The sequence below is a fragment of the Hypanus sabinus genome, unplaced genomic scaffold (genome assembly GCF_030144855.1).
Source record: "Hypanus sabinus isolate sHypSab1 unplaced genomic scaffold, sHypSab1.hap1 scaffold_928, whole genome shotgun sequence".
Taxonomy (NCBI): Eukaryota; Metazoa; Chordata; class Chondrichthyes; order Myliobatiformes; family Dasyatidae; genus Hypanus; species Hypanus sabinus.
In genome coordinates, this window is record NW_026781781.1 from 2,013 (window position 1) to 146,191 (window position 144,179).

General features: G+C 50.0%; 3 protein-coding genes across 4 annotated transcripts; all 3 read left to right on the top strand.

Annotated features, from left to right (window-relative positions):
• Positions 1 to 7,176: 7,176 nt before the first annotated feature.
• Positions 7,177 to 24,519, top strand: LOC132390484 (uncharacterized). Its single transcript, XM_059963090.1, has 9 exons — positions 7,177 to 7,267; positions 9,696 to 9,815; positions 11,911 to 12,030; positions 15,133 to 15,252; positions 15,978 to 16,094; positions 17,417 to 17,521; positions 18,915 to 19,057; positions 20,280 to 20,344; positions 21,280 to 24,519. The coding sequence occupies exons 1-9, from the start codon at positions 7,180 to 7,182 to the stop codon at positions 21,467 to 21,469; spliced, it is 1,068 nt and encodes a 355-aa protein (XP_059819073.1). The 5' UTR covers positions 7,177 to 7,179; the 3' UTR covers positions 21,470 to 24,519.
• Positions 24,520 to 28,538: 4,019 nt separating this feature from the next.
• LOC132390486 (B-cell differentiation antigen CD72-like) lies at positions 28,539 to 38,389 on the top strand. The gene is made up of 6 exons (XM_059963093.1): positions 28,539 to 28,654; positions 31,814 to 31,918; positions 34,586 to 35,020; positions 35,798 to 35,940; positions 36,609 to 36,673; positions 37,817 to 38,389. Exons 1-6 carry the CDS (start codon positions 28,630 to 28,632, stop codon positions 38,004 to 38,006), a joined length of 963 nt encoding a protein of 320 aa, XP_059819076.1. The 5' UTR covers positions 28,539 to 28,629; the 3' UTR covers positions 38,007 to 38,389.
• Positions 38,390 to 42,643: 4,254 nt separating this feature from the next.
• Positions 42,644 to 80,266, top strand: LOC132390485 (uncharacterized). Of its 2 annotated transcripts, XM_059963091.1 has the most exons (10): positions 42,644 to 42,843; positions 45,961 to 46,029; positions 47,377 to 47,496; positions 54,120 to 54,230; positions 56,630 to 56,743; positions 62,720 to 62,833; positions 64,046 to 64,417; positions 77,629 to 77,777; positions 79,014 to 79,075; positions 79,640 to 80,266. In XM_059963091.1, exons 1-10 carry the CDS (start codon positions 42,777 to 42,779, stop codon positions 79,833 to 79,835), a joined length of 1,374 nt encoding a protein of 457 aa, XP_059819074.1. In that variant the 5' UTR covers positions 42,644 to 42,776; the 3' UTR covers positions 79,836 to 80,266. The 2 variants fall into 2 exon arrangements, with proteins under 2 accessions (XP_059819074.1, XP_059819075.1); XM_059963092.1 differs by lacking the exon at positions 47,377 to 47,496.
• Positions 80,267 to 144,179: the final 63,913 nt, after the last annotated feature.

Consider the following 144,179-nt stretch of genomic DNA (forward strand, 5'->3'; position numbering starts at 1 on the left):
GGCCCTGGGGATTTATCTGCTCTGATTGGCCTCAAGAGAGCAGGCACCTCCTCTTCTTTAATCTGTATTCAGTTCCCTAATTGTTTGCTTTGTTTCCATGGACTCCATTCCAGTTTCTTTATTATATAAACAAAAGAAAACACTTAACATCTCTCCTACTTATTTTGTTTGCATACATAGCCAACCACTCTGATCTTCAGAGGACCAACATTATCACTTATTATCCTTTTTTTCTTAACATACCTGTAGACGATCTTAAGATTATCTTTCTCCCTGACTGCAAAGGAACCTCATGTCTTCTTTCAACTTAAGCATTTTCTTACTCTTTTTAATACTCATCAAGCATCATACATCTCTCTGTTGCCTACACATGTTACACATCCCTGTCTTCGTCTTTATCCGAGTTCCAATATCCCTCGAGAACCAAGGTCCCTTATTCTTTTTCACTTTGCTTTTAACCCTGACAGGAACATACAAACTCGGCACTCTCAAAATTTCTCCTTTGAAGGCATCTCACTTACCAATCACATCCTTACTAGAGTACAACCTGACCCAATCGACGCTATTTAGATACTTTCTCATTTCTTCACATTTGGCCTTTTTCTAGTTTAGTGCTTCAACCCGACACCCCAGATTTATCTTTCTCCATGATCAAGTTGAACTAATGACGTTATGATCACTGGAACCAAAGTATTCCCCGACACACACCTCCGTTACTTGCCGTAAATTATTTCCTAACAGGAGATCCTCTTTAGTTGGTATATCTATATATTGATTTAGAAAAAAAAAATCCTGAACATATTTAACACATCTAGACCTTTAACAGTATGGGGTTCAGGCACAGTGTGAAGCTCCCTCCGCACCGTCCCATCACACATTCCCGAGGTCAGACGCACGGTAAAGCTTCCTCAAAGCCGTCACGTTACACACTGCCTGGTCAGACGCAGAGTCAAGCTCCTTCCACACCATCCCATCACACACTCCTAGGGTGAGACACAGAGAGAAGCGCTTTCCACACTTTCTTATCACCCAATCCCGGGGTCAGGCTCAAAGTAAATCTCCCACCACACCGTCCCATCAGACATTACGCGGTGAGACACAGAGAGAAGATCCATTCACACCGTCCCATCACATACTCTTGGGGTCAGAAAGAGATTGATGCTACCCCGAGTCTCTGCCCTACTCACCTCCCGATGGAGACGGTGAGTCCGAGTTTACGAGCTGCACATTCATGTAAGTCTCGCTGTCGCCCATGCTGTCGAGGATCCTCTGCATCTCTGAGCTCAGCGAGACAAACAAACACCAGATGAGCAGCTGATAAAGAGAGGAGCCGGAAGCAGAGGGAGGAAGTGCTGGGGAAGAGGGAGATCGAGGGTGTGAGAGGGGGTGGTCTGGAGAGATGAGAGAGGCTGGAGGAAGAGTAGTGAGAGTGGCGAGAAACAGAGACCAGCTTGAGCGGAAGGAAATGGCTTTGGGGAAACAGAGACGTGGTGTACTGGGGTCAGACAGGGGCGATGTGAGGAGAGAGGGTGTTCAACATAGAGATACCTGATTCCTGCAGAGAAATTAAGGGGAGTAGTGAGAGTGAGAGAGGGGGAGCTAACTGACGAAAGCAGGAGAAAGAGACAGAGAGAGAGTGGACAGGGTGGTGCGGCGAAGGAATAGAGGGAGGAGAGAAATCCCTACCGAGAGGGAGGAAGTTTGCAGGGAGGGGACGATTGAGGAGAAGGAATATGGAAGTTTGAGGGACACCCCGACCTCCAGTTGATTCCTGGTTTGAGTGTCAGCGCTCCCATTGCTCTGCTTATCACCGGGGCTTCAGACTCTCTGTGTTCTGGAAACAAAGGCCCCGGGACTACCCGGAACACCCACCGAAATAAGCGAGCCCCCTCCCTCCGAGAAGACGGCAAACAATAGATTGCCATATTTAGACTGTATAGTGCTTTTGAAAGAAAGCGAATATTTAGATATTGAAGTTTACAGGAAACCAACACACGCTGAGCAGTATCTGAGAGTAGACTCTCTTCGCCCATGAGAACAAACGCTGGGGTTTGTCAGTAATTCAGAGAAGTATTGAAAGCGTGCGGCTACACTTATTGGGACGGAATGCAGACAGCAAAATATAAAAAGAGCAGTGACGTCAGCCCAGCAGATGGAACTTCGGCAGTTCTCTCAAACCCTCCATCACCTTCTGTCTATCATTTTCTCTCTCTCTTTTTCCTCCACTCCCTCTCTCTCCTCTGCCTCTGAATCTCACGGCCCACCTCACTAAGCCTTCTCTTTTTGTCACCCCTCCCCCTTTACACCATTTTCCCTCTTCCCACTGTCTCCCGCTCACAGTGAACGTTGGCGGGCTGAAGTGTGATCGGGCCGTCTGTCCCGTTCCCGGGAAAAGCGCCGCTCACTGGACAGTCTGGATCAGTAACATCCTCCACAGTAAATAATGGGAGAAGTGAATGGTAATGGGGGTAATGGTAATGGTAAAGGGGGCGAGTGGCAAAGGAGGTAGCGGGGAGGTACGCGGTGCGACCAAAACGATGTGCTGGAGCGTGTGTGAGAGAGAGAGAGAGAGAGAGAGAGAGAGAGAGAGAGAGAGAGAGAGAGAGAGAGAGAGAGAGAGAGAGAGAGAGAGAGAGAGAGAGAGAGAGAGAGAGAGAGAGAGAGAGAGAGAGAGAGAGAGAGAGAGAGAGAGAGAGAGAGAGAGAGAGAGAGAGAGAGAGAGAGAGAGAGATAAAGCGAACCCACATTCCCGATCTCAGACAAAGGTGAATCTCCCTCAGCACCTTCCGATCACACACTCCCGGGGTCAGCCACAGAGTGAAACTCCATCCACATTGTCTCATCACAGATTTCCTGGGTCAGAAAGTGACTGAAGCTCCCTCGCTCCGTCTCTGTCCTACTCACCTCTCGAAGGATACCGTGAGTCCAGTTTTACGATCTGCATTTCCATGTAAGTCTCGCTGTCGTCAATCCTGTCGAGGATCCTCTGCGTCTCTGAGCTCAGCGAGACAAACAAACAACGGATGAACGGCTGATAAAGAGAGGAGCCGAGAGCAGGCGGAGGATGTGTTGGGGTAAAAGAAGATTGACGGTGTTAGAGTGGTTGGTCTGTACCGATGAGAGTGGCTGGAGGAAGGTTAGTGAGAGTGGGGGAAACACCGAGGTAAAAGGGTAGGGCTTGTAGGAAAGAGAGACGTGGGATACTGCGAGGAGAAAGTAAGAAGTAAGGCGAGAGAGGGAGTACTCCTGTACAGAAATCAGAAATTGGGGGAGAGAGTGAGAAAACAGAGAGCGAGATTATTGGTGAAAGCAGGAGAAAGAGACAGAGAGAGAGAGAGAGGGAGAGAGAGAGAGAGAGAGAGAGAGAGAGAGAGAGAGAGAGAGAGAGAGAGAGAGAGAGAGAGAGAGAGAGAGAGAAAGGGAGACAGACGGAGGGGCGAAGGAAGAGAGGGAGAAGAGAAAGCGCTACAGAGAGGAGGGAGAGATGCAGGGAAGGGGCTACTGAGGGAGATGGAATATAGTATTTGCTACTGGAAGAGAAGAATGGAGAGCGAAAGGAATGGAAGAAGGGAAGATTGAGGGATGATGAGTAAACAGAGAGAGAAAGATGGATGGGACATATTGTCACTCATTCAGAGATTTACAACGAATACCCCTCCCCAACCCCAACCTCCAGCTGGTTCCTGGTTTGAGCGTCATTACTCCCATTGCTCTGCTTATCGCCGGGGCTTCAGACCCTCTGTGCTCTGGAACCCACGGCCCCGGGTCAACGCGCAACTCCCTCCGAAGTAAGCGAGCCCCCACCCTCCGAGAAGACGACAAACAATAGAAACATAGACAGATAGAAAATAGTTGCTGGAGTAGGCTATTCAGTCCATCGAGCCTGCACCGCCATTCTGTATGATCATGGCTGATCATCCAACTCAGAACCCTATCCCTGCTTTGTCTCCATTCCCCCCTGATCCCTTTAGCCACAAGGGCCATATCTAACTTGCTCTTAAATATAGCCAATGATCCGGCCTCAACCGTTTCCTGTGATGGAGAATCCCACAGATTCACCACTTTCTGTGTGAAGAAGCTTTTCCTCATCTCGGTACTAAAAGGCTTCCCCTTTAGCCTTAAACTGTGACCCCTAGACGTCCCCAACATTGGAATCAATCTTCCTGCATCTGGCCTGTCCAATCCCTTCCGAATTTTATATGTTTCAGTAAGATCCCCCCTTATCTTCTAAATTCCAGTGATTAAAACTGGGATCAGGGAAGGGAGTGGGAGGGAATTACTGGAAGTTGGACATTCAAGGGAGCTTCTCTCTGTGTCTGACCCTGGAAAGTGAGAAGCGACGTCAGAACAATAGATTGCCATTATTAGACAGTGTAGTACTTTTCAAAGAAAGCGGACATTTGGATTTTGAAGTTTATAGGGATAGGGTCAAGTAAACTCCCCTTTGCCTCCCCACTCCCACAGCTCCTCGCCCCGCCACTCTCATCTCTCGAGATCACCCGCCTTCACACACTCAGTCTCCGTCCTGCCTGGGACCTTCACCCCCTAATCTCGGCCTCTCTCTTTATCAGCCCGTCAACTGGTGTTTGTTGATGTCAGTCAAACTCCCCTGTCCATAAGGGCTTACTCTAACAACAGTTTATTCCACTTTCTGAGCTCAGAGACGCAGAGAAACCTAGGCACAATGGACGACAGCGAAGACTTACATGAATATGATTTTTTTTAAAAACGAACTCACAGTCTCCTTCCGAGTTAAGAGGGTTGGAAAGATTCAGTCTGTGACTGACGACGGGTGTGAGTGACGGGACGTTGTGGAACTAGCGTCATACCGTCTGACCCCAGGGGTGTGGATGGAACTTCACTCTGATTCTGACCCCGGTTTCTTTGATCGGCCAATATGGAAACAGCTCTATTCTGTGTCTGATGTAGTTCGTATGTGCTGGGTTGTCTATTGGGATCTGGACTGGTGTGTCAGATACACAGAAGATATATACACTCCAGAGTGAAGCTCCATGCACTGCATCCCATCTCTCTCCAACCCGTCCCATCACACACTCCAGGGGTCAGGCACAGGGTCACGCTCCCTCAGTATTATCCTCAGTAATGCCAGTATTCCCTCAGTAATACCAAGCTCCCTTGGTATTATTTCTGTTCACTTCCACCGGATTATCGATCTCTCGGTTCTCAGCTTCTCTGCGTCTCTGCGAGTACAGGCCGGTCGTGTGGTTTTACACCACTTCCTCCCAGTGACTGGAAACTCAACACTCCGTCACAGGCCACCCTCCCCTCCCCCACCTCTCTCCTCAGTTTTTCATCTTGTCTCACACTCAGTTATTATCTCTGAAACAGACTCACTATCGGAGACGACAGGAATGTTGAAGTGCTGCTGACTGGTGAGAGGGGAGACAGGGAGTGAAGAGGGAGATTCGCTCTGTTTCTGAATGCGTTACTGTTATCGGACTGTGTGGCAGCAGATTCACTCTGTGTCTGTTTCGGGAATGTGTGCTGCGCGGGAGCTTGTCTCTGTTTCTGCCCCTTTGGAATGTGTGATGGAGCGTGTGGAGAAAGATGCACCAATGTCTGACCCCGGGAGTGTTTGTGTGCTTGTTCGGGCGATGCGAGAGGCGCTCTCTCTCTCTCTCTCTCTCTCACACACACACACACACACACACACACACACACACACACTCCGCTCCAGCACAGTGCTCCCCGCACCGCCGCCCTTTGGTCACAACACCACCGCCCATCATTTTCAAAGCCACCCTTTGTATTGCAACTTACTTACTGTGCACAATGTAACTAATCTCGGCTGTCCAGGAGGCGGCGCATTTCCGGAGAAAGGGACAGACGGCCCGGTCACATTTCAGTCCGTTGAACGTTCAGTGTGAGCGGGAGAGAGTGGTAAGAGGGAAAGTGCTGTAAATAGGAGGAAGAGTCAAAAAGAGGCTTAGAGAGGAGGGCAGTGAGATAGAAAGGCAGAGGAGAGAGAGGTAGTGGAGGAGAAAGGAGAGAGCTGGAGGGAGAAGCGAAATTGATCCGCGTTAGAAACATTCATGGGAGAGAAATAGGGAGCGTGAAGGGAGAATGAGGGAAGCAGAGAGAGAAAATGACAGACAGAAGACGATGGAGGGTTTTTGTGAGAACTGCTAAAGTTCCTTCTGTTGGGCTGACGTCGCTGCTATTTTTATATATTGCTGTCTGTATGACGGCCCAGTCAGAGTAGCCGCAGGCTTTCAATACTTCTCTGAAATACTGATAAGCCCCAGCTTGTGTTCTCATGGGCGAAGAGAGTCAATGCTCAGACAGCACGCAGCGTGTGTTGGTTTCCTGTAAACTTCAATATCTAAATGTCCGCTTTCTTTGATAAGTACTACGGAGTCTAAAAATGTCAATCTATTGTTCTGTCGTCTTCCTGGAGGATGGGGGCTCGCTTACTCCGGAGGCTGTTGCGGGTTGTCTCGGGGTCGTGGTTTCCAGAGCACAGAGGGTCTGAAGCCCCGGCGATAATCAGAGCAATGGGAGCGCTGACTCTCAAACCTGGAATCACATGGAGGTTGGGGTTGGGGTGGGGTATTCGTTGCAATTCTGTCTGACAATGAAGGCTCTAAATGAGTGACAATATATCCGTCCGTCTTTCCCTCCACATCATCCCTCAATCTCCCCATTTCCATTCCTTTCTCGCTCCCTTCTTCTCTTCTAATGTCCCTCCAAATTGCATAATCCTTCAACCTCAATCATCTCTTCTCTGCATCTCCTCCCTCTCTTCCTCCACCCCTTGCCTGTCGTCTCTCTCTCTCTCTCCCTCTCTCCCTCTCTCTCTCTCTCTCTCTCTCTCTCTCTGTCTCTCTCTCTGTCTGTCTGTCTCTCTCTCTCTCTCTCTCTCTCTCTCTCTCTCTCTCTCTCTCTCTCTCTCTCTCTCTCTCTCTCTCTCTCTCTCTCTCTCTCTCTCTCTCTCTCTCTCTCTCTCCCCCCCCTCCTTCTCCTGCTTTGCACAGTTAGTTCGCCCTCTGTTTTCTCACTCTCTCCCCTATTTTTTCTGCAGGAATCCACACTCTATATTTCGACTCTTCTCTCTCCCCACATCTCACCTTCCCCTTATTTATTGCGCACCAACGTGCTTCCTCTGACAACGGTTACTTCCCCTCGCTGAGCCCAGAGACGCAGAGGATCCACGAAAGGATGGACGACAGCGAGACGTGCATCAATGTGCCGCTCGATAAACCGGTGTCACGGTCTTCATCGAGAAGTGAGTGGGGCAGAGACGGAGGTAGGGATTTCTATCTCTTTCTCACCCAGGGATTGTGACATGGGACGGTATAGATGGAACATCACTCTGTGTCCGAACCCTGGAGTGTGCAATGGGCGGTGTGGAGGGAGATTCACTCTCTTTCAGATCTAGGGAGTGGGTAAAGTGACGGTGTGGATGGTGCTTCACTCTGTGTCTGACCCCTGAGTGTGCGATGGAACGGTGTGGAGGGAGAATCACTCTCTTTCTGTCCCAGGAACTGGGAAAAGGGACGGTGTGGACGGTGCTTCACTCTGTGTCTTACACCGGGAGTGCCTGATGTGAGAGTTTGGAGGGAGTTTCACTCACTTTCTGGCCACAGCAGTGGCTAATGTGACCGTGTTGAGGGATCTTCAATCTTTCTCTGACCCTGGGAGTGTGTGATGTGACGGTGTGGATTGAGATTCACTCTGTTTCTGACCCTGGGAGTGTGTGATGTGACGGTGTGGATGGAGATTCACTCTTTTTCTGACACTGGGAGTGTGTGATGTGACGGTGCGGAGTGAGTTTCACTCCGTGTCAGAACCGGGAGTTTGTGACGGGACGGAGTGGAGGGTGATTTATTCCGTGTTTGTGCCTGGGATTGTGTGATGGGACGGAGCCCATGGAGCGTCAATCAGTGTCTGAGCACAAAAGTGTTTAATTGGAGTGTGTAGAGGGAACTTCACTCTGAGTCTGACCCCGGGAGTGTGTGATTGGACCGTGTGTAGTGAGTTTCACTCTGTCTGACCACAGAAGTGTGTGTTGCGGCTTTAAGGAGGGAGATTCCCTTTGTGTCTGATCCCGGGAGTGTGCGATAGGATGATTTGGAGGGTGATATGCTCTGTGTCTGAAGCTGGGAATGTGTGATGGGAGGGTGTGGAGCGAGTTTCACTGTGATTCTGATTCTGAGTGTTCTGTCCCAAGCTGAATCTGATGTATCGTATGTGGAACTTAATGTCAAGCCCCTCTCTGTTTCCAGGGTCCGGACAGATGGAGGGCAGATTCACTTTTGTTGTTTTGACTGTTCCGCTGCTGTCTATTCCTGTCGAGAAATTTCATGGCAGGCGCAGCGTTAACCCTAATGGTTCCGTGTGAGACAATGTCAAAGGGAATGCAGGCGAGACTGGATGAGATACGAGCTGTATGGGAGGGTCTGTGAGGATGGAGGGCTCAGGGAAGGTTCGGGGTGGAGGCAGAGCAGTGGGAGGGGCGGTGTAAAGAGAGGGCTGTAGAAAGGGATGAGTAGCTTGCTCTGGGTGGTGGTGGGTAAAGAGAAAGCCATGGGATTTGTGCTGTGGTGAGAGTATGGTGTGAGGGTTTAAATTAGGTGCAAGAAGGCGGGAGAGCTGTGTTGTTGGGGGCGAGATGCGAGAACGGGGAGTGCAAATAACAGCCTGGGCGGAGTTGCGAGGAGGGTGGAGAGTAGAAAGTGGCGTTGAGGAAGGGGATCTCTTATGAAATGTCAAGGACCCTCTCCACGTTCGAATCCCACTCTCTCATTCCTCTCTCTAACCTGCCTTGCTCTTTCTTCCCCGATCTTTCACACGCTAATACTCTCTCATCCACTTTTCACCCTCTCTGTCCCACTAATTCCTTTATCACGCTTCTTTCTCACGCATCCTTCTCACGCTTTCCCCCTTTTCCCAACCCTTCTCTCTGTCTTTTCCATAATCTCTCCCCTTCTACGCCTACTGTTCTTTGTTGCCATTTCCCATCTATGCAATTCCCTTTCCGCACTCTCCCCTTCCCCGCACTCTCTGCTCTCTCTTTCACATTCCCACTCTCTACCGTTCTCACTGTCCTCGCGCACTCTTTCCCGCATTCCCTTCAATTAGTCCCTCCACTTCCACTCCCTCCTATCTCAGTCTCTGTCCCCGTTCATCTCCTCTCGCTGTCCCCTAATTTTCGGATCAACTCCCCCTCCTCAACCTCTCACCCTCTGTATTCACCACGCCTTGCTGTCCCTCACGCTCACCACACTCTCTTAACTCTATCTCTTAACCTTCTCTATTTCTCCCTCTCTCGCTCCCTTTGTCTGGCACCCCTCTGCCTACCAAATCTACCCTCCGAATCCCCACTCTCACCTTCTCTTTCGCTATCCCTCTCACCAGTCTCACTCCGCTTCAGGCATAACCTCGCTCCCTTTACTCCTTCCCTCTCTCTGTCTTTCCACTTTCTCGCCTCCATTCGCTCCCATCTTCCAATCGCTCACTCCTCAGTCCATTTATCCTTTTCATCCTCACTCTCCTGCTCTGTCTCCTCTGCTCTCTCCCCCACTTCCAACGTCTCTCACTTCCAATCCCTACCTCTCAGCCCTCTCTTTATGCACTCTATGTTCTTGTCTCTCAGTCCTCACCCTTCTCCCATTATTTACCGGTCTCTCCTCCTTGTATTTCTCTCTCTCTCATTCTCGTACTTTCTTCCCCAGACAGTCAGACTTCCACCGACTCAGAGTCGATCTTTGGGAAAGACGAATCCCTCATCGATGAGGCTGAGGATCCTCCCATTGCCCCGGGACACGGCGAGCTGCGAGTCACTGCACAGACAGGTCAGAGTTCACAGTAACGACGCCGTTCTGAAGGGGTCATGTGTCAAATCCCAAGTGTCCAAGTTTCTAATGCTTCTGCCTCGACCACTACCTCTGGCAGTTTGTGCCTTGGACTGACCGCAGTCTGGGTAACAAAGGGTTATTAATCGGCTCACCAATTCAATGTGTTTGCATGTTTCCCCTCTCAACTCAGACCTGCGAGCTCTGGTCCCCGATTCTCCAAGACGAAAGAAAATTACTTTACGTAATCACGCTGTTTCTGCACCTCGTTGCTTTAAATACCTCTGAAAGGTCAGCCCTGCACTGCAAGGAATGTAGTCCCAACCTTCCTGACCTCACCCTGTAACTCCCTTCATCGGGTCCGACAATATTTTCGCAAATCTCCATTGCAATAATGATCAGGGTCGTATTTACCGACAAGTACCTTGATTATCTAATTTACCAAGCACGTGAGTTTATACACTAAATACCTTGTGTTCACACCGGCTAACTCACCCTGACCTTCCATGCACAGTCAGAGAACAGAAAAGATTTCACCAATTGAAAGGGAGATTCTGCTGCTGGCCACTTGTTCCTCGTAGCCGCTTCAAAATTTCCACGGGTCTGTGGGGTTCCCCATCTCCACGATAATTGTTATCACGCAGAGTTACACCGGCCAGAAGACTTGAGGCGTTGTTTTATATTAATTACCTAAACATTGCATTCCAGTGTCATTGGCTGCAGGTCACGTTTCTGACTGTTAACAGTTTTCATTGGCTCTGCTACAGGCCTGCATCAATTATTGTCCACTGACTACCAAGTGACAATCTGTCATTGGTGACACTTTGTTCTCAGTCAGCCTGAATCGAGCAGATCAGACAGCCTCAAATCCACAGTTATCCACCACTGCTCTCTGGCATCTCCCATCCAGCCACTGTTGAATCCATTTTGCTACTTTAATATTAATACCTAACGATTGAACTTTCCAAACTAACCTTCCGTACGGTACCTTGTCCAAGGCCTTACTGAAGTCGATATAGACAACATCCACTGATTTACCCTCGTCAACGTTCCTGGCGACCTCTTCAAAAATTCACTAAGATTTGTCGAACATGACCTTCCACAATGACAAATCGATGCTGACTGTTCCCAATCAGACCCTGTCTATCCAGATAATTATATATACCATCTCTAAGAATACCTCTATTAATTGGCCCACCACTGACGTCAAACCGACAGGCATATAATAGCTAGATTTACTGTTAGAACCCTTTTTAAACAATGGAACCACATGAGCAATACGCCAGTCCTCCAGCACCATCCCCGTTTCTAACCACTGCGACCAACCCTGGATAATTGACTTACAACCCACCCCCTCTCCAGACATGCTCCCCCACATCGGGTGAATATACGAAAACAAGTTTCGTCGGCTCAAAGACAGACTCAACACGCTTTTATCAGATTATTGTACCTGCGCAAGCAGGTCGGAGGTCATATTATTGATGTCACTCTCAATGTGTCACGTGCTATACTCACAAGTGTACAATACACTCCGTCCCTCCACCCGCTCCCTCCTGTCTGTCTCTCTTCACGTTCATTCCATTTCGCTCTCACACAATTTTCCGATCCACTACCACTCCACACCCTCTCAACCCTCGCTGTTAACCCTCTCTCTTTAACCTCTCTCCCTTTCTCTATCGCTCCCTTTGTCTCTCACCCCTCTGCCTCCCAAATCTATCCTCCAAGTCCCCACTCTCACCTTCGCTTTCGCTATCCCGCTTTCTAGTCTCACTCCCCTTCCGGCACCACCTCGCTCTCTTTACTTATTCCCTTTCCGTGTCTTTCCCCTTTCTCGCCCCCATTCTCTCCCATTTTCTCGCCCATCGCTGCAATCAGTCTCTCCTCACCCCATTTATCCTTTTCATCCTCAATCTCCTGCTCTGTCTCCTCGGATCGTTCTCCTCACTTCCACCACTCTCTCACTTCCAATCCCTACCTCTCAGCCCTCGCTTTCCGCACTCTGTTCTTGTCTCTCTGTGCTCACCATTCCCCCATTATTTAACGGTCTCTCCTCCTTTTATTTCTCTCTCTCTCATTCACTCACTTTCTTCCACAGACTCTCAGACCTCTACCGACACAGAGCTGAACATTGGGAAAGATGAACCCCTCGTCCATGAGGGTGAGGATCCTCCCATTGCCTCGGGACCCGGCGAGCTGCGACTCACTGCACAGACAGGTCAGAGTTCACAGTACCGGCGCAATTCTGAAGGGGTCATGTGTCAAATCCCAAGTGTCCAAGTTTCTAATGCATCTGTCTCGACCACTACCTCTGGCAGTTGGTGCCATGGACTGACCAGAATCTGGGTAACAAAGGGTTATTAATCGGCTCCCCAATTCAATGTGTTTGCATGTTTCCCATCTGATTATAGACCTGCGAGCTCTGGTCCCCGATTCTCCAAGGTGATAGAAAACAACTCTACGTATTCACTCTTGCTTCTGCACCTCTTGGCTTTAAATACCTCTGGAAGGTCACTCCTGTTCTGCAAGGAATATAATCCCAACCTTCCTGACCTCTCTCTGTAACTCCCTTGATCGGGTTCTGACAATATTTTCGCAAATCTCCATTGTAATAATGATCAGAGTCGTATTTACCGACAAGTACCTTGATTGTCTAATTTACCAGGTTTGTAAATTTATACACTTACGACCTTTTGTTCACACCGGCTAACTCACCCTGACCTTCCATGCACAGTCAGAGAACAGGAAAATTATCACCAATTGAAAGGGAGGTTCTGCTGCTGGCCACATGTTCCTCGTAGACGCGTCAGAATTTCCACGGGTTCGTAGGGCACCCCACATCCACGATAATTGTTCTCACGCCCAGTTACACCCGCCAGTAGATTGAAGCGTTGTTTTATATTAATTAAATAAACATTCACCTATTGCATCCCAGTGTCATTGGCTACAGGTCACGTGTCTGGACTTTAACAGTATTCATTGGCTCTGCTCCAGGCCTGCATCAATTATTGTTCTCTGACCAGCAAGTTTGCCAGTTATGACACTTTATTCTCAGTCAGCCTGAATCGAGCAGATCAGGCAGCCCCAAATCCACGGTCTCTATCCACACTTCCCGCTGCGGCACTAGTGCAGCTACCGTAATAAAGACTCTCTAGATATAACCATACAACAATTACAGCACGGAAACAGGCCATCTCGACCCTTCTATTCCGTGCCGAACGCTTACTCCCATCTAGTCCCACCGACACGCAATCAGCCCCATAATCCTCCATTCCTTTCCTGTCCATGTACCTATCCATTTTTACCTTAAAAGACAATACCATCCTGACTCTACTACTTCTACTGGAAGCTCTTTCCACACAGCTGTCACTCTCTGAGTAAAGAAATCCCCCCTCGTGTTACTCATCAACTTTTGCTCCTTAAATCTCAACTCACGTCCTCTTGTTTTCAATCTCCCCGACTTTCAAAGGAAAAAGCCTATCCACGTCACTCTATCTATCCCCCTCATAATTTTAGAGGTATTTAAAGCCCCCTCAACCTTCTATGCTCCAAAGGCCTAACTTGCTCAACATTTGCCTTTAACTTAGGTGCTGAAACACAGGTAACATCCCAGTAAATCTCCTCTGTACTCACACTATTTTGTTGACATCTTTCCTATAATTCGGTGTCCACAACCTTCCACAATACTCCATATTTGGCCTCACCAATGTCTTGTACTATCTTAACATTACATCCCAACTCCTATACTCAATGCTCTAATTTATAAAGGCCAGCATACCAAAAAATTTCTTCATCACCCTATCCACATGAGATTCCACCTTCAGGGAACTGTGCACCATTATTCCTAGATCACTCTGTTCTTCTGCGTTTCTTAATGGCCTACCATTTATCATGTATAACCTATTTTGATTATTCCTACCTAAATGTAGAACCTCACATTTATCAGCTTTAAACTCCATCTTCAATCGTTCAGCCCACTCTTCTCACTGGCCTAAATGTCACTGCATGCTTTGAAAACCAACCACATTATCCACAACACCACCTGCGGTGTCATCTGTATACTTACTAATCCAAATTTCACCCCATCATCCAGGTCATCAATGTATATGACAAAGAACATTGGCCCAGTACAGATCTCTGAGGCACAATAGTCACCGGCCTCCAACCTGACAAACAGTTATCCACCACTACTCTCTGGCATCTCCCATCCAGCCACTGTTGAATCCATTTTGCTACTTTAATATTAATACCTAACGATTGAACCTTCCTAACTAACATTCCGTGCGGAACCTTACCCGCGACCTCTTCCAAAATTCAATACGATTTGTCAAACAAGACCTTCCACAATGAAAAATCCATGCTGACTGTTCCTAATCAGACCCGGTCTATCCAGATAATAATATATACCATCTCTAAGAATACTTCTATTAATTGTCCCACCACTGACGTCCAACCGACAGGCATATAATAGCTAGGTTTACTGTTAGAACCGTTTTTAAACAATGGAACTACATGAGCAATACGCCAGTCTTCCAGCACCAGTCCCGTTTCAAACCACTCCGGCCCATCCTGGATAATTGGCTTACAATCCACCCCCTCTCCACACATACTCCCCCACATCGAGGGAAGATACGAAAACAAGCTTCGTCAGGCTCAAAGATAGACTCAACACGCTTTCATCAGATTATTGTGCCTGCGCAAGCAGGTCGGAGGTCATATTACTGACGTCACTCTCAATGTGTCACGTGCTATACTCACAAGTGTACAAGACACTTCGTCCCTCCACTTCTGCACCCTCCTGTCGTCTCTCTTCACGTACATCCCGTTTCGCTCTCCCCCAATTTTCCGATCCACTACCACTCCACACTCTCTCAACCCTCGCTGTTAACCCTCTCTCTTTAACCTACTCCCTTTCTCTATCGCTCCCTTTGTCTCTCACCCCTCTGCCTCCCAAAGTTATCATCCCAATCCTCACTTTCATCTTCGCTTTCGCTATCCCTCTTTCTAGTCTCACTCCCCTTCCGGCACCACCTCACTCACTTTATTTATTCGCTCTCCCTGTCTTTCCCCTTTCTCGCCCCCATCCACTCCCATTTTCTCGCCCATCGCTGCAATCGCTCACTCCTCACTCTCCTGCTCTGTCTCTTTGGCTCTCTCCCCTCACTTCCATCTCTCCTTCACTTCCAATCCCTACCTCTCTGCCCTCTCTTTCCGCACTCTATATTTATTTGTCTCTCTCTGTGCTCGCCCTTCCCCCATTATTTACGGGTCTGTCCTCCTTTCATTTCTCTCTCTCTCATTCTCACACTTTCAACCTCAGACCGTCAGACCTCCACCGACACAGAGCTGAACTTTGGGATAGATGAACCTCTCAGCGATGAGCGTGAGGACCCTCCAATTGCCTCGGGACACGGCGAGATGCGAGTCGCTGTACAGACAGGTCAGAGTTCACAGTTGCGGCGCCATTCTGAAGGGATCACGTGTGAAATCCCAAGTGTCCAAGTTTCTAATGCATCTGCCTCGACCACTACCTCTGGCAGTTTGTGCCGTGGACTGACCACCATCTGGGCAACAACGGGTTGTCACTCGGCTCCCCAGTTAAATGTGTTTCCTTCTTTCTCCTCTCAGCTCAGACCTGTGATCTCTGGTCCTGGGTTCTCCAAGACGAGAGAAAATGACTCTGCGCATTCACACCGTCTCTACAGGGTACCCACATCTCTGGTGCGGTGTTCCCTGGAGTTCAGGAGAATGGGGGGGGGATCTCATGGAAACATTCCGAATGTTAAAACACCTTAACAGATTAGATACGGCAAAGTTAATTTCAATAGTAGTGTAATCTAGGGCAAGAAGACACAAACTCAGGATTAAAGAATGTCCATTTAGAACGGAGACGCAGAGAAATTACTTTAGTCAGACCGTGGTAAATCTGTGGAAATTGTTGAAACGAGCGGCTGTGAAGCCAAATCATTGGGTGCATTTTAGGTAGAGATTGATAAGTTATTGATTAGCCAGGGCTTCAGGGGCATGGGGAGTATGCACGTGAGCATGGTTGACTGGAAAAATTGTTTCAGGCCACGATTGAAAGACGGAGGAGACGCGATGGCCCGAATGTCCTACTTCTGCTACTATATCTTATGTTCCCGTGGTCTTGCGGTCTCTCCACAGCTGCGCATGAACAACAGTCGAAAGTGAAGATCGGAAATAGACCGTACCGTCTGATCTGCCTACTCTGCCTAGTTACATCCGCCCTCATCGTGATAGTGGTCGGACTCTCGATCCATGGTGAGTGGAACGGTCTCCGAGTGCAGTCAGACCGTAAATAAAGAGAGTGGAATAAATTGTTATTGTAAAATACCACAGTGACACCGACACGCCGCTTACCGTCACACCGATTAAACCCATCACCATGACAAGGAAACATCCCTAACCGTGATAAAAATACGGTCTTCAGCGTAACAAAATCAAGACTCTTCCTGACACAGTCACGCCATTCACCATAATATTATCAACGCTGTCACGGTCACGACATTCAACGGGACACAAATGATCTCCTAACCGTGACACTGACACGACCATCGCGGTGATACACACATGGCAGTCACACTGACCGCAACACACCCCTCATTGTAACATCGACATGCCCCTGACCGTGTCATTGATACACTCCTCAAGGCGACACCGAAACACACCTCACAGTGACAGCGACACGATCTTCTCTGTGACACTGGCGTACCTTACCCCGTGACATTTTCACGCTCCTCAGCGTGATCCGCTCCGCAGCGCATCGTGACAAAAACTCACAGGTCAATGTAACACCACTTCCCGAGACAGTATTGCCCCTCAACTAACACCGATGCACCTCTCACTGAGGCAATTACCCACACCTCACCCTGACACAGGAATACCCTTTACGGTAATACCGACACCTAAATTCACAATGACACCGACATAGTCCTCTCCATCTCAGCGACACACACCTCAGCGTGACAATCTCATACACGCCGTGGTCATGTCATGCCTCTCACCGTGACACAGACAAACCCATCTGAATGAGACCAGCACACACACATTACACAGATACCCCACACACCGGGACATACCAGATCCCGAACTCTTGACATTTCCCTCGCCGTAACGTCCAGATACACTTCATTGTGTCCCGGTACACCTCTCTCCGGGGCACAGAAACTCCTATTACAGTGACACCGACAGGTCGCTCACAACAACTCGAACCGGCCCCGAGCTGAGACAGGGAATCGATCATCACCACCATGCTAACACAGACCCCACTGTAACAACAACAGAACGTTCACCAGGGCACTGCAAACGTCTCAGTGACACAGACACGCCCCTATGCTTCCGCCGACGCCTCTCACTGTGCCACCAGTACATCCTTCACTGTGACAACCTTCACGGTGACACTGACACAACACTCTTCGTGACCTATTCGGTGGCGTGACGTTGACTCACGTGTCACTGTAAAAGCTAAACATCCTTCACCATCTTTCTCAGAATTACAGATGCGTCAGTCTAAGGTCACCTCTGACCGAAACTACCATGAGTTAAACTTTCCTCGCTCAACTCTAATCTGTCTTTTCTTAAAGGAATGCACAGCGATCTCCGTCACCAGTTCACTGAGATGGAAACGAAGTACAGATCTGTCAACGAAACCAAGGCTCAAATCTGTGAATTGTTGACCAGCAGAAGAGGTGAGGCATCATCCCCCTCTTTAACCCGTTGCTCACCACAGGGCAAGCATGGAGAGAGGAAGCGACACTCTGTGCTTGACATCGGGAGTGTGTGAAGAGATGGCATGGAGGGTGATTCACTCTGTGTTTGACCCGGTGAATGTGTGATGGGGCTGCGTGGAGTAAGTTTCATTTTATCACTGAATCCAGGAGAGTGTGATGGGTCGTTGTGGAGAAGGATTCTCTGTGTCTGACCACGAGATAGTGAGACGTAACTTTACAGCTTATTTTTGTGTCTGACTGCTGGAGTGTGTGATGGGGCCGTGGAGAGAGGGATTCACACTGGGTCTGACCAAGGCTGGATGTGATTGGACTTTCTGGACGGATCTAAATTCTGTTCTCTGACGGGACGGAGTGGAATTAGATTCACTCTGTTTCGGAGCTCGGGAGAGTGTAATCGGGCGATCTGCAGGGAGCTTAAACCCGTGTCTCACACCTTGGGTGTATAATTGGAACCTGTGTTTGACAGTGTGTGCGTGTGAAGAGAAGCTGTGATGGGAAGTGTGGTGAAGTGTGTGAGTGCGTTTGGGGGGGCGTTGTGTGTGCGTCTGACACCAGGAACAGTGATGCGTGCCTGGATAGCGTTTCGCTCTGTGTTTGAAACCAGGGGTCTCTGATAGGACGGTGCGGAGGGGGCTTCTCTCGCTTTCAGACCACTGTGTTGTGTGATGTCAGCGGGTAGAAGGAGCATCATACTGGGTCTGACCATGGAAGTATGCGGGGGGATGGTGCAGAGTGTTTCATTTTTTTATCTGATCACGGGCGGTAGTGTGCAGCGAACTCCACTCCATGTTTGACCCAAGGAGTGTGTGATAATGTGGTGGAGAGAAAGCCTCAGTGTGAGACTGACCCCGGTCGTGTGTGATGGGACAGTGTGGTAGGAGAATCACTCTGTGTCTGACCCCGGGAGTGTGTGAGGGGACGGTGTGGTGGGAACTTCACTTTACCTGATCCTTGTTAATGTGATGGGACGGTGTGGGGAGGTGGTAGATGTAGCCTCAATGTGTGCCTGATTGGAGAGACTGTGATGAATGATGCGGAGGGAACTTCACTCTGTGCCTCATCCTATGAATCTGTGACGGGACGTTCTGAAGGGAACTTCGTTCTGTGTCCCTCCCCGGGCGTGTGCGATGGGACAGTGTGGTCCTAGATTCACTCTGAGGCTTGACCCCTGGAATGTGTGATGGACAGTGTGGAGGGAACCTCACTGTACCTGATCCTTGTTAATGTGATGTGCCGGTGTGGGGAGTGGGGGGAGGGGATTCACTCTGTGCCTGGCTTCAGGTGTGCGTGATGGGACCGCGTGCAGGGAGATTCGCTCTGTGTCTCACTGTTCCTTGTTCCTGATTTCCAGAGCAAACGTGTTCCAAGGACTGGATGAAAAATAAAGACCGGTGTTATTACGTATCCACGTTTGAAGCATCTTTCCGCCAAGCGATGGAAGAATGTTCAAACCGTGACTCAAGGCTGCTGGAAATCAATTCAAGGGATGAAGCGGTATGTGTCACAGCACGGGAATATCCCTCAATATCACAGTAATCATCACACACTCGCGGATTCAGTCACAGATTGAACACACAACATACACTCCCAGCACACACACCCGGGGATAGACACAGAGTGAATCTCCCTCCACACCGTCCCATCACACACTCCCGGGGTCAGACACAGAGTGAATCTCCCTCCACACCGTCCCGTCACAGCCTCCTGGGGTCAGACACAGAGTGAATCTCCCTCTACGCCGTCCCATCACACACTCCCGGGGTCAGACACAGAGTGAATCCCCCTCCACACCGTCCCATCACTCACTCCCGCCGTCAGACACAGAGTGACTCCCCCTCCACACCGTCCCATCACACACTCCCGGGGTCAGACACAGAGTGAATCTCCCTCCACACCGTCCCGTCACAGCCTCCTGGGGTCAGACACAGAGTGAATCTCCCTCTACGCCGTCCCATCACACACTCCCGGGGTCAGACACAGAGTGAATCCCCCTCCACACCGTCCCATCACTCACTCCCGCCGTCAGACACAGAGTGAATCTCCCTCCACACCGTCCCATCACACACTCCCGGGGTCAGACACAGAGTGAATCTCCCTCCACACCGTCCCGTCACAGCCTCCTGGGGTCAGACACAGAGTGAATCTCCCTCTACACCGTCCCATCACACACTCCCGGGGTCAGACACAGAGTGAATCCCCCTCCACACCGTCCCATCACTCACTCCCGCCGTCAGACACAGAGTGAATCTCCCTCCACACCGTCCCATCACACACTCCCGGGGTCAGACACAGAGTGAATCTCCCTCCAAATCGTCCCATCACACACTCCCGGGGTCAGACACAGAGTGAATCTCCCTCCACACCGTCCCATCACACACTCCCGGGGTCAGTCACAGAGTGAATCTCCCAACACACCGTCCATCACACACTCCCGCCGTCAGACACAGAGTGAATCCCCCTCCACACCGTCCCATCACTCACTCCCGGGGTCAGACACAGAGTGAATCCCCCTCCACACCGTCCCATCACTCACTCCCGCCGTCAGACACAGAGTGAATCCCCCTCCACACCGTCCCATCACTCACTCCCGGGGTCAGACACAGAGTGAATCTCCCTCCACACCGTCCTATCACAGATTTGTTTTGTAATGAACAGAGAGAAGCTACGTGGATTGTTTTCAATTCTTGGCATTGATCAAGTAAATTTAATTTCCCAGAGCTTTGCATCCAACAAACTGTTGTACCGAAACATTGCACTCTGGATTGGAAAATGCGAAAACGGGTGAGATTTGTACTGATACGTGGTGAAAGAGTTGGACAATGACATAGTCCTGACGGAAGAAAATTGGATTAGTTTACGATTAGACTGTACGAGGTTGTCGGGAGCGTGCGGTACTGTGGGAACATTTTGGGACCGACAGGTGTCTGTCGGGGAAGGGCAGGGCAGTGGGAATATTTCGGAAACTGCCAGGGGACAGTGGGCACAGGGATTATTTTGGCACTGACGCATATCGCCTGGCTGTGACTAGAGAAAGCAACAGTAAGATTAGTTTGGTGAATGAAATGGATCTGAGGGCGAGGATAAGAAAACGATTAATTTGGAGACGATATAGGGTGATAGTCACACAGTGGGTGAACGGGATTATTTTGCGATCTGAGGCAAGGATGTGGGGGAGAGGGTGCCAGTGGTATAAGTCTGGAGGCGGACCAGAGACTATGGGGAGAGCGCGGTGTTGTGGGATATGTTAGGGGACAGGCACGATGCTTTGGGTAGAGGGTGGGGCAACGGGATTAATCTGGGACCGGCACAGGGCTGAAGGAAGAGTGTGGATCAGTGGGATTCCTTTCGGGACAGCCATTGTTCTGTGGTGAGTCGATGGGACAGTGGGGTTTGTTTTGGGAATGAAACAGATCAGAAGGGAGAGGGTGGGCCTGGTCGATTCGTATGGGGACTGACAGAGGACTCTGGTGAGGAAGCGGTTCGGTGGGATTAGTTTGGGGGATACGGGATTGTGGTGAGACATTGGGACCGTGGTATCTGTCCGAGTACTGACACGGAGCGGTGGGGAGAGAGCGGTTGAGTGGGATGGGTTTGGGGAATGACACAGGCTGTTAGCAGAGAGCGAATCCATGAGATTAGCTTGGGGATGGTCTCGGCTCGGATTCTCTGCTGGAGCTGTTTTGTCTCTGTTGAAATTGTTTAACCCTCTTGGACAGGACTGTGGGCATGACCCTCTTGTACAATGTGTCCCCGTGGACGTCCAACTGCAGAGACTGCGAGGCGTACTTAGGGAGTTACCCTTGTGATAGAGATCGGCGTTTCATCTGCGAGAAGTCGGCACCTTTGTTCCCGGATATTCCTGAAGAGATCCAGGGTCTCTGCCAACAGCCAGAGGAGGCGACGTGAATGAAGTGACTACTCCCATTTTTCCCTTCTCTCTCTATCACTCTCACTTCTAAATCATTTCTAAATTTGCTCCCTACCCTCTCTGCCCCACCCTCCTACTCCATTTCCTCTTATCGCAAGCAGATTCTCTACACCAGACACCGACAAACCCGTCCCGCCGTCTATCCCTTTCTTTCTCGCCATTCCCACCGTCCCGCTCTTCCAAGCTCTGTCTACCTTTCTCTCTGCCCCGTCACCTCCTCAAATTTCCTCTAACTTACTTAACTTACTCAACCCACTCTTTCTCTGCATCCTCCGCAGATCTGTTACACCTCTCTCCCCTTCCCTCCCCAGGGACTCTGTACCTCCCCTCCCCGTTCTCCCGTTCTCTCTCTAAGCCCTCTGACTCCCTGATCTCTCTCTCTCTCTCTCTCTCTCTCTCTCTCTCTCTGCTTTCCATCCACTTTCAAATCAATCCTGTGCCGTCTGGTGCTCAACAGCCCAACCCTGTGGAAAAGCTTATGCCTATTCTCTCTGCCTGTGCCCCACTTGGGTTTATGGAAATCTGTAAATTTACAACTACTCTCCGGGGACTAAAGCCCCAACTTTCCCTCGCTCCCACCATAGCTCAGTGCTCCGAGTTTCGGCCACATCCCCTAGAACTCACTGTACAATATATCCAGTTCAGCGGCATTTTCACCTACGTCTTGTCCCACGGCAACGTGACCTCCAGACTCCTGGACTCAGTGTGACTGGTGAAGACCAGCGGGCAAAGTATCCTGTCCACCCCATCGGATGTTTTCGACAAGAATCGCTATTTCAATTATTATCTGAAACTCATAAAACCTGGAATTTGTTGCTTTGCCGTATCGATACGGCGCAAAGATGTAGGATCAATGTAAATTACCAAAAAAAAAAGATAATAAAAAATCGGTAAAATGTGGAGGCGTTGAACATGCGTTCGAAAACGTGGTGCTGAAGGGGAAGAAGGTGTCTCTGAACAGTTGGGAGCTCAGGCTTTTGTACCCATTCCCCGATGGTGTATTGACAAGGGAGCCTGTCCCCGGATGAGGTGCCTCCCTGATGGATGCCCCCTTCTCGAGGCATCGCCTCTTGAAGATATCCTCGATGCTGGGGAAGGTGGTGCCCTTGACGCTGGTTGAGTCTACACCCCTCTGCAGCCTCCGGTGACCCTGTCCCTTGCGGCCTCCACACCAGGCGGCGATGCTCCAAGTCAGAATGCTCCCAAATGTCCATCTGCAGACATTTCCTTGTCTTCAGTGAAGGGCCAAATCTTCTCAGACTCCTGACGTTGTCACACTTTCTGTAATGGGAGAGGTATGCGTGGCGTTGACGGCAAGTGTAGAGAATGGTCCGGAATACTCTCAGACTTCGCGAAATAAACAAAACGACAATGACGAAAATCAAAGATTAGATCACAATCTGCAGCATTAGAAAAGATAATACAGCACGAGCCCTTTAATTCTGCCGGACAATCATTGGCGCTCAGAAGCTTAAAGGGAAAGTGACAGCTAACCATGCTCCGGGTAATGGAGGTTCCGAATCCCGGATGCCTGCCGATGAAGACACTTTCTTCCTGTTTACATGCCCAGTGTAGATCCTCTGAGATGCTGACACCCAGAAACACAGGAACTTCAAATATGATCATAGGATAGAGAGGCAGAATTAAGCTCTTTGGCAAATCGGGTCTACTCCGTCATTTCATGATGGTCGATCCATTTCCCTCTCAGCCCCTGTCTCCCGCCGTCTCCCTGTATCCCTACATGGCCTGACTAATCAAGAGTCTCTCAGCCTCTCCCTTAAACATCAGGTCGTATCATTCGCAGCCTGCTGTGGCAACAGATTTCATAGGTTCATCCCAGAAAGGCAAACGAAATTCTCCTCATCGGCGTTTTAAAATGACGGTCCGCTATTCCAGGTGGGCCTACTGGCCTTAGACTCTCCCACCATAGGGAAACTTTTCTCCACGTTGATTTTATCGAGGACTTCAAGCATTTGATCGGTTTCAACAACACCAACCACCACCCTCCCACCTCCCACGACCCCACCATTCTTCAGATCTCCAGCCATAAAACGCCCCAGATTAATTAATCTGTTCAATCCCGGAATCATTTCCGTGAACTTCCTTTCAACACTCTCCAATTCAAACACATCCGGCCGGATGAGGTAAAGGACCCGGAACTGCTGACAATCTTCGTTGAGACCTCACCAGTGCTTTATAAAGCCTCAACGTTACACCCCTGCTGTTCTATTCTAATATTCTCGACCTGAATGTGACATTGCATTTGGCTTCCTCGCCACCGACTCCGCCTGCAAATTCATCTTCAGGGAATACAGCACAAGGACTCCCAAGTCTGTTTGTACCTCAAGTGTTTGAATTCTCTCCCCGTTTATAAAACAGTCTGTGCCTTTATTCCCTCCACCAAAGTGCATGACCATACACATCCCGACGCTGTGATCCATCCGCCCCTTCTTTCCCCATTCTCTCAATCTCTCTGGAACATTCTGTAGCCTCTCTGCTTCCTCAGCACTATCCGTAGATCGGGGATTTCGCTGCCGATCTGCACTGACTGAGTTTTCCCAATGAGGAGGACAGCTGCCCGGTGTTGTATTGTCCAAGTGGCCCAGTGACCAGTGGGGAGCGAACAGGGTCGTATCGGATGTAGACCTATTGTGCTCATCGTCAGGGTGCAGCGCGTCCACGTCCGTGCTGGAGCAGAGGATAACTCTGGGTGTGACCCGACTCTCAAAGCGCATAATCACAGCATTGTGAGTGACACTGGCCGAGTGTAGTTGAGGAAGCTCACCCTACTCTTCTCGGGCATGGTGTCACTTTCCGCATTTTCAAGTAGGGGGTAAATTCCGTCTGCAACAGTGTAAGATTGAAGATATCCTCGGCAACTCCAGACCACTCTGCAGTCCTACCCATCTCCGCCACCTTGTCCCTCATCTACACCCCTCCCCATCTCCGTCACCTTATCCCTCATCTACACCCCTCTCCATCTCCGTCACCTTGTCCCACATCTACACCCCTCCCCGTCTCCGCCACCTTGTCCCTCATCTACACCCCTCCCCATCTCCGTCACCTTATCCCTCATCTACACCCCTCCCCGTCTCCGCCACCTTATCCCTCATCTACACCCCTCCCCGTCTCCGTCACCTTATCCCCCATCTACACCCCTCCCCATCTCCGTCACCTTATCCCTCATCTACACCCCTCCCCGTCTCCGCCACCTTGTCCCTCATCTACACCCCTCCCCGTCTCCGTCACCTTATCCCTCATTTACAACTCTCCCCGTCTCCGTCACCTTGTCCCTCATCTACACCCCTCCCCGTCTCCGTCACCTTGTCCCCCATCTACACCCCTCCCCATCTCCGTCACCTTGTCCCTCATCTACGCCCCTCCCCGTCTCCGTCACCTTATCCCTCATTTACAACTCTCCCCATCTCCGTCACCTTGTCCCTCATCTACACCCCTCCCCATCTCCGCCACCTTGTCTCTCATCTACACCCCTCCCCGTCTCCGTCACCTTGTCCCCCATCTACACCCCTCCCCATCTCCGTCACCTTATCCCTCATCTACACCCCTCCCCGTCTCCGTCAATTGATTTGAATTGACGTTGTACTTGCATGCTTCATTTTCATGAGGAGTAAAAATCTTTATGTTACATTTAAATGTGGAATTTGTAATTTATAGCAATATGTAATAAAGATTAGCTGCAAGAGAACTGTTAATATAGCAGAGAAATTAAATTCTATCAGCGTGAATTAATCCGTCTGATGGCCTGGCCAAAGACGCTCTCCCGGAGCACGATGGTACTGTTTGATTGTTTGTTTGTTTGTTTATTTATTCATTCATGCATTCATTCACTCACTCATGTATTTATCTGTTTATTTATTTATTTATTTATTTATTTATTTATTTATTTATTTGCTGCGGTACACGATCTCGGATGGTAGCAGCTGCAACTGTTGGTTATTGGGGCGACTCGGGTCCCCGAAAATCCTTCACGCCCCTTTTTCACATCTGTCTCTGCAAATGTTCTGAATCGTTGGAAGTTCACATCTACAGATGCGCTGGGCTGTCAACACCACTCTCTGAAAAGTCTTGCGATTGAGGGGATAAGGTTCCCATACCAGTCAGTGATGTATCCACTCAGGATGCTGTCTGTTGTGTCCCTGTGGAAAGTTCTAATGTTTTGGGGACCCATACCAAACTTGGTCTACTGCCTGAGTTGAAAGAGGCGCTGTTGTTCATTTTTCGCCGCACAGCTGCTATGTACAGTCCGCGTTAGATCCTCGGTGATGTGTCTGTTGAGGAACGTAAAGCTGGTCACCTCTCAACCGAAAATCCATTGCTGTCAATAGAGCTCAGCCTGTCTCCAGTCCGCTATAGTCCACAAACAGCCCCTTTGTTTTTGCGACATTGTGGGATCTACACCCCTCCCCTTCTCTGACATGCCCACCCACCCTGATGCCCATTTTCCGTTGACGACCTCATCTCCAACAGCCCCAACGTGTCCGTTACTACCCACTCGCATCCAAACGCTTCCCGCTCTGTGATCAGAGGGAATTGTGGGGAGAATGGCGGAGAGCTGACCGTGTTCCACACGGTTTCCTGTCAGTAATTGCAACCTCACCACATCTTCACTGCCATCCCTCTCCCCCTTTTCCTTCGGCGCTGCGTCCGGTCACACACACATACCATCTCTGAAACAGACACAGAATTCAGGTCTACAGGAACGCGGAAGTGCTGGGGATTGGTGAAAGGGGAGTGTGGTTAGAGAGAAAGGGATTCACAGACTATCTGACTCCGTTGCTTTATTATGGCAGAGAGCGAAGCGAACTTCACTGAGTGTCTGGCACACGGATTGTGTGATTGGACGGTGCGGACGAAGCTCCACCTAGTGTCTGGCCTGGAAGTGTGTGATTAGACGGTGTGGGGGGAGCTGCACACTGGATGGGACCATATTAAATGTGTGATATTTCAGGTGCAGGGACTTAACCCTGTCTCTCATCCCGGGAGTGTGTGATGGTGCCGTCTTGAGGGAACGCCACTCTGTCTCTGAGGCAGGGAATGTGTTTGAGCCCACAGATTTCCGTCAGGTGAAAATTCTGTGGGAATGGGAGAGAAAGGGAAGAGACAAATGAGTGATGAAAGGATACGGGAGAAAGGGAGAGGGGAGATATTCAGCGACGGCCCAGTGAGGAGTGCAGTGAGATGGAAAGGCAGAGGGATAGAGAGAGTAGAGAGACGGAACGAGCTGGAGAGGGAGAGAACAGTTCAGTCAACGTGATAGCTGGACTGAGAGAGAGGTCATATAGGGAGAGGTAGAGGGTTGAAAAGATATATAGGGACGGTGATAAAGAGAAGGGTGCGGGATGGAGGGAGAGGGAGTGGAGAGGGAGGGGTGGTTGTTGAAAACCCTTCTGAGTTTCTCTGAAGCTCCAGCTTCGGATGGCAAGTAACTATTTTTCCGTTTGCTTTGCTCCTTCCAGCTGTCTGCTGGGCTGACGTCCCTGCTGTTTAATTGTTTTTGCTGTCTTGACCAAAGGTCAGTCCGGGTAGCCGCACGCCTTCAAGACTTCTCTCAAATACCTGCGCTCCCTCTCTTTAGCTGTGATATTGGTGGGCTTACACTCGGCGCCGTGATGTCGTGTTCTGAAAACCCACAATTATGTTCTAATGGGTGATCAGAGTTAAACCGTAGATGATGATCTGTCTGTGTTGGTTTCCTGTGAAGTTCAACATCCAGATGTCCATTTCCTTTGATAAGGACTCCACAGTCTAAAAAAGGCAGTCCATTGTTCTCGACGCGTCCGGTGTAAATTTGATGTTTTCATCCACCCAGCTGATGCTTTCTGTGAAGGTTTTTGCATCATGGATTTTGGGGTTAACCCAATAACAGTTACAGCATGGAAACGGGCCATCTCGGTGCTTCTAGTCCGTGCCGAACGCTTAATCTCACCTAGTCCCAACGACCTGCACTTAGCCCATAAACCTCCATTCCATTCCTGTCCATACACCTATTGATTTTTAATGACAATATAGAACCTTCATCTACCACTTCTACTGGAAGCTCGTTCCAAACAGCTACCAGTCTCTGAGTAAAGAAATTCCCCCTTGTGTTACCCCTAAACTTTTACCCCCAAACTCTCAAATCATGTCCTCATGTCCTCTGGTTTGAATCTCCGCTACTCTCAATGGAAAAATGCCTATCAACGTCAACTCTATCCCGCTCATAATTTTAAATACCTCTATCAAGTACCCCCCCACCCTCAACCTTCTACGATCCAAAGAGTGAAGAGTTAACTTGTTCAACCTTTCCCTGTAACTTAGGAGCTGAAACCCAGGTAACATTCTAACAAATCTCCTCTGTACTCTCTCTATTTTGTTGAGTTCTTTCCTATAATTCGGTGACCAGAACTGTAACAATAGTCGAAATGGATTCTTTGTATTAGTGACACAAATCCCTCCGAGACTCCTTCCAATTACACCTCCTTGAGCCTGTCCTCTCTCTCTACTCCCTTCCCTCCCCACTACCCTCGCTTAAATTATTTCCTCTCTCTCCCGCTCATTCGAGAACTCTTTGCCTCCATCGTCATTCTCTCCCCTTCACTCCTCACTTCCATGAACTCCTCTTCACCCTTCCCGCTCTCCCTCTCGTCCCCCTTCTCCTCTCCGTTCCTCACATTCCATTTCTTACTCTCTGTTTCCCCCGTTTGCTCGCCCTCTCTTTACTCCTTCTGTCTCTCAGTCCCTCACCAAGTCTCCCTATCTTCACGTTTGTCATCTCCATCTCTTACTTTCTCAGGTCACGCCTCAGACTCCCCCTTCACTTTCTCTCCAACCAGACAGCCCCCTGTTAGCCACTTCTCTCTCTCTCCCCCAAAACCAATCTCTCTCCCTCCCCCTATCTCCCGACTCTCACATTCATTGCCCCGCCACACTCGACTCACTCGATCACCCTCCCCAACATCTACAATCTCTCTCCTCCCCCAGGTCTATTTATCAGCCGCTCATCCGGTATTTGTTTGTGGCGTTCTGATCCTCTTATCAAGGCAGGCTTCCTCTGACAACGGCTACTTCCTCTCGCTGAGCTGAGAGACACAGAGGAACCTCGACAGGAGAACTGAGCGATTCTTCCATCAATGCCAAGATGGAATCACGGTCTCCATCCAGAGGTGTGTGGGGAGGAATGATGAAGGGAGGGAGCTCCATTACGTGTCTGATCACGGGTGCGTTTGATCGCACAAGAGGAGGGAGTTTCTATCTCTGTCTGAGTCCTGGAGTGTTTTACGGAACGGTGTGGAGGAAGATTTACTCTGTGTCGGACCACGAAAGTGTGCGATGGGACGGTGTGGAGGGAGATTCACTCTGTGCTTGACTCCGTGAGTGTGTGATAGCACAGTGTGTAAGGAGATTCACTCAGTGTCTGACACCGGGGGTGTGTGATGGGACGGTGTGGAGGGTGATTCACTCTGTGTCTGACCCCGGGATTGTGTGCTGGGGCGGTCTGGAGGAAGATTCACTCGGTGTCTGACCCCGGGTGTGTGTGATCAGACGGTGTGTAGGGAGATTCACTCTGTGTCTGACCACGGGAGTGTGTGATGGGACGGTGTGGAGGGAGATTCACTCTGTGTCTGACCCCGGGAGTGTGTGACGGGACGGCGTGGAGGCAGATTCACTCTGCGTATGACCTCGGGAGTTTGTGATGGGACGGTGTGGAGGGAGATTCCCTCTGTGTCTGACCCTGGGAGTTTTTGCTGGAACGGTGTGGAGGGAGATTCATTCTGTGTCTGACCACGGCGTCTGTGATGGGACGGTGTGGAGGGAGCTTCAGTCTGTGTCGGACCCCGGAAGTGTGTGATGGGACGGTGTGGAGGGAGATTCACTCTGTGTCTGACCCCGGGAGTGTGTGATGGGACGGTGTGGAGGGAGATTCCCTCCTTGTCTGACCCCGGGAGTGTGTGGTGCGACGGTGTGGAGGGAGATTCACTCTGTGTCTGACCCCGTGAGTGTGTGTTTGGACGGTATGGACCTGCGCCTCCTTTCCTCAGTACGCGTGACACTTTATTCTGCACTCTGTGATTGATTTGCCTTATTCTCCAATAAATTGACCTGTACCTGTGGATGTAACTGGGGCCTCTCCTGTCTGTGATGTATATAAATAATCCGGAGACCATGTAGATCAGTGGGTTAATAGATTTGCAGATTGGCCGAAGGTATGTGGTGCTGTGGAAAATATTCCAGACCATAAGACAAAGGAGAAGAAGTCGGCCATTCGACCCATCGATTCTGCTCCGCCGTTTCATCATGAGCTGATCTAATCTCCCCTTTAGTCCCATTCCACGGCTTCTCACCATAACATTTGATGCCCTGACTACTCAGATACTTATCAAATTCTGCCTTAAATACACCCAATGACTTAGCCTCCACTGCCACCCGTGGCAACAATTTCAAGAGATTCACCACCCTCTGGCCAAAAAAATCGCAATCCTTGTTCTGAATGGGCGCCCTACAATTCTCAAGTCATGTCCTCTCGTAATAGACTCCTCCGCCATGGGAAACAACTTTGCCTCACCCACTCTGTCCATGCCTTTCAGTATTCGAAATGTTTCTATGAGGTCCCCCCTCATTCTTGTAAACTCCAAGGAGTACAGTCCAAGTGCGGTCAAACGTTCAACATATGTTAACGCTCTCATTCCCAGAATCATTCTAGTGAATCTTCTATGAACGTTCTCCTATGTCAGCACACACTTTCTTAAATAAGGAGCCCAAACTGGGATAGTCACTGGGATATGGATCAGTTACATATATGGGTTGGAGAAAGGGCAGATGAAGGTTAACCCAGTAAAACCGTAAGTTTTTGTATTTTGGTATGCCAAATGCGAACAGAAGTCACACTATTAAAGCCAACGCCCAGAGCAGTGGGATCTTGGGGCCCAGTGCCATTGCTCGTGGCTACACAGTTTGATAGGATGATTGAGATGTCGAATGCCATGGTTGCCTTTATTAGTCGGGGCGTTATGTCAGCAAGTCAGGAGGTTATGCGGCAACATTATAATGCTCAGACTGGGCTGTATCAGGCAGATTGTGTCGAGTTCCGGTCACCACATTATCGGAAGGATGTCGGGGCTTTGGAGAGCCTCCAGAGAGGGTCAACAGGACGCCGCCCGGTTTCGATGACTTGTGTTACAACGAGAGGTCGGTCGGACCCGTGGGCTGTTTTCCCTGGAGCGGCGGAAGACGAGCGGAGATAGGACAGATTATCTGAGACACGACAGAACTGACAGAACCTTTTTTCCACCTAAATTAGAAATGCTAGTACCAGAGGGAATGTACTCGGGAAAACACTGTGGGTCTGTTTTGTGTTGAACTGCTTGCTCTGTCTTCTCTCTGTGACAATAATAAACCAATTTCCAAATTTACCAGGCGTAATGTCCTGAACACACAAAGCCTATATTATTATCCCGGTTTTCATGCGGGTTTTTCCACGTCGCTGACGTCCAACCAGCGGCCTCCGCCCTCTGTATTCTGTGGATTAGGATTCGAAATAGATAACTCGCAGTGGATCCCATGCATCGCAAACTTGTAAATGAATCTCCCATGAGAGGGATGTTGTCAAAGGCCCGTCAGAAGTCAACTCTTTACCACTCACTAACATGCACTGTCGACCCAAGGTCACTTTATAGGTCGACATTAAAGATTCTTGCCGTCACCTCTGTGCTGCCCCTTTACATTTGACTTGGCAAAGCTCAAAACCTCACACTTACCCGGGTTAACCTCTTTCTCCCTTTTCCCCAACCACATTTACAACTGATCGATATCCCAGTGAATCCGTGGGCGATCTTCCACACAGTCCACAATGTCACCAAACTTTGGGCGACTCGCAAGATTACAACCCACCCAGCTCCATTTTCATCCTTGTCAATCCGATACATCAAAAATACCAGAGGTCCCGGGCAGGTCACTGCGGAACACGATTAGTCTCAGACCACGAGCGAGAATAAGTTCTGTGCGCCACATCCACTGGCTAGTGTGGGCAGGCCAACTCAAAGTCAAAAGCTTAGTATTCAAAATACATTTATCATCAAATCTTTACTCAAATATTTACCAATCTCTGAACAACTTACAACTAGGAAAAGTCAATCAGACATGAGACAGTCTTTGCCGAGTACAGGATTTGGGACTGTCAAATACGACGGCTGGAAAGTGGGTGAGATTGAGAGAGGCAGGAGAGGGTGATCATGGTGGAAGGAGAGAGCGCGGGTGGCGGGTGGAAGGGAATACCACCGGGGACACGGCTGAATTCACGCACACGCTGGATGGTCTCTCCACAGCTGCGCATGAACAGGAGCCGAGACATAGACCGTGCCGTAAGATCTGCCTACTCTGCCTCGTTACGTCCGTCCTCGTCGCGATAGTTACCGGGCTCTCGATCCATGGTGAGTCAAACAGGCTGCGCGTGGAGTCAGACAGCAATGAAACGGAGTGGATTCAGGTCACCACGTAAAATCTCACAGTGACGCTGACACAACCCGCACTTTTGACACCAACACGCTCATCACCGTGACACGGATACACCCCTCACCAACGCCCCCTTCATGCTGAATCCAACTCGCCAATCAACGTGACAACAATAGCACCCTTACAGAGACACGGCAACGGACACTGAAGCCTCGTGTCACCGATGGGTTTCAGTGAGATTCCCACTTCACCTTTTTGACATTCAGTGAGTCCAGGCCCAGAGCTATGAAATGTTCTTCATTCGACAAGCTTGAATTCATTTTGGTGATTCGCCTTTGAATTATCTCCAATGTCAAAACATCCATTCTTAAATACGGGGGGCCCACAGCTGCTCATAATACTCCACCTGAGGCCTCGCCAGGGCTTTATAAATGCTCAATATGAGATCCTTGCTTTTGTGCTCTCGTCCGCTCGAAATCAATGCTAGCGTTTTATTTTCCTTCCTCACCACAGACTCAACCAGCATATTCACCTTCAGAGAACTCTGCCTCTCCCGTTGTTAAAGGGTAGAGGGGCACCTGCAACTTCCGAGTCTCCGGAACCAGGGCAGAATCCAGTTCTTCTTGAAGAAACATGAGCAATGATCCACAATTTCTTCAGCTACCTCCTTCAGAACCCTGTGTGCAGATAATCTATTTAAAATGACTAATCTAACTTCAGACCTCTCAGTTTCTCAAGCACCTTCTCTAAACTTATGGCACCGTTACTCACTTCTGCCCTCAGACAGTCTCGAAGCTCAAACCTACTGCTGTTGCCTTTCTCAGTAAATACTGAAGCAAAAATTTATTATGTTCCTTCACCATCTTCCTGTCGCCCATTACTATCATTTTCCAGTAGCCCAATATCTACTGTCGACTCTCTTTTATACGTTATGTATCCGAAGAATAATTTGATTTCCACTTTGATATATTTGGCTTTTGAACATTGCAGTTCCTTGACTCGATCCACAACGATTCTGCACCTAACGATCCTCTGTCAATTCCTTCCGATGGTTTGATTTTATTTTTCTTTTTACCAACAATGCCAAGCCGCTCTCTCAGCCTAAAAAAACTTGCTTTCTGCTACAAGGTAATACATAGCATAGAAGAAAATAATTAATAAATAAATAAATACTTAAACAAACAAACAAACAAATAAATAAATATAAATTGACAGATAGATACATTTTTGTATACATATATAGAATAGATGATAAATCAAGCAAAACAGAAATTCGATATATTAACAAGTGAGGTAGTGTCCAAGTGTTCAGTATCCTTTTCGAAATCGGACGGCGGAGGGGAAGGAGCCTGAACCACTGAGTGTGTGCATTCAGGCTCCTGTTCCTCCTTCCTGATGGTGAGAAGTGGGCATACCTGGCTGCTGGAGGTCCTTAATAATGGGCGCTGCCTTTCTGGGAAAACGCTCACTAATACTGTCCTGGGTACTTTGTAAGCTGACAAGCCTCAGAAAATTCTGCTGCTACTTTCGGTCCTATACAGTAGCCCCTCCATACCAGACAGTGATGCAGCCTGTCAGAAAGCTCTCCAGGGTACAACTATAGACGATTTTGATTGCAGCTGTTGACATACCCAATCCCTTCAAATTCCTAATAAATTATAGCCGCTGACTTGCCTTCTTCATAACCACTATGATATTTTGGGACCAGATGGATGCTCAAAGATCTTGACGCATAGGAACTGCTCGCTCTCTGCAGTTCTGAGCCCCTATGAATATTGGGATGTGTTCATTCGTCTTACCCTTCCTGAAGTCCAGAATAAGCTCTTTCGTCTTACTGACGATTGTCGCCTTGCCAGAAATCTGTCTGATTAACCAGAATGATCTCAAACTGAAATCTGAGTTCTGTGATGATAGTTGTCTTCTCAAAGGAGGTGAAAACATATGGGTGAATCAAGGAGAGTCAGTAAATACTTTGCCGGCTGATCGGTCCTGAGCCTGCAAGAGATTTAAGATGTGCATGGGGCCCGATGGGACTTGTCGGCGGGATTCAGTCATCGCGAGCAGTCGCTTGTTTTGAGGAGAGCCATCAAGAGGTTTAACAAGTGGGCGGACCCTTTGCGATTTCTTTGCAGTCTTCCGTCATTAGGCAATTTGCGATTGCTAACAAAGAGTAGATAGAGTTAACCGGGGCGGCCGTTATGTAAGAGGTCCAGTGTGAGAGTGCAGGACAAACCCGGAGTGTTGCGGTTCATTAATAATCCAGCTGATAAAGAGATCTAAACGTCGGCCCCTGCAACAACGCTTCAGGCACCGACAGATCTCTCAGCGTGACACTTACACCTACTTCACTGTGACACCAACACGTCCTTCACCATCACATCAGTGACGACGGTCACCTCTCACCGTGACAATAGCACACCCCTCACAGGAACACGGAAACAGTCTTTACTGTGACACTGACACGCTCCTCTCCATACCGAGGACACACCCCTCTGCAAGACACGGACACTGCCCTCAGCGTGACATCGACACGTCACTGACAACGACATGGACACAACCCACAACGCGATACCCACACTTCCCTCACTGTACGACCGACCCACGAATTGCCGTGACACAGACACACACCTCACCATTTCTCTCAGTGTTACAGATCCGTCAGTCTCTACTCGCCTCTGACCAAAAGTACCTGAGACTTTGGGAGCAACATCAGGAGATGAACAGGACCCAGTGCCAGTGTCCAGTACAAATCCACGAACCGAACTCAACCCTGGAATCCATGACATCAGAGAATTCCGGCTTGGATCTCTCCCAGAGCACCTGTCTAAAGAACGTTTCCGTCCCAAGCAACAACGTCTCCATCCTCGAACATACATTGTTTATCCTCGAAAGAAACATCTCCATCCTTGAAAACAAATTGTTCGTCCTGGAAAGCAACCTCTCGGTCATGAGCACCGATCTCTCTGACCAGCATCAAACGCAAACCGATCTCCGTCAGAACTTCTGTCACCTCGAACTGAAGTGTAGAACTCTCAACGAAACCAAGGCTAAAATCTGCCAGATGCTGAGCAGCAGAAAAGGTGAGAGAACATCCGCCGTTCTCCCGCTCGTATACTCTGTGGCCGATCGCGGGAATGTGCAGTGAGAAGGTGCGATTGGAGAGACACTCACAGTGTGACTCCGGGTGTATGTGATGAGACGGCGTGGGTGGAACGACACCTATCGTCCACCTCCGGGAGTGCATGGACAGTGTGTAAAGATCGGCACCTAGTGTCTGTACCCGGGAGTGCATGATACAGCGCCACAGAAGTAGCTTCTCACAGCGTCTGGCATTGCTGCATAGCGAATGTCACTTTGCGTTTGACACCGGGTGTTTCTGTTAGAACCTGCGGTCTCTCTCTGACCACGAGTATGTGTTACAGAGTCGATAGAAATTCGGTCTGAGGCCGACCCGACAGTCTATAATTGAACGGTGTGGAGGCAGATTCAGTCTATGTGACCACGGGTGTCTCTGATGGGACACCCATCAGAGCTTTACTCTGTGTGTCCGCGGGAGGGCGTGATGGGACGGTGACGAGGCAGTTGCACTCTGTCTAACCACGGGAGTGTGAGATGGGACGGTGACAGGGGTGTTGCGCTCTGTGTCTGAAACAGGTGTGTGTGTGATAGGACAATGCGCAGCAGATGCCTGAACACTTGAGTGTGTCAGGGATGGTATGGAGGGAGATTCACTCTGTTTCGGAGCCTACGGTTATGAGATGGGATGGTGTGGAGTGATGCACTTTCTGTATCTGACTCTTAGCGGACGTAATGGACAATAGGAGTGAGATTTACTGTTCCTTGTTCCTGATTTCCAGAGAAAGCGTGTTCCAAGGACTGGATCAGAAATGAAGACCTGTGTTATTTCATTTCCACGTTTGAAAGTTCTTACGAGGGGGCGAAGCAGCTCTGTTCTATCTCTGAATCAAAGTTTCTTGAAATAAATACATACGAGGAAGAGGTATGTGTCAGTTGGAAGGAAGATATATCCACATCAGAGTGAAGCTCCTTCCACACCGTACAATCATAAATTCCCGGGGTCAGACATAGAATGAAACTTTCTCCACAACGTCCCATCACACATTTCAACTGTAGACAAAGCTAGGTTCCCTCCACATCGCTGAATTATCTTCTCCGGGGGTCAGGCACAGAGTGAATATCCATCCACACCGTCCCATCACACACTCACGGGGTCAGACACAGAGTGAATCTCCCTGCAAACCGTCCCATCACACACTCCCGGGTTCAGGCACTGAGGGAATCTCCCTCCACACTGTCTCAACACGCAGTCCCGGGGTCAGGCACAGCGTGAATATCCCTTCGCATTGCCCCATCAAACACTCCCGGGGTCAGACACTGAGGCAATATCCCTCCACAACGTCCCATCACACACTCCCGGGGTCAGACAGAGAATGAATCTCCCTCCACATCGTCCCATCACAGTCTCCCGGGGTCAGACACAGAGTGAATCTCCCTGCACACCGTCCCTTTCACACAGTCCCGGGATCTGTGACAGAATGAATACCCCTCCACACCGTCCCATCACACATTACCGTCGACACACAAAGAGTGACGGTCCTTAAATTGTGCTCGATTCCAGTCATTAATGACAGCAATTTATTTTCACAGAAGTTTGTTAACAACGCTGTCCTCGGTGAAGACATTTCTTACTGGATTGGAACATGCAAAGCGGGGTGAGATTTGGGGTCATGTCGGTGTTCCTAGTGAGACTGTGCAGTGGAATTAATTTTGGGGCCAGACACACGTCTGTGGGGTAGGTGGGGATCGGAGAGCTTTTGGGGGCTACCACAATTCAATGGTGAGAGTTGGGTCTTTGGGGATACTTCGGGGATAGAAACAGGCCTGACGGCAGAGAGGAAGGCAGTGGGAGTATTCTGTGGCCTGGCATCCCCGGAGGAAGAGACTGGGCAGTGCGATTGATTTGCTGACCGACGCTGTCGGTGGGAGGAAAGTTGGAAGGGGGAGTAATTCGGGGACTGATGTAGGTCTGTGGGGAGACCATGCGTCGGTGAGAGTATTTGGGGACGGACGATGTGGATGGAGACTGGGGTAGAGCGTTTAATCTGGGACTAACACGGGTCTGTGGGGTGCAATTAGACAATACGATTACTTTGGGAATCGACACTGGCTTCTTGTTAGAGGGCGGACAGTTGGATTATTCTGTGGGTTGACTGACTGTCGGAAGGGATGGGAAGTGAGTGTTTTGGTGATTGACACAGGTCTTGTCGGGAGAAGGTTTGACAGTGGGATCATATTAGGGACAGGTACGGGTCTGGTGGGTGAAAGTAGGAAGTGTACGTATTTTCGGGGCAGACACACGTCCTTTGGAAAGGGAGTGCGTCACTGGGAGTATTTTTGGAAATGAGACAGGGCTGTATGGAGAGGGGAGCAGTAGGATTAGTTTGGGGACTGACACGGTTCAGTGGGTAGAGAGTGGGGCTATGGGAGTATCTTCGGGGCGGACCCGGGGTCGTGGGGAGAGGCTGAGGCTCTGGGAGTAATTTGAGGACTGACAGGGTGCGCTGGGGAGAAGGTGTTTTTGTGGGTTTATTTTGGGGGACTTGCACAGCTCTGTGTGTAGAGTGTTGGACAAGGGATTAATGGGGGACTGACACAGGGTTGCGGAGAATGGGTCAGTTGGAGTATTTTGGAAACTGAAACTGGTGTGAGGAGAGAGAAGGGGTCAGTGGGAATATTTTGTGGACCGACACCGGTCGGTGAGGCGAAATTGAGTCACTGGGAGTATTTTCTGACTGTCACAGGACAGCCTGCTAGAGTTGTGTTGTCCCTTTTGAAACTTTACCCTTCTTTGACAGGAAAGTGGCCTCTAACGTCGTGTACAAGGTGACCGCTGGAAAGTTCGAATGCAGTGAACGTAAATCCGGTTGGCTTGGCAGTTGCAAAAGTGATCAACACCGTTTCATCTGTGAGAAGCCTGCAGCTTTGGTCCCGGATATTCCTGAAAAGATCCGGGTTCTCTGTCGAAATGCCGTGGAGGGGACTTAAATCTAGTGACATCATTCTCTTACCCTATTTCTATCTCTCTCCCAGACTTTGACAAACCCATCCTCTCTTCCCCTCGGCCCTGCCCTGTTCCTCTCTCTCTCTAACTGTGGCACTGTTGCTCGGCATCTCGCTCCCTCTTTCCACTCGGACCTCCAAACTCGCTCTCTCTCATAACTCCTCCCCTGCCATCTCCTTCTATTTCATCCCCATTCTGTCATCCCACAAATTCTTGCCTCCCGCTCCCAGTATGAAAGGACTGTACAGGATCTGTACCGTCTGACTCATTATCTGTGTCGTTTCCGCCCTGAGCTTTGTATCTTTGCATGATCAGTACGTCACAAGAATGCAAAATTAACATAAGATGCAAAAAGATAATAAATACTGCAAATATGTCGAGGCGTTGCTCATACATTCAAAAATATGATACCAGAAGTGCAGAAGGTGTTCCTGAATCTTTGAGATTTATTTTTCCTGTGCCTCTTCCCCAATGGTAGAAATGAACAGGGAGCTTTTCCCTGGGTGAGCGGCCTCAGTGATGGATGCATTGTCGAGGCATCGCATCTTGACGATGTGCTCGATGTTGGGGAAGGCTGTGCCCGTCATGGAGCTGGTTGAGTCACCGCTTATCTGACGCCTCTGGCGACCTTGTTGTGTTGCAGCGTCGACACCAGGCGGCGGTGTAATAATTCCCAGCAATCACATGGGCTGGTCTTCAATGAAAGACAGAATCCTCTCAAACTGCTCACGTTGTAATTCCTTCTGCAACGAGAGATCTATGGTGGCGATGGGAAATGTAGAGTGTGGTCTGAAGTACACTGTTACTCAGACACGAAATAAACTGGACGGCAGTAAAGGCACCCAAAGTTTCTGTTACAAAGAATAGTTCTTGAAATGGATCTCCTAACTTTGAGCACTGAGTGCTCAGCACGGGGACGTCAACGACAGACTTTCCATGAAGCAATGTTGAGGGGCAATAATTGTCAGCCTGAGCCTTAAAGGGAAAGTGACATCTCATCACATTTTGGGGAATGGGCGTGCCGGCATTTGGAAGCCTGGCGCTGTACAGTCTGGAACATGACACGTTCTCCGTGTTTGCATGAATCTGTTGGTCCCAGGACAGATCCACTGAGACGCTGACACCCGGAAACACAGGAACCTAAAATCAGACCATGAGATATCGGAGCAGATTAAGGCCATCGAGTCTGCTGCGCCATTTCATCATTTCTGATCCAGGTCCCCCTCAGCCACAATCTCCTGCCTTTTTACCGTATTCCTTCATGCCCTGTGTAATCAAGAAACTGTCCACCTCTGACTTCAATACACCCACTGTGGGAATCCACAGCCGCCTGTGTAACCTATTTACCATACTCTGGCTGAATACATTCCCCCCAATTTCCGTTCTAAAAGGACGGATCTCCATTGCGATGTGGCTCCACCGGTCTCGCCACGGGGAACCTTCTCTCCACATCTACTCTGTCGAAGCCTTTGATCATTCGATCGATTTCAACAACAACCCTCTCCCCGCCGCCCCCTCATTCTTCTGAGTTTCGGCCATCAAACGCTCCAGATCTGATAAGCGTTTCGATCCCGGAATCATTCCCGTGATCTTCCTTTCAACCCTTTGCAATGCAAGCTCCTCTGGCCGGTGTAGATAAGGGACCCTGAACCGCTCACCGTATTGCCAAGTCAGACCTCACCAGTGCTTTATAATGTCTCAACGCTACATCCTTTTTTTCATAATCTAATCATCTCGACAAGAATGCGAATATTGTATTTGGTTTCCTCGCCAGCGACTCCACCTGAAAATGATCCTTTAGGGAATCCTGCACGATGTCTATCAGGTCCCTTTGCACATCAGATGTTTGAATTTTTCACCATTTATTAAATAGTCTGTGCCTTCATTCCTTCCACCAAAAGGCATGGTCATACACATCCCGACACTGTGATCCACCCGCCGCTTCTTTGCCCATTCGCTCAATCTCTCTGCACCCTTCTGTAGCCTCTCTGCTTCCTCAAAACCAATTGTCGATCGGTGACGTCACTGCCGATCTGCGCTGACTGAGGTTTCCCGATGAGGATGTCCATCACCCAGTTACAGAGGGAGGTTCACTGGCCCAGGATCTGAGGGGTTGATAATGCTGCACGCCGAGCTGTTGTCAGTCAACAGCATCCTGACGTTGGTGTTGTATTGTGCAGGTGGTCCATTGTCCAGGGGAAAGCAAATGAGATTGTATCCGCAGTAGATCGATAGTGGAGTTCGTCAAAATATAGCGGCCTTGTCCTTGCTGGAAAAGGGGTTGACTTTCGGTATGGCCAGCCTCTCTAAACATTCAATCACAGTATCTGTGAGTGTCACTGGGCAATTGTTGTTGAGGCAGATCTCCATACTCTTCCCGGGCACTGGTGTGATTGTCCCCTTTTGAAGCAGGTGGGAAATTCCTACTGAAGCATAGGGAGGTTGACGATCGTCTCGGACTCTCCACCCTCCTCTACAGTCCTCCGTCACCTTGACCCTTAAATTCACGCCTCCCTGACTCCGCCAGGCCCTGTGTCACTTACAGCCCTGTATTTCTCTGTCACCCACTGCCTTCTAGATCCTCATTCCCCGAAACGCGCCCCTTCCCCTACTGCACCACGGCTTAGTCATGCCGGCTCAAACGCCTCTCTGTCTGTTTTCACAGGGAACTGCAGGTATAATGGCGGAGTGTTAACGTCTGGTGTTATCATGCTCCCCGTCCACCAGGTATCGATCTCTCGGATTTGAGCCTCTCTACCTCTCCGTGAGGGCAGGCCGGACGTATGGTTCCTCATCACTCCCGACCAGTGACTGAAAACTCAACATTCCTTCACTGCCCTCCCCTCTCCTCCTCTACCCTCCCTGTCCCTCTGCCCTACAGTTGGTGACACACACATATTATCTCTGAGGCAGAGACAGAATTCAAGACCACAGGAAGGCCGAAGCGCTGTTGATTGCTGAGAGGGGAGTGCGGGCAGAGAGGAAGCTTCTCTCTGTTTCTGATCCAACAATGCGTAATGGGACGGTGTGTAGGGAGACTCACTCTGTGTGTGATCCCGGGAGTGTGTGATTGGTCGGTGCGGAGGGATATTCACTCGGTATGTGACCGCGGGAGTGTGTTTTAGGGCGGTGGGGTGGGAACTTCACTCTGTGTCTGACCCCGGGTATGTTTGATGGGACGGTGTGTAGGGAGATTCACTCTGTGTCTGACCTCGGGAGTATGTGATGTGACGGTGTATAGGGAGATTCACTCTGTGTCTGACCCCCGGAATGTGTGTATGGGCATTGATGAGGTTCTCCGTGTCACTCTTTCTGTCTCCCTCTCTCTCTCTCTGCGCCGGTCCGGACAATCCCCACCTGCTCCCTCTCTACAAGTCCATCATTTCCAAAGATACGTTCTCCTTTCCCCGCGCACCTGTCTTACAATGGAGAGTGTGACCGATCCCGATTGCGGTGAGAAAAATGGTGACGAGGACGTACTTGTACAGCGGGGGGCGCCTTTCCAGAAAACGGAACAGTGGACCGCTTTGTTATCGGATATCCGACAGTTGCGTGTTCAGTGCGGGCGAAACAAATTTGGGAAGACAGAAAGTATGAGAGCGAGGATGCTGGAGAAAGGGAGAATGGAGAGTGAAAGAGAGGGCTGAGTGAAGAGCACAGTGAGAAAGATAGGGATGGGGAGAGAGTGGGTAGAGTGCGGGAGCAATCTGGACAGAAGAGCAAAATTGAAGCAGATTTGGGATATTCATGGAGTATAAAGAGGGGGTTAGTGACGGGGATGCAGAGACAGAATCGCATAATATGTTTAGACCGAGAGAAAGTGTCTCCGATTGAGAGGGAAGGCAGGGAACTTGAGAAAGAGAGTGGGAGAGGGAGGAGGGGGGTGAAAGGAAGGAGGTTGGGGGGAGGAAGAGTGTGGGAAAGAGACAGGGAGTGGGGAAAGGCACGGGCAGTGTTAAGAACGGGGTAGCGGCGTATAAGAGAGTCGGGAGAGAGTAAGGAATGTGGGGAGTGAGATGACAAAGGGTGTAACATGGAGGGGTAAGAGTAAGTTAGAGACGGTTGTAGAGGGAGGGTGTGTGACAGATGCAGATGTAACTGTGGGGGAGAGAGAGGTTGAAAAGGATAGAGAATCCTTCCATTCCTTTAGTCTCTCCTCATTCGACTACTCTCTCCCTCATCGTCCACATTCCTTCTCCCTCATCCCTCCCTATCCTGCTCTCCTCTTTCTTCTCTGTACCTCCCTCTCTTCTTTCTATTCTACTCACCGCTCCTATCATTCTGTCTTTCTCTCTTTTCTTCACTTTAAACGCGCCGACATTTCTCCCTCTCTCTGCCAATCTCCTCCCCCTCAATTTATCTACACATCTTCCTCATCACCTCCCGTTTTCGCCATCTCCGTCACTCTTACATTCCTTTCACTCCAACCTCTCACCCATCACCTCTCTACTCCACTATTCACTCAGTCCACTATCCATACTTCTCTCTCAGCCCACACTCTATATCCCCCTCTCTCACTCCTCCTCACTATCACTACTCTTCCTTGCTCCACTCTTATCTCTGTGGGTCACCCTCTCGCAGACTCTCAATCCCTCTACACGGCACCTTCCCCAGCCCCTCCTCTCGGTTCCTCTTTATCAGCTGCTGATCTCGTGTTTGTTGGTGTCGGTCTGACTCACTTGTCAAAACAGGCTTCCTCTGACAACGGTTACTTCTCCTTTCTGAGCTCAGAGACGCAGAGGATCCTCGACGGGATGGACGACAACGAGACCTACATGAATAAGAAACCCACAAAAACTGACATACAGGCTCCTTCCCGAGGTGAGAGGGGCAGAAAGACGGGAGGGAGGGAGGGGGATTCAATATGAGTCAGACTCCGAGAGCGTGTGGTGGACAGTCTGCATGGAAACTAGCTCTGCGTTTGACCCCGGGGGTATGTAATCGCACAGCAGGGAGGGAGCTTCATTCTGTGTCTGAGCCCAGGCCTGTGAGACGCTGTGGTGGGAGATTAACTCTGTGTTGGATCCCGGCAGTTTGTGATGGGACGGTGTGGAAGGAGATTCTCTCTGTGTCTGACCCCGGGAGTGAATAAACGGACGGTGTGGAAGGAGATTCACTCTGTTTGACCACGGGATTGTGTAATGGGACGGTGTGGAAGGAGATTCACTCTGTGTCTGACCCCGGGAGTGTGTGATGGGACGGTGTGGAGGGAGATTCAGTCTGTGTCTGACCCCGGGAGTGTGTGATGGGACGGTATGGAGGGAGATTCTCTCTGTGTCTGACCCCGGGAGTGAATAAACGGACGGTGTGGAAGGAGATTCACTCTGTTTGACCACGGGATTGTGTAATGGGACGGTGTGGAGGGAGATTCAGTCTGTGTCTGACCCCGGGAGTGTGTGATGGGACGGTGTGGAGGGAGATTCAGTCTGTGTCTGACCCCGGGAGTGTGTGATGGGACGGTATGGAGGGAGATTCACTCTGTGTCTGACCCCGGGAGTGTGGGTTGGGAAGGTGTGGAGGGAGATTTACTCTGTGTTTGACCACGGGAGTGTGTAATGGGACGGTGTGGAGGGAGATTCAGTCTGTGTCTGACCCCGGGAGTGTGCGATGGAACGGTGTGGCGGGAGATTCAGTCTGTGTCTGTCCCCGGGAGTGTGTGATGGGACGGTGTGGAGGGAGATTCACTCTGTGTCTGACCCCGGGAGTGTGTGATGGGAGGGTGTGGAGGGAGATTCACTCTGTGTCTGACCCTGGGAGTGTGTGATGGGACGGTGTGGAGGGAGATTCACTCTGTGTCTGACCCCGGGAGTGTGTGATGGGACGGTGTGGAGGGAGATTCACTCTGTGTCTGACCCCGGGAGTGTGTGATGGGACGGTGTGGAGGGAGATTCACTCTGTGGCTGACCCCGGGAGTGTGGGATGGAAGGTGTGGAGGGAGATTCACTCTGTGTCTGACCCCGGGAGTGTGTGATGGGACGATGTGGAGGGAGATTCACTCTGTGTCTGACCCCGGGAGTGTGTGATGGGACGGTGTGGAGGGAGATTCACTCTGTGTCTGACCCCGGGAGTGTGTGATGGGACGGTGTGGAGGGAGATTCACTCTGTGTCTGACCCCGGGAGTGTGGGTTGGGAAGGTGTGGAGGGAGATTCACTCTGTGTCTGACCCCGGGAGTGTGTGATGGGACGATGTGGAGGGAGATTCACTCTGTGTCTCACCCCGGGAGAGTGTGATGGGACGGTGTGGAGCGTGGGTCACTCTGTGTTTGATTTCGTGTGTTTGTGCTGGGTCGATGATGAGGTTCCCTCAGCCCATTTCCGAACCTCCCTGTATCGCTCCCAGCTGAACCTGATGTCCAGTACGTGGAGCCCCAGGTCCGTAGAGGTGAAAGTCAGTTTAATCTTTTTTTGCCTTGACTGTGGTCATGTAATGTGTCCATTCCTGTCGTGAAACCTCAGGGCAAACTGACAGCTGACCCGAATGATTCGCTGTTTGACTGTGTCGGAGGGAGCGCACAGGAGAGGCGACGAGGAGAAAGCAACGTCACGGGGTGGGGGCGTGACCATGGCACACTTTGGGAAGGGAGGCGTGGAGCGACCGGCATAGGAGGGCGGTATAGAAGCAGCATCGTGGAACGGAGTGGGGAGAGAGCGGTGTGGGAGGACGGAATGTCATGGGTGGGGCATTGTTGTGGGAGTGTCGTGGTCGGGGCGGTCGGTTGGAAGGGTGACTGAGGGGGGAGCGCTGACAGGGCGAAAGGAGGGAGGTGGGATGGCAGCTGAATAAGGCAGCTGTAGGGTTGTGTTTAGAGAGGGCAGGAAGAGATGCGGTGATGAGGGCGCACTATAAAGTTTATTTTAATGCCCTCTTTCCCCTTCGCTGTCCTCTCCCTTCTCTCACTCTGCACAAGCCTTATCCCTTCCCCCTTCTCTCTCCCTTTCCCTCACGCTCATTCTTCTGTTTCCCCTCCCTACTCACCACAATCCCTCTTTTCCCATCTCATCCACTCTCCCTTCTCTTGTCCTCACTCTGCTTCCTTTTCCCTCTTGACACCTTCATTCTGCTCGCTCTCTAACTATCTCCCAACATTTCTCTACTCCTTCTTCCCCATTAACTCTTCCCCTCTCTTTGCACACTTTCTTAATCCTCTTCCCTCTGTCAACGTCTCCCGGTCTCCCACTCTCTCTCCCTTCTGTACTCTTTCCCTCACTCGCTCACTCCGTTTATCTCTTCCACCCTCTCTCTCCCACCTTTCACCCCTTTGTCTCACCTCTCAATCCTACTCTCCGCGCTCACTATCTCACTACCTTCACCTCACTTTATCCCCTATTTTTTACATATAACCATATAACAATTTTAGCACGGAAACTGGCCATCTCGACCCTTCTAGACCATGCCGAACGCTTACTGTCAGCTAGTCCCACTGATCTGCACTTAGCTCATAACGCTCCCCTCCTGCTACCTTAAACATTTGCCCCCTATCTCTCAACTCATGTCCTCTTGTTTGAATCTCCCTACTCTCAATGGAAAAAGCCTATCCACATCAGCTCTATCTGTACCCACCATAACGCTAATTACCTCTATCAAGTCCCCACTTCAACCTTCTACGCTGCAAGGTATAAAGACCTAACTTGTTCACTTGTAACTTAGGTGCTGAAACCCAGGTAACATTCTAACATTCCCTGTCTCTCCTTGTTCTGTGTCCCCCATTCTCTTCCATTTTCCCGCCCATCGCCCCTTTTCGATCACCCCTTTCTCAACCACTCCATCCATTCATTTCACCCTCTCTGTTTTTGCAATCCCTGTCTCGCTTCCCCCTCTTGCCTCCCTCCCGACAGCCCTCACTCCTCCTCTCTCGATATCTCATCCCTTCCCTCTGCACCTCACTGTCCCCGATTTTCTATCGCTCTCACTCTTCCTTGTCTATCTCTCTCTCGCAGACTACCTGAACTCCACCTACACCGAGCTGAACATTCGGAAAGTCGAACGCTTCCCCAATACACAAACAGGTCAGTGATGCAACAAAGACGTCATTCTGGAGGGCTCACATGTCATACTCCCAAATGCTCAAGTGTGTAATGCAGTCGTCTCCAATTCCCTGGCAGCTCGTTCCGCAGACTGACCACCATCAGGGTAACAAAGGCTTGTCAATCGGCTCACCAGTTAAATCTGTTTCCCCTCTGTCCTTATACCTGTGCGCTCTGGTCCTCCATAGTCCAGGTTAAGGGGAACTAATAGCGCCCATTCACTCTGTCTGTGCTCCTCGTGGCTTTATATACCGCTGAAAGGTCATCCCTGCGCTACAAGGAAAAACTTCGCAATCAACCCAACCTCAGTCCCTGGAGTCCCGGCAACGTACTCGTAAATCTCCCCGTGCACTCATTTCCAGTTTGATGGCGTCTTTTCCAGAAAGGATCCGCAAAGCAAATAGCATTATGAAGAACCCCATGCACCCCTCATGCAATCTCTTCTCCCTCCTGCCGTCAGGGAAAAGGCCCCGAAGCATTTCCGGCTCTCAAGAATGGATTATGTAGCAGTTTATTCCCCCAATCTATCAGGCTCCTCAATACCCGAAGCCTGGATTAACACCTTACTGCCCTGTTGTCCTGTTTATTACTTATTGTGAAGCCTGCAATGTTTTTGTGCACTGTATGCAGTCCTGCGTAGGTCTGTAGTCTAGTGTAGCTTTCCCTGTGTTGTTTTTTTTAAGCAGTTCAGTCCAGTTTTTGTATTGTGTCATGTAACACCACGATCCTGAAAAACGTTCTCTCATTTTTACTATGCACTGTGCCAGCAGTTATGGTCGAAATGGCAATATAAATGACTTGACCTGACTTGACATGAGAGGACACCGTACTCCACGTGTGACCTCACCGACGTACTGTACAACTGCAACATGTTCACCTGATTCCTGTACTCAGTGACATTCTGATGAAGGTCTGCGTTCATTCGCATTCAACACCCTGTCTATCTGTGACTTCACATTCTGGGAACCGTGTTCCTGGACCGCGGGTCCTTCTGTTCTCCAATACACCTCAATGTTCCTCCGGAAAGCTGTGAATGTCCAACTCTGGGCTATCTGACAGACATACGATAGCGCACACTTATCCGATTTAAATTGCATTTGCTTCTGCTACTGATGGGTCTGCTCGTGACTGCTCAGAAATGCAACATTAAACGTTTGCTTCTGGCACTGAGACAATCCCTCTCTCTACTGCTCTGTCTCCACGACTTTCTCTACTCACTTCCTAACCTCCCTCATATTTTCTCCCTGTCTCTCACCCCCCTCCCATTCTCTACCTGTCCCTTGCCCTTTTATTTGTCCCTCTCTCACATTCTCTTCCATTCGCTCCCAGATGGACTGGACCCCACCTACTCTCAGCTGAACCTTCTTCACAATGATCTTCTCATCGCGAAGGAAGAAGATCCTCCTATTGCTTCGAGACCAGGAAAAATGCCAATGACTGCTCAGGCAGGTCAGAGTTCACTTTTGGAAGGGGTCACGTGATATAAGCACAAGTGTACAAGTGCTAATGTATCTGCATCGACCTTTTCCCTGGAAGTTCCTTCCAAAGACGGAGCACCGTCCGGTTAAAAAAAAATTGTCACTCAGGTCCGCTGTTAAATCTCTTTCTGCTGTCACTTCAGAGTTGTGCACACTGATCCTCGATTCTCCAATTCTATAGAAAATGACTCTGCGCGTTCACCTTGTTTGTGCCCCACGTGGTTTTATAAACCTCTGTAAGGTCACCCATGAACTCCAAGGTATAAAATCCTAACCTGCCTGAATTATCTGAATAACTCAGTCCCTCGAGTATGCCCGTAAAGCTCCCTGTGCAATATTTGCTGCCCAGTGGCATTTCACCTGCAGCAGGTGGACAAAAACTGAACGCTATACTCCAAGGTCGGCGTACCCTACATCCTGTACAACTGCAAAGTGACCTCTCGACTCTTGTACTGATTCATAAAGATGCAATCTTTTCTGCCCTGTCTATCCTTGACCTCAATTTCTGGGAACCGTTTTCCCGTAGACCTGGGTCCGTCTAGTTTATAACACTTCCCAGGGCTCCTACTGTGACTGTCACACCCTGGCTTGTCTTCCTGAAATTCGACAGCTGCAGCTACCCGAAATAAATTGAATTTGCTTCTGCTCGGCCTTATTTCCCTACTAATCGAGATCCCACTGGAAGCGGAAACTTTCTTCACTGTTTCTCATATCAATAACATAGAATAGTACAGCACATTACAGGCCCCTCGGTCCTCAATGTTGCGCCGAACCTCAAACCCTGCCTCCCATATATCTCTCCCCGCGACCTTAAATTCCTCCATATACCTGTCTAGCAGTCTCTTAAGCATCACTAGTGATTCTGCCTCCACCACTGACTCGGACAGTGCGTTCCACGCAACAACCACTCTCTGAGTCAAAAAACTTCTTCTAATAACCCCCTTGAGCTTCACTCCCCTTAACCCTTTAACCCCCTGGGTCGCCTCAGGCTCGCTCAGCTCTTTCTTCTCCAGGGGGAGCAGCATTCGGCCCCGCCAATCTGGGTAATCAGCTGGTGTGGATGCTGTGTGATGTCCCCGACTCGCCCAAAAAGAAAACAAACAGTACACAATATGCGATTAAATGAGTACAATTTATAAAGGTTACTATAACTAAGTGATTAATAACGATACGGTACTTCTGAAGGAAAAGAAAATAAAGAAAAGGTGTCAAACTTAACAAAGTATAAACCACTTCGTGCACAACCGTTGGAGCTCAATTACTGAAGACTTCTGGCCACCATTCGATCCCCTCCGAACTCCTCGACTCGCAGTTCAGGACCACCCGAAGTGGTCAACCAAGCACATCTATCTTCGTCTTGGTGTCTGTTCCTCGTCCAGTTTACAGCATCGCGTCCTATCTCTCTCACCCCCTCGCGCCAATCACCCCAACAATAGCTTATAGACTCAGAAGAAAGAACAACATTAATCCCAATTGGTTTACAAAGGAATACAATTCTACTTATCAGTAAATTTTAACCCAAACAAGCTTCCTGCACTCTCTCGCAACAATGCAGCATTCCTACTTTTAACAAACAAAGCCATTTTGATGAACATACTCAGTAACAATGATAATGAAGAAACCCCCTTTACACCTTAAAGCCATGTCCTCTTGTACTGAGCAGTGATGCCCTGGGGACGAGACAATGGCTATCCACTCTATCGCTCTTAATATCTTGTACTCCCCTATCATATCTCTCTCATCCTCCTTCTCTCCAAAGAGTAAAGCCCTAACTCCCCTGATCTCTTATTGTAATCCATAGTACCCACACAAGGCAGCACCCTGGTAAGTCTCCTCTGTACCCTTCCCAATGCTTCCACATCCTTCCTATACTGAGACAACCAGAAATGGACACAGTGCTCCAAGTGTGGCCTGTCCAGAGTTTTATCGACCTGCATCAATACATCGCGTCTTTTAAACTCTATCCCTTTACTTTTGAAAGCTAACATCCAATAAGCTTTCTTAACTACCCTATCTACATGTGAGGCAACTTTCAGGGATCAGATGACATGCACCACCAGATCCCTCTCCTCCTCCACACCACCACGTATCCGGCCATTAACCTTGTACTCTGCCTTGGAGTTTGAACTTCCAAAGTGTACCACCTCACACTTCTCCGGGTTGAAATCCATCTTCCACTTCTCAGCCCACTTCTGCATCCTATCAATGTATCTCTGCAATCTTCGACAATCCTCTACACTATCAACCACACCACCAATCTTTGTGCCCATTGAAAACTTGCCAAACCACTCTTCTACCACCACATACAGGTCGTTAATAAAAATCACGAAAATTAGAGGTCCCAGAACAGATCCTTGTGGAACACCACTAGTCGAACCCTCCAATCTGAATGTACTCCCTCCACCACGACTCTCTGCCTTCTACAGGCAAGCGGATTCTGAATCTACATGGCCAACATTCCCTTCATCCCATGCCTTCTGACTTTCTGAATAAGCCTATCGTGCGGAACCTTCTCAAATGCCTTACTGAAATCCATGTCGGTCACATCCACTGCACTATCCCCATCTATATGCCTGGTCACCTCCTCAAAGTACTACATCAGGCTAGTTAGAGATGATCTGCCCTCACAAAGCCATACCGTCTGTCCCTGATCAGACCATAAATCTCTAAATGCCCATAGATCTTATCTCTAAGAATCTTTTCCAACAGCTTTCCCACCACAGACGTAAGACTCACTTGTCTATAATTACCCGGGCTATCCCTACTACCTTTTTTGTACAAGGGGACAACATTCGCCTCCCTCCAAAATCTCCAGTACCATTCCTTCGGATAAAGAGGACACAATGAACCTAGCCAGAGTCTCAGCAATCTCTTCCCTCGCCTTGTGGAGCAGCCTGGGGAATATTCCGTCAGGTCCTGAGGACCTATCCGTACTAATGTATTTTAACAACTCCAACACCTCTTCTCCCTTAATAGCAACGTGCTCCAGGACATCAGCCTCACTCATATTGTCCTCTCCGTCATCAAGTTACCTCTCTTTGGTGAATACCGAAAGGAAGTATTCATTGAGGACCTCGTTCACTTCCACAGCCTCCAGCCACCTCTTCCCACTTTTATCTCTAATGGGTCCTACGTTCACTCCTGTCATCCTTTTGTTCTTCACATATTGAAAAATGCCTGGAGTTTTCCTTTACCCTACTCGCCAGGGCCTTCTCATGCCCCCTTCTTGCTCTTCTCAGCCCTTTCTTAAACTGCTATCTTGCTACCCTATATTCATCAATAGACCCATCTCAACCTTGCTTCCTAAGCCTCATGACTAGATTTTCTACCTCACTTGCCACCCATGGTTTCTTCACCCTACCATTCTTTATCTTCCTCACCTGGACATATTTATCCCTAACATCCTGGACGAGATCCTTTAGCAAAGACCACATGTCCATAGTACATTTTCCTGCGAAAACATCATGACAATTCACACCCACAAGTTCTAGCCTTATAGCCTCATTATTTGTCCTTTCCCAATTAAATATTTCCCTGTTCTCTTTGATTCTTTCCTTTTCCATGATAATGCTAAAGGTCAGGGAGCAGTGATCACTGTCCCCCAGATGCTCACCCACTGACAGATCTATGACTTGAACCAGTTTGTTACCTAATACTAGATCTAGTATGGCATTCCTCCTAGTTGGCCTGTCAACACACTGTGACAGGAATCCTTCCTGGACACACTTAACAAACTAAACCCTTGGAACTAATCAATTGCCAATCAATATTAGGGAAATTAAAGTCAACCATGACAATAACCATGTTATTTTTGCACCTTTCCAAAATCTGCCTCCCAATCTGCTCCTCGGTATCTCTGCTGCCACCAGGGTGCCTATAGAATACCCCCAGTAGAGTAACTGCTCCCTTCCTGTTCCTGACATCCACCCATACTGACTCAAAAGAGGATCCTGCTATACTACCCACCCTTTTCTGTAGCAGTAATAGTATCCCTGACCAGTAATACCACGCCTCCTCCACATCCCCCATCCTTTTTAAGGAAATGAAATCCCGGAATATGGAGAATCCATTCCTGCCCTGGTGCCAGCCAGGTCTCCGGAATGGCCACTACATCATAATTCCATGTATGTATCCCAGCTATCAGTTCATCACCTTTGTTCCTGATGCTTCTTGCATTCTTACACACACTATAACCCTTCTACCTTACTAGCCTTACACCCTTTATTCTGCTCCTCGTTCCTCAAAGCATCTCTATATGTTAAATCCGGCTTTACCCCATGCACTTCTTTCACTGCTCTATCGCTCTGGGTTCCATCCCCCTTGCAAATTAGTTTAAACCACCCCGAACCATTCTAGCAATCTGCAAGCTTGTCAACTGCTTATTGTGTAATCTATTGCAAATGGTCTATATAATTGACTAAGATCCTTGGTCCGACTAGCGACATTCTGGCAAACATGTCTAGTGACCAGATTCCAGTCTGAGAAACCAAGTTCAACACTCAAAACTTTGCTACGACCGCCGAGCCAATGTTATATCCTGTCAGCCATCCCTCCGTTGGTGGTACACCAACTTTCATCTGGGACCTTGTTAAATCTGTGAATATTACGTCTACCAAGCTGACTGGAGCAGTCCTCCGCAGTCAAATTAATGAGACCAATCTCCTTTGGTTCCACATCATTCTCAAGAGCAGTCTACTGTCTGAATACTTGTCGTTCGCCCTTTTCAACTCGACGTACGATATACCTACTACCCGTGCTTGTTCTGTCCTCCCTGTCAAATTATCCGACAACTCTCACTAGGTCTCACGCAATCTAATATCTCCATTCCCCCACTATCTTCCACACTCCATATCTTCCCCTCGCCCTCCCTGTCTAACTGCTCCATTGCTTCTCCGTCCCTACCGATGTCCCTTCCTTCCACCTTCCAGTGGGATAAACAATCTGGGGACTTGTCAGCCAGCGTACATTATGTCTGCCAATGCGCACAAATCAGTCAGACAAATTTCGCTGTGCCTCCCAACATTTTACAGAGTAGCCCACCGACTAGAAATGTTAAATCCGTTATAGAGTTCCCTATTCATCAAGTCTGCTTCCCTGTTCTCATGAACCGCCCTGGTTCCTCACTAAAAATATAAAAACAGTTTCACTCGTGACCGAAAGAAAATGCTGAGCGTTGTGGAAAGAGCTGAGCCTTTCTCGGAAACCAGCTTCCCTTCCATGAACTCTTTCCACAGATGCCGACGCCTCGATGAAGCAGCCAGCAGCATTACAGAATCACCTCCAGTCACGCCGGTTATTCTGTCTTCTGCACCTTACTGTCGGTAGGAAGATGCGAAGGCCTGTCTCATTGGGCTCAAGGACAGCTTCCACCCCAGAGTTATCAGACTATTGAACCGTCCTCTACCATGCAAAGTGTACTCTTGACCTCGCAATCTGCTTCCCTTTTGCCGTTTCAGCTTATTCTCTGCCTGTACCGCACGTTCTCTGTAACTGTGACGCTTTATTCTGCATTCTGTGATTGATTTACGTTGCTCCACAACATGAAGTGATCGGTATCTCTGGATGTAACTGGCACCTCTCCTCTCTGTGATGTGTGGCAATGACCCGGATGACAGTTTAGATGAATGGTTTGGTACGTTTGCAGATGATACGGTGGTGTTGTGGATCGTGTTGAGGACCAGAAGAGAATCTGTATAACCGTATAACCAAATAGCAATTACAGCACGGAAACAAGCCATCTCGGCCCTTACAGTCCGTGCAGACCGCTTACTCTCACTGTTGTCACCGACCTGCACTCAGCCCGTGGCGCTCCATTCCTTTCCTGTCCATATGCCTATCCAATTTTACTTCAAATGACAATACCGAACCTGCCTCTACCACTTCAACTGGAAGCTCGTTACACACGATCTGGCACCTGTGAGGCAAGCTGCCAACCGCGTTTCTTTCCAGCGTCCACAGAGTCGCCTGTCTGAAACCCCTAACTATAGAGTCCCCTATTACTGCTGTCGTCCTCTTCCCTTCCCTACCCTTCTGAACCACAGGGCCAGACGCTATGCCAGAGAAGCGGCCATAGGAATACCGTCACCCAACACTCCCTCCCTAACAGTACTCAAACAGGAGTACTTATTCTTAAGAGGGACAGCCACTGGGGTACTCTCTAGTGTGTGACTCCTGCTCTTCCCCCTCCTGACTGTTGCCCATTTATCTGGCTCCCAAGCCCTGGTGTGTCTACTTGCCTATAGCTCCTCTCTATTACCTCCGCACTTTCCATGACCATTAGAAGGTCATCGAGCTTCATCTCCAGTTCCTTACCCGGTCCCCAAGGAGCTGCAGCCAAAGCCCGACCGCTCTGTCTCAGATGACTCCATTGAAAACCGCTCCTTTATGATCGCTCCGCTAGGCAGTGTCTCCCTTTTATGCCTGAACCTTCCTTGCTGTCCAACTCACAACTGGTGCTCCGGTTAGAGCCACAGACAGACCACGTACAATGGACTAACACTCTCAGAGCTCCCTTTGGAAATAACAGCCGCCGATAGACAACGTATATTCTCTGCCGGCCTCTCCTCCTTCTATTTCTCTCTCTCAATCTCTCAGACGGTCTGAACTCCATCTACTCAGTGGTGAAGCTACCGGAAGACGAACTTCACATCGATGATTATGACGTTCCTCCCATTGCCTCCGGACCCGCCGAAATGTCACAGACAGGTCAGAGTTTACAATAATGACATCACTGCGAAGGGGTCACGTGCTTTATGCACACCTGTTCAAGTTATAATGCATCTGCTTCAACCATTTCTTCTGGCAGCCCGACCCGTAGACGGACCACTGTCTGAGTAAAAAAAAAACGTGGTTACTCTTCTCCCCAGTTGCATCATCTACTGCTATCACCTTATCCATGAGCGCTTTGGTCCTCGATTCTCAATGCATAGAGAAAAAATGACTCTGTGCATTCACCTTGTCTATTCCCCATGTGGTTTTATACAGCTCTGTAAGGTCACCTCTGCGCTCCCAGGTATATAGGCTCAATCTGCCTGACTTATTTCCATAACTCTTTCTTTTTACTATATTTTTATTCAGAAGGAAAAAAAAGAAAAAAACATTTACAGAGTGCAACACAGATTCATCTCAACATAAGTTGTGTACATTCATATACTGTAATAAAATTTATCAAAATGTTATAGCATAACACATAAAGGTATGCCACTCTGTAATCAAAAATGTAAAGATATGTCACACATCATCAAATAATTTTTTATATAAAAAATTCGACTCCCTACTATCAAAGAAAAAAACTAATGGATGATAATAGATAATTAGATAAAAAAAAAACATATTCGCTTATGAAGGGAAGATAGAAATATACATAAAAGTCTGTGCACTGTTAAACTTTGTAAGTTGGAAAAGTAATTTAGGCAAGCTCCCCAGATCTCATAAAAAGATTGTTTCGAATTTAAGACTGAGCAGCGGATCTTCTCTAAATTTAAATAAGGCATGATATCACGTCGCCATTGAAGATGTGTAGGAGGGGTAGACTCCTTCCATTTAAGCAAGATTGCTCTCCTTGCTAAAAGAGAGGTAAAAACTAAAACCTGTAGGTTCGGAGTATTTAAAGTCATATCTTCTTTTGCAATAATACCAAACAAGGCAGTAAAGGGATTTGGGTCAAATTGGACCCTAAAAATTTGTGAGAAGGTATAGAATACTGCCCGCCAAAACTTTTCAATTTTAGGGCAAAAGCAAAACATATGAATTAAAGAGGCATCAGCAGAGTTTAATTCATCATAAAGTGGAGAAACCTTTGGATAAAAACTGGAAGGCTTCTGTTTAGAAATGTAAGTTCTATGATCCACTTAAAATTGTAGAAGAAAATGACGGGCACAGAAAGATGATTTATTAACCCGTTTAGAATTTTAATCCATCTTTCATCAGAAATCTGACAATTTAGGTCATCCTCCCAAGCTTTTTTTTATTTCTCTCTATTGTCTCGCTTCTTGGATCATAGTCTTCTTTTTCAGCAAATAAAGCAACAGATAACATAATTGTTAAGCAAAGTTTAAAGATCTCGTCTCAATTTGGAATTTTTTTTTTCGTTTAGCGAATATTTCATTATCTTCTCCCATTCTCCTTAATTATTTTTTTATCCCTTCCATGACTGACAAAGTCGTTAAGGGTTGGGATGAGCAAGGCAATAAATGTTTTTGGGACCTGTTTAACGCAGGATCTCTTGCTTCATTTGACCAATTGTCGACTAACTTGGCACTGCCAAAAACACATTTTTACAGATACCTTCAAATTAGAGATTTCTTACGTTCCCAATTTCTTACTTTTCCAACAGGTCCTGAAAAAAAAATTGGATGATCTTTTAAATTTAAAACCTTTTTGTTAATGGTTCTATTACCGGTATCTATAACTTGTTGATTGATTCTAGACAAGACTTTTAGATAAAATAAAAAAGCTTGAGAGGATGAGCTAAATTATTTCCATAACTCAATCACTCGAGTACCTCAATGTCGTCGTACATTTCCTCTGCACTGTCTGCAGCTCAGTGCCATCTTATCCAGAGGAGGACGAGGGAAACGGAACACTCTACTCAAAGTGTGGCTTCACTGACGTCTTGTACAATTCCAACTTGACCACCCTACTCCTGGACTCATTGCCCTGACGGATGAAGGGCGGCGAGACGGGCGCTTTCTTCACCACCGTCCACCTGTGACTCCACTTTCTGAGAACCGTATATTCGATAACATTTGCATATACCTCCTGTCTATCACTTCCTTACTTTCCATGACGAGATGAAGGTCATCGGGCTGCATCTCCAGTTCCCTAACCCGGTCCCCAAGTAGCTCCAGCCAAAGCCCGACTGCTCTGCCTTAGATCACTCCTTTGATGACCACTCCTCTAGGCAGTGTCTCCCTTTTATGGCTGAACCTTCCCCGCTGTCCAGCTCACGACTGGTGCTCCGGCTAGAGCCACTGACAGGCCACGCACAATGGACTAACACTCTCAGAGCTCCCTTTGGAAATAACTGCCGCCGATCGGCAAAGTACATTCTCTACCGGTCTCTCCTCCTTCTATTGCTCTTTCTCTCTCTCATTCTCTCTCAGACGGTCTGAACTCCACCTACTCAGTGCTAAAACTACCGGAAGACGAACTTCACATCGATGATAACCATCCCATTGCCTCGGGACATGCCGAAGTGTCAGTGGCTGCAGAGACAGGTCAGAGTTCACAATAATGACATCACTCTGAAGGGATCACGTGCTTTAGACAAAAGTGTTCAAGTTCTGATGCATTTGCATCGACGACTTCCTCTGGCAGCTCTTCCCACAGACGGACCACTGTCTGGGTAAAAAAAAAAAATGTTGTCACTCTTCTCCCCAGTTACATCACCTACAGCTATCACCATATCCCGGAGCGTTTTGGTCCTTAAGTCTCCAAGCCAATAGAAAAATGACTCTGCGTTCACCTTGTCTATGTCCCGTGTGGTTTTATACAACCCTGTCCGGTCACCTCTGCGCTCCGAGGCATATGATCACAAACTGCCTGAATTATTTCCTTAACTCAGTCTCTGAAGTCCCTGAATGTTCGTAAATCTCCTCTGCACTATATAACCATATAATAATCACAGCACGGAAACAGGCCATCCCGGCCCTCCTAGTCCGTACCGTACTCTTAATCTCACTGTCACTGTCTCCAGCTCAGTGGCATCTTATCCAGGGGAGAACGAGGGAAACGGAACACTCTACCCCAAGTGTGGCTTCGCTGAAGTCTGTCCATTTCCAACGTGACCTCCCATCCCCTGTACTCATTGTCCTGACGGATGAAGGGTGGCGCGACAGAAGCTTTCTTCAACTGGGTACCTGAAGCGCCCTCGGTCCCTTTGTTCTACAACACTCCCCACGGTCCAGGACTGCCCGTGACTCCATCTTCAGAGAACCGTGTCCCTGTAACCTTTGGTCCCTCTGTTCTACAACACTCCTCAGGGTCCCTGTCTACCCGTGACTCCATCTTCATGGTATCGTGTCCCTGCACTCCTGGGTCCCACTGTTCTACAACGCGCCCCAGGGTCCTTGACTGCCCGTGACTTCATCTTCAGGGAATCGTGTCCCTGTACCCCTAGGTCCCTCTGTTCTACAACATTTCCCAGGGTTCCTGACTAGCCGTGATCCCAATTGCAGGAAACAATGTCCCTTTGCCTCTGGGACCCTCTGTTCTACAACACTCTCCACGGCCCTGCCTACCAGCGACGTCAGTTTCACGTAACCATGCATTTGTAGCCCTCCGTTCTTTAACATCTCCCAAGTTTCCTCTCGTTAACCGTGGAAGTCCCACCCTGTTGTTTGTCTACCTGAAATGAAATAGCTCAAAATAAAATGTATGTGCTCCTGCTCGGCCAACTTCTCCGGCTGATCGAGGTCCCACTGTAAGAGATAAATGTCTCCACTGCCTAAAACGCCGTCGACGTTAATGTCATCTGCAAGCTCACCTAACGCGTATTGTGTAATCTGCTGTATTGACAAACCAACCTTATTTCGGTTGAACTTAATCATAGCACTTGATCCTCATCTTGTAGCTGGGAATATAAGTGGACCTGGGATTGAGTGTGGTTGGGGGGGTGGTCATCTTGTCAATCTTCCCTGGGATCTTGTCCTCGCCTCCGTGGGCTAAATCAGGCCGTTCTGCTGATGCCTTGCGGGGAAAACTGTCTTGTATTGTCTTTGCCTCCGTCGGGTAATTCAGTCCGTTCTGCCATTACCCGATGGATGGTCCTGCCGAGCCTTGATGTGGACTAACAGTTGAGTCCCGGCTTGTTGAAGGATAACTCCCGGCTGCATGTCTACGTGCTGTCCATGTCAGTGTCTTGTAAAAGAGGAGTCCCGACTTGTCGAAGGATAAGTCCCGGCTCTGTGTTGAGGTACAGTTCCTAGTCTACCTCCAAGCTCCAGCCTCCGAGTTATTCAAGCGCCAAGCTCTTCAAGAAACAAAGCCCAAAGCTCGATCTCCAAGAACCGCAGCCTCAAGCCTCGAGAAACAAGAAACCCAATCTCAAGCCTCGAGAAACAAGAATCCCAATCTCAAGCCTCGAGAAACCAGAATCCCAGCCTCAAGCCTCGAGAACCAAGAACCCCAATCTCAAGCCTCGAGAACCAAGAATCCCAATCTCAAGCCTCGAGAAACAAGAACCCCAATCTCTAGCCTCGAGATCCAAGAATCCCAATCTGAAGCCTAGAGAACCAAGTACCCCAATCTCAAGCCTCGAGAACCAAGAACCCCAATCTCAAGCCTCGAGAACCAAGAATCCCAATCTGAAGCCTCGAGAACCAAGAATCCCAATCTCAAGCCTCGAGAACCAAGAACCCCAATCTCAAGCCTCGAGAACCAAGAACCCCAATCTCAAGCCTCGAGAACCGAGAATCCCAATCTCAATCCTCGAGAACCAAGAACCCCAATCTCAAGCCTCGAGAACCAAGAATCCCAATCTCTAGCCACGAGAACCAAGAACCCCAATCTCAAGCTTCGAGAACCAAGAATCCCAATCTCAAGCCTCGAGAACCAAGAATCCCAATCTCAAGCCTCGAGAACCAAGAATCCCAATCTCAAGCCTCGAGAACCAAGAATCCCAATCTGAAGCCTCGAGAACCAAGAACCCCAATCTCAAGCCTCGAGAACCAAGAACCCCAATCTCAAGTCTCGAGAGCCAAGAATCCCAATCTCAAGCCTCGAGAACCAGGAACCCCAACCTCAAGCCTCGAGAACCAAGAACCCCAGCCTCAATCTTCGATCTCCAAGAACTCCAGCCTCAAGCCTCGATAAACAAGAACCCCAATCTCAAGCCTCGAGAACCAAGAATCCCAATCTGAAGCCTCGAGAACCAAGAACCCCAATCTCAAGCCTCGAGAACCAAGAACCCCAATCTCAAGCCTCGAGAACCAAGAATCCCAATCTCAAGCCTCGCGAACCAAGAATCCCAAACTCAAGCCTCGAAAACCAAGAATCTCAATCTCAAGCCTCGAGAACCAAGAATCCCAATCTCAAGCCTCGAGAAACAAGAACCCCAATCTCAAGCCTCGAGAACCAAGAATCCCAATCTCAAGCCTCGAGAACCAAGAATCCCAATCTCAGGCCTCGAGAACCAAGAATCCCAATCTCAAGCCTCGAGAAACAAGAACCCCAATCTCAAGCCTCGAGAACCAAGAATCCCAATCTCAAGCCTCGAGAACCAAGAATCCCAATCTCAAGCCTCGAGAACCAAGAACCCCAATCTCAAGCCTCGAGAACCAAGAATCCCAATCTCAAGCCTCGAGAACCAAGAATCCCAATCTCAAGCCTCGAGAACCAAGAATCCCAATCTCAAGCCTCGTGAACCAAGAACCCCAATCTCAAGCCTCGAGAACCAAGATCCCAATCTCAAGCCTCGAGAACCAAGAATCCCAATCTCAAGCCTCGAGAACCAAGAATCCCAATCTCAAGCCTCGAGAACCAGGAATCCCATTCTCAAGCCTCGAGATCCAAGAACCCCAATCTCAAGCCTCGAGAACAAAGAATCCCAATCTCAAGCCTCGAGAACCAAGAATCCCAATCTCAAGCCTCGAACTCCAAGAATCCCAATCTCAAGCCTCGAGAACCAAGAACCCCAATCTCAAGCCTCGAGAAACAAGAATCCCAATCTCAAGCCTCGAGAACCAAGAATCCCAATCTCAAGCCTCGAGAACCAAGAATCCCAATCTCAAGCCTCGAGAACCAAGAATCCCAATCTGAAGCCTCGAGAACCAAGAACCCCAATCTCAAGCCTCGAGAACCAAGAACCCCAATCTCAAGCCTCGAGAACCAAGAATCCCAATCTCAAGCCTCGAGAACCAAGATACCCAATCTCAAGCCTCGAGAACCAAGAATCCCAATCTTAAGCCTCGAGAACCAAGAACCCCAATCTCAAGCCTCGAGAACCAATAACCCCAGCCTCAAGCTTCGATCTCCAAGAACTCCAGCCTCAAGCCTCGAGAACCAAGAACTCCAATCTCAAGCCACGAGAACCAAGAACCCCAACCTCAAGCCTATAGAACCAAGAACCCCAGCCTCAATCTTCGATCTCCAAGAACTCCAGCCTGAAGCCTCGATAAACAAGAATCCCAGCCTCAAGCCTCGAGCTCCAAGAACTCCAGCCTCAAGCCTCGAGTTCCAAGAACCCCAGCCTCAAGCCTCGAGAACCAGGAATCCCAATCTCAAGCCTCGAGATCCAAGAATCCCAATCTCAAGCCTCGAGAACCAAGAATCCCAATCTCAAGCCCCGAGAAACAAGAACTCCAGCCTCAAGCCTCGATAAACAAGAATCCCAGCCTCAAGACTCGAGCTCCAAGAACTCCAGCCTCAAGCCTCGAGCTCTAAGAACCCCAGCCTCAAACCTCGAGAACCAAGAATCCCAATCTCAAGCCTCGAGAACCAAGAATCCCAATCTCAAGCCTCGAGAACCAAGAATCCCAATCTCAAACCTCGAGAACCAAGAATCCCAATCTCAAGCCTCGAGAACCAAGAATCCCAATCTCAAGCCCCGAACTCCACGAATCCCAATCTCAAGCTCCAAGAACCCAGGCCTCGTCACGTCTGCGCCTGGTTTGGGGTCCGAACCCAAGTCAAGGCTCGGTCCTTGTCCAGTCACGGGCTCGGGGTCCACGCCAAGGCTCCTTGCCCACAGTCCCTCGTCCTGGTCCTGCTCTCCTAGCCTAGTCTGCGACCTGTCCCGTCCGTTAGTTCTGTCCCGTCTTTTTCTTAGTACTTTAGTGTCTGTGTCCTGCATCAACGCCCACCCAACCTTATGACACTGAGACCCACAAAATTCTGCAGAGTCGTCTACAAAGTGAAAAACAAAATATTGTCTTCCCTGTTCACCATGTCTACTACACTGCTCTCATGAAACGTCCTGGTTCCTCACTAAAAATATAATCACTGCTCCGCCCATGACCGCAAGAAACTGGAGAGCGTTGTGGAAAGAGCTGAGCCCAGCTCCGAAACCAGCTTCCCCTCCATGAACTCTGACTGCACTTCCTGCTGCCTCGGGAATACAGTCAGCATCATCAAATAAATGGTTCCAGCCACCCCGAACAGTCTCTCCTCTGCACCCTCCCATCGGAGTGAAAATGGGAAATCATGTATAAGGTGGTTCAAGGACAGTTTGTACACGACAGTAGTCAGACTACTGAACGGACACCTAATGCGATAAGATGTACTCTTGACCTCAAATCCTCCTCTTCGTGGCTCTTCAACCTTATAGTCTGCCTGCACAGCAATTTCTCAGTAACGTTGATACTTTATTCTGCATTCTGAGATCGAGTAACCTTGTTCTCCTCCAATGAAGTGACCTGTAACTATGGACGTGGGTGGGATCTCCCCTGTCTGTGATGTATATAAACGATCTGAATGAAAGTATAGGCGCGTGGTTTGTTCTGTTTCTAGATGATAGACTAATGGGTCTTGTGGATCGCTTAGAGGACCTGTAAAGACATGGATCAGTTTCTGATTTGTGATGGAGAAATGTTAAAAGCTGTTTAACCCGGACAATCTTAAAATGTCGCACCTTGGTAGGTCAAATATCCAGAGATAGCGGACTATTAAAGACAGAACCTTCAAGTGTGTTGTTCAGCACCGGGGTCCTGTAGACCTATGCATTGGTTCATCCATTCTGAGAGGATGACGAAGAAGGCTTATATCATTCTTGCCATTATCAGTTATACCAAGCTTATATCAGTTGGGGCACTGAGTTTAAAACTTCGGCTGTTATAAAGCAACTTCATAAAAACAAAAATCACTGGTTAGGCTGAACCAGGCGTATTGTATACAGTTCTGGTCACCCCATTATCGGAAGGATGTCAGGGCGTTGGGGAGCTTCCGGAGAGGTTTAACAGGACTCTGTCGGGATTCGGTGCCACGTGTTACAACGAGAGGTCGGACACCTGGGTCGCTTCCTTTGGAGCCGAGGAGGCTCAGGGGAGATCTGACTGATCTCTGGAATCCGTCAGACACCTGTCAGCCTTTGCCAAGTTAAGTAATTTGGACTGTCGGGGATGACGGCTGAAAGTAGATGGGATTGTGAGAGGGAGGGGTGATCGTGATGGAGGGATAGGGCGCGGATGGTGGGTGGAAGGGAGACCCAGTGGGGGATAAGGCTGATTTCACACACACTCTGAATGGGCTCTCTGCAGGTGCGCAGAAACAGGAGCCGAAGCAGAACATCGGAAATCGATCCGTCCGTAAGATCTCCCTACTCTGTCTCGTTACGATCGGCGTCGCGATGGTGGCCGGGCTTTCGATCTATGGTGAGTGGAACGGGCTCCGGGTGTAGTCATACCGTAAACAAACAGAGTCAAATGAAATGTTAGCGCAAAAAGCTCACTCTGACACCGACACGTTCCTCACCGTGACAGCGGCAAGACCCTCGCCGTGACACAGACGTTACCCTCAACATAGCATAGAGAAGACCCTTACCATTATTACGATAGTACCCTCACACCGTGCACGACAGTACACTTGCCGTGACACCGACACATCTCTCACCGCTACACTGCCACAGCCTTCACCGTGAGATCTGTACACCCTTCTCTGTGACATCGACACTCCCCTATCCATGACACCAGCATTCCCGACACTCCCAACACCGTGCCACCGTCCAGTCCACACCATTACACCAACACTCCCCTAACCGTGACTTTTACCTCACATCGTAACGCTGACACTGTCACGTCCCTCAACCGTGACACCTTTCAGACCCCACTTCGGGACATCGTCACGCCCCTTACCATGTCATGGACTTCCCCCTCACTGTGACATGGACACTCCCTCTCACTGTAATACTGACACTCCGAGCACAGTGATCCGGACACTCTCCACACCGTGACACCGACTCTCCCTTTAATGTGACACCGCTACTCCCCTGAACGTGACACTGAGACTGCGAACTGTGACACCCTTACACCGACACTCCCTCTCACCGTGACACTTACTCTCCCCACACCGCAACATTGACACCCCCCTCACAGTGACACCACCACTCCGCTCACCGTGACACCAACACTCTCCTCACTGTGACACCGGCACAAACTTCTCCCTAACAATGATGCAACCTTCTGCGTGCAAGCAACACACCCCACATCGTGACATCGACAGGCTCCTCTCTGTGACACCATTATTCCCCATATTGTGTCACAGAGAGGTCAATCACTGTGACACAAACAGACATATCACTGTGACGTCGTCACACACCTCACTGTGACACAGACACATTGCTCAGTGTGACACCGACACATCTCTCATTGTGACACCGACAGGCCCCTCACTATGACAGTCACACATCCCTCACTGTGACATAGACACGCACCTCAGTGCGACACCGACACTCCCCACACAGTGACATCGACACTCCTCAGACCTCGTCACATAGAGACCTCTCACTGTGACACAGACACTCCCCTCATCTGACAACGACACACCTCATACCGTGTCACTGACACACACTTTACTATCCCTCTCAGTATCGCAGACTCGACAGTCTCTGATCACCGCCGACCGAAACTACCGGAGACTTTGGGAACAACATCAGGAGATGAACAGGACCCAGCGCCAATGTCAACAGCATGTCCATGAGTTGAACACAACCCTTGAATCCAGGACATCCGAGAACTCCCTCCTGGATATCTCTCAGAGAACCTGTCTGAATAGTCTTTTCGCCATGAACAACAACCTGACTATCCTCGAAAACAACATTTCCGTCCTCAACTCGGATCTCTCGGAGCTGAATCGAACGCACAACGATCTCCGTTATCAGTTCAATCAGCTCGAAATGAAGTACAGAAACATCAACGAAAACAAAGCTCAGATTTGCCAATACCTTATCAGGAGAACAGGTGAGACGACATCCCCCGTTTCAACTGCTCCATATAACAGGGGGTGAGAATGGAAGATGTGGAGAGTTTCACTGCATCACTTACCCCGGGAGTATGCGATGGAACAGTGTGGAGGGAGATTCACTCTGTGTCTGACACCGGGAGTGTGTGAAGGAACGGTGTGGAGGGAGTTTCACTCTGTGTCTGACCCCGAGAGTGTGTGATCGGACGGTGTGGAGGAAGATTCACTCTGTCTCTGACCCGGAGAGTGCGTTATGGAACGGTGTGGAGGGAGTTTCACTGTGTGTTTGACCCTGGGAGTATGTGATGGGATGGTGTGGAGGGGGTTTCTCTGTATGTCTGATATCGGGAGTGTGTGATGGGACTGTGTGGAGGGAGATTCACTCTGTGCCTGACCCCGGGATGTGTGATGTGACGTTGTGGACCGAAATTTACTCTGCGCCTGACCCCGGGAGTGTGTGATGGGATGGTGTGGAGGGAGATTCACTCTGTGTCTGATCTCGTGAGTTTGTGACGGGACGGTGTGGAGGCAGATACATCTAGTATCTGAGCCCGGGAGTGTGTGATGGGACTGTGTGGAGAGAGATTCACTCTGTGTCTAACCCGGGAGTGTGTGATGGGACGGTGTGGAGGGAGATTCACTCTGTGTCTAACCCGGGAGTGTGTGATGGGATGGTGTGGAGGGAGATTCACTCTGTGTCTGATCTCGTGAGTTTGTGACGGGACGGTGTGGAGGCAGATACATCTAGTATCTGAGCCCGGGAGTGTGTGATGGGGCGGTGTGGAGGGAGATTCACTCTGTGTCTGATCTCGTGAGTTTGTGACGGGACGGTGTGGAGGCAGATACATCTAGTATCTGAGCCCGGGAGTGTGTGATGGGATGGTGTGGAGGGAGATTCACTCTGTGTCTGATCTCGTGAGTGTGTGACGGGACGGTGTGGAGGCAGATACATCTAGTATCTGAGCCCGGGAGTGTGTGATGGGGCGGTGTGGAGGGAGATTCACTCTGTCTGATCTCGTGAGTTTGTGACGGGACGGTGTGGAGGCAGATACATCTAGTATCTGAGCCCGGGAGTGTGTGATGGGGCGGTGTGGAGGGAGATTCACTCTGTCTGATCTCGTGAGTTTGTGACGGGACGGTGTGGAGGCAGATACATCTAGTATCTGAGCCCGGGAGTGTGTGATGGGGCGGTGTGGAGGGAGATTCACTCTGTCTGATCTCGTGAGTTTGTGACGGGACGGTGTGGAGGCAGATACATCTAGTATCTGAGCCCGGGAGTGTGTGATGGGGCGGTGTGGAGGGAGATTCACTCTGTCTGATCTCGTGAGTTTGTGACGGGACGGTGTGGAGGCAGATACATCTAGTATCTGAGCCCGGGAGTGTGTGATGGGGCGGTGTGTAAGAAGCTTAAACACAAAGTACTCTGCAGATGTTGCGGTCAAAGCAACACACACAATACTATTGATGAATTTAACAGGTCGGGCAGCTTCCGTGGAAAGGAACAGTCAACGTGTTATAGCCGTGACCCTTCATCAGGACTGAGAGGTGGGCCAGGGACTCTATAGAGAACATGGGGGAAGTTTGGGAAGGTTAACGATGGTCGGTGCTTGGTGAAAAACAAGTGAGGGTTGAGATCAAGATGAGTGTAATGGGAAGCAGCGAGGGGATAGGCAGGAAAGGTAAAGAAGCTTCCCCTATGGATGTTGCCTGATGTGGAGATCAAGTCGTATGAATCAAGGTTAGCAGAGCTGGGACTTTTCAATTTGGAACGTAGAAGAATGAGAGGGGACGATATGGTTTACAAGATTATGAGAGGCATTGATAGGGTGGATAGTCAGTACCTGTTTTGCAGGGCACCAATAGCAAACACCAGACGGCATATGTAAAACGTCAGGTAGGGAAGTTTAGGGGAGATATCAGGGGTAAGGTTTTTACACAGACGGTTGTGAGCGCCTGGAATGACTTGCCAAGGATGGTGGTGGAGGCTAAAATTTTAGGGACATTTACGAGCCTCTTGGACAGGCACGGGGTTGAAAGAAAAATGGAGGGTAATGGAGTAGTGTGTTTAGTAATTTTTTTAAAGGATTATATGGGTCGGTAAAACACGGAGGGCTGAAGTGCCTGCATTGTGCACTTGTGTTCTATTGTTCGAAGGAATGTAAGGGAGAAGCATTATGTGTAGTAGAAGAAGGAAAAACCATGAGGGAGGTGAGAGTGAGCTGGAGGAGGAGGAAGAGTGAAAGTGGGAAGAGGAAGGGAGCTGGAGGGAATTACTGGAAGTTGGAGAATTCAAGGCAGCTTCCATCTGTGTCTGACACTGGAAAGTGTGTAGGGACGGTGTGCAACCAGCGACACCTACTGTCTGATGCCGGGAATGCGTGATTCGGCAGGACGGGAACTGTATTGCATCACTTTGCGTCTGACCCTGACTGTGTGAAAAGATGATGCATCAGGACCTTCTCTCTGCGATTGACGTCTCTTTAATAGCTCGGGACAAGCGGGTTTTGCTCTATGTTTGACTGCTAGAATGAGTGACGTCACTGACGGAGTGAGCTTCGCTCCACGTCTGATCCCAAAGGAATGTGACAGGACGTTGTGGAGGGTGTTTCACATCTACCCCGGGTGTGGGTGATGGGAAGGTGTGCAGGAAGTTTCACTCTATGTCTGACCCCGGGAGTGTGTGATGGGACGGTGTGGAGGGAGATTCACTCTATGCCTGACCGCGGGAGTTTGTGATGGGACTGTGTGGAGGGAGATTCACTCTGCGTCTGACCCCGGGAGTTTGTGATGGGACGGCGTGGAGGGAGATTCACTCTGTGTCTGACCTCTGGTGTGTTTGATGGGACGGTGTGGGGGGAGATTCACTCTGTGTCTTACCCCTGGTGCGTGTGATGGGACGGTGCGGAGGGAGATTCACTCTGTGTCTGACCCCGGGAGTCTGTGATGGGACGGTACGGAGGGATATTCACTCTGCGTCTGACCCCGGGAGTGTGTGATGGCACGGTGCGGAGGGAGATTCACTCTGTGTCTGACCCCGGGAGTGTGTGATGGGACGGTACGGAGGGATATTCACTCTGCGTCTGACCCTGGGAGTTTGTGATGGGACGGCGTGGAGGGAGATTCACTCTGTGTCTGACGTCTGGTGTGTGTGATGGGACGGTGTGGGGGGAGATTCACTCTATGCCTGACCGCGGGAGTTTGTGATGGGACTGTGTGGAGGGAGATTCACTCTGCGTCTGACCCCGGGAGTTTGTGATGGGTCGGCGTGGAGGGAGATTCACTCTGTGTCTGACCTCTGGTGTGTTTGATGGGACGGTGTGGGGGGAGATTCACTCTGTGTCTGACGTCTGGTGTGTGTGATGGGACGGTGTGGGGGGAGATTCACTCTGTGTCTGACCCCTGGTGTGTGTGATGGGATGGTGCGGAGGGAGATTCACTCTGTGTCTGACCCCGGGAGTGTGTGATGGGACGGAGTGGAGGGAGATTCACTCTGTGTCTGAGCCCAGGAGTGTGTGATGGGATGGTGTGGAGGGAGATTCACTGTGTGTCTGACCCCGGGAGTGTGTGATGGGACGGTACGGAGGGATATTCACTCTGTGTCTGAGCCCAGGAGTGTGTGATGGGATGGTGTGGAGGGAGATTCACTCTGTGTCTGACCAGGGGAGTGTGTGATGGGATGGTGTGGAGGAAGATTCACTCTGTGTCTGAACCAAGGAGAGTGCGACGGGACAGTGTGGAGGGAATTTCACTCTGTTTGATCCTGGAAAATGTGATGGGACCATGTGCAATGACCGACATCTGGTTTCCGAGCCCGGGAGTGTGTTATAGGACGAAGTGGAGGGAGCTTAAACACAAAATATTCTGCACATGCTGCGGGCAAAGCAACACGCACATCACGATTGATGCACTCAGCAGGTCGGGAGGATTCCGTGGAAAGGAACAGTCAACGTTTTATGGCTGCGACCCTTCGTCAGGACTGAGGGGTGGGAGCAGGGGCTCTATAGAGAGCATGGGAGAAAGGTGGGAAGGATAAGTATGGTAGGTGCTGGATGAGAAACCGGTAAGAGGGAAGATCCTGGGTAGCAGGGAATGTATAGGCCGGACGGTAAAGAAAGCTCCCCTATGGATGCTGCCGGGTTTGGAGATCAAGTCATATGAAGCAAGGTTAGCAGAGCTGGGACTTTTTTCTTTGGAGCGTAGAAGACTGAGAGGGGACTTGATAGAGCTCTACAAGATTAAGAGAGGCATAGATAGGCTGGAGAGTCAGTACCAGTTTCCCAGACCGCCAATAGGCTAAAAAATTCAAGGGTACTTTAGAGCCTCTTTGACAAGCACATTAATGAAAGAAACATGGAAGGTTATAGGGTAGTGTGGGTTTAGTACATTTTGCAAAGATTACATTGGTTGGCACAACATGGAGGGCTGAGGTGCCTGCATTGTGCTGTGGTGTTCAATGGTTCTAAGGAATGTAATAGAAAAGCACGATAGATAGTCGATGGAAGCGGTACCATGAGGGAACTGATAGGGAGCTGGAGGAGGAGGGAACAAAGAAACACAGAAAATAGGTGAAGTAGGCTATTCGGCCCTTCGAGCCTGCACCGCCATTCAGTATGATCATGGCTGATCATCCAACTCAGATCCCTGAACATGCTTTCTCTCCATACCCACTGATCCCTTTAGCCAAAAGGGTCATATCTAACTTCCTCATAAATATAGCCAATGAACCGGCCTCAACTGTTTCCTGTGGCAGAGAATTCCACAGATTCACCACTCTCTGTCTGAAGAAGTTTTTTCTCATATCGTTTTTCCTCATATAAGTGTTTCCTTTTCCTAAAAGGCTTCCCCTTTAGACTAGAACTGTGACCCCTTGTTCCGGACTTCCCCTACGTCGGACACAACCTTCCAGCATTTAGCCTGTCCAATTCCTTTCGAATTTTATATGTTTGAATAAGATCCCCCCTTATCTTCTAAATTCCAGTGATTAAAACTGGGATGTGGGCAGGTAGGGGGAGGGAATTACTGGAAGCTGGAAAGTTCAAGGGAGCTTCGTCCTGTGTCTGACACTGGAAAGTGAGAAGCGACGGTGTGCAAAACAGCGACACCTACTGTCTGATGCCGGGACTGTGTAATGCGGCAGGTCGGGTACTGTATTACATTACTTTGCGTCTGACCCTGACTGTGTGAAGAGATGATGCATCTGGACCTTCTCCCTGCGTTTGACATCTCTGTGATAGCTCGGAAGAAGCGGGTCTTGCTCTCTGTTTGAATACCTGAATGAGTGACGTGACTGTGCGGAGTGAGCTTCACTGTCTGATCTCAAAAGAATGTGACAGAGCGATGTGGAGGGAGTTTCACAGCGACGCCGGCTGTGTGTGAGATGGGACGGTGTAGAGGGTGTTTCACTCTGTGACTGACCCCGGGAGTGTGTGATGGCACGGTGTGGAGGGAGAATTCCTCTGTGTCTGAACCAGGGAGTGAGTGATAGGACTTTGTGGAGGGAGATTCACTCTGTGTCTGACCCCGATAGTGTGTGATGGGACAGTGCGGAGAGAGATTCACTCTGTGTCTGACCACGGGAGTGTGTGATGGGACGGTGTGGAGGGAGATTCACTCTGTGTCTGACCCCGGGAGTGTGTGATGGGACAGTGTGGAGAGAGATTCACTCTGTGTCTGACCCCGGGAGTGTGTGATGGGACGGTGTGTAGGGAGATTCACTCTGTGACTGACCCCGATAGTGTGTGATGGGACAGTGTGGAGGGAGATTCACTCTGTGTCTGACCCCGGGAGTGTGTGATGGGACGGTGTGGAGGGAGATTCACTCTGTGTCTGACCCCGATAGTGTGTGATGGGACAGTGTGGAGGGAGATTCACTCTGTGTCTGACCCCGGGAGTGTGTGATGGGACAGTGCGGAGAGATTTTCACTCTGTGTTTGACCCTGGAATATGTGATTCGGCCGTGTGGAATGATCGACATCTAGTGTCTGAGCCCGGGAGTGTGTTATAGAATTGTATGGAGGGAACTTAAACACAAAGTACTCTGCACATGATGCGGTCAAGGCAACACAAACAGCATGCTTGATGAACTTAGCTGGTCGGGCAGCTTCCGTGGAAAAGAACAGTCTATGTTTTATGATCGTGACCCTTCCTCAGGACTGAGGAGTAGGGCAGGGGCACTATAGAGATCGTGGGGGAAGGGTGGGAAGGTTAAGGATGGTAGGTGAAAAGTCAGTGAAGGGAAAAATGAAGCTGTGGGTTATGGGTAGCAGCTAGTGCATAGGCAGAAAAGGTAAAGAAGCCTCCCCTATGGATGTTGCCTGATGTGGAGATCAAGTCGTATGAAGCAAGGTTAACAGAACTGGGAATTTTCTGTTTGGAGTGTAGAAGAATGAGACGGGACTTGATAGAGGTGTTCAGAATTATGAGAGGCATAGATAGGGAGGATAGACAGTACCTGTTTTGCAGGGCACCAATAGCAAACAACAGAGGGCATATGTAAACAGTAAGGGAGGGAAGTTTATTGGAAACCACAGGGTTATGACTTTTTAGTCAGAGGGTTTGTGAGCGGCTGGAATGACTTGCCAGCGATGGTGGTGGAGGCTAAAACATTAGGGGCATTTAAAAGTCTTTTGGACAGGCACATATTTGAAAGAATAATGGAGTGTTACTGGGTAGTGTGGGTTTAGTACATGTTTTTAAGAATTATATGGGACGGCACCGCATGGAGGGCTGAAGGACCTGCATTGTGCTGTTGTGGTCTGTGGTTCTAACGAAGGTAAGAGGAAAGCTCCATGGGTAATTGTAGGAGGTGGAAGCATGGTGGAGGTGACAGGGTGCTGGAGGAGGAGGAAGAGTGAAACTGGGATGCTAGTACGGAAGGGGAGGGAATTACTGGAAGGTGGAGAATCCATGGGAGCATCGTTCTGTATCTGACCCCGGAAAGTGTGAAGGGACGTTGTGCAAACAGCGACACCTAGTGTCTGATGCCGGGATTGTGAGATTCGGCTGGTCGGTACTCTATTACATCACTTCGAGTCTGACCCTGACTTTGTGAAGAGATGATGCATCAGGACATTCTCTCTGCGATTGACATTCTGTGATAGCTCGGAAGAAGCAGGTTTTGCTCTATGTTTGACTGCTAGAATGAGTGACGTGACTGGGCGGAGTGAGCTTCGCTCCGCGTCTGATCCAAACAATAATGTGATAGAACGATGTGGAGGGAGATTCACATCGACCCCGGGGGTGTGTGATGAAACGGTGTGGCGGGAGATTCATTCTGTGTCTGACCCAGGGTATGTCTGATAGGACGGTGTGGAGGGAGGTTCACTCTATGCCTGATCCCGTGAGAGTGTGATGGACAGTGTGAAGGGAGCCTGTTTCTGTGTCTGACCCAAGGTTTGTATGATGGGACGGTGTGGAGGGAGATTCATTCTGTGTCTGACCTCGGGAGTGTGTGATGGGACGGTGTGGAGAGAGCTTGACTCTGTGTCTGACCTCGGGAGTGTGTGATGGGTCCGTGTAGAGGGAGATTCTCTCTGTGTCTGACCCAGGGAATTTGTGATCGGACGGTGTGGAGGGAGATTCACACTGTGTCTGACCCAGGGTATGTCTGATAGGACGGTGTGGAGGGGGATTCACTGTGTGCCTGACCACGGGGTTGTGTGACGGGACGGTGTGGAGGGAGCGTCACACTGTGTCTGAGCCCGTTGGTGTGTGATGGGACGGTGTGGAGGGAGATCCACTCTGTGTTTGACCCCGGGAGTGTGTGATGGGACGGTGTGGAGGGAGATCCACTCTTTGTTTGACCCCGGGAGTGTGTGATGGGACGGTGTCGTGGGAGCTTCACTCTGTGACTGAACACGGGAGTGTGTGATGGGACGGTGTGGAGGGAGTGAGAGATGGGACGGTGTGGAGGGAGATCCACTCTGTGTTTGACCCCGGGAGTGTGTGATGGGACGGTGTCGTGGGAGCTTCACTCTGTGACTGAACACGGGAGTGTGTGATGGGACGGTGTGGAGGGAGATCCACTCTGTGTTTGACCCCGGGAGTGTGTGATGGGACTGTGTCGTGGGAGCTTCACTCTGTGACTGAACACGGGAGTGTGTGATGGGACGGTGTGGAGGGTGTGAGAGATGGGACGGTGTGGAGGGAGATCCACTCTGTGTTTGACCCCGGGAGTGTGTGATGGGACGGTGTCGTGGGAGCTTCACTCTGTGACTGAACACGGGAGTGTGTGATGGGACGGTGTGGAGGGAGATCCACTCTGTGTTTGACCCCGGGAGTGTGTGATGGGACTGTGTCGTGGGAGCTTCACTCTGTGACTGAACACGGGAGTGTGTGAGGGGACGGTGTGGAGGGAGATCCACTCTGTGTTTGACCCCGGGAGTGTGTGATGGGACGGTGTGGAGGGAGATCCACTCTGTGTTTGACCCCTGGAGTGTGTGATGGGACGGTGTCGTGGGAGCTTCACTCTGTGACTGAACACGGGAGTGTGTGATGGGACGGTGTCGTGGGAGCTTCACTCTGTGACTGAACACGGGAGTGTGTGATGGGACGGTGTGGAGGGAGTGAGAGATGGGACGGTGTGGAGGGAGATCCACTCTGTGTTTGACCCCGGGAGTGTGTGATGGGACGGTGTCGTGGGAGCTTCACTCTGTGACTGAACACGGGAGTGTGTGATGGGACGGTGTCGTGGGAGCTTCACTCTGTGACTGAACACGGGAGTGTGTGATGGGACGGTGTGGAGGGAGTGAGAGATGGGACGGTGTGGAGGGAGATCCACTCTGTGTTTGACCCCGGGAGTGTGTGATGGGACGGTGTCGTGGGAGCTTCACTCTGTGACTGAACACGGGAGTGTGTGATGGGACGGTGTCGTGGGAGCTTCACTCTGTGACTGAACACGGGAGTGTGTGATGGGACGGTGTGGAGGGAGTGAGAGATGGGACGGTGTGGAGGGAGATCCACTCTGTGTTTGACCCCGGGAGTGTGTGATGGGACGGTGTCGTGGGAGCTTCACTCTGTGACTGAACACGGGAGTGTGTGATGGGACGGTGTGGAGGGAGATCCACTCTGTGTTTGACCCCGGGAGTGTGTGATGGGACTGTGTCGTGGGAGCTTCACTCTGTGACTGAACACGGGAGTGTGTGATGGGACGGTGTGGAGGGAGCTTGACTCTGTGTCTGACCACGGGAGTGTGTGATGGGACGGTGTGGAGGGAGCTTAACTCTGTGTCTGACCCCGGGAGTGTGTGATGGGACTGTGTCGTGGGAGATTCATCTGTGACTGAACACGGGAGTGTGTGATGGGACGGTGTGGAGGGAGTGAGAGATGGGACGGTGTGGAGGGAGATCCACTCTGTGTTTGACCCCGGGAGTGTGTGATGGGACGGTGTCGTGGGAGCTTCACTCTGTGACTGAACACGGGAGTGTGTGATGGGACGGTGTCGTGGGAGCTTCACTCTGTGACTGAACACGGGAGTGTGTGATGGGACGGTGTCGTGGGAGCTTCACTCTGTGACTGAACACGGGAGTGTGTGATGGGACGGTGTGGAGGGAGATCCACTCTGTGTTTGACCCCGGGAGTGTGTGATGGGACTGTGTCGTGGGAGCTTCACTCTGTGACTGAACACGGGAGTGTGTGATGGGACGGTGTGGAGGGAGTGAGAGATGGGACGGTGTGGAGGGAGATCCACTCTGCGTTTGACCCCGGGAGTGTGTGATGGGACGGTGTCGTGGGAGCTTCACTCTGTGACTGAACACGGGAGTGTGTGATGGGACGGTGTGGAGGGAGATCCACTCTGTGTTTGACCCCGGGAGTGTGTGATGGGACTGTGTCGTGGGAGCTTCACTCTGTGACTGAACACGGGAGTGTGTGATGGGACGGTGTGGAGGGAGATCCACTCTGTGTTTGACCCCGGGAGTGTGTGATGGGACGGTGTGGAGGGAGATCCACTCTGTGTTTGACCCCTGGAGTGTGTGATGGGACGGTGTCGTGGGAGCTTCACTCTGTGACTGAACACGGGAGTGTGTGATGGGACGGTGTCGTGGGAGCTTCACTCTGTGACTGAACACGGGAGTGTGTGATGGGACGGTGTGGAGGGAGTGAGAGATGGGACGGTGTGGAGGGAGATCCACTCTGTGTTTGACCCCGGGAGTGTGTGATGGGACGGTGTCGTGGGAGCTTCACTCTGTGACTGAACACGGGAGTGTGTGATGGGACGGTGTCGTGGGAGCTTCACTCTGTGACTGAACACGGGAGTGTGTGATGGGACGGTGTGGAGGGAGTGAGAGATGGGACGGTGTGGAGGGAGATCAACTCTGTGTTTGACCCCGGGAGTGTGTGATGGGACGGTGTCGTGGGAGCTTCACTCTGTGACTGAACACGGGAGTGTGTGATGGGACGGTGTCGTGGGAGCTTCACTCTGTGACTGAACACGGGAGTGTGTGATGGGACGGTGTGGAGGGAGTGAGAGATGGGACGGTGTGGAGGGAGATCCACTCTGTGTTTGACCCCTGGAGTGTGTGATGGGATGGTGTCGTGGGAGCTTCACTCTGTGACTGAACACGGGAGTGTGTGATGGGACGGTGTCGTGGGAGCTTCACTCTGTGACTGAACACGGGAGTGTGTGATGGGACGGTGTGGAGGGAGATCCACTCTGTGTTTGACCCCGGGAGTGTGTGATGGGACGGTGTCGTGGGAGCTTCACTCTGTGACTGAACACGGGAGTGTGTGATGGGACGGTGTCGTGGGAGCTTCACTCTGTGACTGAACACGGGAGTGTGTGATGGGACGGTGTCGTGGGAGCTTCACTCTGTGACTGAACACGGGAGTGTGTGATGGGACGGTGTGGAGGGAGTGAGAGATGGGACGGTGTGGAGGGAGTGAGAGATGGGACGGTGTGGAGGGAGATCCACTCTGTGTTTGACCCCGGGAGTGTGTGATGGGACGGTGTCGTGGGAGCTTCACTCTGTGACTGAACACGGGAGTGTGTGATGGGACGGTGTCGTGGGAGCTTCACTCTGTGACTGAACACGGAAGTGTGTGATGGGACGGTGTGGAGGGAGTGAGAGATGGGACGGTGTGGAGGGAGATCCACTCTGTGTTTGACCCCGGGAGTGTGTGATGGGACGGTGTCGTGGGAGCTTCACTCTGTGACTGAACACGGGAGTGTGTGATGGGACGGTGTCGTGGGAGCTTCACTCTGTGACTGAACACGGGAGTGTGTGATGGGACGGTGTGGAGGGAGTGAGAGATGGGACGCTGTGGAGGGAGATCCACTCTGTGTTTGACCCCGGGAGTGTGTGATGGGACGGTGTCGTGGGAGCTTCACTCTGTGACTGAACACGGGAGTGTGTGATGGGACGGTGTCGTGGGAGCTTCACTCTGTGACTGAACACGGGAGTGTGTGATGGGACGGTGTGGAGGGAGTGAGAGATGGGACGGTGTGGAGGGAGATCCACTCTGTGTTTGACCCCGGGAGTGTGTGATGGGACGGTGTCGTGGGAGCTTCACTCTGTGACTGAACACGGGAGTGTGTGATGGGACGGTGTCGTGGGAGCTTCACTCGGTGACTGAACACGGGAGTGTGTGATGGGACGGTGTGGAGGGAGATCCACTCTGTGTTTGACCCCGGGAGTGTGTGATGGGACGGTGTCGTGGGAGCTTCACTCTGTGATTGAACACGGGAGTGTGTGATGGGACGGTGTCGTGGGAGCTTCACTCTGTGACTGAACACGGGAGTGTGTGATGGGACGGTGTCGTGGGAGCTTCACTCTGTGACTGAACACGGGAGTGTGTGATGGGACGGTGTGGAGGGAGTGAGAGATGGGACGGTGTGGAGGGAGTGAGAGATGGGACGGTGTGGAGGGAGATCCACTCTGTGTTTGACCCCGGGAGTGTGTGATGGGACGGTGTCGTGGGAGCTTCACTCTGTGACTGAACACGGGAGTGTGTGATGGGACGGTGTGGAGGGAGATCCACTCTGTGTTTGACCCCGGGAGTGTGTGATGGGACTGTGTCGTGGGAGCTTCACTCTGTGACTGAACACGGGAGTGTGTGATGGGACGGTGTGGAGGGAGCTTGACTCTGTGTCTGACCCCGGGAGTGTGTGATGGGACGGTGTGGAGGGAGCTTGACTCTGTGTCTGACCCCGGGAGTGTGTGATGGGACTGTGTCATGGGAGATTCATCTGTGACTGAACACGGGAGTGTGTGATGGGACGGTGTGGAGGGAGTGAGAGATGGGACGGTGTGGAGGGAGATCCACTCTGTGTTTGACCCCGGGAGTGTGTGATGGGACGGTGTCGTGGGAGCTTCACTCTGTGACTGAACACGGGAGTGTGTGATGGGACGGTGTCGTGGGAGCTTCACTCTGTGACTGAACACGGGAGTGTGTGATGGGACGGTGTCGTGGGAGCTTCACTCTGTGACTGAACACGGGAGTGTGTGATGGGACGGTGTCGTGGGAGCTTCACTCTGTGACTGAACACGGGAGTGTGTGATGGGACGGTGTGGAGGGAGATCCACTCTGTGTTTGACCCCGGGAGTGTGTGATGGGACGGTGTCGTGGGAGCTTCACTCTGTGACTGAACACGGGAGTGTGTGATGGGACGGTTTCGTGGGAGCTTCACTCTGTGACTGAACACGGAAGTGTGTGATGGGACGGTGTCGTGGGAGCTTCACTCTGTGACTGAACACGGGAGTGTGTGATGGGACGGTGTGGAGGGAGTGAGAGATGGGACGGTGTGGAGGGAGTGAGAGATGGGACGGTGTGGAGGGAGATCCACTCTGTGTTTGACCCCGGGAGTGTGTGATGGGACGGTGTCGTGTGAGCTTCACTCTGTGACTGAACACGGGAGTGTGTGATGGGACGGTGTGGAGGGAGATCCACTCTGTGTTTGACCCCGGGAGTGTGTGATGGGACTGTGTCGTGGGAGCTTCACTCTGTGACTGAACACGGGAGTGTGTGATGGGACGGTGTGGAGGGAGCTTGACTCTGTGTCTGACCCCGGGAGTGTGTGATGGGACGGTGTGGAGGGAGCTTGACTCTGTGTCTGACCCCGGGAGTGTGTGATGGGACTGTGTCGTGGGAGATTCATCTGTGACTGAACACGGGAGTGTCTGATGGGACGGTGTGGAGGGAGGCTAACTTTTTACTGATCCCAGTTGATGCGACGGGAATTATGGAGGGAGATATATGGTTCCTTTATTCTTAGTTGCAGAGCAAACGTGTCCGCAAATCTGGATCAAAAATGAAGACCGGTGTTATTTCATATCCAAGATCGCAAATACTTATGATGGAGCGAGACAACATTGTTCAGAACTTGATTCAGGGCTCCTCGAAATAAATTCAAACAAGGAAAAGGTATGTCTTGCCCTGAGAAGAGATATCAGTAATCAGGAGATCACGGGATGAGACAAACAGTGATTCTCCCCCCCCCCCCCCACACAATCCTAATGCGGCCACCGCCCCACCCCCCACACTCCTGGGAAGATCCTTCCACAATGTCCCGGCGCACACTCCCGGGGTCAGACACAGAGTGAATCTCCCTCCACAGCGTCTCATCACACACTCCCGGGGTCAGATACAGAGTGAATCTCCGTCCACCCCGTCCCATCAAACACTCCCCGGTGTCAGACATAGAGTGAATCTCCCTCCACACCGTCCAATCACACACTCCCGGGGTCAGACACAGAGTGAAACTCCCTCCACACCGTCCCATCACACACTCCCGGGGTCGGACACAGAGTGAATCCCCCTCCACACCGTCCCATCACACACTCCCGGGGGCAGACACAGAATGAATTTCCCTCCACACCGTCCCATCACACACCACCGGGGTCAGACAGAGTGAATCTCCCTCCGGACCGTCCCATGAAACACTCCCTGGGTCAGACACAGAATGAATGTCCCTCCAGACCGTCCCATCACACACTCCCGAGGCCAGACACAGAGTGAATCTCCCTCCACACGGTCCCATCACACACTCCCGGGGTCAGACACAGAATGAATCTCCCTCCACACGGTCCCATCACACACTCCCGGGGTCAGACAGAGAGTGAATCTCCCTCCACACCGTCCCATCACACACTCCCGGGGTCAGACAGAAAGTGAATCTCCCTCCACACCGTCCCATCACACACTCCCGGGTTCAGACAGAAAGTGAATCTCCCTCCACACCGTCCAATCACACACTCCCGGGGTCCGACACAGAGTGAAACTCCCTCCACACCGTCCCATCACACACTCCCGGGTTCAGACACAGAGTGACGCTGACTCCACCCCGTCCCATCACACACTCCCGGGGTCAGACACAGAGTGAATCTCACTCCACACCGTCCGATCACACACTCCCGGGTTCAGACACAGAGTGACGCTGACTCCACCCCGTCCTATCACACACTCCCGTGGTCTGACACAGAGTGAATCTCCCTCCACCCCATCCCATCACACACTCCCGGGGTCAAACACAGAGTGAATCTCCCTCCACACTCCCGAGCTCAATCAATGGGTGTTTCCCTCTCTGTTCCGTCCCTTCAAATGGATATGCAATGAGAGAGTCTGTTTCTAAACATTATCTGAAATGATTTAATTTCACAGAATTTTGTTTCTAATGCTGTCTATCAATCTGTATCATACTGGATCGGAAAATGCGCAGACAGGTGAGGTTTGGACTGTTGCCGGTCTGTGGTGTTGGATTGGGACAGTGGGTTAGTTTGGAGAATGAAACGAGGTCGTGTGGATAGAGTCGGGCAGTGGGATCAGTTTGAGTTCTGACTCAGATCTATGGGAAGAGAGGGTGTCAGTGAGATCAGTTTGGACAAAGGCTCGGTGTTGTTTTGTGAGTGGAACCGCGGGATTAGTTTGTTGACTGACAGAGTGTTGTCCCGAGAGGGTGAGGAAGTGGGATTAATTTGGGAGATTATTCGGGATTTTAGCGGAGCGCGGTATAATGAGATTCGTTCGGCCATGGACCTGGAGCTGTGGGGAGAGCGCGGTATCATGGGATTAGTTCGAGGCTGACAGGGGACTGTGGGCAGAGCGCGGTATCATGGGATTAGTTCCGAGGCTGACAGGGGGCTGTGGGGAGAGCGCGGTATCATGGGATTAGTTCCGAGGCTGACAGGGGGCTGTGGGGAGAATGCAGATCAGAGCTATTAGTTTGGCGACGTCTCCGGTTGTCTACTGTTGTGTCTCTATTGAAATTGTCTAACCCTCTTTGATAGAAATGTGGCCTCTGATCTTCTGTACAAGATATCCTATGGGTCGACCAGCTGCAGTAACTGCGGCTCGTACGGGAGTTATAATTGCAAATGGAAACACAGATTCATCTGCGAGAAGTCGGCACATTTAGACACGGATATTCCTGAAGAGATCCAAGGTTTCTGTCAACAGCCCGTGGGGCCGAGTTCAATCAACTGACTGCACCTCACTTCTCGCCATTCAATCTGCCCCACTCTCAAACCATTTCTACATCTCCCCCTTTCTACTGTTTTTCTCTTTTTACCCTTCATCTCTCTAAATCATTCCCTTTCCACCCCTCCTCTCCCGATCGAACCCCAGTCTCTGCCTCTCCTCTCTCCGTTCTCTATACACACTCTCAACCAAGGGGGAAAAAGACTGCACATTCACCCTATCTGTGCCCCTCCTGGCTTCATACCCACGCTCCAACGAATATAGACACATCCTTCTTGTCTTCTCTCCATATCTCAGACGCTCGAGTCCCGGGAACATCCTCGGAATGCTCCCTCAGACACTCTTTCCAGCTCAGTGACATCTTTCCTCCATGAGGGCGACCGGAACTGAACACTGCTCTCCAAACGCGGCCTCAGTGACGCCTTGTACAACTTCAACGTGAGCTCAGCACGGTGAAAAGTTGTAAAATTAACATAAATTGGGGAAATTCATAAATACTGCATACAGTTGAATACCGATGGAGTGTTTAAGTGTTCAGGGAGCGCTCGCAATCTGATGGCGGAGGGGAAGCAACTGCTCGTAAATGGTTGAGTTTTAAGACGCCTGTAACCTTCCCCGATGGTTTCGATGAACACAGGGTATTTCCCGGCGGGAGTCCGGGGAATTTCACCGGCACTTCCTCGGTGATGAATGTGGTCTTCCCGAGGCATTTCTTCTTGAACATGTTCTCGGTGGAGGGGACGATTGCTGACAGGCAATAATTAGCAGTCTGAACCTTCAAGGGAAAGTGACAGCGAACCACACTCCGGGGAAAGCTGGATGTTCAGTCGGGAACATGGAACCTTCTCCGTGTTTGAATGACTGAGCTACGTGTAACCAGATGGATTCAGCATTCTGCTCTTTGGGTCTTACCATATATTGTCTCTCAGTGTCGGTCTAATCTCGTCCTTAATTACGAACGCCAATCCACCTCCTTGACATTCCTGCTTATCTTTCAATATTGCCTGATATCCTTGGATATTAAATTCCCAATCCTCTCCACCCTGCAACCACGTCTCTATAATGGCCACTATATCATTCCCTTTTGTACTGATTTGTGCCACACCTTCACCGACCTTATTTGGAAAAATACGGGCATTCAGACAAAGTGACTTAACACTCATTGTGCTTTTAAAATCATGTTATCTTTCTCTCGATACACTTGAATTTTCTTCGCTTCACTTCACTCTACTCTTACTTTTTACTTTTACGCTTTTTATTTTTCTCGCGCAATGGAATGAAGGGAATGACAGACGCATGAGAGAGGAGCTTGTCCAGGGGGATTGGAGGAGGTTACTGGGGGCGACCACGGCATAGCAGAGTTGGGTAGAGTTTCGAGGAACAGTTCACAAGGCGCAGGATAGATATACCCCAGAGATAGAGAAGTTCTCATATGGCATCCGCGGCTGACGAGAGATAATAAGGACTACATTAAAGTCAACGGACTTTAATGTAAGTTAGCAATAGTGAGCAATAGTGAGTGTGAAGTCGGATGATGAAGTAGTTTTAAAAAAAAAAACAGCCTCAACTGGCTGCCGAAGAATCAGTCTCTGTTCCTCAGGAGAAGGTTGTGGTCCTTTAAGAGGAATCAGAAAATAAGTGAACGTCAGCATGGCGTCTGTGAGTGCGGATCTTCCCGGACAAGCCTGTTAGAGTTCTCAGAGGGAGTAACAAACCGAGTGGACACAGGAGAGACAGTGGATGTAACTGTGAGTGTCTGAGAGTGTGAATCCTGCCGTACAAGCCTGTCAGGGTTCTCAGAGGGAGTAACAAACCGAGTGGACACAGGAGAGACAGTGGATGTAACTGTGAGTGTCTGAGAGTGTGCATCTTCCCGGACAAGCCTGTTAGAGTTCAGAGAGGGAGTAACAAACCGAGTGGGCACAGGAGAGACAGTGGATGTCACTGTGAATGTCTGTGAGTGCGAATCCTGCCGGACAAGCCTGTTAGAGTTCACAGAGGAAGTAACAAACCGAGTGGACACAGGGAGACAGTGGATGTCACTGTGAGTGTCTGTGAGTGCGAATCCTGCCGGACAAGCCTGTTAGAGTTCTCAGAGGGAGTAACAAACCGGGTGGACACAGGAGAGACAGTGGATGTCACTGTGAGTGTCTGTGAGTGCGAATCTTGCCGGACAAGATGTTAGAGTTCTCAGAGGGAGTAACAAACCGAGTGGACGCAGGACAGGCAGTTGTTGTCACTCTCGTGGTTTTTCAGAGGGCATTTGACAAGGCGCCACACTTTAGCCAACTGAACAAGGGAAAATCCTATGGCGTTACAGGAGAGCTTCTGGCATGGATCGCGGAATGGCTGACAGGCAGAAGGAAGAGCGTGGTAATAAAAGGCTGCTTTTCTGATTGGCCGTTGGTGTCTATTGGGGATCCTCAGTGGTCTGAATTCCGACAGTTAATTTTACCATGTTTGTCAAAGATTTGGGAGATTGAATTGATAAATTCATGGCCAAGTGTGAAGATGATGAAAAGGTCGGTGAAGGGGTAGGTCGAGCTGAGGAAGCAATGCGATTACGGCAGGTTAGAGATAAATTGGAAGAATGGGCAAAATGGCAGAGCGAATGTAATGTTGCGAAACGTATGAAAATGAATTTTGGAAAAAGGCACAACAGGGCGGACAATTATCAGTTGGGAGGAAGTTTCAAATATCAGAGGTGCAGAGTGAGTTAGGAGTCCTCGTGTAAGGTTCCCAGACAGTTTATTTGCAGTTTGGGTCTGTTGTAAAGAAGGCAAGTGAATGTTACCATTTATGTGAAAGGGAATGAAACGGGAAAACAGGGCAATAATGCTGAGCCTTCTTTACGCTCTAACCAGGCAGAAACGAGTATTTGCAACGGTTCTGGGCCCCATATCCCAGATATGAGATACATCTACGGATAATATCTGGCTAATGGAATGTTGGCCTTGATTACAAAGGGAATTGAGTACAAGAGCAAGGGAATCCTTCTGCATTTGTACAGAGCCCTGGTGAGACCATACCTGGAGTATTGGGTACAGTTTTGGTCTCCAGGGTTAAGGAAGGTCATCCTGGCTGTAGAGGAAGTGCAGCGTAGATTCATGAGGTTAATTCCTGGGATGTCTGGACTGTCTTACGCAGAGAGTTTAGAGAGACTGGGCTTGTACACAATGGAATTAAGGAGACTGAGAGGGGATCTGATTGAAACATGATTATTATGGGATTGGACAAGATAGAGGCAGGAAATATGTTCCAGATGCTGGGATAGTCCATCACCAGAGGGCATGGTTTGAGAATAAGGGGTAGGTCATTTTGGACAGAGTTAAGGAAAAACTTCTTCTCCCAGGCTGTTGTGGGGGTCTGGAATGCACTGCCTCAGAAGGTCGTGGAGGCCAATTCTCTGTATGCTTTCAAGTAGGAGCTAGATAGGTATCTTATGGATAGGGGAATCAAAGGATGAAGGGACAAGGCAGGAACCTGGTATTGATAGCAGATGATCAGCCATGATCTCAGAATGGCGGTGCAGGCTCGAAGGGACAAATGGTCTACTTCTGCACCTATTGTCTATTATCTATTGCATATTGTAAATAAAGGATGGGTTCTGATTGAAGAGAGTTCAGAGGAGGTTATCAAGGGTAATTAAGGAAATGAAGGGGTAAACTCTAAATAACATTTAGCTGCTTGGGGACTGCATTCACTGGAATTTAGAAGAATGCGGAAGAGCGGGAGTGGGAGTGGGCTAAGTCTGATTGAAACCTAACCAATGCTGAAAGAAGAGACAGGGTGGATAGGGAAGGTCTCTTCCTTTGGGGTTGGTGTATAGAACTAAACTACACAGCCTCAGAATTGAGGAGCACCCTCTCAGAACAGGGGTAGGGAGGAATTATTTATTTAACCAGCGAGTCGTGAATCTGTGGAATGCTCTACCACAGACCGAAGGAGACCAGGTTTCAGTGTGTATTTAAGTCGGTTTTTGATCGTTGATTTCTCTTCTCCTCATCTGGAAATGAATGCTGACGTGTATTTTCCTTCCTCACCAACTACTGCTCCTGTAACTTAATTTTGAGGGAATCCTGCACGTGGATGCCCAAACCCTTTTGTCCGTAGACTGCTGAATCTTCTCTACATTTAGAAAATAGTCTACACCTTCGTTTCTGATACCAAATTGCATGATCATGTACCTGCAAACACGTTATCCCATCAGACACCAGCTTGCCCGTTTTTCCTAATCTGTGTGAACCCCTCTGTAGCCTGCCTGCTACCTAAACACTGTATGTTGATCGGAAATATTTTGGCCGATCTACACTGACTGTGGTTTCCCGATGAGGAAGTAAAACATTAGGTTGCAGAGGGAGATGCACTGCCCGGGATTTGGAGCTTGTTGATTAGAAATGAGGAAACGATTGTGCTGAACTCTGAGCTGTCGTCAGTAAACCGCAGGCTGCTGTAGGCATTGCAATTGTCCAGATGGTCCGAGGCCCAGCAGGGGAGCTTCTCTGATCGTGTTCCATTTGGCTACCAATGGCATGGGTAGGATAAGTGAGGAGAAGACACAGGGTGTTAGGTTAAAGGGCAGGATCTCCAATATTGCTACCCGTGCCATGTGCTAGCAAGTCTAGAACCAGATTATACAATCTCCACACAGAGGTTTCTGATAGCCAGTGAAAAGTAGGCGACAGAGTTCCAGAACAGTTATTGCTGAGGTTGTGGAGGCAGATGGTGATAGGAACTCACGTAAAATTGGTAATCAGCTGGTAGAGATCAGTGCAGATATTTTCCTGCGCTGTATACATTTCAATGCAGAATAAACTGCTTTGGCTGAAAATAGTGCTGAAGATGACGCAGCTGGCTTACAAACAGAGTGAATGTGTCCTGAGGAGAGGCTATTGAGGAGGCAACATCGCAGTAAATTGGTTGAGTTGCAGCGTAAAATGTAGACGCCATCGAACTGGATGAATAGAGGTGATGAATTCTAATGTCCAGAGTATAATGGACAAAGCGGTGTTTCAGTGACAGGAGGCAAAGGGTGGGAATGAGCGGAGACTTTTTGTTTGGCTGCCGGTGGCTCATCACTTTCCACAGGGGCCTGTGTTGGGAGCAATACTTTCTACCTTGTATGACAATCATTTGGATGATGGAGCTGATTGCGTAGTTGCGACGTTTGCAGAGGATTTGAAGATGGGTGGAGGGGCAGGCTGTTTTCAGGAAGCCGAGAGCGCAGAGCCTCTTCTTTAAATGGAGAGAAAATTCGGAAAAATATCGAAGGATGAATGGGATCCTCTAAACGTTATTTTGCGGGTTGAAGAAAGTAAATGCAAAATCGGAATTCATTTCAAGAGGGCTGGAATATAAAAGCAATGATGTAATACTGAGAATTTACAAAGCATTGGTGAGGCCTCTCGTGGAGTACTGTGAACGGTTGTGGGCCTTTTATTTAGTAAAGGATGTACTGAAGCTGAAGAGGGTTCTAAAGAGAGTCAAGAGGTTGATTCCTTAAAAATCGTTTGAAGACTCTGGGCCTACACCAGGATTAAGTCAATAAGTTGTGACCTCATCGAAACCACTCAAATGGAGAAAGGCTTTGCTCGAGTGGATGTGGAGATGATTTCCCCGCAGGGAAAGACCAGAGGATACATCTAAGAATAGAGAGGCACCCTCTGTGCACCCCTTATCTTTTGATTTCCAGTGTATTCCGGCCCAGAGCCGTGAAAGCTTCCCGTATAGCAAGGCTTTCAATCACAGAATAAGTATTGTGCACCTGTTGTGAACCCTGTCCAAAGTATGGACATCCTTTCCTCCATCAGGATCCCCAAGATACTCACAACACTTAAACTGAGCCGCACCTGTGCCTTATAAAGTCACAAAATTCCATCCTTGCTTATATATTTCAGTCCTCCACAATAAAAAAGTAACATCATATTTTCCTTCCTCAGTACCGACTGAACCTGCAAATAAATCTTAAAGGAATCCTGCACGAGATCCCTTTGTACCGTAAATATTTCTGCATTTAGAAAATGGTCAACTATCATATTTTTCTATCAAAGTGTCTGGCCATACATTCTCCCATACTGTACTCTATCTGCTGCACATTTGTCCATTTTCCTAATGTGTTTAAGTCCTTCTGCAGCCTCGCTTCTACCTCAAAATTGCCTCTTGATCGGTAATGTTATTATTGGACTGCACTCACTGTGGTTCCCTGATGAGAAATTAAACATCCTGTTGCAGACGGTGATAACACTTTAACCGTCCGTTGGGTTAGACGGGGCAAAGTGTCTTTAGTGTGTCCAGGACGGTTTCCTGTCACAGTATGTTGACAGGCCGAATAGGGGGAATGCCATACTAAATCTAGTAATAGACAAGGAACCGGGTCAGATCACAGATCTCTCAGTGGGTGAGCATCTAAGGGACAGTGACCTCCTCTGTTGGCCTTTGGAATTATCATGGAAAAGAATAGAATCAGAGAGAATAGGATAATTTTTAATTGGGGAAATTGAAATTATGAAGATATAAGACTAGAACTTGCAGGTGTTAATTGGGGTGATGTTATCGCAAGGAAATATACTATGGACATGTGGTCGAAATTTAGGGATCAGGATGTTGGGGATAATTCGACCCAATGAGGAAGATAAAGACTGGTAGGGTGCTGGAACCAGGGGTGACAAGTGAGGTGGACATCTAGTCAGGTGGTGGAGGGCAGCATACATGGGGTTTAGGAAGCAAGGATCAGATGGAGCTATTAAGGAATATAGGGTAGCAAGCAAGAAGGTTCAGAAGGGACTGAGGAGAGCAAGTAGGGGGCATGAGAAAGCCTTGGCGAGAAGGGTAAAGAAAAACCCCAAGGCCTCTTTCAATGATGTGAAGAGCAAAAGGATGATAGGGGTGAAGGTAGGACGGATTACAGATAAAGGTGGGAATGTGTACCTGCAGGCTGTGGAAGTGTGTGAGATCCTTAATGAATACTTCTCTTCGGCATTTACCAATGAGAGGGAACTTGATGACAGTGAGGACAATATGAGTGAAGTTGATATTCTGGAGCATGTTGGTTCTGGGCTTCCTGCTTTTCGCGATTTTTATTAACGGCTTGGATGTGTGGGTAGAAGGGTTGGAAAGTTTGTATGAGACACAAAGTTTGTGTTGTTTTGGATAGTGTTGAGGATTATCGAGGATTGCAGAAAAACGTTGACAGGATTTAGAAGTGGGCTCAGAAGTGGCAGATGGAGTTCAAACCTGAGAGGGGTCAGGTGTGCACTTTGACAGGACAAACTCCAAGGAAGAGTACTAAGTAAATGGCAGGATACTTGGTACCATGGAGAAGCTGATATATCTGGGGGTAGATGTCCACAGATCCCAGAAATTTGTCTCACAGGTAGATAGGGCAGTTACGAAAGTTCACGGGGTGTTAGCTTCATTATACGAAGGATAGAATTTAAGGTTCAAGTTGTAATGATGCGGCCATATCAAACTCTGGTTCAGCCACACTTGCAATACCGTGTCCAGTTCTGGTCGCCTCACTATTGGAAGGATGCGAAAGCTTTGGGAAGGGTACAGAGGAGATTTACCAGGATGCTGCCTGGTTTAGAGAGTATGGATTATGGTCAGAGATTAAGGGAGCTCGGGCCTTACTCACTGGAGAGAAAGAGGATGACAGGAGATATGATAGAGGTGTACAAGATATTAAGAGGAATAGATAAAGTGGACAGGCAGCACCTCTTCCTCAGGGCACAGTACAAGAGGACATGTCTTTAAGCTAAGGGGAGGGAAGTTTAAGGGGGATGAGAGGACGTTTATTTTTACTCAGAGACTTGTTGCTGCGTGGAATGCACTACCTGAGTCAGTGGTGGAGGCAGTTGCACTAGTGGAATTTAATAGAGTACTAGACAGGTATATGGAGGAATTTTAGTTGGGGGGGGGGGGGTGATATAGAATGCAGGGATTAAATGTCGACACAACATTGTGGGTCTACGGGCTTGTACTGTGCATTCTACGTTCTACGTTATATACCCTGGCCCAGAATTTGGAGCTTGTTTTTAAGAACTGAGGAAATGATTGTGCTGAACGCTGAGCTATGGACAATAAACCGCAGCCTGGCGTAACTATTACTGTTGTGCAATGGTCCAAGGCCCAGTGGAGAGCAAATGAGGTTGCACCCGCTGTGGACGTATCGTGGAGAGTGACAAAGTACAGCTGGTCCACGTTCTGGGCCCTGTGTAGATCCTGTGAGACGCTAACATCCGACATATTCAAATAATACGAGAGCCTTGTCGGGTGACAGATGTGACAAAGACAGGCTGTTACACCTGTTACGTATTCAGGCAACAATAAATATATGAGTTCGGCAAGGGTTTCTTATAACAAACAACACGTTTATTAAACACAGAAAACAAACCCCCCAAAAGTAAACAAACACTACCGTAACCGGAAACAGCTGCTGAGCGGCTGTTCAAACCGTTCGTAAAGTGATATTCCCAAAACAGTTCTTTGAAGTGATATTCCAAAACAGTTCTTAAAGTGATATTCCAAAACAGTTCTTAAAGTGGTATTGCCAAAAGTTCGATATGCTCACAGTCCATTTAAAAGGAGAGACTTTACAGGACGATTTAAGTTCTCTTTCACGTCGCTTGCTTCGATTCCCGACGTCGAAATTCCCACGAAGAATTTACGAAACAGAATGGCTTAAAGGCACTGACCTTTCCGTCTCCACTACCTTCAATCCTTTCTAGGTAAACCTAGGGATTAACACGAAGATAGTCAACGAAATCCTTCCAAATAAGGATCAAACAAAGGTTGCCCCCGTTTCACCGTAGAAAGCGATTCTCCTCGATCTTTAGCTTCCAACCTTGAATCTTCACTCTCCTTTAATTCTCAAACTAACAGAATCATAAAGAACCTGTTGGCATTAACCTTTTAAACTTTAGGCATTAAATAAAAACTTCATCCTTCAACTAAACTGCGTCATCACTTCAAACACGCAGTGGCATGAAGTCAACTTGGCAAATCCAGCCACGAACTGCCCCTCCTCACAGGGTGGGGTCTACCTTTTATAACCTGTAAAAAAACCCGTCACATGACCTCTACTGGCGGGAAAATGATGTCATTCCACCATCAGAAGACCATCACCTCAAGTCCAGTACAGCTTCAACCCCAGTCACATGACAAGGGCTCCACTGTCATGTGTCACGAGTACGTAACACCTCCCTCCAAAAAAAACATTTTTGGTCTGACAAGAACAAAAATTTTTAACAATTGCTTACAAGAAAAACAAAGGTATAAATTTTATAACATACACAATACACAACACCATCATATAACAGCTTATAAGTCACAATACAGTAGGAGTGTTACAATTGAAAAAAAACCACTCCATAAAAAAAATTACAGTGTACATTCAACATCGAGATAGACAATCAGCAACCACATTATCTTTACCTTTAATATGAGTTATCACAATATTGTACTCTTGTAACATCAAACTCCAATTTAATAACCTTCTGTTTTTGTTTTTCATCTTACTCAGAAAAACTAACGGATTATGATCAGTGTAAACAATAAGTGGTTTCTGAGTTGTACTAACATATACCTCAAAATATTCCAAAGCTAAAACAAGAGATAACAATTCTTTCTCTATTGTCGAATAATTTCTTTGATGCTTATTAAATTTCTTAGAAAAGTAAGCTACTGGATGATCAAGCTCATTCCCCTCATTCCTTTGCATTAATACTGCTCCTGCAGCCTCATCACTAGCATCCACAGCCAATGAAAAAGGTTTTCCAAAGTCAGGTGCCTTAAGCACAGGCTGTTGACATATCATTGTTTTCAATTTGTCAAATGCTTCTTGACAAGGCACCGTCCATACAAACTTCTCATTTTTCCGCAGAAGGTTAGTTAATGGAAGGGCAACATTAGCAAAATTCTTACAAAATTTCCGATAATATCCTACCATTCCCAAAAACCTTCTGAGAGTTTTTTCCCCCGTTGGAGTGGGAATCTCTAAAATTGCCTGAACTTTTGCCTGAACAGGAGCTACCTTACCTTGACCCACAACATAACCAAGGTAAGTCACAGTGGCATGTCCAAATTCACTCTTAGCTAAATTAATAGTTAAGTTAGCTTTTGAAAGCCTTTCAAACAATTTCTCCATCGCAATAATGTGTGCTTCCCAAGTATCATTTCCTGTCACTAAATCATCAATATAAGCATCAGTATCTTTCAATCCCTGAATCACAAAGTTAATCATCCTCTGGAAAGTACCTGGGGCATTCTTCATCCCAAATGGAAGAACATTATACTCATATAACCCAGATGGAGTTACAAATGCAGAAATCTCTCTACCTCTGTCCGTTAATGGAACACACCAATACCCTTTCAATAAATCAATCTTTGTAAGGAACTTTGCCTTTCCAACTTTATCTACACAATCATCTACTCTAGGAATTGGATATGCATCTGTTTTCGTTACAGCATTCACCTTCCTATAATCCGTACAAAACCTAATACTACCATCTGGCTTTGGCACCATAACACATGGCGAACTCTAATTCGAGTTAGAATGTCTAATGATATTATTCTCTAACATGTATTCAATTTCTTTCTCAGCAAGTTCACATTTTTCCATGTTCATCCTATATGGATGTTGTTTAATAGGTTTGGCATCCCCAACATCTACATCATGTGAAGCTATAGTAGTCCTTCTCGGAACATCTGGAAACAACTCCCTATATTTAAAAATCAACTCCTTCATCTGTTGTCTCTGCTCTAACTGTAAATGTGCTAATTTTTCATCAATATTTTCCAGAATGGTTGAATTTGGTAACCTAACAGAAACAATGTTGGATTTAGAATGAAAGTCAGATGAATCATCTATCATGTTCCTAGTTAAATCAAACTCATTCTCACTAACCACAACAGTCACTGTATCAGATTGTTTCTCAAAATATGGTTTCAACATATTTATATGGCAAAGTTGTGTTGACCTTCTACGATCTGGAGTTTTCACCACGTAATCCACATCATTAATTTTAGACACAATTTCATAAGGACCATGAAATCTAGCTTGTAAAGGATTTGTCTGCACTGGGAAAAGAACCAACACCTTATCTCCAGGCTTAAACATCCTCATCCTAGCGTCTTTATCATACCAAGTCTTCATTTTCTCCTGAGCCAACTTTAAATTTTCCTTAGCTAAACTACAAGCTTTATGTAACCTGTCCTTAAATTTCAACACATAGTCCAACAAATTAGTATGTACTTCCTTATTAATCCACTGTTCTTTCAACAAAGCTAAAGGTCCTCTAACTCTATGCCCAAACACAAGTTCAAATGGACTAAAACCTAAAGATTCCTGTACCGATTCCCTTACTGCAAATAAAAGTAAGTTTATACCCTCATTCCAGTCACTTTCATTTTCCACACAAAATGTCCTAATCATATTCTTGAGGGTAGAATGAAACCTCTCCAAGGCACCCTGCGATTCTGGATGGTATGCAGACAAAGTGATTTGCTTAGCTCCCAATTTATAAACTATCTGTTGAAACAATCCAGACATAAAATTACTGCCTTGATCAGTTTGTATCTCCTTAGGTAATCCAAAATAAGTAAAAAAATTTATAAGGGCCTTTGTCACAGTCTTAGCTTTTATATTCCTAAGTGGCACTGCCTCTGGAAACCTAGAAGAAGTACACATGATAGTCAACAAATACTGATAACCAGTTTTTGTCTTTGGTAATGGACCAACACAATCTACAATAACTTTAGAAAATGGTTCACCAAATGCTGGGATAGGTTGTAATGGAGCTACTGGTGTAACCTGATTTGGTTTACCCACAATTTGACAAGTATGGCACGTTTTACAAAACATCGCCACATCTTTTCTTAGACCAGGCCAGTAAAAATGTTTTAAAATCTTGTCCACAGTTTTCCTTACCCCTTGATGTCCACCTAAAGGCACACTATGAGCTAAAGTCAAAATCTCATTTCGATAAGCTTTTGGAACAACTACCTGGTAAACAACATTCCAATCCTCACTTGCAGGAATTGTAGGCGATCTCCACTTCCTCATCAACACTCCTTTTTCCAAGTAATATCCTACTGGCACCTTATCAATTTCACTATCTAGTAAAACCTGCTCTTTTAATTTTATAATCTCAGAGTCTCTATTCTGCTCTGCTATCATCTCCTTCCGAGACAAAGATAAATCTTTATAGTCAGACTTACTCCCAGAATCTTGTTCAAACAACGAAGATAAGAAAGTCTCTGACACATCCTCAAAACTCGAATCCTGAGTTGAACAGTCCTGAATAACAACCTAATTCTGCGCATCAATCTTTTTAGCCATAGCTCTAGTCACTACACAGGAAGAATCTGTGTTAGAATTCAACTCTGGTTCCTCTGACTCCATTGTCAAATGCACTTCAGGAAAAACTTGTCCACCTGCCAAGTCATTACCTAACAATAAAGAAATACCATTCACAGGTAAGCTATGCTGTAATCCTACTTTAACAAATCCTGTAACTAACCCTGACTTTAAATTTACTTTATGTAAATGTACCGGCATAAAATCACTTCCAACACCTCTTATGTAATTTACCTCACCAGTATCAGACTCTTCATTAAACTTCAACACACTGTCTAACATCAATGACTGAGAAGCACCAGTATCCCTAAGGATTTTTATTGGCACCAGAGTAGATCCTTCCTTCAAGGATACAAACCCTTCAGTTACAAAATGATCATATCCCTTTCTAACTTGGTCAGACTCTAACAAAGCCTCATTTGTTTTTATCAAACCCTGTAACTTTACAGGTTCTTCAGTATGTTGCACACAAGCATCTGGAACTGCTTCCTTCTCTTTCTTTTTCAATTTGAAACAGTTAGCTATTACATGGCCAGGCTTCTTACAATAGTTACAAGTAAGACCAAACTGTCTTTCCTTCACTGGCTTTCCTTTCTCACCAACTTTCTCATTAACCTCCGATTTAATTTCAAATTTATCTGGAGTCTCCGTGTTATTTTTCCTCTTAAAAATTCTGCCCTGAGGAAATTTGTTCTTGTGGATCAAAACATACTCATCAGCTAATCTAGCACAGTCCTGCAATTTATCAGTATCCTTCTCATTTAAGTAAGTCCTTACTTCAACAGGAATGCTTCTTTTAAATTCCTCCATTAAAATCAGCTCTCTCAATGTATCATAGTCCCCATTTACATTTTTAGAAGAAACCCATCTCTCAAAACACATAGCTTTATCATAGGCAAATTCCACATAAGTTTTTTCCACAGACTTTTTCAAACTTCTGAATCTTTCCCTATATGCTTCTGGGACTAACTCATATGCGTTTAAAATATGACTCTTTACAATATCATAATCAAGAGCTTGTGCAGCTGTTAAAGCTGTGTAAACTTGTTGTGCTTTGCCTTTAATTACACTTTGTAACAACACTGACCATTTATCTTTCGGCCACTCTGACATCAGAGCAATAGTTTCAAAATGTTGAAAATACCTTTCCACTTCTGTTTCACTAAATGGAGGGACCAATTTAATTTCTTGACTAGCAACAAACGTTTTTTTAGAACCAGAAGACTGATTTCCAATCCTTAATTCCTCCATTGCATATGCAAATTCTCTCTTCTTTTGTTCTGCCTCCAATTTACACCTCTCCAAATCAGCTTTACTTTGTTCCAATTTCATTTGTTCAATTTGCAACTGCATCTCCAGTTTACTTATTTGAAACGACTCTAAAATCGATTCATCAAAAACACCCGAATCCACATAGTGTGACGCGATTTTCCTCTGTATTACAGCCTTAGAAGTAGTCTGCAAAATACCTTTAAGTTGCAATCTACTAGCTATCTCAAACACCTCAGTTTTTTTCGCCTTCGCCAACACCTCTGCAGCTGGCGAAGCCAGAAACTCATCAATATTCATTGCTGCCGAATACCACAACAAGCCAAACAAAAGAACCGAGTAATCCCCGTTTCCAAAACACCGATTTAAAAGTTAGCAAGCATTTAAACTCAAAAAATTCAATCCCGGACGAGCCCCCATATTTAATGTTACGTATTCAGGCAACAATAAATATATGAGTTCGGCAAGGGTTTCTTATAACAAACAACACGTTTATTAAACACAGAAAACAAACCCCCCAAAAGTAAACAAACACTACCGTAACCGGAAACAGCTGCTGAGCGGCTGTTCAAACCGTTCGTAAAGTGATATTCCCAAAACAGTTCTTTGAAGTGATATTCCAAAACAGTTCTTAAAGTGATATTCCAAAACAGTTCTTAAAGTGATATTGCCAAAAGTTCGATATGCTCACAGTCCATTTAAAAGGAGAGACTTTACAGGACGATTTAAGTTCTCTTTCACGTCGCTTGCTTCGATTCCCGACGTCGAAATTCCCACGAAGAATTTACGAAACAGAATGGCTTAAAGGCACTGACCTTTCCTTCTCCACTACCTTCAATCCTTTCTAGGTAAACCTAGGGATTAACACGAAGATAGTCAACGAAATCCTTCCAAATAAGGATCAAACAAAGGTTGCCCCCGTTTCACCGTAGAAAGCGATTCTCCTCGATCTTTAACTTCCAACCTTGAATCTTCACTCTCCTTTAATTCTCAAACTAACAGAATCATAAAGAACCTGTTGGCATTAACCTTTTAAACTTTAGGCATTAAATAAAAACTTCATCCTTCAACTAAACTGCGTCATCACTTCAAACACGCAGTGGCATGAAGTCAACTTGGCAAATCCAGCCACGAACTGCCCCTCCTCACAGGGTGGGGTCTACCTTCTATAACCTGTAAAAAAACCCGTCACATGACCTCTACTGGCGGGAAAATGATGTCATTCCACCATCAGAAGACCATCACCTCAAGTCCAGTACAGCTTCAACCCCAGTCACATGACAAGGGCTCCACTGTCATGTGTCACGAGTACGTAACACACCAAAGGAAGAGGACACAGGAAACTGGGTGACAGCGAGACAGGGGAAAGCAGTTAATGAACCAGTGCAGAGTAGCCCTGTGGTCATCATCATTAGTAGAATGTAGAACACTTTCGTGCAAACAAACTAATAGAGGGGTCCCATTGGTCGGCTGTTTTGCAGTGAGTCTGCCTCTTGAGAAGGGAAGAAGGAAGAAGAAATACGCTGTGGTGATAGGGGATTCGTTAGATAGGCTAACAGACTGGAGGCTTGTTGTGACAGAATGAGATTCCCGGATGGCATGATGCCTTCGGCGTGCCAGGGTGCGGGATATCTGTAACCGAATCCTTCGTATTTGGTAGTGCGAGGGTCAAAAGCCTGAAGTCTGTTTACTGAAGAGGTATAATTAAATTAATTCTGCAATTTGTGAGGGAGAAGCATAAGTCACATGCATCAGTATCTCAATGGAATAATGGGATGTGTAGAGGCATAAGAGGGGACCCCTTGTTCAAGTCTCCCAAAAGTAAGAGGATGATGAGTAGATCCCTGGGGCAAGAGTCCCAGAAGTTTAATTTGCAGGCTGAGTCTGGGTTAAGAAGGCAAATGCGATGGTGGCATTTATTTTAAGGGGAAAATAATAATAACAACAACAACAACAACAACAACAACAACAACAATAATAGTAATAATGAAAAAACAAGTACATAATGCTGATGCTTTATAAGGAAACAACAAAGGCCGCACTTGGAGTATTGGCAACAGATCTGTTCCCCATATCGCATAAAGGATATGTTGTCGTTGGAGAGAGTGCAGGCGAGGTTCACAAGGATAATACTGGAAATGAAGGGGTTAACCTATGAGAAGCGTTCGGTAACTTTGGGCCTGTACGCATTGGAAGTTAGAAGAATGCGTGGTGATAGAACCATTGAACATTACAGCACTAAACAGGACCTCCGGCCCTTCTTGGCTGTGCTGAACCATTTTTCTGCCTAGTCCCGCTGACCTGCACCTGAATCTTATCTTTCCATACATCTCTCATCCATGTATCTGTCCAAGTTTTTCTTAACTTTTATAAGTGAGCCTATTTACGTCATCCCACAGCTCATTTCACTCTCCCACCATTCACTGTGTGAAGAAACCACACCTCCTCCCAAATTTCCTTTAAACTGTTCCTCCTTCATCCTTAACCTATGTCCTTTGTGCTTTTTCTATCCCCTCGTCTCAGTGAAAAAAAGGCTGTTTGCATTCACTCTATCTATACCCATCATTATTTTATATCGCTCTTCAATTCTCGCCTCATTCTTTTACGCTCCAGGGAATAAATTCTTAACCCATTCAAGCTTTCTCTGTAACTCAGTTTCTCAAGTCCCGGCAACATCCTTGTAAACCTTCTCTACACTCTTTTTACTATCCTTCCTTTAATTGGGTGTCCAAAACTCCAAATTCGCCTTCACCATTGTCTAATATATCCTTCCTATAACATTCCAACTCTTATACTCAATACTTTGATTTATAAAGGCCAATGTACCAATAGCTCTCTTTACTACCCTATCTATCTTTGACGCCAGTTTTTGGAAATTCAGTATCTGTATTACCATATCCCTCTGTTCTACTGCACTCCTCAGTACCCTACCATTTACCTAGTATGTTCTAGCTTCGATTTTCCATCCAAAGTGCAATACCTCACACATGTCTGTATTAATATCCATCTTGCATTTTCAGCCCCTTTTTCCATCTGATCCACATCCATCTCTAAGCTTAGAAAACCTTCCTCACTGTCCACTTCATCTCTAAAATTTGTATCATCAGCAAATCTGCTGATCCAGTTTACCGCATTATCTCCATATCATTGATATAGATGACAAATAACAATGGCACAGCACTGATCCCTGTGGCCCACCACTTGTCACAGGCCTTCACTCAGGGAAGCAATCCTCCACTACCACACTCTGGCTTCTTCCAACAAGCCAATTCCTAATCTAATTTTCTACCTTACCATGTATACCTAGCCCTTGTATCTTCCTAACTAAACCCCCATGCAGGACCTTGTCAAAGGCCTAACTGAGGTCCATGTAGACAGAATCCACTGCCTTCTCTTCATCTACTTTCCTGGCAACCTCCGCGAAAAACTCTAATAGATTGTTTGAACAATCTTGTGATAATGTTAAACCTACCGAATGTTGAAAGGGCTGGGGACGGTGGATGTGGAAGGGATGTTTCCTGTGGTGGGGATACCCAGAACATGAGGCAACCTACTCAAAATTAGGGGGCGTCCTTTCAGAATGGAAGCAAAGAGGAGAACCTGTTGTCAGAGGAAAGCGAATATGCGGAACGCTCTGCCACAAACCATGCTGGAGTCCAAGCCCGTGAATTGAGTTAGGCGGAACATGACGGTTTTCTGATTGGTTAGGGCATCAAAAATACGGCGACAAGGTCGGTTCAGTGTGATCCGTGATTAACCATGAATGACAAATCAGATTTGATGGGCTGAATAGCCTTATGATTTGCAATGTCATCTGGTTGTATCATCTCCAACGTCAGCAAATCCATTATTTTCTAAGGGGACCAACATTGCTCATAATACAGCAAATGTGACCTCTCCAGTGCCTTGTAAAGCATAGAAAATAAACCCTTTCTCTTATATTCTGGTCATCTGGAAATAAATGCAAACACTTCATTTGTCTTCCTCACTACCGACTCCAAGTAAGTTAACTTCGAGGGAATCCTCCACCAGGACTCCCAAATTCTTTTGCGTAATAGTTTTGGTTTTTTTTAAGAAAATAGTTCACACTTTTATTTCTTCTGGAAAATTGCATGACCGTACACTTCGAGGCACTGTATTCCATCTGCCAGTACATTTCGCATTTTCCCTATCTATATAAGGCCTGCAGCCTCTCTGCTACTTCAACACTACCTGTAGATCGGCAATGTTATGACCGATCTGCACGGACTGTGGTTTCACTATGCGGAAGTCAAACATTATTTTGCAGAGGGAGATGCAAAGGCCCAGGTATTGGAGCTTGTTGATGAGAACTGAGGAAATGACTGTGCTGAACGCTGAGCTGTTGCCAATACACCGCAGCGTGACGTAAGCATTTCTATTGTCCTGAAGGTCCAAGGCCCAGGGCAGAGCAAGTGATGCCCTGTTCCTCGTGGGTACCATTGTCATGGGTTGGAAGTATAACGAGGGAATACAGGAAGCTAGGTTCAAAATAACCTCTCCCTCAATGTCAGCAAGACGAACGAATTGGTTGTTGATTTCAGAAGGAGTAGCCGACCACACAACGCCATCTAAATCGGTAGTGCGCGGGTGGAACCAGTCAAAAGCTTTAAGTTCTTCGGAGTGAATATCACAAATGGACTGACTTGTTCTAACCAAGCAGAATCGACTGCCAAGAAGGCCCACCAGCGCCTTTACTTCCTGAGAAAGCTGAAGGAATTTGACCAGTCCCCTAAAACTATCACTAACTTTTTATAGGTGCACTGGAGAAAGAATTCTTCTAGGGTTCATCCCAACCTTGTATGGATGTTGTCCTGTCCAAGACCGGAAAAAGCTGCAAAAGATCGTGAACACAGCCCAGCACATCACAAAAACAATCTTCCATCTTTGGCCTCAAACTTTACACCACACGCTGTCGGAGGTTGATGTTCCGCAGCCTGCTGGTTCTGGCACCCCTACTTCTCGTGATTTTTATTAACGTGGGGGTAGAATGGTGGATTGACAAGGTTGCAGATGACACAAAGGTTGGTGGTGTTGTGGATAGTGTAGAGAATTGACTAAGATTGCAGAGAAACCTTGATTGGATGCGGACGTGGGCTGAGAAGTGGCAGATTGCGTTAAACTCGGAGAAGTGTGAGGTGGTATACTTTAGAAAGACAAACTCCAAGACAAAGTAAATGGCAGGATACATGGGAGTGGGGCGGAGCGGAAAGATCTGGGGTACATGTCCATGATCCCTGAAAGTTGCCTCATAGGTTGATAGGGTAGTTAAGAAAGTTTACAGGCTGTTAGCTTTCATAAGACGAAGGGTATAGTTTAAGGTTAGCGAGGTAATGATGCAGCCTTATAAAACACTGATTAAGCCATCTTATTAAGCTTTAGGAAGGATTTGGAAGCATTCGAATGGGTAGAGAGGAGATTCACCAGGATGGTACCTGGTTTAGAGAGTAAGTATTATGATCAGAGATCAAGGGGGCTAGGACTTTACTCTTTGGATAGAAAGAGGATGAGATGATACATGATAGATTGATACAAGTTATGAAGAGGAATAGACAGAGTGGACAGCCAGCGCCTCTTCCTCAGGACACCACTTCTCATTACAAGAGAACATGACTTTAAGGTAAATGGAGGGAAGTTCAAGGGGGATATTAGAGGAATGTTCTTTTTCCTCAGAGTATGGTTAGTGCGGGGAATGCACTGCCGGAGTCAGTGGTGGAGGCAGATACACTGGTGAAATTTAAGAGACTACTGGTCAGATGGGACCGTGTAGAGGAATAATCACTCTGTGTCTGAACCCGGGAGTGTTTGATTTGACCGTGTAGAGGAAAAATCACTCTGTGTCTGACCCCGGGAGTGTGTGATGGGACGGTGCGGAGGGAGATTCACTCTGTGTCTGACCCCGGGAGAGTTTGATGGGACCGTATAGAGGAATAATCACTCTGTGTCTGACCAATGGAGTGTGTGATGGGACGGAGTGGAGGGAGATTCAGTCTGTTTCTGACCTCGGGAGTGTTTGATGGGACCGTGTAGAGGAATAATCACTCTGTGTCTAACCCGGGAGTGTGTGATGGAACCGTGTAGAGGAATAATCACTCTGTGTCTGACCCCAGGAGCGTTTGATGGGACCGTTTAGAGGAAAAATCACTCTGTGTCTGACCCCCGGGAGAGTTTGATGGGACCGTGCAGAGGAATAATCACTGTGTGTCTAACCCGGGAGTGTGTGATGGGACGGTGTGGAGGGTGATTCACTCTGTGTCCGACCCCGGGAGTGTGTGATGGGCGGTGTAGAGGGAGATTCACTCTGTGTCTGACACCGGGAGTGTGTGATGGGACAGTGTGGTGGGGGTTTCCCTCTGTGTCTGACCCCGGGAGTGTGTGATGGGACGGTGCGGAGGGAGATTCACTCTGTGTCTGACCCCGGGAGAGTTTGATGGGACCGTATAGAGGAATAATCACTCTGTGTCTGACCAATGGAGTGTGTGATGGGACGGAGTGGAGGGAGATTCAGTCTGTTTCTGACCTCGGGAGTGTTTGATGGGACCGTGTAGAGGAATAATCACTCTGTGTCTAACCCGGGAGTGTGTGATGGAACCGTGTAGAGGAATAATCACTCTGTGTCTGACCCCCGGGAGAGTTTGATGGGACCGTGCAGAGGAATAATCACTGTGTGTCTAACCCGGGAGTGTGTGATGGGACGGTGCGGAGGGTGATTCACTCTGTGTCCGACCCCGGGAGTGTGTGATGGGACAGTGTGGTGGGGGTTTCCCTCTGTGTCTGACCCTGGGAGTGTGTGATGGGACGGTGTGGAGGGAGATTCACTGTGCCTGACCCCGGGAGTGTGTGATGGGACCGTGTAGAGGAATAATCACTCTGTGTCTGACCCCGGGAGTGTGTGATGGGCGGTGTAGAGGAATAATCACTCTGTGTCTGACACCAGGAGTGTGTGATGGGCGGTGTAGAGGAACAATCACTCTGTGGCTGACCCCGGGAGTGTGTGATGGGACGGTGTAGAGGGAGATTCACTCTGTGTCTGACCCCGGGAGTTTGTGATGGGACCGTGTGGTGGGTGATTCACTCTGTGTCTGACCCAGGGAGTGTGTGATGGGCGGTGTAGAGGGAGATTCACTCTGTGTCTGACCCCGGGAGTGTGTGATGGGACCGTGTGGTGGGAGTTTCACTCTGTGTCTGACCCCGGGCTAGTGTGATGGTACCGTGTAGAGGAATAATCACTCTGTGTCTGACCCCAGGAGTGTTTGATGGAACCGTGTAGAGGAATAATCACTCTGTGTCTGACCCCAGGAGTGTTTGATGGGACCGTGTAGAGGAATAATCACTCTGCGTCTGACCCTGGGAGTGTTTGATGGGACCGTGTAGAGAAATAATCACTCTGTGTCTAACCCGGGAGTGTGTGATGGGACGGTGTGGAGGGTGATTCACTCTGTGTCTGACCCCGGGAGTGTTTGATGGCACCGTGTAGAGGAATTATCACTCTGTGTCTGACCCCGGGAGTGTTTGATGGGACGGTGTAGAGGAATAATCATTCTGTGTCTGACCCCCGTAGGGTTTGATGGTACGGTGTAGAGGAATAATCAATCTGTGTCTGACCCCGGGCGTGTTTGATGGTACCGTGTAGAGGAATAATCACTCTGAGTCTGACCCCGGGAGTGTTTGATGGGACCGTGTAGAGGAACAATCACTCTGTGTCTGACCTCAGGGAGTGGTTGATGGGAGTGTGTAGAGGAATAATCACTCTGTGTCTGACCCCGGGAGTGTTTGATGGGACCGTGTAGAGGAATAATCTCTCTGTGTCTGACCACGGGAGTGTTTGATGGGACCGTGAAGAGGAATAATCACTCTGTGTCTGACCCCGGGAGTGTGTGATTGGACGGCGTGAAGGGAAATTCACTCTGTGTCTGACCGCGGGAGTGTTTGATGGGACCGTGTAGAGGAATAATCACTCTGTGTCTGACCCCGGGTGAGTGTGATTGGACGGCGTGAAGGGAAATTCACTCTGTGTCTGACCGCGGGAGTGTTTGATGGGACCGTGTAGAGGAATAATCACTCTGTGTCTGACCCCGGGTGAGTGTGATGGGACGGTGCGGAGGGAGATTCACTCTGTGTCTGACCCCGGGAGAGTTTGATGGGACCGTGTAGAGGAATAATCACTCTGTGTCTGACCAATGGAGTGTGTGATGGGACGGAGTGGAGGGAGATTCAGTCTGTTTCTGACCTCGGGAGTGTTTGATGGGACCGTGTAGAGGAATAATCACTCTGTGTCTAACCCGGGAGTGTGTGATGGGACGGTGTGCAGGGTGATTCACTGTGTGTCCGACCCCGGGAGTGTGTGATGGGCGGTGTAGAGGGACATTCACACTGTGTCTGACACCGGGAGTGTGTGATGGGACAGTGTGGTGGGGGTTTCACTCTGTTTCTGACCCCGCGAGAGTGTGATGGGACGGTGTGGAGGGAGATTCACTGTGTCTGACCCCGGGAGTGTGTGATGGGACCGTGTAGAGGAATAAACACTCTGTGTCTGACCCCAGGAGTGTTTGATGGGACCGTGTAGAGGAATAATCACTCTGTGTCTGACCCCCGGGAGTGTTTGATGGGACCGTGTAGTGGAATAATCACTCTGTGTCTGACCCCAGGAGTGTTTGATGGTACAGTGTAGAGTAATAAACACTCTGTGTCTGACCACCGGGAGAGATTGATGAGACCGTGTAGCGGAATAATCACTCTGTGTCTGACCCCCGGGGAGTGTTTGATGGGACCGAGTAGAGGAATAATCACTCTGTGTCTGACCACGGGAGTGTTTGATTTGACCGTGTAGAGGAATAATCACTCTGTGTCTGACCTCCGGGAGTGGTTGATGGGACTGTGTAGAGGAATAATCACTCTGTGTCTGACACCGGGAGTGTTTGATGGGACTGTGTAGAGGAATAATCTCTCTGTGTCTGACCACGGGAGTGTTTGAAGGGACCGTGTAGAGGAATAATCACTCTGTGTCTGACCCCCGGGAGTGTTTGATGGGACCGTGTAGTGGAATAATCACTCTGTGTCTGACCCCAGGAGTGTTTGATGGTACCGTGTAGAGTAATAAACACTCTGTGTCTGACCACCGGGAGAGATTGATGAGACCGTGTAGCGGAATAATCACTCTGTGTCTGACCCCCGGGGAGTGCTTGATGGGACCGAGTAGAGCAATAATCACTCTGTGTCTGACCCCGGGAGTGTTTGATGGGACCGGGTAGAGGAATAATCACACTGTGTCTGACCCCGGGAGTGTTTGATTTGACCGTGTAGAGGAATAATCACTCTGTGTCTGACCTCCGGGAGTGGTTGATGGGACTGTGTAGAGGAATAATCACTCTGTGTCTGACACCGGGAGTGTTTGATGGGACTGTGTAGAGGAATAATCACTCGGTGTCTGACCCCGGGAGTGTGTGATTGGACGGCGTGAAGGGAAATTCACTCTGTGTCTGACCGTGGGAGTGTTTGATGGGACCGTGTAGAGGAATAATCACTCTGTGTCTGACCCCGGGTGTGTGTCGGGACGGTGCGGAGGGAGATTCACTCTGTGTCTGACCCCGGGAGAGTTTGATGTGACCGTATAGAGGAATAATCATTCTGTGTCTGACCAATGGAGTGTGTGATGGGACGGTGTGGAGGGAGATTCAGTCTGTTTCTGACCTCGGGAGTGTTTGATGGGACCGTGTAGAGGAATAATCACTCTGTGTCTAACCCGGGAGTGTGTGATGGAACCGTGTAGAGGAATAATCACTCTGTGTCTGACCCCAGGAGTGTTTGATTTGACCGTTTAGAGGAAAAATTACTCTGTGTCTGACCCCCGGGAGTGTCTGATGGGACCGTGTAGAGGAATAATCACTGCGTGTCTAACCAGGGATTGTGTGATGGGACGGTTTGGTGGATGATTCACTCTGTGTCCGACCCCGGGAGAGTGTGATGGGCGGTGTAGAGGGAGATTCACTCTGTGTCTGACACCGGGAGTGTGTGATGGGACAGTGTGGTGGGGGTTTCCCTCTGTGTCTGACCCCGGGCGTGTGTGATGGGACCGTGTAGAGGAATAATCACACTGAGTCTGACCACGGGAGTGTGTGATGGGACGGTGTAGAGGGAGATTCACTCTGTGTCTGACCCCGGGAGTGTGTGATGGGACCGTGTGGTGGGTGATTCACTCTGTGTCTGACCCCGGGAGTGTGTGATGGGCGGTGTAGAGGGAGATTCTCTCTGTGTCTGACCCCGGGATTGTGTGATGGGACCGTGTGGTGGGAGTTTAAATCTGTGTCTGACCCCGGGGGAGTGTGATGGTACCGTGTAGAGGAATAATCACTCTGTGTCTGACGCCAGGTGTGTTTGATGGAACCGTGTAGAGGAATAATCACTCTGTGTCTGACCCCAGGAGTGTTTGATGGGACCGTGTAGAGGAATAATCACTCTGTGTCTGACCCCGGGAGTGTTTGATGGGACCGTGTAGAGCAATAATCACTCTGTGACTAACCCGGGAGTGTGTGATGGGACGGTGTGGAGGGTGATTAACTCTGTGTCTGACCCCGGGAGTGTTTGATGGCACCGTGTAGAGGAATAATCACTCTGTGTCTGACCCCGGGAGTGTGTGATGGGCGGGGTAGAGGAATAATCACTCTGTGTCTGACCCCAGGAGTGTGTGATGGGCGGTGTAGAGGGACATTCACACTGTGTCTGACACCGGGAGTGTGTGATGGGACAGTGTGGTGGGGGTTTCACTCTGTGTCTGACACCGGGATTGTGTGATGGGACGGTATGGAGGGAGAGTCACTGTGTCTGACCCCGAGAGTGTGTGATGGGACCGTGTAGTGGAATAATCACTCTGTGTCTGACCCCGGGAGTGTGTGATGGGCGGTGTAGAGGAATAATCACTCTGTGTCTGACCCCAGGAGTGTGTGATGGGCGGTTTAGAGGATTAATCACACTGTGTCTGACCCCGGGCGAGTGTGATGGTACCGTTTAGAGGAATAATCACTCTGTGTCTGACCCCGGGAGTGTTTCATGGAACCGTGCAGAGGAATAATCACTCTGTGTCTGACCGCAGGAGTGTTTGATGGGACCGTGTAGAGGAATAATCACTCTGTGTCTGACCCCCAGGAGTGTTTGATGTGACCGGGTACAGGAATAATCACTCTGTGTCTGACCCCGGGAGTGTTTGATGGGACCCAGTAGAGGAATAATCACTCTGTGTCTAACCCGGGAGTGTGTGATTGGACGGTGTGGAGGGTGATTCACTCTGTGTCTGACCCCCGGGAGAGTTTGTTGGGACCGTGTAGAGTAATAATCACTCTGTGTCTGACCCCGGGAGTGGGTGATGGGCTGTGTAGTGGAATACTCACTCTGTGTCTGACACCAGGAGTGTGTGATGGGCGGTGTAGAGGGAGATTCACTCTGTGTCTGACCACGGGAGTGTGTGATGGGACCGTGTGGTGGGTGATTCACTCTGTGTCTGACCCCGGGAGTGTGTGATGGGACCGTGTGGTCGGAGTTTCACTCTGTGTCTGACCCCGGGCGAGTGTGATGGTAACGTGTAGAGGAATAATCACTCTTTGTGTGACCCCAGGAGTGTTTGATGGGACCGTGTAGAGGAATAATCACTCTGTTTCTGACCCCGGGTGTGTGTGATGGGACGGTGCGGAGGGAGATTCACTCTGTGTCTGACCCCGGGAGAGTTTGATGGGACCGTGTAGAGGAATAATCACTCTGTGTCTGACCAATGGATTGAGTGAAGGGACGGAGTGGAGGGAGATTCAGTCTGTTTCTGACCCCGCGAGTGTTTGATGGGACCGTGTAGAGGAATAATCACTCTGTGTCTAACCCGGGAGTGTGTGATGGGACGGTCTGGAGGGTGATTCACTCTGTGTCCGACCCCGGGAGTGTGTGATGGGCGGTGTAGAGGGAGATTCACACTGTGTCTGACACAGGGAGTGTGTGATGGGACTGTGTGGTGGGGGTTTCACTCTGTGTCTGACCCCGGGCGTGTGTGATGGGACGGTGTGTAGGGAGAGTCACTGTGTCTGACCCCGGGAGTGTGTGATAGGACCGTGTAGAGGAATAATCACTCTGTGTCTGACCCCGGGAGTGTGTGATGGGCGGTGTAGAGGAATAATCACTCTGTGTCTGACCCCAGGAGTGTGTGATGGGCGGTGTAGAGGAACAATCACTCTGTGTCTGACCCCGGGAGTGTGTTATGGGACGGTGTAGAGGGAGATTCACTCTGTGTCTGACCCCGGGAGTGTTTGATTGGACCGTGTAGAGGAATAATCACTCTGATTCTGACCCCGGGAGTGTTTGATGGGACCGTGTAGAGGAACAATCACTCTGTGTCTGACCTCAGGGAGTGGTTGATGGGACTGTGTAGAGGAATAATCACTCAGTGTCTGACCCCGGGAGTGTTTGATGGGACCGTGTAGAGGAATAATCTCTCTGTGTCTGACCACGAGAGTGTTTGATGGGACCGTGAAGAGGAATAATCACTCTGTGTCTGACCCCGGGAGTGTTTGATGGGACCGTGTAGAGGAATAATCATTCTGTGTCTAAACCGGGAGTGTGTGATTGGACGGTGTGGAGGGAGATTCACTCTGTGTCTGACCCCGGGAGTGTTTGATGGGACCGTGTAGAGGAATAATCATTCTGTGTCTGACCCCCGTAGGGTTTGATGGTACGGTGTAGAGGAATAATCTCTCTGTGTCTGACCCCGGGCGTGTTTGTTGGTACCGTGTAGAGGAATAATCACTCTGATTCTGACCCCGGGAGTGTTTGATGGGACCGTGTAGAGGAACAATCACTCTGTGTCTGACCTCAGGGTGTGGTTGTTGGGACTGTGTAGAGAAATAATCACTCTGTGTCTGACCCCGGGAGTGTTTGATGGGACCGTGTAGAGGAATAATCACTCTGTGTCTGACCCCGGGAGTGTGTGATTGGACGGCGTGAAGGGAAATTCACTCTGTGTCTGACCGCGGGAGTGTTTGATGGCACCGAGTAGAGGAATAATCACTCTGTATCTGACCCCGGGAGTGTGTGATGGGCGGTGTAGAGGAATAATCACTCTGTGTCTGACCCCAGGAGTGTGTGATGGGCGGTGTAGAGGGACATTCACACTGTGTCTGACACCGGGAGTGTGTGATGGGACGGTGTGTAGGGAGATTCACTGTGTCTGACCCCGGGAGTGTGTGATGGGCGGTGTAGAGGGACATTCACACTGTGTCTGACACCGGGAGTGTGTGATGGGACAGTGTGGTGGGGGTTTCACTCTGTGTCTGACCCCGGGAGTTTGTGATGGGACGGTGTGGAGGGAGATTCACTGTGTCTGACCCCGGGAGTGTTTCATGGAACTGTGTAGAGGAATAATCACTCTGTGTCTGACCCCAGGAGTGTTTGATGGGACCGTGTAGAGGAATAATCACTCTGTGTCTGACCCCCCGGAGTGTTTGAAGGGACCGTGTAGAGGAATAATCACTCTGTGTCTGACCCCGGGAGTGTTTGATGGGACCGTGTAGAGGAATAATCATTCTGTGTCTAAACCGGGAGTGTGTGATTGGACGGTGTGGAGGGAGATTCACTCTGTGTCTGACCCCGGGAGTGTTTGTTGGTACCGTGTAGAGGAATAATCACTCTGATTCTGACCCCGGGAGTGTTTGATGGGACCGTGTAGAGGAACAATCACTCTGTGTCTGACCTCAGGGAGTGGTTGTTGGGACTGTGTAGAGAAATAATCACTCTGTGTCTGAACCCGGGAGTGTTTGATGGGACCGTGTAGAGGAATAATCACTCTGTGTCTGACCCCGGGAGTGTGTGATTGGACGGCGTGAAGGGAAATTCACTCTGTGTCTGACCGCGGGAGTGTTTGATGGCACCGAATAGAGGAATAATCACTCTGTATCTGACCCCGGGAGTGTGTGATGGGCGGTGTAGAGGAATAATCACTCTGTGTCTGACCCCAGGAGTGTGTGATGGGCGGTGTAAAGGGACATTCACACTGTGTCTGACACAGGGAGTGTGTGATGGGACGGTCTGGAGGGTGATTCACTCTGTGTCCGACCCCGGGAGTGTGTGATGGGCGGTGTAGAGGGAGATTCACACTGTGTCTGACACAGGGAGTGTGTGATGGGACTGTGTGGTGGGGGTTTCACTCTGTGTCTGACCCCGGGCGTGTGTGATGGGACGGTGTGTAGGGAGAGTCACTGTGTCTGACCCCGGGAGTGTGTGATAGGACCGTGTAGAGGAATAATCACTCTGTGTCTGACCCCGGGAGTGTGTGATGGGCGGTGTAGAGGAATAATCACTCTGTGTCTGACCCCAGGAGTGTGTGATGGGCGGTGTAGAGGAACAATCACTCTGTGTCTGACCCCGGGAGTGTGTTATGGGACGGTGTAGAGGGAGATTCACTCTGTGTCTGACCCCGGGAGTGTTTGATTGGACCGTGTAGAGGAATAATCACTCTGATTCTGACCCCGGGAGTGTTTGATGGGACCGTGTAGAGGAACAATCACTCTGTGTCTGACCTCAGGGAGTGGTTGATGGGACTGTGTAGAGGAATAATCACTCAGTGTCTGACCCCGGGAGTGTTTGATGGGACCGTGTAGAGGAATAATCTCTCTGTGTCTGACCACGAGAGTGTTTGATGGGACCGTGAAGAGGAATAATCACTCTGTGTCTGACCCCGGGAGTGTTTGATGGGACCGTGTAGAGGAATAATCATTCTGTGTCTAAACCGGGAGTGTGTGATTGGACGGTGTGGAGGGAGATTCACTCTGTGTCTGACCCCGGGAGTGTTTGATGGGACCGTGTAGAGGAATAATCATTCTGTGTCTGACCCCCGTAGGGTTTGATGGTACGGTGTAGAGGAATAATCTCTCTGTGTCTGACCCCGGGCGTGTTTGTTGGTACCGTGTAGAGGAATAATCACTCTGATTCTGACCCCGGGAGTGTTTGATGGGACCGTGTAGAGGAACAATCACTCTGTGTCTGACCTCAGGGTGTGGTTGTTGGGACTGTGTAGAGAAATAATCACTCTGTGTCTGACCCCGGGAGTGTTTGATGGGACCGTGTAGAGGAATAATCACTCTGTGTCTGACCCCGGGAGTGTGTGATTGGACGGCGTGAAGGGAAATTCACTCTGTGTCTGACCGCGGGAGTGTTTGATGGCACCGAGTAGAGGAATAATCACTCTGTATCTGACCCCGGGAGTGTGTGATGGGCGGTGTAGAGGAATAATCACTCTGTGTCTGACCCCAGGAGTGTGTGATGGGCGGTGTAGAGGGACATTCACACTGTGTCTGACACCGGGAGTGTGTGATGGGACGGTGTGTAGGGAGATTCACTGTGTCTGACCCCGGGAGTGTGTGATGGGCGGTGTAGAGGGACATTCACACTGTGTCTGACACCGGGAGTGTGTGATGGGACAGTGTGGTGGGGGTTTCACTCTGTGTCTGACCCCGGGAGTTTGTGATGGGACGGTGTGGAGGGAGATTCACTGTGTCTGACCCCGGGAGTGTTTCATGGAACTGTGTAGAGGAATAATCACTCTGTGTCTGACCCCAGGAGTGTTTGATGGGACCGTGTAGAGGAATAATCACTCTGTGTCTGAACCCCCGGAGTGTTTGAAGGGACCGTGTAGAGGAATAATCACTCTGTGTCTGACCCCGGGAGTGTTTGATGGGACCGTGTAGAGGAATAATCATTCTGTGTCTAAACCGGGAGTGTGTGATTGGACGGTGTGGAGGGAGATTCACTCTGTGTCTGACCCCGGGAGTGTTTGATGGGACCGTGTAGAGGAATAATCATTCTGTGTCTGACCCCCGTAGGGTTTGATGGTACGGTGTAGAGGAATAATCTCTCTGTGTCTGACCCCGGGCGTGTTTGTTGGTACCGTGTAGAGGAATAATCACTCTGATTCTGACCCCGGGAGTGTTTGATGGGACCGTGTAGAGGAACAATCACTCTGTGTCTGACCTCAGGGAGTGGTTGTTGGGACTGTGTAGAGAAATAATCACTCTGTGTCTGAACCCGGGAGTGTTTGATGGGACCGTGTAGAGGAATAATCACTCTGTGTCTGACCCCGGGAGTGTGTGATTGGACGGCGTGAAGGGAAATTCACTCTGTGTCTGACCGCGGGAGTGTTTGATGGCACCGAATAGAGGAATAATCACTCTGTATCTGACCCCGGGAGTGTGTGATGGGCGGTGTAGAGGAATAATCACTCTGTGTCTGACCCCAGGAGTGTGTGATGGGCGGTGTAAAGGGACATTCACACTGTGTCTGACACCGGGAGTGTGTGATGGGACAGTGTGGTGGGGGTTTCACTCTGTGTCTGACTCCGGGAGTTTGTGATGGGACGGTATGGAGGGAGATTCACTGTGTCTGACCCCGGGAGTGTTTCATGGAAATGTGTAGAGGAATAATCACTCTGTGTCTGACCCCAGGAGTGTTTGATGGGACCGTGTAGAGGAATAATCACTCTGTGTCTGACCCCCAGGAGTGTTTGATGGGACCGTGTAGAGGAATAATCACTCTGTGTCTGACTCCGGGAGTGTTTGATGGGACCGTGTAGAGGAATAATCACTCTGTGTCTAACCCGGGAGTGTGTGATTGGACGGTGTGGAAGGAGATTCACTCTGTGTCTGAACCCCGGGAGAGTTTGTTGGGACCGTGTAGAGGAATAATCCCTCTGTGTCTGACCCCGGGAGTGTGTGATGGGCGGTGTAGAGGAATAATCACTCTGTGTCTGACACCAGGAGTGTGTGATGGGCGGTGTAGAGGAACAATTACTCTGTGTCTGACCCCGGGAGTGTGTGATGGGACGGTGTAGAGGGAGATTCACTCTGTGTCCGACCCCGGGAGTGTGTGATGGGACCGTGTGGTGGGTGATTCACTCTGTGTCTGACCCCGGGAGTGTGTGATGGGACCGTGTGGTCGGAGTTTCACTCTGTGTCTGACCCCAGGAGTGTTTGATGGAACAGTGTAGAGGAATAATCACTCTGTGTCTGACCCCAGTAGTGTTTGATGGGACCGTGTATAGGAATAATCACTCTGATTCTGACCCCGGGTGTGTGTGATGGGACGGTGCGGAGGGAGATTCACTCTGCGTCTGACCCCGGGAGAGTTTGATGGGACCGTGTAGAGGAATAATCACTATGTGTCTGACCAATGGAGTGAGTGATGGGACGGAGTGGATGGAGTTTCAGTCTGTTTCTGACCCCGGGAGTGATTGATGGGACCGTGTAGAGGAATAATCACTCTGTGTCTAACACGGGAGTGTGTGATTGGACGGTGTGGAGTGTGATTCACTCTGTGTCCGACCCCGGGAGTCTGTGATGGGCGGTGTAGAGGGAGATTCACACTGTGTCTGACACCGGGAGTGTGTGATGGGACAGTGTGGTGGGGGTTTCACTCTGTGTCTGACCCCGGGAGGGTGTGATGGGACTGTGTGGAGGGAGATTCACTGTGTCTGACCCCTTGAGTGTGTGATGGGACCGTGTAGAGGAATAATCACTCTGTGTCTGACCCCGGGAGTGTGTGATGGGCGGTGTAGAGGAATAATCACTCTGTGTCTGACCCCAGGAGTGTGTGATGGGCGGTGTAGAGGAACAATCACTCTGTGTCTGACCCCGGGAGTGTGTGATGGGACGGTGTAGAGGGAGATTCACTCTGTGTCTGACCCCGGGAGGGTTTGATGGGACCGTGTAGAGGAATAATCATTCTGTGTCTGACCCCCGTAGGGTTTGATGGTACGGTGTAGAGGAATAATCACTCTGTGTCTGACCCCGGGCGTGTTTGATGGTACCGTGTAGAGGAATAATCACTCTGAGTCTGACCCCGGGAGTGTTTGATGGGACCGTCTAGAGGAACAATCACTCTGTGTCTGACCCCGGGAGTGTTTGATGGGACCGTGTAGAGGAATAATCATTCTGTGTCTGACCCCCGTAGGGTTTGATGGTACGGTGTAGAGGAATAATCTCTCTGTGTCGACCCCGGGCGTGTTTGATGGTACCGTGTAGAGGACTAATCACTCTGATTCTGACCCCGGGAGTGTTTGATGGGACCGTGTAGAGGAACAATCAATCTGTGTCTGACCTCAGGGAGTGGTTGATGGGACTGTGTAGAGGAATAATCACTCTGTGTCTGACCCCGGGAGTGTTTGATGGGACCGTGTAGAGGAATAATTTTTCTGTGTCTGACCACTGGAGTGTTTGATGGGACCGTGAAGAGGAATAATCACTCTGTGTCTGACCCCGGGAGTGTGTGATTGGACGGCGTGAAGGGAAATTCACTCTGTGTCTGACCGCGGGAGTGTTTGATGGGACCGTGTAGAGGAACAATCAATCTGTGTCTGACCTCAGGGAGTGGTTGATGGGACTGTGTAGAGGAATAATCACTCTGTGTCTGACCCCGGGAGTGTTTGATGGGACCGTGTAGAGGAATAATTTTTCTGTGTCTGACCACTGGAGTGTTTGATGGGACCGTGAAGAGGAATAATCACTCTGTGTCTGACCCCGGGAGTGTGTGATTGGACGGCGTGAAGGGAAATTCACTCTGTGTCTGACCGCGGGAGTGTTTGATGGCACCGAGTAGAGGAATAATCACTCTGTTTCTGACCCCGGGAGTGTGTGATGGGCGGTGTAGAGGAATAATCACTCTGTGTCTGACCCCAGGAGTGTGTGATGGGCGGTGTAAAGGGACATTCACACTGTGTCTGACACCGGGAGTGTGTGATGGGACAGTGTGGTGGGGGTTTCACTCTGTGTCTGACACCGGGAGTGTGTGATGGGACGGTGTGGAGGGAGAGTCACTGTGTCTGACCCCGAGAGTGTGTGATGGGACTGTGTAGTGGAATAATCACTCTGTGTCTGACCCCGGGAGTGTGTGATGGGCGGTGTAGAGGAATAATCACTCTGTGTCTGACCCCAGGAGTGTGTGATGGGCGGTGTAGAGGAACAATCACTCTGTGTCTGACCCCGGGAGTGTGTGATGGGACGGTGTAGAGGGAGATTCACTCTGTGTCTGACCCCGGGTATGTGTGATGGGACCGTGTGGTGTGAGTTTCACTCTGTGTTTGACCCCGGGCGAGTGTGATGGTACCGTTTAGAGGAATAATCACTCTGTGTCTGACGCCGGGAGTGTTTTATGGAACCGTGCAGAGGAATAATCACTCTGTGTCTGACCGCAGGAGTGTTTGTTGGGACCGTGTAGAGGAATAATCACTCTGTGTCTGACCCCCAGGAGTGTTTGATGTGACCGGGTACGGGAATAATCACTCTGTGTCTGACCCCGGGAGTGTTTGATGGGACCCAGTAGAGGAATAATCACTCTGTGTCTAACCCGGGAGTGTGTGATTGGACGGTGTGGAGGGTGATTCACTCTGTTTCTGAGCCCCGGGAGAGTTTGATGGGACCGTGTAGAGGAATAATCACTCTGTGTCTGACCCCGGGAGTGGGTGATGGGCTGTGTAGTGGAATACTCACTCTGTGTCTGACACCAGGAGTGTGTGATGGGCGGTGTAGAGGGAGATTCACTCTGTGTCTGACCACGGGAGTGTGTGATGGGACCGTGTGGTGGGTGATTCACTCTGGGCCTGACCCCGGGAGTGTGTGATGGGCGGTGTAGAGGGAGATTCACTCTGTGTCTGATCCCGGGAGTGTGTGATGGGACCGTGTGGTCGGAGTTTCACTCTGTGTCTGACCCCGGGCGAGTGTGATGGTAACGTGTAGAGGAATAATCACTCTTTGTGTGACCCCAGGAGTGTCTGATGGAACCGTGTAGAGGAATAATCACTCTGTGTCTGACCCCAGGAGTGTTTGATTGGACCGTGTAGAGGAATAATCACTCTGTGTCTGACCAATGGATTGAGTGATGGGACGGAGTGGAGGGAGATTCAGTCTGTTTCTGACCCCGCGAGTGTTTGATGGGACCGTGTAGAGGAATAATCACTCTGTGTCTAACCCGGGAGTGTGTGATGGGACGGTGTGGAGGGTGATTCACTCTGTGTCCGACCCCGGGAGTCTGTGATGGGCGGTGTAGAGGGAGATTCACACTGTGTCTGACACAGGGAGTGTGTGATGGGACTGTGTGGTGGGGGTTTCACTCTGTGTCTGACCCCGGGAGTGTGTGATGGGACGGTGTGTAGGGAGAGTCACTGTGTCTGACCCCGGGAGTGTGTGATAGGACCGTGTAGAGGAATAATCACTCTGTGTCTGACCCCGGGAGTGTGTGATGGGCGGTGCAGAGGAATAATCACTCTGTGTCTGACCCCAGGAGTGTGTGATGGTACGGTGTAGAGGAATAATCTCTCTGTGTCGACCCCGGGCGTGTTTGATGGTACCGTGTAGATGACTAATCACTCTGATTCTGACCCCGGGAGTGTTTGATGGGACCGTGTAGAGGAACAATCAATCTGTGTCTGACCTCAGGGAGTGGTTGATGGGACTGTGTAGAGGAATAATCACTCTGTGTCTGACCCCGGGAGTGTTTGATGGGACCGTGTAGAGGAATAATCACTCTGTGTCTGACCCCGGGAGTGTATGCTGGGACCGTGCAGAGGAATAATCACTCTGTCTCTGACCACGGGAGTGTGTGATGGGTCGGTGTGGATTGAGATTCACTCTGTGTCTGACCCCGGGAGAGTTTGATGGGGCCGTGTAGAGGAATAATCACTCTGTGTCTGACCCCGGGAGTGTTTGATGGGACCGTGCAAAGGAATAGTCAGTCTGTGTCTGACTCGGGAGTGTGTTTTGGGACGTGTGGAGGGAGATTCTCTCTGTGTCTGACCCAGGGAGTGTGTGATGGGCTGTGTAGAGGAAGATTCACTCTGTGTTTGACCCCGGGAGCGTGTGATGGGACAGTGTGGCGGGAGTATCATTCTGTGTCAGACCCCGGGCGTGTGTGATGGGACCGTGTAGAGGAATAATCACTCTGTGTCTGACCCCGGGAGAGTTTGATGGGGCCGTGTAGAGGAATAATCACTCTGTGTCTGACCCCGGGAGTGTATGCTGGGACCGTGCAGAGGAATAATCACTCTGTCTCTGACCACGGGAGTGTGTGATGGGTCGGTGTGGATTGAGATTCACTCTGTGTCTGACCCCGGGAGTGTATGATGGGACGGTGTGGATATAAATTCACTCTGTGTCTGACCCCGGGAGTGTTTGATGGGACCGTGTAGAGGAATAATCACTCTGAGTCTGATACCGGGAGTGTGTGATGGGTCGGTGTGGATTGAGATTCACTCTGTGTCTGACCCCGGGAGAGTTTGATGGGGCCGTGTAGAGGAATAATCACTCTGTGTCTGACCCCGGGAGTGTTTGATGGGACCGTGCAAAGGAATAGTCAGTCTGTGTCTGACTCGGGAGTGTGTTTTGGGACGTGTGGAGGGAGATTCTCTCTGTGTCTGACCCAGGGAGTGTGTGATGGGCTGTGTAGAGGAAGATTCACTCTGTGTTTGACCCCGGGAGCGTGTGATGGGACAGTGTGGCGGGAGTATCATTCTGTGTCAGACCCCGGGCGTGTGTGATGGGACCGTGTAGAGGAATAATCACTCTGTGTCTGACCCCGGGAGAGTTTGATGGGGCCGTGTAGAGGAATAATCACTCTGTGTCTGACCCCGGGAGTGTATGCTGGGACCGTGCAGAGGAATAATCACTCTGTCTCTGACCACGGGAGTGTGTGATGGGTCGGTGTGGATTGAGATTCACTCTGTGTCTGACCCCGGGAGAGTTTGATGGGGCCGTGTAGAGGAATAATCACTCTGTGTCTGACCCCGGGAGTGTTTGATGGGACCGTGCAAAGGAATAGTCAGTCTGTGTCTGACTCGGGAGTGTGTTTTGGGACGTGTGGAGGGAGATTCTCTCTGTGTCTGACCCAGGGTGTGTGTGATGGGCTGTGTAGAGGAAGATTCACTCTGTGTTTGACCCCGGGAGCGTGTGATGGGACAGTGTGGCGGGAGTATCATTCTGTGTCAGACCCCGGGCGTGTGTGATGGGACCGTGTAGAGGAATAATCACTCTGTGTCTGACCCCGGGAGAGTTTGATGGGGCCGTGTAGAGGAATAATCACTCTGTGTCTGACCCCGGGAGTGTATGCTGGGACCGTGCAGAGGAATAATCACTCTGTCTCTGACCACGGGAGTGTGTGATGGGTCGGTGTGGATTGAGATTCACTCTGTGTCTGACCCCGGGAGTGTATGATGGGACGGTGTGGATATAAATTCACTCTGTGTCTGACCCCGGGAGTGTTTGATGGGACCGTGTAGAGGAATAATCACTCTGAGTCTGATACCGGGAGTGTGTGATGGGACGGTGTGGAGGGAGACTCACTCTGTGTCTGACCCCGGGAGTGTTTGATGGGACCGTGAAGAGGAATAATCACTCTGTGTCTGACCCCGGGAGTGTGTGATTGGACGGCGTGAAGGGAAATTCACTCTGTGTCTGACCGCGGGAGTGTTTGATGGCACCGAGTAGAGGAATAATCACTCTGTTTCTGACCCCGGGAGTGTGTGATGGGCGGTGTAGAGGAATAATCACTCTGTGTCTGACCTCAGGAGTGTGTGATGGGCGGTGTAAAGGGACATTCACACTGTGTCTGACACCGGGAGTGTGTGATGGGACAGTGTGGTGGGGGTTTCACTCTGTGTCTGACACCGGGAGTGTGTGATGGGACGGTGTGGAGGGAGAGTCACTGTGTCTGAACCCGAGAGTGTGTGATGGGACTGTGTAGTGGAATAATCACTCTGTGTCTGACCCCGGGAGTGTGTGATGGGCGGTGTAGAGGAATAATCACTCTGTGTCTGACCCCAGGAGTGTGTGATGGGCGGTGTAGAGGAACAATCACTCTGTGTCTGACCCCGGGAGTGTGTGATGGGACGGTGTAGAGGGAGATTCACTCTGTGTCTGACCCCGGGTATGTGTGATGGGACCGTGTGGTGTGAGTTTCACTCTGTGTTTGACCCCGGGCGAGTGTGATGGTACCGTTTAGAGGAATAATCACTCTGTGTCTGACGCCGGGAGTGTTTCATGGAACCGTGCAGAGGAATAATCACTCTGTGTCTGACCGCAGGAGTGTTTGTTGGGACCGTGTAGAGGAATAATCACTCTGTGTCTGACCCCCAGGAGTGTTTGATGTGACCGGGTACGGGAATAATCACTCTGTGTCTGACCCCGGGAGTGTTTGATGGGACCCAGTAGAGGAATAATCACTCTGTGTCTAACCCGGGAGTGTGTGATTGGACGGTGTGGAGGGTGATTCACTCTGTTTCTGAGCCCCGGGAGAGTTTGATGGGACCGTGTAGAGGAATAATCACTCTGTGTCTGACCCCGGGAGTGGGTGATGGGCTGTGTAGTGGAATACTCACTCTGTGTCTGACACCAGGAGTGTGTGATGGGCGGTGTAGAGGGAGATTCACTCTGTGTCTGACCACGGGAGTGTGTGATGGGACCGTGTGGTGGGTGATTCACTCTGGGCCTGACCCCGGGAGTGTGTGATGGGCGGTGTAGAGGGAGATTCACTCTGTGTCTGATCCCGGGAGTGTGTGATGGGACCGTGTGGTCGGAGTTTCACTCTGTGTCTGACCCCGGGCGAGGGTGATGGTAACGTGTAGAGGAATAATCACTCTTTGTGTGACCCCAGGAGTGTCTGATGGAACCGTGTAGAGGAATAATCACTCTGTGTCTGACCCCAGGAGTGTTTGATTGGACCGTGTAGAGGAATAATCACTCTGTGTCTGACCAATGGATTGAGTGATGGGACGGAGTGGAGGGAGATTCAGTCTGTTTCTGACCCCGCGAGTGTTTGATGGGACCGTGTAGAGGAATAATCACTCTGTGTCTAACCCGGGAGTGTGTGATGGGACGGTGTGGAGGGTGATTCACTCTGTGTCCGACCCCGGGAGTCTGTGATGGGCGGTGTAGAGGGAGATTCACACTGTGTCTGACACAGGGAGTGTGTGATGGGACTGTGTGGTGGGGGTTTCACTCTGTGTCTGACCCCGGGAGTGTGTGATGGGACGGTGTGTAGGGAGAGTCACTGTGTCTGACCCCGGGAGTGTGTGATAGGACCGTGTAGAGGAATAATCACTCTGTGTCTGACCCCGGGAGTGTGTGATGGGCGGTGCAGAGGAATAATCACTCTGTGTCTGACCCCAGGAGTGTGTGATGGGCGGTGTAGAGGAACAATCACTCTGTGTCTGACCCCGGGAGTGTGTGATGGGACGGTGTAGAGGGAGATTCACTCTGTGTCTGACCCCGGGAGTGTTTGATGGGACCGTGTAGAGGAATAATCACTCTGATTCTGACCCCGGGAGTGTTTGATGGGACCGTGTAGAGGAACAATCACTCTGTGTCTGACCTCAGGGAGTGGTTGATGGGACTGTGTAGAGGAATAATCACTATGTGTCTGACCCCGGGAGTGTTTGATGGGACCGTGTAGAGGAATAATCTCTCTGTGTCTGACCACGAGAGTGTTTGATGGGACCGTGAAGAGGAATAATCACTCTGTGTCTGACCCCAGGAGTGTGTGATGGGCGGTGTAGAGGGACATTCACACTGTGTCTGACACCGGGAGTGTGTGATGGGACGGTGTGTAGGGAGATTCACTGTGTCTGACCCCGGGAGTGTGTGATGGGCGGTGTAGAGGGACATTCACACTGTGTCTGACACCGGGAGTGTGTGATGGGACAGTGTGGTGGGGGTTTCACTCTGTGTCTGACCCCGGGAGATTGTGATGGGACGGTGTGGAGGGAGTTTCACTGTGTCTGACCCCGGGAGTGTTTCATGGAACTGTGTAGAGGAATAATCACTCTGTGTCTGACCCCAGGAGTGTTTGATGGGACCGTGTAGAGGAATAATCACTCTGTGTCTGACACCCAGGAGTGTTTGAAGGGACCGTGTAGAGGAATAATCACTCTGTGTCTGACCCCGGGAGTGTTTGATGGGACCGTGTAGAGGAATAATCATTCTGTGTCTAACCCGGGAGTGTGTGATTGGACGGTGTGGAGTGAGATTCACTCTGTGTCTGACCCCGGGAGTGTTTGATGGGACCGTGTAGAGGAATAATCATTCTGTGTCTGACCCCCGTAGGGTTTGATGGTACGGTGTAGAGGAATAATCTCTCTGTGTCTGACCCCGGGCGTGTTTGTTGGTACCGTGTAGAGGAATAATCACTCTGATTCTGACCCCGGGAGTGTGTGATGGGCGGTGTAGAGGAATAATCACTCTGTGTCTGACCCCAGGAGTGTGTGATGGGCGGTGTAGAGGAACAATCACTCTGTGTCTGACCCCGGGAGTGTGTGATGGGACGGTGTAGAGGGAGATTCACTCTGTGTCTGACCCCGGGAGTGTTTGATGGGACCGTGTAGAGGAATAATCATTCTGAGTCTGACCCACGTAGGGTTTGATGGTACGGTGTAGAGGAATAATCACTCTGTGTCTGACCCCGGGCGTGTTTGATGGTACCGTGTAGAGGAATAATCACTCTGAGTCTGACCCCGGGAGTGTTTGATGGGACCGTCTAGAGGAACAATCACTCTGTGTCTGACCCCGGGAGTGTTTGATGGGACCGTGTAGAGGAATAATCATTCTGTGTCTGACCCCCGTAGGGTTTGATGGTACGGTGTAGAGGAATAATCTCTCTGTGTCGACCCCGGGCGTGTTTGATGGTACCGTGTAGAGGAATAATCACTCTGATTCTGACCCCGGGAGTGTTTGATGGGACCGTGTAGAGGAACAATCACTCTGTGTCTGACCACAGGGAGTGGTTGATGGGACTGTGTAGAGGAATAATACTCTGTGTCTGACCCCGGGAGTGTTTGATGGGACCGTGTAGAGGAATAATTTTTCTGTGTCTGACCACTGGAGTGTTTGATGGGACCGTGAAGAGGAATAATCACTCTGTGTCTGACCCCGGGAGTGTGTGATTGGACGGCGTGAAGGGAAATTCACTCTGTGTCTGACCGCGGGAGTGTTTGATGGCACCGAGTAGAGGAATAATCACTCTGTGTCTGACCCCGGGAGTGTGTGATGGGCGGTGTAGAGGAATAATCACTCTGTGTCTGACCCCAGGAGTGTGTGATGGGCGGTGTAAAGGGACATTCACACTGTGTCTGACACCGGGAGTGTGTGATGGGACGGTGTAGAGGGAGATTCACTCTGTGTCTGACCCCGGGAATGTGTGATGGGACCGTGTGGTGTGAGTTTCTCTCTGTGTTTGACCCCGGGCGAGTGTGATGGTACCGTTTAGAGGAATAATCACTCTGTGTCTGACCCCGGGAGTGTTTCATGGAACCGTGCAGAGGAATAATCACTCTGTGTCTGACCGCAGGAGTGTTTGATGGGACCGTGTAGAGGAATAATCACTCTGTGTCTGACCCCCAGGAGTGTTTGATGTGACCGGGTACAGGAATAATCACTCTGTGTCTGACCCCGGGAGTGTTTGATGGGACCCAGTAGAGGAATAATCACTCTGTGTCTAACCCGGGAGTGTGTGATTGGACGGTGTGGAGGGTGATTCACTCTGTGTCTGAGCCCCGGGAGAGTTTGATGGGACCGTGTAGAGGAATAATCACTCTGTGTCTGAACCCGGGAGTGGGTGATGGGCTGTGTAGTGGAATACTCACTCTGTGTCTGACACCAGGAGTGTGTGAAGGGCGGTGTAGAGGGAGATTCACTCTGTGTCTGACCACGGGAGTGTGTGATGGGACCGTGTGGTGGGTGATTCACTCTGTGCCTGACCCCGGGAGTGTGTGATGGGCGGTGTAGAGGGAGATTCACTCTGTGTCTGATCCCGGGAGTGTGTGATGGGACCGTGTGGTCGGAGTTTCACTCTGTGTCTGACCCCGGGCGAGTGTGATGGTAACGTGTAGAGGAATAATCACTCTTTGTGTGACCCCAGGAGTGCCTGATGGAACCGTGTAGAGGAATAATCACTCTGTGTCTGACCCCAGGAGTGTTTGATGGGACCGTGTAGAGGAATAATCACTCTGTGTCTGAACAATGGATTGAGTGATGGGACGGAGTGGAGGGAGATTCAGTCTGTTTCTGACCCCGCGAGTGTTTGATGGGACCGTGTAGAGGAATAATCACTCTGTGTCTAACCCGGGAGTGTGTAATGGGACGGTGTGGAGGGTGATTCACTCTGTGTCCGACCCCGGGAGTCTGTGATGGGCGGTGTAGAGGGAGATTCACACTGTGTCTGACACAGGGAGTGTGTGATGGGACTGTGTGGTGGGGGTTTCACTCTGTGTCTGACCCCGGGAGTGTGTGATGGGACCGTGTAGAGGAATAATCACTCTGTGTCTGACCCCGGGAGTGTGTGATGGGCGGTGTAGAGGAATAATCACTCTGTGTCTGACCCCAGGAGTGTGTGATGGGCGGTGTAGAGGAACAATCACTCTGTGTCTGACCCCGGGAGTGTGTGATGGGACGGTGTAGAGGGAGATTCACTCTGTGTCTGACCCCGGGAGTGTTTGATGGGACCGTGTAAAGGAATAATCACTCTGATTCTGACCCCGGGAGTGTTTGATGGGACCGTGTAGAGGAACAATCACTCTGTGTCTGACCTCAGGGAGTGGTTGATGGGACTGTGTAGAGGAATAATCACTCTGTGTCTGACCCCGGGAGTGTTTGATGGGACCGTGTAGAGGAATAATCTCTCTGTGTCTGACCACGAGAGTGTTTGATGGGACCGTGAAGAGGAATAATCACTCTGTGTCTGACCCCAGGAGTGTGTGATGGGCGGTGTAGAGGGACATTCACACTGTGTCTGACACCGGGAGTGTGTGATGGGACGGTGTGTATGGAGATTCACTGTGTCTGACCCCGGGAGTGTGTGATGGGCGGTGTATAGGGACATTCACACTGTGTCTGACACCGGGAGTGTGTGATGGGACAGTGTGGTGGGGGTTTCACTCTGTGTCTGACCCCGGGAGATTGTGATGGGACGGTGTGGAGGGAGTTTCACTGTGTCTGACCCCGGGAGTGTTTCATGGAACTGTGTAGATGAATAATCACTCTGTGTCTGACCCCAGGAGTGTTTGATGGGACCGTGTAGAGGAATAATCACTCTGTGTCTGACACCCAGGAGTGTTTGAAGGGACCGTGTAGAGGAATAATCACTCTGTGTCTGACCCCGGGAGTGTTTGATGGGACCGTGTAGAGGAATAATCATTCTGTGTCTAACCCGGGAGTGTGTGATTGGACGGTGTGGAGTGAGATTCACTCTGTGTCTGACCCCGGGAGTGTTTGATGGGACCGTGTAGAGGAATAATCATTCTGTGTCTGACCCCCGTAGGGTTTGATGGTACGGTGTAGAGGAATAATCTCTCTGTGTCTGACCCCGGGCGTGTTTGTTGGTACCGTGTAGAGGAATAATCACTCTGATTCTGACCCCGGGAGTGTGTGATGGGCGGTGTAGAGGAATAATCACTCTGTGTCTGACCCCAGGAGTGTGTGATGGGCGGTGTAGAGGAACAATCACTCTGTGTCTGACCCCGGGAGTGTGTGATGGGACGGTGTAGAGGGAGATTCACTCTGTGTCTGACCCCGGGAGTGTTTGATGGGACCGTGTAGAGGAATAATCATTCTGTGTCTGACCCACGTAGGGTTTGATGGTACGGTGTAGAGGAATAATCACTCTGTGTCTGACCCCGGGCGTGTTTGATGGTACCGTGTAGAGGAATAATCACTCTGAGTCTGACCCCGGGAGTGTTTGATGGGACCGTCTAGAGGAACAATCACTCTGTGTCTGACCCCGGGAGTGTTTGATGGGACCGTGTAGAGGAATAATCATTCTGTGTCTGACCCCCGTAGGGTTTGATGGTACGGTGTAGAGGAATAATCTCTCTGTGTCGACCCCGGGCGTGTTTGATGGTACCGTGTAGAGGAATAATCACTCTGATTCTGACCCCGGGAGTGTTTGATGGGACCGTGTAGAGGAACAATCACTCTGTGTCTGACCTCAGGGAGTGGTTGATGGGACTGTGTAGAGGAATAATACTCTGTGTCTGACCCCGGGAGTGTTTGATGGGACCGTGTAGAGGAATAATTTTTCTGTGTCTGACCACTGGAGTGTTTGATGGGACCGTGAAGAGGAATAATCACTCTGTGTCTGACCCCGGGAGTGTATGATGGGACGGTGTGGAGGGTGATTCACTCTGTGTCTGAGCCCCGGGAGAGTTTGATGGGACCGTGTAGAGGAATAATCACTCTGTGTCTGAACCCGGGAGTGGGTGATGGGCTGTGTAGTGGAATACTCACTCTGTGTCTGACACCAGGAGTGTGTGATGGGCGGTGTAGAGGGAGATTCACTCTGTGTCTGACCACGGGAGTGTGTGATGGGACCGTGTGGTGGGTGATTCACTCTGTGCCTGACCCCGGGAGTGTGTGATGGGCGGTGTAGAGGGAGATTCACTCTGTGTCTGATCCCGGGAGTGTGTGATGGGACCGTGTGGTCGGAGTTTCACTCTGTGTCTGACCCCGGGCGAGTGTGATGGTAACGTGTAGAGGAATAATCACTCTTTGTGTGACCCCAGGAGTGTCTGATGGAACCGTGTAGAGGAATAATCACTCTGTGTCTGACCCCAGGAGTGTTTGATGGGACCGTGTAGAGGAATAATCACTCTGTGTCTGACCAATGGATTGAGTGATGGGACGGAGTGGAGGGAGATTCAGTCTGTTTCTGACCCCGCGAGTGTTTGATGGGACCGTGTAGAGGAATAATCACTCTGTGTCTAACCCGGGAGTGTGTAATGGGACGGTGTGGAGGGTGATTCACTCTGTGTCCGACCCCGGGAGTCTGTGATGGGCGGTGTAGAGGGAGATTCACACTGTGTCTGACACAGGGAGTGTGTGATGGGACTGTGTGGTGGGGGTTTCACTCTGTGTCTGACCCCGGGAGTGTGTGATGGGACCGTGTAGAGGAATAATCACTCTGTGTCTGACCCCGGGAGTGTGTGATGGGCGGTGTAGAGGAATAATCACTCTGTGTCTGACCCCAGGAGTGTGTGATGGGCGGTGTAGAGGAACAATCACTCTGTGTCTGACCCCGGGAGTGTGTGATGGGACGGTGTAGAGGGAGATTCACTCTGTGTCTGACCCCGGGAGTGTTTGATGGGACCGTGTAAAGGAATAATCACTCTGATTCTGACCCCGGGAGTGTTTGATGGGACCGTGTAGAGGAACAATCACTCTGTGTCTGACCTCAGGGAGTGGTTGATGGGACTGTGTAGAGGAATAATCACTCTGTGTCTGACCCCGGGAGTGTTTGATGGGACCGTGTAGAGGAATAATCTCTCTGTGTCTGACCACGAGAGTGTTTGATGGGACCGTGAAGAGGAATAATCACTCTGTGTCTGACCCCAGGAGTGTGTGATGGACGGTGTAGAGGGACATTCACACTGTGTCTGACACCGGGAGTGTGTGATGGGACGGTGTGTAGGGAGATTCACTGTGTCTGACCCCGGGAGTGTGTGATGGGCGGTGTAGAGGGACATTCACACTGTGTCTGACACCGGGAGTGTGTGATGGGACAGTGTGGTGGGGGTTTCACTCTGTGTCTGACCCCGGGAGTGTGTGATGGGACGGTGTGTAGGGAGAGTCACTGTGTCTGACCCCGGGAGTGTGTGATAGGACCGTGTAGAGGAATAATCACACTGTGTCTGACCCCGGGAGTTTGTGATGGGACGGTGTGGAGGGAGATTCACTGTGTCTGACCCCGGGAGTGTTTCATGGAACTGTGTAGAGGAATAATCACTCTGTGTCTGACCCAGGAGTGTTTGATGGGACCGTGTAGAGGAATAATCACTCTGTGTCTGACCCCCAGGAGTGTTTGAAGGGACCGTGTAGAGGAATAATCACTCTGTGTCTGACCCCGGGAGTGTTTGATGGGACCGTGTAGAGGAATAATCATTCTGTGTCTAACCCGGGAGTGTGTGATTGGACGGTGTGGAGTGAGATTCACTCTGTGTCTGACCCCGGGAGTGTTTGATGGGACCGTGTAGAGGAATAATCATTCTGTGTCTGACCCCCGTAGGGTTTGATGGTACGGTCTAGAGGAATAATCTCTCTGTGTCTGACCCCGGGCGTGTTTGTTGGTACCGTGTAGAGGAATAATCACTCTGATTCTGACACCGGGAGTGTTTGATGGGACCGTGTAGAGGAACAATCACTCTGTGTCTGACCTCAGGGAGTGGTTGATGGGACTGTGTAGAGAAATAATCACTCTGTGTCTGACCCCGGGAGTGTTTGATGGGACCGTGTAGAGGAATAATCACTCTGTGTCTGACCCCGGGAGTGTGTGATTGGACGGCGTGAAGGGAAATTCACTCTGTGTCTGACCGCGGGAGTGTTTGATGGCACCGAGTAGAGGAATAATCACTCTGTATCTGACCCCGGGAGTGTGTGATGGGCGGTGTAGAGGAATAATCACTCTGTGTCTGACCCCCAGGAGTGTATGAAGGGACCGTGTAGAGGAATAATCACTCTGTGTCTGACCCCCAGGAGTGTTTGATGGGACCGTGTAGAGGAATAATCACTCTGTGTCTGACTCCGGGAGTGTTTGATGGGACCGTGTAGAGGAATAATCACTCTGTGTCTAACCCGGGAGTGTGTTATTGGACGGGGTGGAAGGAGATTCACTCTGTGTCTGAACCCCGGGAGAGTTTGTTGGGACCGTGTAGAGGAATAATCCCTCTGTGTCTGACCCCGGGAGTGTGTGATGGGCGGTGTAGAGGAATAATCACTCTGTGTCTGACACCAGGAGTGTGTGATGGGCGGTGTAGAGGAACTATTGCTCTGTGTCTGACCCCGGGAGTGTGTGATGGGACGGTGTAGAGGGAGATTCACTCTGTGTCCGACCCCGGGAGTGTGTGATGGGACCGTGTGGTGGGTGATTCACTCTGTGTCTGACCCCGGGAGTGTGTGATGGGACCGTGTGGTCGCAGTTTCACTCTGTGTCTGACCCCAGGAGTGTTTGATGGAACCGTGTAGATGAATAATCACTCTGTGTCTGACCCCAGGAGTGTTTGATGGGACCGTGTATAGGAATAATCACTCTGTTTCTGACCCCGGGTGTGTGTGATGGGACGGTGCGGAGGGAGATTCACTCTGTGTCTGACCCCGGGAGAGTTTGATGGGACCGTGTAGAGGAATAATCACTATGTGTCTGACCAATGGAGTGAGTGATGGGACGGAGTGGAGGGAGATTCAGTCTGTTTCTGACCCCGGGAGTGTTTGATGGGACCGTGTAGAGGAATAATCACTCTGTGTCTAACACGGGAGTGTGTGATGGGACGGTGTGGAGTGTGATTCACTCTGTGTCCGACCCCGGGAGTCTGTGATGGGCGGTGTAGAGGGAGATTCACACTGTGTCTGACACCGGGAGTGTGTGATGGGACAGTGTGGTGGGGGTTTCACTCTGTGTCTGACCCCGGGAGGGTGTGATGGGACGGTGTGGAGGGAGATTCACTGTGTCTGACCCTGGGAGTGTGTGATGGGACCGTGTAGAGGAATAATCACTCTGTGTCTGACCCCGGGAGTGTGTGATGGGCGGTGTAGAGGAACAATCACTCTGTGTCTGACCCCGGGAGTGAGTGATGGGACGGTGTAGAGGGAGATTCACTCTGTGTCTGACCCCGGGAGTGTTTGATGGGACCGTGTAGAGGAATAATCATTCTGTGTCTGACCCCCGTAGGGTTTGATGGTACGGTGTAGAGGAATAATCACTCTGTGTCTGACCCCGGGCGTGTTTGATGGTACCGTGTAGAGGAATAAACACTCTGAGTCTGACCCCGGGAGTGTTTGATGGGACAGTCTAGAGGAACAATCACTCTGTGTCTGACCCCGGGAGTGTTTGATGGGACCGTGTAGAGGAATAATCATTCTGTGTCTGACCCCCGTAGGGTTTGATGGTACGGTGTAGAGGAATAATCTCTCTGTGTCGACCCCGGGCGTGTTTGATGGTACCGTGTAGAGGAATAATCACTCTGATTCTGACCCCGGGAGTGTTTGATGGGACCGTGTAGAGGAACAATCACTCTGTGTCTGACCTCAGGGAGTGGTTGATGGGACTGTGTAGAGGAATAATCACTCTGTGTCTGACACCGGGAGTGTTTGATGGGACCGTGTAGAGGAATAATTTTTCTGTGTCTGACCACTGGAGTGTTTGTTGGGACCATGAAGAGGAATAATCACTCTGTGTCTGACCCCGGGAGTGTGTGATTGGACGGCGTGAAGGGAAATTCACTCTGTGTCTGACCGCGGGAGTGTTTGATGGCACCGAGTAGAGGAATAATCACTCTGTGTCTGACCCCGGGTGTGTGTGATGGGCGGTGTAGAGGAATAATCACTCTGTGTCTGACCCCAGGAGTGTGTGATGGGCGGTGTAAAGGGACATTCACACTGTGTCTGACACCGGGAGTCTGTGATGGGACGGTGTGTAGGGAGATTCACTGTGTCTGACCCCGGGAGTGTGTGATGGGCGGTGTAGAGGGACATTCACACTGTGTCTGACACCGGGAGTGTGTGATGGGACAGTGTGGTGGGGGTTTCACTCTGTGTCTGACCCCTGGAGTTTGTGATGGGACGGTGTGGAGGGAGATTCACTGTGTCTGACCCCGGGAGTGTTTCATGGAACTGTGTAGAGGAATAATCACTCTGTGTCTGACCCCAAGAGTGTTTGATGGGACCGTGTAGAGGAATAATCACTCTGTGTCTGACTCCCAGGAGTGTTTGAAGGGACCGTGTAGAGGAATAATCACTCTGTGTCTGACCCCGGGAGTGTTTGATGGGACCGTGTAGAGGAATAATCATTCTGTGTCTAACCCGGGAGTGTGTGATTGGACGGTGTGGAGTGAGATTCACTCTGTGTCTGACCCCGGGCGTGTTTGTTGGTACCGTGTAGAGGAATAATCACTCTGATTCTGACCCCGGGAGTGTTTGATGGGACCGTGTAGAGGAACAATCACTCTGTGTCTGACCTCAGGGAGTGGTTGATGGGACTGTGTAGAGAAATAATCACTCTGTGTCTGACCCCGGGAGTGTTTGATGGGACCGTGTAGAGGAATAATCACTCTGTGTCTGACCCCGGGAGTGTGTGATTGGACGGCGTGAAGGGAAATTCACTCTGTGTCTGACCGCGGGAGTGTTTGATGGCACCGAGTAGAGGAATAATCACTCTGTATCTGACCCCGGGAGTGTGTGATGGGCGGTGTAGAGGAATAATCACTCTGTGTCTGACCCCAGGAGTGTGTGATGGGCGGTGTAAAGGGACATTCACACTGTGTCTGACACCGGGAGTGTGTGATGGGACAGTGTGGTGGGGGTTTCACTCTGTGTCTGACTCCGGGAGTTTGTGATGGGACGGTGTGGGGGGAGATTCACTGTGTCTGACCCCGGGAGTGTTTCATGGAACTGTGTAGAGGAATAATCACTCTGTGTCTGACCCCAGGAGTGTTTGATGGGACCGTGTAGAGGAATAATCACTCTGTGTCTGACCCCCAGGAGTGTTTGATGGGACCGTGTAGAGGAATAATCACTCTGTGTCTGACTCCGGGAGTGTTTGATGGAACCGTGTAGAGGAATAATCACTCTGTGTCTAACCCGGGAGTGTGTGATTGGACGGTGTGGAAGGAGATTCACTCTGTGTCTGAACCCCGGGAGAGTTTGTTGGGACCGTGTAGAGGAATAATCCCTCTGTGTCTGACCCCGGGAGTGTGTGATGGGCGGTGTAGAGGAATAATCACTCTGTGTCTGACACCAGGAGTGTGTGATGGGCGGTGTAGAGGAACAATTACTCTGTGTCTGACCCCGGGAGTGTGTGATGGGACGGTGTAGAGGGAGATTCACTCTGTGTCCGACCCCGGGAGTGTGTGATGGGACCGTGTGGTGGGTGATTCACTCTGTGTCTGACACCGGGAGTGTGTGATGGGACCGTGTGGTCGGAGTTTCACTCTGTGTCTGACCCCAGGAGTGTTTGATGGAACCGTGTAGAGGAATAATCACTCTGTGTCTGACCCCAGGAGTGTTTGATGGGACCGTGTATAGGAATAATCACTCTGTTTCTGACCCCGGGTGTGTGTGATGGGACGGTGCGGAGGGAGATTCACTCTGTGTCTGACCCCGGGAGAGTTTGATGGGACCGTGTAGAGGAATAATCACTATGTGTCTGACCAATGGAGTGAGTGATGGGACGGAGTGGAGGGAGATTCAGTCTGTTTCTGACCCCGGGAGTGTTTGATGGGACCGTGTAGAGGAATAATCACTCTGTGTCTAACACGGGAGTGTGTGATGGGACGGTGTGGAGTGTGATTCACTCTGTGTCCGACCCCTGGAGTCTGTGATGGGCGGTGTAGAGGGAGATTCACACTGTGTCTGACACCGGGAGTGTGTGATGGGACAGTGTGGTGGGGGTTTCACTCTGTGTCTGACCCCGGGAGGGTGTGATGGGACGGTGTGTAGGGAGATTCACTGTGTCTGACCCCGGGAGTGTGTGATGGGACCGTGTAGAGGAATAATCACTCTGTGTCTGACCCCGGGAGTGTGTGATGGGCGGTGTAGAGGAATAATCACTCTGTGTCTGACCCCAGGAGTGTGTGATGGGCGGTGTAGAGGAACAATCACTCTGTGTCTAACCCCGGGAGTGAGTGATGGGACGGTGTAGAGGGAGATTCACTCTGTGTCTGACCCCGGGAGTGTTTGATGGGACAGTGTAGAGGAATAATCATTCTGTGTCTGACCCCCGTAGGGTTTGATGGTACGGTGTAGAGGAATAATCACTCTGTGTCTGACCCCGGGCGTGTTTGATGGTACCGTGTAGAGGAATAATCACTCTGAGTCTGACCCCGGGAGTGTTTGATGGGACAGTCTAGAGGAACAATCACTCTGTGTCTGACCCCGGGAGTGTTTGATGGGACCGTGTAGAGGAATAATCATTCTGTGTCTGACCCCCGTAGGGTTTGATGGTACGGTGTAGAGGAATAATCTCTCTGTGTCGACCCCGGGCGTGTTTGATGGTACCGTGTAGAGGAATAATCACTCTGATTCTGACCCCGGGAGTGTTTGATGGGACCGTGTAGAGGAACAATCACTCTGTGTCTGACCCCGGGAGTGTTTGATGGGACCGTGTAGAGGAATAATTTTTCAGTGTCTGACCACTGGAGTGTTTGATGGGACCGTGAAGAGGAATAATCACTCTGTGTCTGACCCCGGGAGTGTGTGATTGGACGGCGTGAAGGGAAATTCACTCTGTGTCTGACCGCGGGAGTGTTTGATGGCACCGAGTAGAGGAATAATCACTCTGCGTCTGACCCCGGGAGTGTGTGATGGGCGGTGTAGAGGAATAATCACTCTGTGTCTGACCCCAGGAGTGTGTGATGGGCGGTGTAAAGGGACATTCACACTGTGTCTGACACCGGGAGTGTGTGATGGGACAGTGTGGTGGGGGTTTCACTCTGTGTCTGACTCCGGGAGTTTGTGATGGGACGGTGTGGAGGGAGATTCACTGTGTCTGACCCCGGGAGTGTTTCATGGAACTGTGTAGAGGAATAATCACTCTGTGTCTGACCCCAGGAGTGTTTGATGGGACCGTGTAGAGGAATAATCACTCTGTGTCTGACCCCCAGGAGAGTTTGATGGGACCGTGTAGAGGAATAATCACTCTGTGTCTGACCCCGGGAGTGTTTGATGGGACCGTGTAGAGGAATAATCACTCTGTTTCTAACCCGGGAATGTGTGATTGGACGGAGTGGAAGGAGATTCACTCTGTGTCTGACCCCCGGGAGAGTTTGTTGGGACCGTGTAGAGGAATAATCACTCTGTGTCTGACCCCGGGAGAGCGTGATGGGCGGTGTAGAGGAATAATCACTCTGTGTCTGACACCAGGAGTGTGTGATGGGCGGTGTAGAGGAACAATTACTCTGTGTCTGACCCCGGGAGTGTGTGATGGGACGGTGTAGAGGGAGATTCACTCTGTGTCTGACCCAGGGAGTGTGTGATGGGACCGTGTGGTGGGTGATTCACTCTGTGTCTGACCCCGGGAGTGTGTGATGGGACCGTGTGGTTGGAGTTTCACTCTGTGTCTGACCCCGGGCGAGTGTGATGGTACCGTGTAGAGGAATAATCACTCTTTGTCTGACCCCAGGAGTGTTTGATGGAACCGTGTAGAGGAATAATCACTCTGTGTCTGACCCCAGGAGTGTTTGATGGGACCGTGTAGAGGAATAATCACTCTGTTTCTGACCCCGGGTGTGTGTGATGGGACGGTGCGGAGGGAGATTCACTCTGTGTCTGACCCCGGGAGAGTTTGATGGGACCGTGTAGAGGAATAATCACTATGTGTCTGACCAATGGAGTGAGTGATGGGACGGAGTGGAGGGAGATTCAGTCTGTTTCTGACACCGGGAGTGTTTGATGGGACCGTGAAGAGGAATAATCACTCTGTGTCTGACCCCGGGAGTGTGTGATTGGACGGCGTGAAGGGAAATTCACTCTGTGTCTGACCGCGGGAGTGTTTGATGGCACCGAGTAGAGGAATAATCACTCTGTGTCTGACCCCGGGAGTGTGTGATGGGCGGTGTAGAGGAATAATCACTCTGTGTCTGACCCCAGGAGTGTGTGATGGGCGGTGTAAAGGGACATTCACACTGTGTCTGACACCGGGAGTGTGTGATGGGACAGTGTGGTGGGGGTTTTACTCTGTGTCTGACTCCGGGAGTTTGTGATGGGACGGTGTGGAGGGAGATTCACTGTGTCTGACCCCGGGAGTGTTTCATGGAACTGTGTAGAGGAATAATCACTCTGTGTCTGACCCCAGGAGTGTTTGATGGGACCGTGTAGAGGAATAATCACTCTGTGTCTGACCCCCAGGAGAGTTTGATGGGACCGTGTAGAGGAATAATCACTCTGTGTCTGACCCCGGGAGTGTTTGATGGGACCGTGTAGAGGAATAATCACTCTGTTTCTAACCCGGGAGTGTGTGATTGGACGGAGTGGAAGGAGATTCACTCTGTGTCTGACCCCCGGGAGAGTTTGTTGGGACCGTGTAGAGGAATAATCACTCTGTGTCTGACCCCGGGAGAGCGTGATGGGCGGTGTAGAGGAATAATCACTCTGTGTCTGACACCAGGAGTGTGTGATGGGCGGTGTAGAGGAACAATTACTCTGTGTCTGACCCCGGGAGTGTGTGATGGGACGGTGTAGAGGGAGATTCACTCTGTGTCTGACCCAGGGAGTGTGTGATGGGACCGTGTGGTGGGTGATTCACTCTGTGTCTGACCCCGGGAGTGTGTGATGGGACCGTGTGGTCGGAGTTTCACTCTGTGTCTGACCCCGGGCGAGTGTGATGGTACCGTGTAGAGGAATAATCACTCTTTGTCTGACCCCAGGAGTGTTTGATGGAACCGTGTAGAGGAATAATCACTCTGTGTCTGACCCCAGGAGTGTTTGATGGGACCGTGTAGAGGAATAATCACTCTGTTTCTGACCCCGGGTGTGTGTGATGGGACGGTGCGGAGGGAGATTCACTCTGTGTCTGTCCTGGGAGAGTTTGATGGGACCGTGTAGAGGAATAATCACTATGTGTCTGACCAATGGAGTGAGTGATGGGACGGAGTGGAGGGAGATTCAGTCTGTTTCTGACCCCGGGAATGTTTGATGGGACCGTGTAGAGGAATAATCACTCTGTGTCTAACACGGGAGTGTGTGATGGGACGGTGTGGAGGGTGATTCACACTGTGTCTGACACCGGGAGTGTGTGATGGGAGAGTGTGGTGGGGGTTTCACTCTGTGTCTGATCCCGGGAGGGTGTGATGGGACCGTGTAGAGGAATAATCACTCTGTGTCTGACCCCGGGAGTGTGTGATTGGACGGCGTGAAGGGAAATTCACTCTGTGTCTGACCGCGGGAGTGTTTGATGGCACCGAGTAGAGGAATAATCACTCTGTATCTGACCCCGGGAGTGTGTGATGGGCGGTGTAGAGGAATAATCACTCTGTGTCTGACCCCAGGAGTGTGTGATGGGCGGTGTAAAGGGACATTCACACTGTGTCTGACACCGGGAGTGTGTGATGGGACAGTGTGGTGGGGGTTTCACTCTGTGTCTGACTCCGGGAGTTTGTGATGGGACGGTGTGGGGGGAGATTCACTGTGTCTGACCCCGGGAGTGTTTCATGGAACTGTGTAGAGGAATAATCACTCTGTGTCTGACCCCAGGAGTGTTTGATGGGACCGTGTAGAGGAATAATCACTCTGTGTCTGACCCCCAGGAGTGTTTGATGGGACCGTGTAGAGGAATAATCACTCTGTGTCTGACTCCGGGAGTGTTTGATGGAACCGTGTAGAGGAATAATCACTCTGTGTCTAACCCGGGAGTGTGTGATTGGACGGTGTGGAAGGAGATTCACTCTGTGTCTGAACCCCGGGAGAGTTTGTTGGGACCGTGTAGAGGAATAATCCCTCTGTGTCTGACCCCGGGAGTGTGTGATGGGCGGTGTAGAGGAATAATCACTCTGTGTCTGACACCAGGAGTGTGTGATGGGCGGTGTAGAGGAACAATTACTCTGTGTCTGACCCCGGGAGTGTGTGATGGGACGGTGTAGAGGGAGATTCACTCTGTGTCCGACCCCGGGAGTGTGTGATGGGACCGTGTGGTGGGTGATTCACTCTGTGTCTGACACCGGGAGTGTGTGATGGGACCGTGTGGTCGGAGTTTCACTCTGTGTCTGACCCCAGGAGTGTTTGATGGAACCGTGTAGAGGAATAATCACTCTGTGTCTGACCCCAGGAGTGTTTGATGGGACCGTGTATAGGAATAATCACTCTGTTTCTGACCCCGGGTGTGTGTGATGGGACGGTGCGGAGGGAGATTCACTCTGTGTCTGACCCCGGGAGAGTTTGATGGGACCGTGTAGAGGAATAATCACTATGTGTCTGACCAATGGAGTGAGTGATGGGACGGAGTGGAGGGAGATTCAGTCTGTTTCTGACCCCGGGAGTGTTTGATGGGACCGTGTAGAGGAATAATCACTCTGTGTCTAACACGGGAGTGTGTGATGGGACGGTGTGGAGTGTGATTCACTCTGTGTCCGACCCCTGGAGTCTGTGATGGGCGGTGTAGAGGGAGATTCACACTGTGTCTGACACCGGGAGTGTGTGATGGGACAGTGTGGTGGGGGTTTCACTCTGTGTCTGACCCCAGGAGTGTGTGATGGGCGGTGTAGAGGAACAATCACTCTGTGTCTAACCCCGGGAGTGAGTGATGGGACGGTGTAGAGGGAGATTCACTCTGTGTCTGACCCCGGGAGTGTTTGATGGGACAGTGTAGAGGAATAATCATTCTGTGTCTGACCCCCGTAGGGTTTGATGGTACGGTGTAGAGGAATAATCACTCTGTGTCTGACCCCGGGCGTGTTTGATGGTACCGTGTAGAGGAATAATCACTCTGAGTCTGACCCCGGGAGTGTTTGATGGGACAGTCTAGAGGAACAATCACTCTGTGTCTGACCCCGGGAGTGTTTGATGGGACCGTGTAGAGGAATAATCATTCTGTGTCTGACCCCCGTAGGGTTTGATGGTACGGTGTAGAGGAATAATCTCTCTGTGTCGACCCCGGGCGTGTTTGATGGTACCGTGTAGAGGAATAATCACTCTGATTCTGACCCCGGGAGTGTTTGATGGGACCGTGTAGAGGAACAATCACTCTGTGTCTGACCCCGGGAGTGTTTGATGGGACCGTGTAGAGGAATAATTTTTCAGTGTCTGACCACTGGAGTGTTTGATGGGACCGTGAAGAGGAATAATCACTCTGTGTCTGACCCCGGGAGTGTGTGATTGGACGGCGTGAAGGGAAATTCACTCTGTGTCTGACCGCGGGAGTGTTTGATGGCACCGAGTAGAGGAATAATCACTCTGCGTCTGACCCCGGGAGTGTGTGATGGGCGGTGTAGAGGAATAATCACTCTGTGTCTGACCCCAGGAGTGTGTGATGGGCGGTGTAAAGGGACATTCACACTGTGTCTGACACCGGGAGTGTGTGATGGGACAGTGTGGTGGGGGTTTCACTCTGTGTCTGACTCCGGGAGTTTGTGATGGGACGGTGTGGAGGGAGATTCACTGTGTCTGACCCCGGGAGTGTTTCATGGAACTGTGTAGAGGAATAATCACTCTGTGTCTGACCCCAGGAGTGTTTGATGGGACCGTGTAGAGGAATAATCACTCTGTGTCTGACCCCCAGGAGAGTTTGATGGGACCGTGTAGAGGAATAATCACTCTGTGTCTGACCCCGGGAGTGTTTGATGGGACCGTGTAGAGGAATAATCACTCTGTTTCTAACCCGGGAATGTGTGATTGGACGGAGTGGAAGGAGATTCACTCTGTGTCTGACCCCCGGGAGAGTTTGTTGGGACCGTGTAGAGGAATAATCACTCTGTGTCTGACCCCGGGAGAGCGTGATGGGCGGTGTAGAGGAATAATCACTCTGTGTCTGACACCAGGAGTGTGTGATGGGCGGTGTAGAGGAACAATTACTCTGTGTCTGACCCCGGGAGTGTGTGATGGGACGGTGTAGAGGGAGATTCACTCTGTGTCTGACCCAGGGAGTGTGTGATGGGACCGTGTGGTGGGTGATTCACTCTGTGTCTGACCCCGGGAGTGTGTGATGGGACCGTGTGGTTGGAGTTTCACTCTGTGTCTGACCCCGGGCGAGTGTGATGGTACCGTGTAGAGGAATAATCACTCTTTGTCTGACCCCAGGAGTGTTTGATGGAACCGTGTAGAGGAATAATCACTCTGTGTCTGACCCCAGGAGTGTTTGATGGGACCGTGTAGAGGAATAATCACTCTGTTTCTGACCCCGGGTGTGTGTGATGGGACGGTGCGGAGGGAGATTCACTCTGTGTCTGACCCCGGGAGAGTTTGATGGGACCGTGTAGAGGAATAATCACTATGTGTCTGACCAATGGAGTGAGTGATGGGACGGAGTGGAGGGAGATTCAGTCTGTTTCTGACACCGGGAGTGTTTGATGGGACCGTGAAGAGGAATAATCACTCTGTGTCTGACCCCGGGAGTGTGTGATTGGACGGCGTGAAGGGAAATTCACTCTGTGTCTGACCGCGGGAGTGTTTGATGGCACCGAGTAGAGGAATAATCACTCTGTGTCTGACCCCGGGAGTGTGTGATGGGCGGTGTAGAGGAATAATCACTCTGTGTCTGACCCCAGGAGTGTGTGATGGGCGGTGTAAAGGGACATTCACACTGTGTCTGACACCGGGAGTGTGTGATGGGACAGTGTGGTGGGGGTTTTACTCTGTGTCTGACTCCGGGAGTTTGTGATGGGACGGTGTGGAGGGAGATTCACTGTGTCTGACCCCGGGAGTGTTTCATGGAACTGTGTAGAGGAATAATCACTCTGTGTCTGACCCCAGGAGTGTTTGATGGGACCGTGTAGAGGAATAATCACTCTGTGTCTGACCCCCAGGAGAGTTTGATGGGACCGTGTAGAGGAATAATCACTCTGTGTCTGACCCCGGGAGTGTTTGATGGGACCGTGTAGAGGAATAATCACTCTGTTTCTAACCCGGGAGTGTGTGATTGGACGGAGTGGAAGGAGATTCACTCTGTGTCTGACCCCCGGGAGAGTTTGTTGGGACCGTGTAGAGGAATAATCACTCTGTGTCTGACCCCGGGAGAGCGTGATGGGCGGTGTAGAGGAATAATCACTCTGTGTCTGACACCAGGAGTGTGTGATGGGCGGTGTAGAGGAACAATTACTCTGTGTCTGACCCCGGGAGTGTGTGATGGGACGGTGTAGAGGGAGATTCACTCTGTGTCTGACCCAGGGAGTGTGTGATGGGACCGTGTGGTGGGTGATTCACTCTGTGTCTGACCCCGGGAGTGTGTGATGGGACCGTGTGGTCGGAGTTTCACTCTGTGTCTGACCCCGGGCGAGTGTGATGGTACCGTGTAGAGGAATAATCACTCTTTGTCTGACCCCAGGAGTGTTTGATGGAACCGTGTAGAGGAATAATCACTCTGTGTCTGACCCCAGGAGTGTTTGATGGGACCGTGTAGAGGAATAATCACTCTGTTTCTGACCCCGGGTGTGTGTGATGGGACGGTGAGGAGGGAGATTCACTCTGTGTCTGTCCTGGGAGAGTTTGATGGGACCGTGTAGAGGAATAATCACTATGTGTCTGACCAATGGAGTGAGTGATGGGACGGAGTGGAGGGAGATTCAGTCTGTTTCTGACCCCGGGAATGTTTGATGGGACCGTGTAGAGGAATAATCACTCTGTGTCTAACACGGGAGTGTGTGATGGGACGGTGTGGAGGGTGATTCACACTGTGTCTGACACCGGGAGTGTGTGATGGGAGAGTGTGGTGGGGGTTTCACTCTGTGTCTGATCCCGGGAGGGTGTGATGGGACCGTGTAGAGGAATAATCACTCTGTGTCTGACCCCGGGAGTGTGTGATGGGCGGTGTAGAGGAATAATCACTCTGTGTCTGACCCCAGGAGTGTGTGATGGGCGGTGTAGAGGAACAATCACTCTGTGTCTGACCCCGGGAGTGTGTGATGGGACGGTGTAGAGGGAGATTCACTCTGTGTCTGACCCCGGGAGTGTTTGATGGGACCGTGTAGAGGAATAATCACTATGTGTCTGACCAATGGAGTGAGTGATGGGACGGTGTGGAGTGAGATTCACTCTGTGTCTGACCCCGGGAGTGTTTGATGGGACCGTGTAGAGGAATAATCATTCTGTGTCTGACTCCCGTAGGGTTTGATGGTACGGTGTAGAGGAATAATCTCTCTGTGTCTGACCCCGGGCGTGTTTGTTGGTACCGTGCAGAGGAATAATCACTCTGATTCTGACCCCGGGAGTGTTTGATGGGACCGTGTAGAGGAACAATCACTCTGTGTCTGACCTCAGGGAGTGGTTGATGGGACTGTGTAGAGAAATAATCACTCTGTGTCTGACCCCGGGAGTGTTTGATGGGACCGTGTAGAGGAATAATCACTCTGTGTCTGACCCCGGGAGTGTGTGATTGGACGGCGTGAAGGGAAATTCACTCTGTGTCTGACCGCGGGAGTGTTTGATGGCACCGAGTAGAGGAATAATCACTCTGTATCTGACCCCGGGAGTGTGTGATGGGCGGTGTAGAGGAATAATCACTCTGTGTCTGACCCCAGGAGTGTGTGATGGGCGGTGTAAAGGGACATTCACACTGTGTCTGACACCGGGAGTGTGTGATGGGACAGTGTGGTGGGGGTTTCACTCTGTGTCTGACTCCGGGAGTTTGTGATGGGACGGTGTGGAGGGAGATTCACTGTGTCTGACCCCGGGAGTGTTTCATGGAACTGTGTAGAGGAATAATCACTCTGTGTCTGACCCCAGGAGTGTTTGATGGGACCGTGTAGAGGAATAATCACTCTGTGTCTGACCCCCAGGAGTGTTTGATGGGACCGTGTAGAGGAATAATCACTCTGTGTCTGACTCCGGGAGTGTTTGATGGGACCGTGTAGAGGAATAATCACTCTGTGTCTAACCCGGGAGTGTGTGATTGGACGGTGTGGAAGGAGATTCACTCTGTGTCTGAACCCCGGGAGAGTTTGTTGGGACCGTGTAGAGGAATAATCCCTCTGTGTCTGACCCCGGGAGTGTGTGATGGGCGGTGTAGAGGAATAATCACTCTGTGTCTGACACCAGGAGTGTGTGATGGGACGGTGTAGAGGGAGATTCACTCTGTGTCCGACCCCGGGAGTGTGTGATGGGACCGTGTGGTGGGTGATTCACTCTGTGTCTGACCCCGGGAGTGCGTGATGGGACCGTGTGGTCGGAGTTTCACTCTGTGTCTGACCCCAGGAGTGTTTGATGGAACCGTGTAGAGGAATAATCACTCTGTGTCTGACCCCAGGAGTGTTTGATGGGACCGTGTATAGGAATAATCACTCTGTTTCTGACCCCGGGTGTGTGTGATGGGACGGTGCGGAGGGAGATTCACTCTGTGTCTGACCCCGGGAGAGTTTGATGGGACCGTGTAGAGGAATAATCACTATGTGTCTGACCAATGGAGTGAGTGATGGGACGGAGTGGAGGGAGATTCAGTCTGTTTCTGACCCCGGGAGTGTTTGATGGGACCGTGTAGAGGAATAATCACTCTGTGTCTAACACGGGAGTGTGTGATGGGACAGTGTGGTGGGGGTTTCACTCTGTGTCTGACCCCGGGAGGGTGTGATGGGACGGTGTGGAGGGAGATTCACTGTGTCTGACCCCGGGAGTGTGTGATGGGACCGTGTAGAGGAATAATCACTCTGTGTCTGACCCCGGGAGTGTGTGATGGGCGGTGTAGAGGAATAATCACTCTGTGTCTGACCCCAGGAGTGTGTGATGGGCGGTGTAGAGGAAGATTCACTCTGTGTCTGACCCCGGGAGTGTTTGATGGGACCGTGTAGAGGAATAATCATTCTGTGTCTGACCCCCGTAGGGTTTGATGGTACGGTGTAGAGGAATAATCACTCTGTGTCTGACCCCGGGCGTGTTTGATGGTACCGTGTAGAGGAATAATCACTCTGAGTCTGACCCCGGGAGTGTTTGATGGGACAGTCTAGAGGAACAATCACTCTGTGTCTGACCCCGGGAGTGTTTGATGGGACCGTGTAGAGGAATAATCTTTCTGTGTCTGACCCCCGTAGGGTTTGATGGTACGGTGTAGAGGAATAATCTCTCTGTGTCGACCCCGGGCGTGTTTGATGGTACCGTGTAGAGGAATAATCACTCTGATTCTGACCCCGGGAGTGTTTGATGGGACCGTGTAGAGGAACAATCACTCTGTGTCTGACCCCGGGAGTGTTTGATGGGACCGTGTAGAGGAATATTTTTTCTGTGTCTGACCACTGGAGTGTTTGATGGGACCGTGAAGAGGAATAATCACTCTGTGTCTGACCCCGGGAGTGTGTGATTGGACGGCGTGAAGGGAAATTCACTCTGTGTCTGACCGCGGGAGTGTTTGATGGCACCGAGTAGAGGAATAATCACTCTGTGTCTGACCCCGGGAGTGTGTGATGGGCGGTGTAAAGGGACATTCACACTGTGTCTGACACCGGGAGTGTGTGATGGGACAGTGTGGTGGGGGTTTCACTCTGTGTCTGACTCCGGGAGTTTGTGATGGGACGGTGTGGAGGGAGATTCACTGTGTCTGACCCCGGGAGTGTTTCATGGAACTGTGTAGAGGAATAATCACTCTGTGTCTGACCCCAGGAGTGTTTGATGGGACCGTGTAGAGGAATAATCACTCTGTGTCTGACCCCCAGGAGAGTTTGATGGGACCGTGTAGAGGAATAATCACTCTGTGTCTGACCCCGGGAGTGTTTGATGGGACCGTGTAGAGGAATAATCACTCTGTTTCTAACCCGGGAGTGTGTGATTGGACGGAGTGGAAGGAGATTCACTCTGTGTCTGACCCCCGGGAGAGTTTGTTGGGACCGTGTAGAGGAATAATCACTCTGTGTCTGACCCCGGGAGAGCGTGATGGGCGGTGTAGAGGAATAATCACTCTGTGTCTGACACCAGGAGTGTGTGATGGGCGGTGTAGAGGAACAATTACTCTGTGTCTGACCCCGGGAGTGTGTGATGGGACGGTGTAGAGGGAGATTCACTCTGTGTCTGACCCAGGGAGTGTGTGATGGGACCGTGTGGTGGGTGATTCACTCTGTGTCTGACCCCGGGAGTGTGTGATGGGACCGTGTGGTCGGAGTTTCACTCTGTGTCTGACCCCGGGCGAGTGTGATGGTACCGTGTAGAGGAATAATCACTCTTTGTCTGACCCCAGGAGTGTTTGATGGAACCCTGTAGAGGAATAATCACTCTGTGTCTGACCCCAGGAGTGTTTGATGGGACCGTGTAGAGGAATAATCACTCTGTTTCTGACCCCGGGTGTGTGTGATGGGACGGTGCGGAGGGAGATTCACTCTGTGTCTGACCCCGGGAGAGTTTGATGGGACCGTGTAGAGGAATAATCACTATGTGTCTGACCAATGGAGTGAGTGATGGGACGGAGTGGAGGGAGATTCAGTCTGTTTCTGACCCCGGGAGTGTTTGATGGGACCGTGTAGAGGAATAATCACTCTGTGTCTAACACGGGAGTGTGTGATGGGACGGTGTGGAGGGTGATTCACACTGTGTCTGACACCGGGAGTGTGTGATGGGACAGTGTGGTGGGGGTTTCACTCTGTGTCTGATCCCGGGAGGGTGTGATGGGACCGTGTAGAGGAATAATCACTCTGTGTCTGACCCCGGGAGTGTGTGATGGGCGGTGTAGAGGAATAATCACTCTGTGTCTGACCCCAGGAGTGTGTGATGGGCGGTGTAGAGGAACAATCACTCTGTGTCTGACCCCGGGAGTGTGTGATGGGACGGTGTAGAGGGAGATTCACTCTGTGTCTGACCCCGGGAGTGTTTGATGGGACCGAGTAGAGGAATAATCATTCTGTGTCTGACCCCCGTAGGGTTTGATGGTACGGTGTAGAGGAATAATCACTCTGTGTCTGACCCCGGGCGTGTTTGATGGTACCGTGTAGAGGAATAATCACTCTGTGTCTGACCCCAGGAGTGTTTGATGGGACCGTGTAGAGGAATAATCACTCTGTTTCTGACCCCGGGTGTCTGTGATGGGACGGTGCAGAGGGAGATTCACTCTGTGTCTGACCCCGGGAGAGTTTGATGGGACCGTGTAGAGGAATAATCACTATGTGTCTGACCAATGGAGTGAGTGATGGGACGGAGTGGAGGGAGATTCAGTCTGTTTCTGACCCCGGGAGTGTTTGATGGGACCGTGTAGAGGAATAATCACTCTGTGTCTAACACTGGAGTGTGTGATGGGACGGTGTGGAGGGTGATTCACACTGTGACTGACCCCGGGCGTGTTTGATGGTACCGTGTAGAGGAATAATCACTCTGATTCTGACCCCGGGAGTGTTTGATGGGACCGTGTAGAGGAACAATCACTCTGTGTCTGACCTCAGGGAGTGGTTGATGGAACTGTGTAGAGGAATAATCACTCTGTGCCTGACCCCGGGAGTGTTTGATGGGACCGTGTAGAGGAATAATTTTTCTGTGTCTGACCACGGGAGTGTTTGATGGGACCGTGAAGAGGAATAATCACTCTGTGTCTGACCCCGGGAGTGTGTGATTGGACGGCGTGAAGGGAAATTCACTCTGTGTCTGACCCCAGGAGTGTGTAATTGGCGGTGTAAAGGGACATTCACACTGTGTCTGACACCGGGAGTGTGTGATGGGACAGTGTGGTGGGGGTTTCACTCTGTGTCTGACTCCGGGAGTTTGTGATGGGACGGTGTGGAGGGAGATTCACTGTGTCTGACCCCGGGAGTGTTTCATGGAACTGTGTAGAGGAATAATCACTCTGCGTCTGACCCCAGGAGTGTTTGATGGGACCGTGTAGAGGAATAATCACTCTGTGTCTGACCCCCAGGAGAGTTTGATGGGACTGTGTAGAGGAATAATCACTCTGTGTCTGACCCCGGGAGTGTTTGATGGGACCGTGTAGAGGAATAATCACTCTGTGTCTAACCCGGGAGTGTGTGATTGGACGGTGTGGAAGGAGATTCACTCTGTGTCTGACCCCCCGGAGAGTTTGTTGGGACCGTGTAGAGGAATAATCACTCTGTGTCTGACACCAGGAGTGTGTGATGGGCGGTGTAGAGGAACAATTACTCTGTGTCTGACCCCGGGAATGTGTGATGGGACGGTGTAGAGGGAGATTCACTCTGTGTCTGACCAAGGGAGTGTGTGATGGGACCGTGTGGTGGGTGATTCACTCTGTGTCTGACCCCGGGAGTGTGTGATGGGACCGTGTGGTCGGAGTTTCACTCTGTGTCTGACCCCGGGCGAGTGTGATGGTACCGTTTAGAGGAATAATCACTCTTTTTCTGACCCCAGGAGTGTTTGATGGAACCGTGTAGAGGAATAATCACTCTGTGTCTGACCCCAGGAGTGTTTGATGGGACCGTGTAGAGGAATAATCACTCTGTTTCTCACCCCGGGTGTGTGTGATGGGACTGTGCGGAGGGAGATTCACTCTGTGTCTGACCCCGGGAGAGTTCGATGGGACCGTGTAGAGGAATAATCACTATGTGTCAGACCAATGGAGTGAGTGATGGGACGGAGTGGAGGGAGATTCAGTCTGTTGCTGACCCCGGGAGTGTTTGATGGGACCGTGTAGAGAAATAATCACTCTGTGTCTAACCCGGGAGTGTGTGATGGGACGGTGTGGAGGGTGATTCACTCTGTGTCCGACCACGGCAGTGTGTGATGGGCGGTGTAGAGGGAGATTCACACTGTGTCTGACACCGGGAGTGTGTGATGGGACAGTGTGGTGGGGGTTTCACTCTGTGTCTGACCCCGGGAGGGTGTGATGGGACGGTGTGGAGGGAGATTCACTGTGTCTGACCCCGAGAGTGTGTGATGGGACCGTGTAGAGGAATAATCACTCTGTGTCTGACCCCGGGAGTGTGTGATGGGCGGTGTAGAGGAATAATCACTCTGTGTCTGACCCCAGGAGTGTGTGATGGGCGGTGTAGAGGAACAATCACTCTGTGTCTGACCCCGGGAGTGTGTGATGGGACGGTGTAGAGGGAGATTCACTCTGTGTCTGACCCTGGGAGTGTTTGATGGGACCGTGTAGAGGAATAATCATTCTGTGTCTGACCCCCGTAGGGTTTGATGGTACGGTGTAGAGGAATAATCACTCTGTGTCTGACCCCGGGCGTGTTTGATGGTACCGTGTTGAGGAATAATCACTCTGAGTCTGACCCCGGGAGTGTTTGATGGGACCGTGTAGAGGAACAATCACTCTGTGTCTGACCTCAGGGAGTGGTTGATGGGACTGTGTAGAGGAATAATCACTCTGTGTCTGACCCCGGGAGTGTGTGATTGGACGGCGTGAAGGGAAATTCACTCTGTCTCTGACCGCGGGAGTGTTTGATGGGACCGTGTAGAGGAATAATCACTCTGTGTCTGACCCCGGGAGTGTGTGATGGGCGGTGTAGAGGAATAATCACTCTGTGTCTGAACCCAGGAGTGTGTGATGGGCGGTGTAGAGGGACATTCACACTGTGTCTGACACCGGGAGTGTGTGATGGGACCGTGTGGTCGGAGTTTCACTCTGTGTCTGACCCCGGGCGAGTGTGATGGTACCGTGTAGAGGAATAATCACTCTTTGTCTGACCCCAGGAGTGTTTGATGGAACCGTGTAGAGGAATAATCACTCTGTTTCTGACCCCAGGAGTGTTTGATGGGACCGTGTAGAGGAATAATCACTCTGTTTCTGACCCCGGGTGTGTGTGATGGGACGGTGCGGAGGGAGATTCACTCTGTGTCTGACCCCGGGAGAGTTTGATGGGACCGTGTAGAGGAATAATCACTATGTGTCTGACCAATGGAGTGAGTGATGGGACGGAGTGGAGGGAGATTCAGTCTGTTGCTGACCCCGGGAGTGTTTGATGGGAACGTGTAGAGAAATAATCACTCTGTGTCTAACCCGGGAGTGTGTGATGGGACGGTGTGGAGGGTGATTCACTCTGTGTCCGACCACGGCAGTGTGTGATGGGCGGTGTAGAGGGAGATTCACACTGTGTCTGACACCGGGAGTGTGTGATGTGACAGTGTGGTGGGGGTTTC

What these genes read in the sequence shown, in the direction of transcription:
- LOC132390485 (XM_059963091.1), top strand. Translation starts at nt 42,777, where the DNA reads ATGGACGACAACGAGACCTACATGAATAAGAAACCCACAAAAACTGAC. An exon ending in GCCAATGACTGCTCAGGCAG is followed by an intron (nt 47,497 to 54,119) that starts GTCAGAGTTCAC and finishes TCAATCTCTCAG; the next exon opens with ACGGTCTGAACTCCATCTAC. An exon ending in GTCAGTGGCTGCAGAGACAG is followed by an intron (nt 56,744 to 62,719) that starts GTCAGAGTTCAC and finishes GGCTCTCTGCAG; the next exon opens with GTGCGCAGAAACAGGAGCCG.
- LOC132390484 (XM_059963090.1), top strand. Translation starts at nt 7,180, where the DNA reads ATGGACGACAGCGAGACGTGCATCAATGTGCCGCTCGATAAACCGGTG. An exon ending in GCGAGTCGCTGTACAGACAG is followed by an intron (nt 15,253 to 15,977) that starts GTCAGAGTTCAC and finishes GTCTCTCCACAG; the next exon opens with CTGCGCATGAACAACAGTCG. An exon ending in GGTCGGACTCTCGATCCATG is followed by an intron (nt 16,095 to 17,416) that starts GTGAGTGGAACG and finishes CTTTTCTTAAAG; the next exon opens with GAATGCACAGCGATCTCCGT.
- LOC132390486 (XM_059963093.1), top strand. Translation starts at nt 28,630, where the DNA reads ATGGAATCACGGTCTCCATCCAGAG. An exon ending in GATGCTGAGCAGCAGAAAAG is followed by an intron (nt 35,021 to 35,797) that starts GTGAGAGAACAT and finishes CCTGATTTCCAG; the next exon opens with AGAAAGCGTGTTCCAAGGAC. An exon ending in ATTGGAACATGCAAAGCGGG is followed by an intron (nt 36,674 to 37,816) that starts GTGAGATTTGGG and finishes CTTCTTTGACAG; the next exon opens with GAAAGTGGCCTCTAACGTCG.